At 39.5% G+C, this 142,316-nt stretch overlaps 14 protein-coding genes and 1 long non-coding RNA gene across 17 annotated transcripts in view; 6 read left to right on the top strand and 9 right to left on the bottom strand.

Annotated features, from left to right (window-relative positions):
* The window catches only part of LOC146713566 (uncharacterized), a 15,235-nt gene extending 10,101 nt beyond the window's left edge, over nt 1-5,134 (bottom strand). Inside the window, exons 1-6 of the mRNA XM_085438674.1 lie at nt 5,104-5,134; nt 4,097-4,360; nt 3,043-3,288; nt 2,580-2,690; nt 2,241-2,306; nt 761-840 (exon numbers count right to left, since the gene is read on the bottom strand). Of these exons, the coding sequence (XP_085294800.1) occupies nt 761-840; nt 2,241-2,306; nt 2,580-2,690; nt 3,043-3,288; nt 4,097-4,360; nt 5,104-5,134 (798 nt within the window). The remainder of the gene's footprint in view (nt 1-760; nt 841-2,240; nt 2,307-2,579; nt 2,691-3,042; nt 3,289-4,096; nt 4,361-5,103) is intronic.
* A 7,997-nt stretch (nt 5,135-13,131) lies between these two features.
* LOC146713565 (uncharacterized) lies at nt 13,132-14,696 on the top strand. Of its 2 annotated transcripts, XR_014919283.1 has the most exons (3): nt 13,132-13,976; nt 14,062-14,173; nt 14,254-14,696. It is a non-coding gene; the product is annotated as an uncharacterized LOC146713565 (long non-coding RNA). The 2 variants fall into 2 exon arrangements; XR_014919282.1 differs by having other exon boundaries at nt 13,132-14,173.
* Nucleotides 14,697-17,536: 2,840 nt separating this feature from the next.
* Nucleotides 17,537-18,464, top strand: LOC146713564 (histone H4-like). Its single transcript, XM_085438662.1, has 2 exons — nt 17,537-17,652; nt 18,076-18,464. Exons 1-2 carry the CDS (start codon nt 17,537-17,539, stop codon nt 18,395-18,397), a joined length of 438 nt encoding a protein of 145 aa, XP_085294788.1. The 3' UTR covers nt 18,398-18,464.
* Nucleotides 18,465-22,422: 3,958 nt separating this feature from the next.
* Nucleotides 22,423-22,991, bottom strand: LOC146713563 (histone H3). The gene has a single exon (XM_085452678.1). The coding sequence runs from the start codon at nt 22,974-22,976 to the stop codon at nt 22,566-22,568; it is 411 nt and encodes a 136-aa protein (XP_085308804.1). The 5' UTR covers nt 22,977-22,991; the 3' UTR covers nt 22,423-22,565.
* A 286-nt stretch (nt 22,992-23,277) lies between these two features.
* On the top strand, nt 23,278-23,889 carry LOC146713562 (histone H2A-like). The gene has a single exon (XM_085452677.1). The coding sequence runs from the start codon at nt 23,303-23,305 to the stop codon at nt 23,687-23,689; it is 387 nt and encodes a 128-aa protein (XP_085308803.1). The 5' UTR covers nt 23,278-23,302; the 3' UTR covers nt 23,690-23,889.
* Nucleotides 23,890-25,265: 1,376 nt separating this feature from the next.
* LOC146713561 (uncharacterized) lies at nt 25,266-26,271 on the bottom strand. The gene has a single exon (XM_085452676.1). The coding sequence runs from the start codon at nt 26,263-26,265 to the stop codon at nt 25,489-25,491; it is 777 nt and encodes a 258-aa protein (XP_085308802.1). The 5' UTR covers nt 26,266-26,271; the 3' UTR covers nt 25,266-25,488.
* A 4,083-nt stretch (nt 26,272-30,354) lies between these two features.
* LOC146713560 (histone H4) lies at nt 30,355-31,471 on the bottom strand. The gene has a single exon (XM_085448790.1). The coding sequence runs from the start codon at nt 30,908-30,910 to the stop codon at nt 30,599-30,601; it is 312 nt and encodes a 103-aa protein (XP_085304916.1). The 5' UTR covers nt 30,911-31,471; the 3' UTR covers nt 30,355-30,598.
* Nucleotides 31,472-31,720: 249 nt separating this feature from the next.
* Nucleotides 31,721-32,896, bottom strand: LOC146713559 (histone H2B 1/2). Its single transcript, XM_085448784.1, has one exon. It carries the CDS (start codon nt 32,877-32,879, stop codon nt 32,505-32,507), a length of 375 nt encoding a protein of 124 aa, XP_085304910.1. The 5' UTR covers nt 32,880-32,896; the 3' UTR covers nt 31,721-32,504.
* A 9,833-nt stretch (nt 32,897-42,729) lies between these two features.
* On the bottom strand, nt 42,730-51,095 carry LOC146713558 (uncharacterized). Of its 2 annotated transcripts, none has more exons than XM_085448778.1 (7): nt 50,594-51,095; nt 46,378-46,453; nt 45,860-45,975; nt 45,537-45,575; nt 45,093-45,197; nt 44,915-44,938; nt 42,730-44,614 (listed from the first exon to the last, which is right to left on the bottom strand). In XM_085448778.1, the coding sequence occupies exons 3-7, from the start codon at nt 45,933-45,935 to the stop codon at nt 44,589-44,591; spliced, it is 270 nt and encodes an 89-aa protein (XP_085304904.1). In that variant the 5' UTR covers nt 45,936-45,975; nt 46,378-46,453; nt 50,594-51,095; the 3' UTR covers nt 42,730-44,588. The 2 variants fall into 2 exon arrangements, with proteins under 2 accessions (XP_085304904.1, XP_085304898.1); XM_085448772.1 differs by having other exon boundaries at nt 42,730-44,755; nt 50,594-51,093.
* Nucleotides 51,096-71,773: 20,678 nt separating this feature from the next.
* On the top strand, nt 71,774-75,102 carry LOC146713557 (putative high affinity immunoglobulin gamma Fc receptor IB). The gene is made up of 5 exons (XM_085438650.1): nt 71,774-71,822; nt 72,989-73,048; nt 73,182-73,448; nt 73,799-74,065; nt 74,957-75,102. The coding sequence occupies exons 1-5, from the start codon at nt 71,792-71,794 to the stop codon at nt 75,100-75,102; spliced, it is 771 nt and encodes a 256-aa protein (XP_085294776.1). The 5' UTR covers nt 71,774-71,791.
* Nucleotides 75,103-85,506: 10,404 nt separating this feature from the next.
* On the bottom strand, nt 85,507-87,612 carry LOC146713556 (uncharacterized). The gene is made up of 2 exons (XM_085438637.1): nt 87,369-87,612; nt 85,507-86,842 (listed from the first exon to the last, which is right to left on the bottom strand). The coding sequence occupies exons 1-2, from the start codon at nt 87,610-87,612 to the stop codon at nt 85,800-85,802; spliced, it is 1,287 nt and encodes a 428-aa protein (XP_085294763.1). The 3' UTR covers nt 85,507-85,799.
* Nucleotides 87,613-91,792: 4,180 nt separating this feature from the next.
* Nucleotides 91,793-108,562, top strand: LOC146713555 (uncharacterized). Its single transcript, XM_085438624.1, has 14 exons — nt 91,793-91,869; nt 92,008-92,045; nt 92,925-93,029; nt 100,283-100,624; nt 100,860-101,153; nt 101,244-101,372; nt 101,502-101,587; nt 104,776-104,838; nt 105,007-105,102; nt 105,311-105,406; nt 106,046-106,120; nt 106,416-106,484; nt 107,832-107,897; nt 108,246-108,562. Exons 1-14 carry the CDS (start codon nt 91,793-91,795, stop codon nt 108,345-108,347), a joined length of 1,638 nt encoding a protein of 545 aa, XP_085294750.1. The 3' UTR covers nt 108,348-108,562.
* A 3,963-nt stretch (nt 108,563-112,525) lies between these two features.
* LOC146713554 (uncharacterized) lies at nt 112,526-115,841 on the bottom strand. The gene is made up of 7 exons (XM_085438611.1): nt 115,811-115,841; nt 115,115-115,369; nt 114,558-114,800; nt 114,116-114,262; nt 113,374-113,451; nt 113,100-113,177; nt 112,526-112,596 (listed from the first exon to the last, which is right to left on the bottom strand). Exons 1-7 carry the CDS (start codon nt 115,839-115,841, stop codon nt 112,526-112,528), a joined length of 903 nt encoding a protein of 300 aa, XP_085294737.1.
* Nucleotides 115,842-116,479: 638 nt separating this feature from the next.
* Nucleotides 116,480-117,685, bottom strand: LOC146713553 (high affinity immunoglobulin epsilon receptor subunit alpha-like). Its single transcript, XM_085438599.1, has 4 exons — nt 117,655-117,685; nt 117,411-117,476; nt 117,071-117,331; nt 116,480-116,754 (listed from the first exon to the last, which is right to left on the bottom strand). The coding sequence occupies exons 1-4, from the start codon at nt 117,683-117,685 to the stop codon at nt 116,480-116,482; spliced, it is 633 nt and encodes a 210-aa protein (XP_085294725.1).
* Nucleotides 117,686-139,266: 21,581 nt separating this feature from the next.
* On the top strand, nt 139,267-140,848 carry LOC146713552 (uncharacterized). The gene is made up of 3 exons (XM_085448768.1): nt 139,267-139,552; nt 139,697-139,979; nt 140,107-140,848. The coding sequence occupies exons 1-3, from the start codon at nt 139,461-139,463 to the stop codon at nt 140,776-140,778; spliced, it is 1,047 nt and encodes a 348-aa protein (XP_085304894.1). The 5' UTR covers nt 139,267-139,460; the 3' UTR covers nt 140,779-140,848.
* The last annotated feature ends 1,468 nt before the right edge of the window (nt 140,849-142,316 follow it).

Below are 142,316 nucleotides of genomic sequence, written 5' to 3'. Positions count from 1 at the left end.
GAAAGCTCCAGCTGATCCAGGAGAGAAGGACAACCGCTGCCCAAGCGAAAACCTGTAGTGATCCTGTATGATGCATTTTTTCAAAACACTGGGTCTCTGTGGCTTTTAAACCCCAAAACACGCTCCAACAAAAACTGGTCCACCCCAAGGATCGGGTCCCCCGACACAAACAGAGTAACATAGTGTATGCCTTGGCTATTCAACTACGAAGTTAGTTGAGCCAGATTTTCAAACCGAGGAATTTATCTGGGCCAGATATTTTTTTTGAAGCCAGTAAGCAGCAGATCATGATCAATTTCAAACCCACACAACTGTATTGAAAAACAAGTATTTTTTTTTATTCCTATTCCTATAAATCTGGTGACCTCTCACAAATGCACACCAAAAGGTCCATTTAAAAAAAAGGGAGCTATAACTAAACTATTTTTTTGCACATTTGAAATAATAACAATAACAATAACAATAATAATAATAATAACAAAAAACATTTTGATAATTCCATTTCAAATTAAAATAAATATTTCGCTGACCACTCACTTTTCCTGCCATGGATGGAGCCCCATCCGTAACAAGTATACAGACACACTTCATATCCAGACCATTTTCCTCAAAAAGAGCTGAAATCTTCTCAAACATTATTTCGCCAGCTGTGTGTCCCTCTAACGGTAGTAAGCCGAGCAATTTCCCATCCAAAAAACGGACATATACGCACAACTGTGCATTATCAGTTCTGTCTGTGACCTCCTGCTATAGACATTACATCAGTTTTCTTCAGGTCATCTAACAGCATTTCAAACTCGTCTGACGCCAGAACTTCAACTCTACGAATATTTGAACTGTCTGACAGGGGTACGTTTTTAATAGCAGATGTCACACTTACTTTAATTTTTTCATCACTTTTCACCGCATCCACCACGGCCAGCATGCAGTATTTCACTGTTTCAGAATCTGTGAAAGGCCTTTTCTTCTTTGCCAAGAAGCAAACACGAAGGGAAGCTGCTGCAGCTCTCTCTTGGGCTGTACAGGACCCTCACCATGGTAGTACAACTCCGGTTGTAAGATTATTAAACTCGGTAAAATGAATAAGTATTTGTCAGTCCAGGCAGGGTTAAACCGACAGTTTTCATTGTCAATTTTGCGCTTTTGGAGTGAGAAAGACATGCTGTTGTCGCATCATATATTACGATGATTGTTTAATATGTTTACATCACGGTGCATTGTGGGTTAAATATTGCTAGGCTACTAGGAGTGTTGCATTCACAGTCTACACAACGCTGTAGGAATTTTTAATTTTTTTTTAAATTAACAAATTTTTTGCGTTTTCTCTGTGTTTCTGCCAGGACCACAGGCAGGGCCACTCGCAGGTTGCTTCTGGGCCGCATTTGGCTCGCGGGCCGCCATTTGAATAGGCTTGGTGTATGCTGTTAAGTGCTAGGAGGATTGCCAGGATTTATACATCGGGGAAACCAAACAACCTCTGGCGAAGCTGATGGCACAACACAGAAGAGCTACCTCGTCAGGCCAGGACTCTGCAGTCTATTTACACCTACAGGCCAGTGGACACTCTTTATATTTATAAATGATGAAGATGTACACATCTTGGACAGGGAGGAACGCTGGTTTGAGCGCAGAGTCAAGGAGGCCATTTACGTGAAAAGGGAAAGACCATCTCTGAATCGAGGAGGGGGCCTAAGGGTACATCTGTCACCATCTTACAATGCTGTGATTGCAGCCGTTCCCCATTCTCTGTGAATGGTACTCATGGCCATTGATCAGTGGTCATGAGAATTTGCATAATCAAGATTAAGGAACTGACCTCCCAGCCCATTGTTCCTTCAGTGAGCTGGTTTCAGTCATTATGCAAATGTACTGTTTATAAGATTTGGGGACACCTGCAGTCAGCTGAGACCGAAGAAGTCACTTGGATGAGTGACGAAACGTTTCTCCCACAAAACGCTACGTCAAGATGAACAGAATTAACTTTTGGAGATTTAGTTACCTGGATGACTGAGTATGCACCAAGATGTTTCAAAATTGTACCACTCTCCATTTTATTTTTATTTATTTAATAATAAACGAAACACTAGAGTGTGCTGTTTTCTAATGAAATCATTATTTTGTGACACAAATTCCACAAAGTTTCTTTTGATTTACATTCAAAATGTGAGAAATTTTCAAAAATGAACCTACTGATTAATTGTTTCCATCATTAATACTGAGATGTGTGTCAGTGTGTTTACCTTTTCTGTTGTAGTTTAGTTTGGTGGCGACTTCAGTGTAGAGCACAACTGAAGGGTTGATCTTACCTGCAGCAAAAAAAAACAAATCAGAGAGCATTACAATCCTGAAATCCTGAGATTTTTTTAAGGTGGATATGATGAAGTAAACTGAAAGCACAGCTGTGTTTAAAGTTAATTGTGAACCTTTTGTATGATAAACATGGGCACTGAAACTGTGACAAACATTTGAAACATTACTAAAACATTATTTCATTAACTTCTTTAAAAGCTAAAAAAAAAAAAAAGAAAGTAAAATTGTTTCTTCATTTACAGGGCAGTTCTATTTTTCCATGTGCTGACCTTTGTTGGTTTTCCAGAGACTGAGCAGCATTACTGAAACCATTGAGAGGTAGATGCATACCACAGGAAGGAGAATGTGTGTCAGGCCAGAGTGAGCCAGCTCACGGGCCACTGCTTTAAAGCAAAAACAGGTTATCAGCAGTGGGGAAAAAACAAGGCTTACTTTACTCACTTTATATTCATGTGTCTCTCATTTACAGTAAATCATGCAATGAACAAAGTGGAGGATGCTTTTTTAATAGCCAAAAACTTTATTGGGAACACGAAACAAAAACAGCTCCCATGACTGCCTCACATATTTTATCCACATAAAATACAACTACACATAAATGGCATATTCCAGAGCAACCAGAGAGCATTGCTTTTGTCAGAGCTGTTCAGAGTAAAGTTGAAGTTACATAAAAAATAACGTCCCAATATAAGTAAAGAGGGAAAAAGAATTATGCCCCCTCACCCCCGAGACTGACAGTCAGCAGGCTGTCTGGTGATTGTCCAACTCCAGAGATGTTACACTTGTAGAGGCCTTCATCTGATTTGGAAACCCTTTGGATGGTCAGGTTTCCTGTAGAGCTGCTCCCAATGAGATCATCATATTTATAGAATGTAGCAGTGAAATTGGAGGAGGAGTCTGCATTGTGTTTACAGTGTAGGGTCACAGTGTCTCCCTCCACCACAGGATGGGCAGGACTTTCCAGGATCACAGAACCAGCTGAATGACACAGATGTCAGAGAACAAAATGAGTAAATCAGCATATTGGAGTCTACTCTATTAGTTCAATCAGTTTTGAAACAAAGAGCAAGGGTTCTCTAAATTCTCCCCAATTACACCAACAAGTGTTGCTCACAGTTTTGCTGCAGCATTAAAATTAGTACCAAATATCCTTGGAAAAGATAGTAACCCCAAGTTGGAATGTGATGAATTTCAGATAGAAACCATTTAAGGGTGAATGAGGCATGTTATATAAAGCCATTTGAGAGCTCCAGGAGAGGAGAAAGGTGCTATATAAAAATCAGTTTGTTTACCAGACCTTTTGAGGAGTTTATGATGAGAATAATTTTTGATAATGTGGGCAAAAACTTGTTAGGAGGCTAAAATCCAATGTGGATGTCTGTAGTATGCAAGCATTTATGTCCTTAGGATCGAAGAAGTCTTTAACTGTACTGGGCGTGTCGACACTGTTACCAAGAAAAAAAGGAGGCTTGAGATGAATTTCTTAGGAAGGACATTAACAAACTGCCAGATTGTTAATATTGTTAACAAAACCAGGCAGAGAAGGAGTACTTAGTAAATTTATGAAATTTGATTAGATTAATGTAAAAAGACAAAATAGCAAATTAAACTTTGTCTTCCCCAATGTTTCTGTGGTTGCTACTGAAAAAGGGGCAATTAAGATTTTTTAACAGATGTCTCACTAGTTGCATTACATTTTTTGTGTTTAGGGTTGAATGATGAGTAACTGTTGTGTATTGCATTAAAAAAAAGAAAGAAAATCTGAACCTTATTTGTTTAAACCCACCTGCCACAGTGATGTTGACAGCATCGAAGCACTCGCCTGCTGCAGACTCACACCAGTAAACTCCACTGTCTGTTGGATAAAGATCACTGATGTCGCAGTGAGATTCATCTATTCCATTTGAGGGTGAGGGACATGTGGTGTTTGTGTATAAGGACGTGCTCCTCTTAACTCTCCACTCAGAAGAGTTTTCCTGCCCCCCGCAGCTAATGGAGACAGACTCATACTGGAAGAACTGTAATATGTCGGGAACAATTCTCAGAGAAGCTGCACAAAAGAAAAAAAAAAGGTGGAAAGCTGAGATTTTTCTTTTGCCATCAACCAGCCATTTAGTCATAGGATGATTTCAGAAAACCAATCAAAGTAATTCAAGCTTCTGGCTGAAATATGTGTTTCATTACTGTTAGAAACAGTTCAGAGATATAAACATAGATTTGTTTTCCAGTAACACTGCAGCACCTGACTCCTGCAGCTCTAGTAAACAACATTATTCGATACCACAGCAGAAACTGTTGGTTTAGGACATGATAAACAACCTTATAAGAAACCACTTCCTCATTACAGGCTGAGCTAAAAACTGAAGTTACTGAATGGCCTGCATTTATATAGCGCTTTACTAGTCCCTAAGGACCCCAAAGCGCTTTACATATTCAGTCATCCACACATTCACTCACTGGTGATGGCAAGCTACATTGTAGCCACAGCCACCCTGGGGCGCACTGACAGAGGGGAGGCTGCCGGACACTGGCGCCACCGGGCCCTCTGACCACCACCAGTAGGCAATGGGTGAAGTGTCTTGCCCAAGGACACAACGACTGAGACTGTCCAAGCCGGGGCTCGAACCGACAACCTTCCGATTACAAGGCGAACTCCCAACTCTTGAGCCACGATCGCCCCAGTAAGTAAGAAGTTACTGGAATGTTATCGACAGCATGGAGCACAAATCAATCTCATTATTTAGTGACTGAAGTGGATTTCAGACAGTACACAGGTATAAATACAGCACTCACCAACAACAGCACAAAGTGCAGCAACTTCCATGATGCGTGGCTGCTGATGTACTGACTGGCTCAATGGCAGCTGAACAGTGTTAAGTCACATAAGATGTAAGTACAACTCCTCCGGTTTCATATGCAGTCAGAGGCCACAGCTTCCTGCTGGTGTGGAAACATAATGTGTCACAGCTCATCACCTCACTTCCTGGCTCCACTCTAATTAAAACCTTTTTTTTTTTTGTTTATTTGTATTTACCCACAATAAACTGCTAATAGCTTAAAATGTCTCAGTAACTCTAACTCCTTCTTTCACACTTGGAACAGGTAGCATTAGGTTGAATGTCTGTCACAAAATATTTTATCTCTACCATATCTTAGACTGATTTCTGTGGAAGTCTTTTATCATATTTTGAGAAAGGTTGACTCAAGACTTATAACAAATATAAAGACATATAAAGCGTTTCTCTGTGTTAGCCCTGCGACAGACCCGTCGAGGGTGCACCACACCTGACAGACTCCAGCCCCCCCTGACCCTGAATAATCAATGAACAAAGGGGATGGAGTTGATGAACCCCAAAGGCAACAGAAAATTCACACAATATTAATCATAAGTACTCGTATTAAAATGCACAAAAAAAAGCACATTTAAAATACACTTTTCAATGTGACACTAGTATCAACACTTTTATTATCAATGTGAAATTTCAAAGGTTTTGATTAGTGACCACAGATGTCGGGAGCCAGCCCTTACGGAGGGGGGGGGGGGGGGGGGGGGGTACTGTCACTGTCAGCCAGCTTTCTGTTTTTCATGCTTTGGTGTTTTTTTTCTAGATTATGATTTATTGATGATACTGTTTTGATTATGATTATTATTTAGTAGGCTTTGGTCAGTGTCAAGTCTGTCTCTCCCTGTCTAGTCCGTGTCTTAGTAAAGTGTGTTTTGTGAACAATTAGATTCAAGATTTTTTTTCTTTTTTGTCACATGCATAGTTATACAAATATGTATCAAATGTATCAAAGAAGTGGACGAGAGCACGAGCGCTTTAGGTGAGTAAAAAATATATTCCACAGTACCCGTGTGTTAATGTGCAGGTACACATGCTTCAAATATCAATAATGCGCATTAATTCTGTCACTACCCTGCTTTTGCGCACCACTTTGTTATATGCGTTTTTCTTCTTAACACACAGAGTACACACTGCTGTGTACCCACACGCAAAGTCAGCTGATCTCATGTGATGCTCCTTGATCAAGTGACATTTGTCCGGATTTTTGCCATGAGTGGCGATCAGCACCGCAGCTGGATGGCCTGATTTACAAACCCAGCGCAGGTGATACTCACCAGAATAATTTACTAAAATTGTGCCCTCCTGTTATTAAGTCCAGTTCAATCTGTTAATGTTGATAATCATTTCAAACGAACGTTAATAGGTTATTATAATAATAATAATAATAATAATAATAATAATAATAATAATAATAATAATAATAATAATACAATGTAATGATGTCATCAGTGAGCGCAAGTTGGAACATGAGTGAGTGAGGGCTAACATAAACAACGTGGGAAGAGAGAGCATGGCTTAGCAATGGCAAGCTTCATGTAAACAGCAAAACTGGAAAATAAAGTTTGCAAAAAGAGAATTGAGTGATATGATATGTATATATGTCACAGGTCTTACAGCATGTTGTCATGTCACAAAATGAGATGTTGTTAGGAAACTGGAAGAACTGAAGAGATTTATGATGGAACATACAGACAGAAGTATGTCTGAACAACTACAAGACAGAATCTTTGTATGTATGTTTGTTATTAATAATATGAGATTATTATCTAATAATCTCATATTATTAGATTCCCCCCACAGCCATTCATGTTATACCAAAGTAGTAAGTAACAGATAAACAATTAAATGACAGTAAATTTCCTGTTTACACTTTCTAGTACAGAAATTTCTTCTAAAGTAAAAGAAAATTTCATCAACGAACAAAAACTTTATTCTTTTAAATACAGGACACTGGGAACAGACAGACCCGTTTTTTCTGTAATTTTGCATCTTTATCATGTAGAAAAACTGAGATGTGCTGTTGAAGTTGCATTTATTTATCTTATATTAAAATTTATCAGGGATTAAATGTGTAGTTAAACATCTTTACAGTGACAGAAAGTGCAGTTTCATTCATTCATTCAGCCCACTTGAGATCAAAGTGGGCTGTATGTAGGCCTTGATGTAATATGAGTGTGACCACCAACACATCCCTGCTTCAAATGCCAGTGAACAAAATTCATTGCTGTGTGCAAAAAATGTATTTCACTGTTTGCTATTATCCATATACACACACAATAGCAGCCCCTCTCACTCAGTTTTTGCATTTGCTCTTGCTCAGATCTCTGCAGATCTGCTTGCAGTGTGTTGTTCGCACTCTCAATATCTCTGCTCCTGCACGTTCAACTCTTTCTGTACAGGGTTATATTTGTGCCACAAAACCAACCAATCACAGACTTGGATGCAAAAATTCTGAGTGGCTGTTTTGGTCTCCAATCAGCTTTCTAGCTACTGTAGCCAAACCCAGGCAAATATCCCAGATACTAGTATCCTAGTATCCTAGCTCAATTCTCTTCCTCCAGAGTACTGTCATTTCTTCGAAGCACTAACCTAGCTAGAAGAAATCCTTCTAGCACTAGCTTATTCAGTGACAGAGCAAAACAGCTGAAAACAGTAAGATGTAAATGTACAGCACGGGAAGTATAATGAATGTTGAACAGTGAGTAGCTGAGGAAGTTCCGCTTCGAAGCACAAACACATCAGGATAGCATCAATGCAAATAAAAATAGTCTTTGTCTAGATGGCACAGTTTAATTTATCATTCTCTCACTTAAAATAAATTATAGTCCAATGCAGTGAGGTCATCAGTGAGCCAGGTGGGAACGCGAGTGAGTGGAGACTGGCATAAACAGTGTGAGAAGAGAGAGCATAGGTTAGCAATGGCATGCTTCATTTAAACTGCAAAACTGGACTGCAGGAAATAAAGCTGACTTACATATACAAAGACATGAGTAAGAGATAGACAATGTATCAGCAGTGAATCTCAAACTACTACAGAATGGACAGTGGGTGGTTTGGTTTAAGGTTCGCAGTGAAATGGAAGTTACAGAAAATCCTCAGTGGGGGTTTGCATTCAATAAAGTGGTGACTTTGTGAGGACATTTCAATCAATGCTCATAAGTGTTAGAAAGGTGCTAACAATGACACCAGTTAAGTGAAACAATTCCCTCAGATTCTGCAGGCGTAACATAAGAAGAGAAGCCTTAAGGTCTTTATTTAACAGTTCACAATTAACCATATGGATCATACATATAACAACGTGGAGCTATATGAACCATGTTGAGGTTTCTTATAATAGAAAAAAGAAAAAAAAAGTGAAAATAACCATTACTGAGCACTAGAGATGGACCGATCCGATATTACGTATCGGTATCGGTCCGATACTGACCTAAATTACTGGATCGGATATCGGAGAAAAATAAAAAATGTAATCCGATCCATTAAATATCACGAAAGCACCTGGCAAAACTTGCAACACGCCGTAACTCACCTCAGAAGTTAGCAGTCGGAGCAGTATGCATCACGTGATAGAGCAGCTGTGGCATGCCGGACCTGTCGGTGGTCTGGATAGCATGTGGAGCTTCGCTAGCAACCTGGCATTTCATCTCCGACAAAGTTATCCCCGAGAGAAGTAAAGCAAGTGTGTAAGTCCATCTCTGAATGTTTGTAAAGCATTCCCACGTTAAGCTTAACAAGCGACTGCCTCTCGCTCTCCGGCTGCTACTTCAATCGTGAAACTGCTTAAATGATCAGCTGATCGGCTTTTCTGTCGCGAGTCCGTGTCTCTTGTTTGTTTTTGGCCCACTTTGCACCAGAAAGAGGAAACCAGCGGCTGAACAACAGCAGAACGTTTAAGCTTGATCAGCTATTGTTAGAATGTATTTAATATTACTTTCTACTCGAGGATCTTTTTCTACGTAGCTGACGCTGGTAACTGTGCAGGGGCGGATCTAGCAAAGTTTAGCCAGGGGGGCCGATAGGGCATGAACAGGGAAAAGGGGGCACAAAGACATACTTTTCTTTCTTATTCTCATTTAAAATGTCGAGCTTTTAATAAATAATTATCTGACACCCAAAGTTTTAATTTGATGTAAAATGAATAGAAGACAATTACTGTATATAGTGACTATTAAGTCTAATATATATACCCTAGTAAGCTATAGTACTTTTTACTTTGGGAAGGTACCATCTGTGCAGTCTGCAATTTTGTTGAAGAAAGATGTTGAATCTATTTAATATTTCTTGAAAAATAATTGATTTCTGTGCATTTTTTTTCACACTGCATCAAATTAAGGTTGATTACGTCGATTAAGCATCATGAGGTGGAGTGTGAGGGGTGGTTCCCTATTTTTTATTTATTTCTTTTTGTTGTTGCTGGGAGTTGGAACCCTATTAGTTAGGTTGCTTAATATTTACGCTAAGTACTCTTTAAAATACCAGAATAGGGAGGATGGTGTAGGTCTAAGTTTATTAGATTGATCAGTATTGCTGAACTATGAAATATTTTTTTTGTATACAGGTATAACAGAATAGCTTTAGTGTAGTTGTTGTTTTAAACTTGAGTATGAACTTGCAGACTTGCAAAATGCAGCAAGATATTTTAAAAAACAGTTTTGTTGATTAAAAAACACTATATCGGATTCATATCGGTATCGGCAGATATCCAAATTTATGATATCGGTATCGGTATCGGACATAAAAAAGTGGTATCGTGCCATCTCTACTGAGCACTATACATGCTAACTAACAACACAATAGTCAACAACAAGTTGAATAAAAATGAGTATAGAGAGGAGCACATAGAAGCTGGTGACAGTAGACCTAATCCACAGTATCCAGAGGAGCAGTCAAAAAGCTGTTGTTACTGGATATTTTAATGCAAGCAATCAGTCCAACACAATATTTGGGAAACTAAATGAAGGATTTCACAATAAAAGCCACAATCATTACAAAAGTCGATAACTGTAGTGCAAAAAATTCCAAAAGTTGTTCAAACAATCGCAACATCTTGTTAAGCTTGCGTCACGACTTGTAGTGATAGCTGTGTACACAAAAACACACAAGAAAATGTCAGTATCATCCAAAATAACATGCATTTTAGTTACTTATTTATCATTCACGATAATAAATGATATTATCATTATCATGAGGATAACAAATTGTAAATTTGGGTTTGAGAAAATCTTCACGTTTACCTGGCCGCTGCTGGTTAGTTGTTCCTTTCAAAGCAAAGACAAAAAACTGCTGCCGTTACCAGATATTCTCATTTAAACAACCAAGACATGCATTCAAATGCCCACAGCAAGTTTGCAAGTTTTAGTTATTCATAAAAACCTCCACAATATTCACAAAAGTCAGTAAAAACTGGTTTGAAACATATGCAAACGCTGTTCAAACACTTGTAACATCTTGTTAAGCCTGTTTCCTGAAGTGCTGTGATAGCTTTGCATACAAACACAAACAAGTACACAGACTTGTGAAAGTGTTTTAATTATTTATCATTCAGGATTATCATTCATATTTTTTTAAATAGTTTCTAATATTATTGATAATAGTAAATGTGAAGTGTTATCCTTGAGTATTAGAGTTTCAAATGTAAATTTAGTTTTGAGAAAATGTTCACATTTACCCGTCTGCTGCTCAGCCATTCCTATCAAGGCAAAGACAATCACAGCCACAATGACAACAGCAGTGATGATGCCAATGTCAAGGTAAATGTCTGCCTGCAGTGCTGAAAGAATAAGAAAACTGGCAGTTGGAACAAAAAGTCCACAAATAATTATATAAATAATGATAATTATATGCATTCAAAGTTCAAAACGATACAAAAAGGAAAGAAATATATCAAAGTTTAAAATTAATGTTATTGAAGGAAATATTTTCATAAATAAATTAGATTTTTCTAAGTGGTTGAAGATAAACCTGTTATAATCCTGTCACTCATTTGTGCTTAATGAACGTGTACTTAAAGTACAGTCTTAAAGAAATATCAGCAAATGTTATTTTATCATTTTTGTTTCACCAAAATGATTTATCATATTGAAAAACACATGGAAAACAATAATAATAATAATACATATATAGAGCAGTTAATTTAAATAAAAATATAATAATAAGATTTTTAGGTTGTTTCTTACGTGAATCCTCTGTCAGTGTTGAACCACTCTCTGTTGGAGCTGTTGGGCAAAATGATTGCGATAAATGTAAGAACACTCAATCAGTCCTATTTTGATTAATTATTCTTATTTTGCAGTACTTTATCTGTTTTACATACCAGACAATTACTTGGTTGTTCAAACTGGAATAAACTTTGTTGGTATTATTCAGCTAGTGCCATATCTGTTGTACTATATAGTAAGAATATGTAACATATCTGTTGAGGCTGCATATGTAAGAAACAAAATGATGAATCCCACTGATGACTTCATTGTGCTCAGTGAAATCAGTGAGCTGACAAATGACAAAGACTAGAATTACTGTACTACTGTTTTAGAAACACTGGTGCCAATTTATAGTCTGTCTGTGGAAAGGAACCGGTTTGACCAGGTAAGCTACAACAGGAAGTCCACTTTGGAAAAATTAGTTCCTCCCTTAAAAGTGGCTCAACATTTGTTTGGTGCAAAAGTTAAATTCAATTAAATTAAATTAACTGTGCAGTAAATACAGCCAATGTGAGCAGGCCTAACTTTAGTCTAGGTTTATACCCACACCCTTTTTCTGTGAAAGGATGAAAGCAGATTGTTAGGGATTTTTAAAAATGAAATATATACCTGTATACACTGCACATATACATATATACTATATATGCATGTAATTCTTGTATTTTTGCCAATCATATTATGGAGTCATGTGACCACCAGGGAGCCTCAAGAGGGATTTGTGTGGATGTTCGTGTGAAACAATTTCACATCAGCATCTGATTCATCAATGGAAACATTTATTGTGCAAACTGGAACAACACTGAAAACTTCACCAATAAAGATAAACACAACAGAACATTTAAATATAAAAACATTTCAAGCCGAAATATCCTGGCTTCAAATATGTGATGTGTGTGTGTGTTTGAGAGAAACACATAATTAGATTGAGAGAGGATATGGCTTTTAGTTCATTTCTAGCAGCAGGAGAGCAGGTCCTGCAGCATGTGACCAGGTGCTCTCTACAAATGCAGCTGCTACACTTGATGCAGGTGGAAGAAGAGCTCGTTTCAGACCTGTGCAACACAAAGGTGTTGAAAGGGTGCAAAATTTAGGGAGGGCACAAGGGTTCGTTTTGTTTTTAAATACTGATCAACAGTTTAACTGCTTTTTTTTTTTTTGATACTGCATGAAAAGAACTTTGTCACAGACCTGGTTCCAGGGACTCGGGGTCTGTGAGCAGTGTGGACTACTATTGCTGTTGTTATTTTCATTATTATTATTATTATTACTATGGTCGTGTCTTCTGCACTGCTGCTGTCCTGTGTTCCATGTTTGTGTACTGTCGGGTGTTTATGGGTGTGTACGTGTGTGAGGGTGCGGTCGTGGAGGGCACTTTCAGGCCTGGTGGGTGTGGCCCTACCAGCTGACCATCACACCCAGGAATCTCCACACGCACCTGGCGCCGATCAAGCCTCATCAGAGGAGCTTCAAAACAGTGTGGCTGAGAGCTCCTCGACGCTGGATCGTTGAGTGACTTCCCGTCAGTCTCAGTTTAATGTGCAAGGTTAGTGCAAGTCTGCCGTTAGGTTTTGTACTCACGACTGCCTTTTGTATGCGTGTTTCCACAGGAGGAATTGTGGTGTCCAGGAGGCAGCACACGGATAGTACACAGGGAATGGAGACAGAGCACGGGATAAGTGAGAAGACACGGAACGGGAGTCGGGATTGCACTGGGGATTTATTATTGTTTGGATTTACACCACTGTAAATAAACGCATTGCCTTCATCATCAGGGCCCTGTTTCAGGAAGCCGGTTTAGTGCAAACTCTGAGTAAGTATACCCTGAGTTAACGAAAACTCTGGGTTTTCGGTTTCACAAAGCGAGTTCAGCTGCAGCCTGAGTGAGTCACTATGACGACACACTCCGTGAAGCTAACCTGCCCCCTAGCAGGTTTACTACAACTAACCCTGACTGTCTCCGCCCCTTTGTCGGAAACCTGACAGTAGGAAGTGTCGGACATGGCGTGCCACTTCCTTGAAGAGCCAGTAGATCGTGAAGCCCAAATTCTCCGCAGAGCTCTCCGCCGGGAGAGAGTGATCAGAGCGCGTTTGGACATTTTATCATTTCCTGATGATTTTCTGTGCGAACGTTACCGTGTCTCAGCACAATCTATAATTTATTTGGATAACATCCTCAGGCCATATATTACGCATGTGACACATCGCGGACATTCTCTCAGTTCTGTACATATTATTTGTATTGCACTTCGGTTTCTTGCAAACGGGAGCTTTCTGTATAATATTGGTGACGCTGAGCACGTTTCCAAGGCTACAGTCTGTCGGGCAGTCAGGAATGTTACAGTTGCACTGAAACGTCTCCTGTACTCGTTTGTGGTGTTCCCCGGTCATAGACCCACAAGATTTATCAAAGAGGGATGCCACAAAATTGCAGGTATCAGGATGACCAAAACTTAATGTATGATGTGGTGATACTTGGACTACTACTTAAATTGCACATTTATTTTCAGGGTTCCCAGGCGTGATTGGCTGTACAGATGGCACTCACATTCCAGTCATTGCTCCTTTAGTAAATGAAGGAGACTATGTGAACAGGAAGTCTTTCCACAGCATTAATGTACAGGTACATAGTTCCCTGTAGCATGTCAAACTAACAAATTATTTCATTATAGTAATGGATGCTAATTTGTGTTCTCTGCACTGTGAAGATCATATGTGATGCTGCCAACATTATCACAAATGTGGAAGCCAAGTGGCCAGGCTCTGTCCATGACTCACAAATATTCCGTGAATGTACACTGAGCACAAAATTTGGACATGGTGAGTTGAGAATACTTTAAAATATATAAAGACCAATTGCTTCAGGGACATTTGAACTGAAGTGTACCCTTCTGTCTTAGGAGAGTTCACTGGCTACTTGCTTGGTGATAGGGGGTATCCATGTTTACCCTATTTGCTTACCCCTTACCCTTACCCTGACCCTGAACCGGGCCCACAGCAGCGATATAATCTGGCTAATTGCAGGACAAGAGCCAGAATTGAAATGACTATCGGAATGCTTAAGGCCCGGTTCCAGTGCCTGCAAAGACTCAGGGTCACCCCAGAAAGGGCATGTGACATTATTGTGGCATGTGTGATTCTTCACAACATTGCCACAATTAGAGGAGAACACTGTCCTTCTGAACCAAACATCAGCAGTGATCCAAACCATGAACATCCTGACCCTCCCACGGACATACAAGATGGAAGCGCAGTCAGAGACACCATATGTCACAATCATTTCTTTTGACCCATCACCTCAACATGTTGAAAGAAGAATAAACAGATTTTTTGTTCAACTGGCTTTATTGGTCGCCTGTGTTTCCTGTACACAAAGTATTAAAAGATGTAAACCTCATAAAGTGTCTCTGTTGCTTCCTCCTCTGTAACAGCTGTCAATGTTTCTTCATTATTTTCCTGTAGTAAAGAAATAGACAACATTGCTGTTCTACTGTAAACTCATATAATCTGTGGAGTATTACTCACAACTGCATGTTGGTCTGGCTCAACAGGAGGCTGCACCAGATGCAGTACACCATCACCATCAACTGATAGAATATGAGGTTTATACAGGTCACTTATAACTTACAAGGGACCAAATGGCAATTAACAAACATACCAATCACCTTACACTTCATTGTCATTATGCTCTCAAAGACAACCAAGGCTGAGGGAAGGCAAAATCAGTCGGAAAATTACTTCACTACAAAATAATTCATTATGGTAAAGAGTTTATCAAATGAATGAGTAGCACTGCAAAGGTGACTGTGAAGAAAGGATGTATGCACATCATGTATTATTTTGAATTTACCCCTTATGTAGGCACTTGTGTCTTGCGGGGTTATTGCCTCAGAGGATGTCCCCCGCAGAGATGCCTTCAGCCACAGGGCACCCACTGTTTTGGCTGAGGGCCAACTGCTCAGCCTCTGTGAGTGGTGGAGGACCCCCACCTGTTTTTCGGGCCTCCGCTTTTTTTCTGTTGGCTATAACGGGCCACATTTGAGCATACAGAGTAAGCAAATATGTACTTGTAATGTGCTCAGATAATTTCAATAAGTGCTTACAGAAAGAAAATTAATGTAGCCTCTAACTGCAATTGATTTACATGGGACAAACAGACCAAGCACCATGGCTCATAATACAATTACACCTTACCTGTTTGGACTATATTTTTATATTTCATTTTTACTTGCTGCCAGGCACGTTTGGGGCCTGTTGGGTTGCACCTGCGTTCACATCACATCACAAAATAAAATGTATAAAATAACAAATAAAATAAAATAACGTGTTAAATGGGTGGAAATCCCTCGATCAATGTTTAAATTAACACTCACGCATTGACTCTGTCGGCTATGTTTTGCCATGCATGCTTTTGCAGCTGTGGCTGTGTTACTTTTTTCCGCGGAATTTGCATGTTATCGGCATATGCTGCCATCAGAATTTCGGCCTCAAGCGCTGTGAAATACATTGACCGCGCCTTCTTTCCCTCCGTCTCCATGGTGACTCGCTTAATCTGTGCTCCGCTTATCAGGGCTTTATGTATCCTCGTCCGCGCGCTTCACTTGGGGTTAAAGCAACTCCGCGTTGATTGAACTAATTGTTATCAGCCTTTCTGAAACGGAATATTCCGAGTTGGACAGTTCGGGGTTACTCAACCGTGAGTGTCGTTTTTCACTCTGAGTTTTCCAAACCGGCTTCCTGAAACAGGGCCCAGGTCCTGCATTTTGGGTCCTCATTCCTCACATCCCTACGGTCTGCCATGCAGCCCATGACAAACTTTCCTGATTAAGTATTTTCCTGTTTCATATTGTGGCGGGTCAGAACAAGTACCAATACATAGTACAAATACTCCAAGTTGCTCTCTGATGCATCCATTGGAGTATAAATGTGTGAATTATAATCGGATGAGTTTTTGGCCGTGGAATCCCTAAAGGGGTAAACAAGGGGGTGAGAGGACTTGTATGACAGCAGGTCATCAAGAGGCACAAGCTATCTTGTAGTACACTCGCCAAAGTCACCACAAATGAATCACCATATCTGACTGGAAAAAAAGTCGGGTTGCTCAAAAGAATCCAGCGCAGGGTAAGAGAGTACAACCCTGAGCAGGTCGTAATGTGTTTACACTGCATAATCCACCAGGAAGCACTGTGCAAATCTGTATTGCAGCTTGATCATGTAGTGAAGCCAGTTGTAAAATGCATTAACTTTATTAAAGCGAGGGGACTCCAGCATCATCAGTTTATTAAGTTTTGTAGAATATTTAGCTGATGTAGAGTTTAGAAATGTGTTATCATAGAATGTAGAATTATTGCAGAGACACTGTCTGTAGCAGTCATTAGATTAATAAAATGCTTTGGCACAAAACTAGAATCAACATTCATGTTGCAGCTTTTCATTGCATGGTCGTGTCTGTATAGTTTTGGTCGTCTGTATTCGTCTTGTTGCAGTTTTCGGTTTCTGCTGTGAGGTCCCACCTCCATGCACTTATACAATTAATCGCTAGACGGGTTTTTTTTTTATAAATATTATATTAGGGAAATTTCCCTATACATATCTTTGACCTGGGGGCAGAATTGATCGTGAAATGGACAGAAAAAATGCGTATGAACTTACAAATTTACAGCATGATGCATTTAAGGTAATCCCTTTTCCATTTTTATTTAAGAGGATTTGTTCCACTATGCGAAGAGTGCAGAAAAACTGGTAGAGATGCAGTTACAGTGTACCTGGGCCCCACCAACTATCAGCTAAAGAGAAGAAATAAATTCAATTGCTGCACATTTTCTAGACCCGTCTGTGGTCCTGTCTGTTATATGCAGCACCATGCTCTTGCTTCACTGTCAAAAGTTAGCAACTACATTTTAAAATATTCTATTAAACAACACATAATACATTTATAGATGCATATTATTATTAAAATATATAATATTGTTTTATTTTTATTTTTTTTAAAGCCTACACTGGCTGTTGTAGTGGAAGTAAACTCTACTTTACAACCTTACCTGACTAAATCTAGGCCAGTGGAATTGACATTCAGTAATTTCAAGGACACATTTTATTCCAAGCTGAGCCCGTACTGCTATTTATTTTTTACCATGTATTTATTTCATTACTCGTTTCATAACCATTTTGATTCATGTTCATATGGAGTTCTGTAGTGTTAAGGCCCTCCCAGCTGGAGGAGAAGAGTCAGTGGCTGCCCTGTGTCCCCCTCCTCAGTACTTTTCCACTAAAGCTGAGGTTGAAAGTTGCGATTTGGTGTGAGCCTCCCTTCGGTTAGACATAATTTGTCAGTAACAAAAGACAACATTTCCACATTTAGAGAATAGAAGAGTGGGCGGGGCCACTGAGCTTCGAGCGGTCCAGCGATCAGTCTGTTTTCTTTTACGTCCGCCGAGCACAGATAATAACACGGCTCCGTGGGGTTGAGATTCATTCGACTTTGTTCGTTCAGAGAAGAAACAATAACCATGAGTGGACGAGGCAAGGGCGGCAACTTTTGTATTAATGTATCTATTGTAAATTATTAAGAGATAGCAAGGGTGGTTAGGAAAAGACCTGCCGTGGGAGCTTTTATTATTGTAATATGTAAAATAAGATGTGAATAATTTGTGCATGGTGCTTGTATTATGTGTATTTGTAATTGTGAATTTTGATATTTAAATAAAGTGATTTTTAATTAGAAAAAAAAAAAAAAAAAAAAAAAGCAAGGGCGGCAAAGGACTCGGAAAAGGAGGCGCCAAGCGTCACCGTAAAGTTCTCCGTGATAACATCCAGGGCATCACCAAACCGGCCATCCGCCGTCTGGCTCGCCGCGGCGGAGTGAAGCGTATCTCCGGTCTGATCTACGAGGAGACCCGCGGTGTGCTCAAGGTGTTTCTGGAGAACGTCATCCGCGACGCCGTCACCTACACTGAGCACGCTAAGAGGAAGACTGTGACCACCATGGATGTGGTGTACGCTCTGAAGAGGCAGGGCCGCACTCTGTACGGCTTCGGCGGGTAAACTCATTCTCTCCAATCCATCAAACGGCTCTTTTAAGAGCCACCCACTTTCACTTTCAGAGCTTTGTTCTGCCATCTTGTTGGTTTTTGTCATGTAGAGGGAAGTCATGAAAAAGTAGACCAATCTGCCAGTATCCCCAGCAACTTCTGAAGTACTACGTTATAACTTAACAATTACCAACTGAGATTCCAAACATTAACTTTTCGCTTTTCTTGAGTCTGGAATATTAACCCGTTTGTCATGTGTGCTTTCCTTTCTCCTTAACTGACAGAGCCACAAACTGAACTTAAAGTTACAGACCTATTCAATACCACTATTTCATTAAACTTCCCTATAGCAGGAGTGTAGCCCAAAAGAAAACTGAAAGATTTCACTGATTAATCAGTTTATTTGTAAATGCCTTTCTGCCACAAATCCGCTTAAAGCAGAAGTACTTATTAGTGATGGGATTTCTGGCTCTGCTAACTAAAAAGAGCCAGCTCTTCAGGTTGTTTTGTTGCTTTAATTTATGAACAATAAAAGAAAATTATTCACAAAAGGAAATACCAATGCAAAATAAAGTGTTTTTATTTATACATGTTTATATATAAATGTATGCGGTGGCCCCTGGAGACAAAGCATGTACAAATTCCAAAGCATATTTCTAGCGTTAACTGAACTTCCAAAACAGAGCTACCTAGATCACTTAATTACAGAAATGAAAGCATATGTGTATTGTTTGTGTATTTATACACAAGCACTCATATATATTCAAATAATTTTTAAAAAAATGTTCATTTACCTGCTACTACCACACACCAAATCTGGTCGTTAGTACTTCCTGGCTTGTGTAGCCACTAGGTAACAAAAGCTCAACACTGCACCGAGCATCCTGGAGCACTTCTGTTGTGTTTTGGAGTTCGTATGTGCTTTGTCTCTAGGGTCCACCGTAAATATACTTTTATTTATTCACTCCACATAAAATGAAATAAATCATATATTACAAAAATCAACTATTCACAGTTCAGCTTTTAACTATTTACATTTTCAGCTTTTTCCTTTTAAACAAATTTAAAGTGAAACACAAAACACTGCAAACCACAACACAATTAAATATAAATTAAAATATGAAAACAAAAAGAAGCTGCATATTCTCTGTCATGTGGGCCTGCATGAATAAACTTTCTGAATCATTATCATCTGCAACTGAAAATAGTTGTGGATGATTACTACACCTTTCTAATGTGACGTTGTTGTCCCTGGCTCTCTTTCCCTCTCTCTTCCTCCTGCTCTGTTCCTGTGAGTGTACTGAGAGTGTAACTACCCCCCCCCCTTCCCAGCGCAAAGCACAACCCACAATCATAAGAAAAGAGAGAGAAAGAGAGAGAGAGAGAGAGAGAGAAAAAACAACCCACGGCTTGCAAAAAGGAGCCGGCTCGCATCGTTCACGTCAAAGATCCGGCTCTAAGAGCCATTTCGTTCGCGACTGACACATCACTAGTGCTTATGTAGTAGGTCTTTTTTTTTTAAGATAACCAACCCACCTTTGATCTAGTACAGCAGGGGTCCCCAATCCCAGTCCACGAGGGCCGGTCCACGAGCCGGTGTCCCTGCAGGTTTTAGATCTCACCCTGGATCAACACACCTGAATCACATGATTAGTTCATTACCAGGCGTCTGGAGAACTTCAAGACATGTTGAGAAGGTAATTTATCCATTTAAATCAGCTGTGATGGCCGGCCCACGTCAACTGGGATTGGGGACCGCTGTAGTAGAGGGTGGACATGAGTGGATGAAGCCCTATGAAGCTTTCGAAGCCTCTTCCTGATGTGTGCCTGAAATTTTATTTTCACCAACATGCAACATGTCTGTTTAAACTGCAAACAAAGTATCAAAGGCAACTGTTAATGCTCTGTGATGAAACGACCCACATCACAAACAAGAAGTTTTGCCAGATTGTCTACGTTGATGTGCTTCCAGGTAAAAAATAAATAAATAAATAAAGCTCCTTTGAGGGAGCAGATCAGAATTACAGAAAATACACCACACACAAAGTGTGTTTGCATGTAGCTCACAGCTGTGGTTCGCTGTTGGTCTAAATGAATCTTAGACCTAAATGAGAGTTTGTAGTGATTTAAAATTATAAATCTGAACCTCTTTAATCTACTCAGCTGTCTTTTTTTTTTAGTTTTAGTTTACTACACAGATTTGTTTTTACAGGAAATTTATGAAAAGAAAAGTCTGGGTAATAACTTTACAATTTTACTGCATGCAGTAAAACAATTAAATGTGTTGCACATACTGATAGACTAACAGGCCCACTTCAGTTCTAGTGTGAACATGAGTTTGACACCTATGGATTAAATATTTAGTTTCATTACTTTAATCAAGTGTACTCTCAGAGGTTGTGAGTGGCTCTTACAAGAGCCGTTAGTCGGTTGAGGAAAGTTGCTGGATTTTATTTAGCTTTCTCAGTCTTCTTGGCCTGGATGTTGGGCAGCACACCACCCTGAGCGATCGTCACTCAGCCCAGCAGCTTGTTCAGCTCTTCGTCGTTGTGGACGGCCAGCTGCAGGTGGTGGGGGATGATCCTGACAAGGGCGTAGATTTGTTTTTGGCATTGGTGGGGACGGACGATTCAACCACCGAACCCTGCCCTGCTTTTTGTCTTTGTTTCTTGATAAAAAAAATAAATAAAAAAGGAGAAATATACTTTCCTACATTTGCTATTCTACATGCTTTTAAACAATTTAAAAAGTACAATTCATAGTTTGTGAATTACTTAATGTTAAATTACTATTGAACAAATGACAGACTAAGAATTTTAGACTTTAGTTTACTTCAGTCATATTCCATATAAATCAGGTATCATACAAAAAAAAAAGCTTGAAATACAGTCATGACAATAAAAGAATATGACTTTAAGGACTTAACAACATTACTTCAGTTATAGGACACTGTGTTGGTTCTTCTGTCACCTGACAATTGGACATAGATGACAACAAGAATACAATGGGTAGCTGCTTCAGTGTTTCTGCCGATCTTGATATTTGTCTCAAAAATGAACCCTATGAATATGTGAGTACCATTAGGATGAAATTGTGTCACCAACATGTTAACGTTAGATAACATTTTAACAGCCTCTGCAAACTAATATTAACATGTTTGCCTTACTGTCATGTCTATAGTATTCTATATGTCTGTGAAGGTTCTCAGTCATCCAGTATAATACTATAGTATTCTATAGCACATTTCAACTATCCGGTTGTTCAGTGATGACGCGACGAATCCTACTTCCGGGTCTAAAGTAGTCTGCGTCTAATATGGCTTTTGTGTTGTTAACATGTTTAATGTTTTGTATTTTCTTCTATTTGATCTCAAATGTTGACCTCCCTCGGCTTTTATTACCACTAATCATTTATTTAAGCTCAGTTTTTAAAACCTTAGGATGTAACTGCAGCCCAGCCCATGCAGCAGTATATGAATGACTAACCTTGTATTGTGGATGGATTATCTCAGTTGTTCTCCTGGCTGAAGTTTGGTCCTTTTACAGCATCCTGCCATGCGATTACATTTGTTCCTGACCACCGAGAACAATCACGTTAACTTTTATCGAGTGGAAAAAAAGTTAGCTTGTTTATATTATGCTAACATAGCTGTGTCGCTAGCGGTCACGTAGCACATCATCATACCAGCTAGCCCAACTTCAGTAACCCTACAAACGTTACTGCTGTTTAGTTTTGTCTTCATTTATGCTGGAAGTGATAACAGAGCTGTACGTTTTAATTTGTTTCCAAAACCCCGCAGTCAGGACATGCTATATTGTATTTAGATAGAAGCTAGCGAGCTAACTCCCTGCTAACTTCTAACTATCGAATAGGAGTCTGCTTTGTACTTCAGAGCACTTGGCCTATCATATTGTCTAGTACAAAGCACTGAAATGTGATGAGCTTTGGAAAATAATACGTGAACAATTAAAGGAGAGAGCCATTACAACAGCATACAACAATTAATGCTTAAAAAAAAAAGTTTTGTAATGGAAGTTAGTGAATTGCCAACTGTAGTTTCTAGAATAGAAAGAGCATGAAGATATAAGTGCGAGTATGAGCTGCTACTACTACTGGACCGAGCTCTTGGTGTGAGTGAGGTGGCTCTGAAAAGAGCCGTTGTTGGTAGGAGAGCGTGCAGCTTAAGCTCTCTCTCCGCGGATGCGGCGAGCCAGCTGGATGTCTTTAGGCATGATGGTGACCCTTTTGGCGTGGATGGCGCACAGGTTGGTGTCCTCGAAGAGTCCGACCAGGTAAGCCTCGCTTGCCTCCTGCAGAGCCATGACAGCAGAGCTCTGGAAGCGCAGGTCAGTCTTGAAGTCCTGAGCGATCTCACGGACCAGACGCTGGAAGGGCAGCTTGCGGATCAGCAGCTCGGTGGATTTCTGATAACGGCGGATCTCGCGGAGAGCCACGGTACCGGGCCTATAACGGTGGGGCTTCTTGACGCCTCCGGTGGCCGGGGCGCTCTTACGAGCAGCCTTGGTGGCTAGCTGCTTCCTGGGGGCTTTGCCGCCAGTAGACTTGCGAGCAGTCTGCTTTGTTCTTGCCATTCTTCCTTACTTTTTTTTTCCCTGTGATAAGAGCAGAAAATGTAGCGAACAGAGGAGACTCGCTGCTCTTATACTGTGTGACTGGCTGTGACGCGGTGCCGCTCCGGCTCGTGATTGGTGACGGGCTCCACGTGGAGCATCGCCCCGCCTCGGTGTGTGCTGCTCATTGGAGAAAAGTGCATTGATGTTGCGCGCTGCCGCAAGTCTCTCTGCGATTGGTGCGTGACGAAGCTGCGCGCGCTCTGCGGAAATATAAGCGAGGCTTTGAGCTGATCGGATCATATTTTCTCTCAGTCTCGATACTGCGAAGAAAAGAACCTGTCAAAATGAGTGGGCGCGGAAAGACCGGAGGCAAAGCCAGAGCTAAGGCCAAGACCCGCTCCTCCCGTGCCGGGCTTCAGTTCCCCGTGGGTCGTGTCCACAGGCTGCTGCGCAAAGGCAACTATGCCGAGCGTGTGGGAGCCGGCGCCCCCGTTTACCTGGCGGCTGTGCTCGAGTACCTGACCGCTGAGATCCTGGAGCTGGCTGGCAACGCAGCCCGCGACAACAAGAAGACTCGCATTATCCCACGTCACCTGCAGCTGGCTGTGCGCAACGACGAGGAGCTCAACAAGCTCCTGGGGGGAGTTACCATCGCTCAGGGTGGTGTGCTGCCCAACATCCAGGCTGTGCTGCTGCCCAAGAAGACCGAGAAGCCCGCCAAGGCCAAGTAAACGCAAAGCGCTCGGCTTCACCAACAACAAAGGCTCTTTTAAGAGCCACACACTTCTCTCTGAGCAAACATCCTTCTTGCTGTTATGGTGTTTGTAACGTTTTTGTGTATTGGGAAATGTAGATTATGCATCTTGATTTATTTTATAATTTATATTTATTCATGTCATCAGACAGAATCAGGGACTGAAATCCACCTTCAAATAAGAACTACTTTCATTAACTCCAAAGCTCTGAGTTTCATTCACAAAAGAATAGACTAAACAAACTTTAGGTCTTGATATAAAACTACAGCAAAAAGCTCTGTCTCCTGCGTTGTGGTGTGGGGTCGTGTTCAACCTCATTGCTCATCTTACTGATTAAGAATACATTGGATGTCACTAATTATTAGCTTAACTGACTGGACACTCATCATGGTTCACACTCTTTATAATTAAAACAGTTTCTAAGCTCATGGAAACAGACAACACGCAGTTCAAACCTTGTTAAACACAATGGGGAAATATAACAACGTGAGGTGGAGAGGGACAGGTGGACTTCTTTGCTACAGAGGGAGGAAAATGTGGAGCTGTTTGCGACGTGTTCAGCACTGCTGCTGAATTTGGGACATTTTGCAAAGTCACATCTACGCTTAGGGTTTTGTGTCTATTGTGAGTAGAATAAAACAATTCGAAGAATAGAATGTGTTTAGGTTTACTTAGATAATAGGGGGCAGCTGGTGATCAGAAGAACAGGAAATGATTCCTAAGTGTGGCTTTTGTTAGAATGACTTTGTCAACCTGTTTTAAGGACAATAGTGGATTTTTTTTCTCAAAGCATTTCATGCAACCTTAAAGCTCTCAAGAATGACACTAAGTTGCTGAACCCTGACCTCTGACGTGCCAAATCAGCTTTTTTCAGCGATAAACTTTGGTGTGTAACTGTATAGTATGCAAAAGTGACAGTGGGGGTCTGCCTGTTATAAAGTGAGTGAAAGCTGCCTCAGCCAAGAACAAGAAGCCACAGTTACTAGTCTGGTTAGAGGACAGCCCCCCCAGACTGAACAATAGAATTAGTGGAAAACTACTGTGGAGGGGGACACAGGGCAGCCCCGGACTCTTTTTCAGCTCCAAAGAATCGGTGAGGTCAAGAAGTAAACCTCAAGACTATATTTTGAAATAATTTAATTCCCCTCATCCTTCACGCTACAGAGCTCCATGGTAAAATAAATAGCAGTACGGGCTCAGCTTGGAGTAAAATGTGTCCTTGAAATCACACAATATCCACTCAACTGGACTAGATTTAGTCAGGTGAGGTTGTAGATTAGAGCATTTCAAGTGGATTATATTAGCCAGGTATCATTAAAATATACAGTGTACTTCCAGTACAACAGCCAGTGTAGGCTTTTAAAAAACTCAATATTTCATACGTGAATAATAACATGCATCTATGAATGTATTATGTGTTGTTTAATAGAATATTTTAAAATGTAGTTGCTAACCTTTAACAGTTTATTTCTTGTATGATGTTTCACAGTAAAAGAAGCGGTGTGATGGCTTGTATTACGACGGTGTGATTGTAAATATTGAGTTGTTAATATTTGTATTCTTATAGTTGTAGACTTGCTTAGACAGCACTAATGTGCACCATGATAGTAATCCAAGTTGTAATTGTAATGAGGACAATGGAGGAAAAAAAGCGCTTTAATAATAGGACATTATTGTGAATGACAGAGTGGTGAGTGAGTGAGAGGAAGGAGCTCTTGTGTGTTGCTGTGGTGGCTCTGAGAAGAGCCGTTGTTGAGTGTGAGAGCGGTGTCAGCTCACTTCTTCTTGGCTGCTGTGGCCGCCTTCTTGACTTTGGGCTTGGCGGCCTTCTTGGCAGGGGATTTCTTTGGTGCGGGAGCCTTCTTGAGCACCTTCTTGGGGCTCTTTGCTGCTTTCTTGGGGCTTTTGGGCGCTTTCTTGGCCGCCGCTGCGGGCTTCTTGGCCTTCTTTGGCGACTTCTTAGCGGCTGCGGGCTTCTTAGCTGCTGCCTTCTTGGGCGACTTCTTAGCAGCTGCTGCCGGTTTCTTGGCTTTGGCCGCGGCGGGCTTCTTGGCTTTAGGAGCGGCTTTCTTCGCGGGCTTCTTGGCTTTGCTCTCAGTAACCTTCTTGTTCATCTTGAAGGATCCGGAGGCCCCGGTGCCCTTGGTCTGCACCAGAGTGCCCTTCGCCACCAGGCTCTTGATGGCAGTCTTGACGCGGGCCTTGTTCTTGTCCACATCGTAGCCTCCGGCAGCCAGAGCCTTCTTGAGCGCGGCTGCGGACACGCCGCTGCGCTCCTTGGAAGCGGCCACGGTTTTCACAATCAGCTCGCCCACGCTGGGGCCGACCTTCTTGGGCTTGGAAGCCGTCGTCTTCTTCTTCTTGGCCGCCTTGGCCGGGACGGCAGCAGGTGCGGGAGCTTCCTCGGACATTTTCCTCTTTCGCGTCTGATCGAGATTCACGGTACAGTGATGGCAAGTCGGAAGCGCCACGCTGCACTTAAACGCATCATGAGAACCGTTGAGAGTGAAGGCAGCGCGCGCAGCTCTTGCGCGTGCCTCGCAATGCTTCATTTTGTGTTTCGTGTCTCGGGATCAAAGAGCTCAAAGTGAGTGTGTGAGCAGCACTGCAGGTCGACAGTGGAGCCGTCCACAGCGGGCTTGTGTCTCGTCGTGCAGGCCTCGTGTCGGGCTCTCGTGCTCTCTGCTCTCGGTTCGTGGAGCTCCCAAAGCTCGGCGACTCGGTGCGGAGCTCAGCGCTGCTCGGCGGCTTCTTGGACTCTTTTCTCTGCTGAAACCGGTGGAGCCGCAGCAGAGCTCCGTAAAAAGCCTTTTCCAGCTGATACACATGTTTGTTCACGCACTCCGAGTTAAAAGCAGCATCTGGTGAGCGCAGCTGTGGGACAAAGTGACGCTGCGAGCTCCCAGCAAACACACCGATGCTGCTGCAGGCCCACGGAGCAGCGAGACCTGTGTGACAGCTGCTCGCTTCTAACCAAAGCACAGTTTCACTCACATTGTTGTACAGAAGCTTCATTAGTGACCTTACAGCAGCTCGCTTCCACACTTTGGCTTTGATCTTAGTCTGCATCCACAAACTGATCACTGAGTATCTCAATGTGTAATACTCAATACCTGCTAAAAACACACAGCCATCTCACTGTTAATCACTCTCTTTCGCTATTAGTCAAAAATTATTTTATCCTTGTATCTATTCTATTTATTATTATCGTAATAAGGTTGTTGTTATTATTTGTTATTTATTTTATCCTGCTCTGCCCATGTGGGTGCATTTCCCAGCTCTGGCACTAATAAAGCTCATGCCCAGTATATCTCTGCTCCTCTTTCTGGAGGATTCTGTTATTATCCCACCTACTGAAAAATATGTGACCACAATTTTTTTTTGTGCATAAGTCAAATCCTGAACAATACCCCTGACCCACACCATCATGTGCTGACCAGTCACTGGAGTGTGTTTAGTGAGAGTCTGAGATGACCAAAAATCCCCTCTGAACACCACAGGAAATCATTCCTACCTCCTGTACAACTCCTCCATCTTATGCACAGCACTTACTACAATAGTTGCATTATATAAAAGGTGGCTATGGAGCCATCAAATTAGGAGTTAGATTGAAGAAAGCTTTGATGGAAATTCCTCTGGGAATTGCAGAAAGCTGGATGTGAAGGACACAGCAGGGCCTGCCTGTGGCATAGGCAGTATAGGCAAATGCTAACAGTGTCATCCATCCAGGGGCACCACAAGTGAGGAAAAAATACAAAAAAAATGATGATACCAATTCATATCTTTCTTAGTATACACTTTGACATCTAATTAGCCATTTTTTGCCCTCTAATAGTCCAACAAACTAGCCCTTTGTATCCTGGTTAGTCTAGTTGTGTGTTAAAGTGCACATCAAGTTAGGTGGGTTTGTCATTTCAACCATGTGCAGTGCAGTACACAGTGAAGTAGTGATGGCTCGCTTGAAGCATGTGTCAAAAAAATCAACACACTGCTTCAGAAGCACTGTGTCGAAGCTTGATTCGTTTGACCAGAATCACGTGATCAGTGACGTCCGAAGCTTCATTTAGAGTCTAACGGCTTCGGTGTCTGATTCAATGGTTTATAAGCAGGTGACTCATTCATTTGTGGAGTTTTTTGAGGAGGAGGAGAGGAGGTTCTGTTGTGTGGCAGTATTTTCTAGTGATGGGCAGATGAAGCTTCATGAAGCACTGAAGCTTTTCATCCAATTGGTTCACCCCAACGCGAAGCTTCATGAAGCTTCATTTGCTCTAGTAGGACACCTACTGGACGTAAAAATAATAGCTGGCATGAATTTGAAGAGTGTGGCCTTTTGCACACAGCCTGTAAATGTCAACAACAAAAGGAGTGTGTAATACATGTATATTGTAGTGATGGCAGTATACTTTGTATATTTATACTGGCAGTATGGAAAATGATCATTTGGAAATGCTTAAAATGGAAATGATCATTTACTGTGAGGTGAGGTGTGGTTGGGGTGTGGACGGTAGTTGTGCTTTTGTAACGTTGAGGTATGGACAGCTACACACTGAGCCTCAGTCCTGCCCATATTTTATTGTGTAAAAACTAAATTTCACTGCTTTTATGACCTTTAGTGGGGAGAACATAGCTAGGATTTAATGATTTAACAAATCTTTTGAATCCTTTGTCCTCCACAATGCTAAATGGCTGGAAGTCCTCAATCACCATGCTAACCAGGTCTTCATCTATTTGAGATTGTCTTTCCTCAGGAGAACAAAGCACAAATATAAATATCACACACGTAACTTATAACAGTTGAATAATATTGTTATATCATTTAGTAACATTACTGCATCCTATATTATCATTGCATTTGATGGCTCACCTGGTCTTGCTCCACAATCGGTGTTCCCCTTATTCTCATGCAAAGCTCTGTAGTGCCTAAGCATGGATGAGGTGTTGTTGTTATATCCCAGCTCCCTGGCACAGAGCAAACACTTCACCTTGTACAAAAGTAAAGCCGCTTAACATAAATTGTATTGCACCATCAGTATTATGAAAATACATCTTCTGTAGAAATTTACATACCTTGTTGGGAGGAATAAGATCAAAATGTTCCCACACAGGGGAGGACATCCTCCTCTTCTTAGCTGGCTCCATTCTCTCCTGACTTTCTCCCCTCACTCTCATAAACCTCCAAACTGTCTCCAAACTCTCACTAACCGCAACTCTCCATCAAACACCCACATTTTTGAATGAAGTCTGAGGGGTTTATATCGCTGTCATATCTCGCGGCAAAGTTCGAACCACTTCATGAACCAGTCACGTGGTACAGCCGGGCAGCGAGGCTTCGGACGTCATCATTTTCAGCTCCTCCCATAAATGAAGCAAGCCTCGATACGCGCATCGCGGAAACGCCCCCTCCATTACTCGACACACGCTTCGAAGCCTCGATACAGAACGTCACATCACTAGTATTTTGAGTTGATTTTGGTCGATCGGGTGGGTTTTCTATGGAGCGCCTGCAGGGGACATGGGAGAAAGAAAAATTTAAGACGGATTAAGATTAATTTAAGCTAACGGGAGGTCGAGAGCTACTGTTATATTCTGGTCTCATTCACGACAGACTCCAGAATATCTATTTCCTACCCAACGGGGTAGTAAGTTTTATTAACAAGTCATGCGACTCAGATTGGTCCTCTGCCATGTACAATAGCAACATACAGCCTAACCATCCTTACTTGTGTGACACTCTAAAACGTCCGTGCAGCAACACAATCTATTGTGGAACAAAACATCTTGCAAACAATAATTCACATTATTACAGCTACTACAGCCGGGAAGAACACCGCTTTCCCGGCACATCGTGCCTCGACCTCCCGGTCGGCTTCGAGCCGGCGTTCGAAGAATGCGGCTAAAAGTTTTGCGAGATCTCGCAAAAGTCAGTCTTAATTTTTTTTTTCTCCCATGCCCCCTGCGGGGCTCCGTAGTTTTCCAGCTTTGTGTTCTGGCTGTTTGCTTGTGTTTTGTGTGTGTTTATTTTAACTGGAAACGGGAAAAACTTAAAATGTCAAAAATCTGCTTTTCATAATATAAATATCATTAAACTTTAGAAAGACTTCCATTTGATTCGCAACATTTAATGTTACAAAAAGATATTTTATTTTTGAAATAATCTCAAAATTTTAGTCTAGAAAATGTGCAGCAATTGAATTTATTTCTTCTCTTTAGCTGATAGTTGGTGGGGCCCAGGTACACTGTAACTGCATCTCTACCAGTTTTTCTGCACTCTTCACATAGTGGAACAAATCCTCTTAAATAAAAATGGAAAAGGGTTACCTTAAATGCATCATGTTGTAAATTTGTAAGTTCATACGCATTTTTTCTTTCCATTTCACGATCAATTCTGCCCCCAGGTCAAAGATATGTATAGGGAAATGTCCCTAATATAATATTTATTTAAAAAAAAAAAAAAAAAAAAAAAACGTCTAGCGATTAATTGTATAAGTGCATGGAGGATAACCTCACAGCAGAAGCCGAAAACTGCAACAAGACGAATACAGACGACCAAAACTATACAGACACGACCATGCAATGAAAAGCTGCAACATGAATGTTGATTCTAGTTTTGTGCCAAAGCATTTTAATCTTATGATTAGCGCAACTTTGCATATAAGAAGAAAAAAAAAAAAGTATACTTTGAACTAAAACCAGGAGATAACTAAAAAGTCGCATTAATTCTGTTTGTAGTAAATATGTCTTTTGACAAAGTAAAAAGCAGGAACAGATTTCTGTTGACTAGGGTTCAATACAGCGGATTAATATCACAAGATGGCAGAACAAAGCTCTGAAAGTGAAAGTGTGTGGCTCTTAAAAGAGCCGTTTGATGGATTGGAGAGAATGAGTTTACCCGCCGAAGCCGTACAGAGTGCGGCCCTGCCTCTTCAGAGCGTACACCACATCCATGGCGGTCACAGTCTTCCTCTTAGCGTGCTCAGTGTAGGTGACGGCGTCGCGGATGACGTTCTCCAGGAACACCTTGAGCACACCGCGGGTCTCCTCGTAGATCAGACCGGAGATACGCTTCACTCCGCCGCGGCGAGCCAGACGGCGGATGGCCGGTTTGGTGATGCCCTGGATGTTATCACGGAGAACTTTACGGTGACGCTTGGCGCCTCCTTTTCCGAGTCCTTTGCCGCCCTTGCCTCGTCCACTCATGGTTATTGTTTCTTCTCTGAACGAACAAAGTCGAATGAATCTCAACCCCACGGAGCCGTGTTATTATCTGTGCTCGGCGGACGTAAAAGAAAACAGACTGATCGCTGGACCGCTCGAAGCTCAGTGGCCCCGCCCACTCTTCTATTCTCTAAATGTGGAAATGTTGTCTTTTGTTACTGACAAATTATGTCTAACCGAAGGGAGGCTCACACCAAATCGCAACTTTCATCCTCAGCTTTAGTGGAAAACTACTGAGGGGGGGACACAGGGCAGCCACTGACTCTTCTCCTCCAGCTGGGAGGGCCTTAACACTACAGAACTCCATATGTTCAAATGTACATGAATCAAAATGGTTATGAAACGAGTAATGAAATAAATACATGGTAAAAAAAATAAATAGCAGTACGCGCTCAGCTTGGAATAAAATGTGTCCTTGAAATTACTGAATGTCAATTCCACTGGCCTAGATTTAGTCAGGTAAGGTTGTAAAGTAGAGTTTACTTCCACTACAACAGCCAGTGTAGGCTTTAAAAAAAATAGAAATAGAACAATATTTCATACATTAATAATAATATGCATCTATAAATGTATTATGTGTTGTTTAATAGAATATTTTAAAATGTAGTTGCTAACTTTTAACAGTGAAACAAGAGCATGGTGCTGCATATAACAGACAGGACCACAGACGGGTCTAGAAAATGTGCAGCAATTGAATTTATTTCTTCTCTTTAGCTGATAGTTGGTGGGGCCCAGGTAGACTGTAACTGCATCTCTACCAGTTTTTCTGCACTCTTTGCATAGTGGAACAAATCCTAAGTAAAAGTAACATTTATTTATATAGCACATTTCACAGATAAAAATCACAAAGTGCTTTACAATAAGATCAGACATACAAGTTAAAATTAATTAAAAGCCCGTTTGTATAAAATGTCTTCAGCTGCTTTTTAAAGGAGTCAGTAGAGTCTAGACAGCGTAAAGACAACGGCAGAGAGTTCCACAGCCTACGTGCCAGTGCCTGAAAAGCCCGATCCCCACGTGTTTTAAATCTAGTACGTGGGACCACCAGTAGCCTCTGACTTGAAGACTTAAGTGCTCGGGATGAAGCATGAGGTTTCAGCACGTCAGCGATGTACTGGGGAGCTTCACCGTGCAGAGCTCTAAAAGTTAACTAAAATTTTAAAATGAACCCTAAAATTTACAGGCAACCAATGAAGAGAAGCCAAAACTGGAGTAATGTGTGACCTCTTGTTTGTACCAGTTAAAAGTCTTGCCGCTGCATTCTGTACACACTGCAGAAGGAAAAAAAAAATGTATTCTTTGAACCAATACCAAGTGTTTAATTAAAAAAAAAAAATCTCATTAGCTGTGTCTGTAGAAAGACAAAGTCACTACAAAGTAAAAACCGGAACACATTTCTGTAGACTAGGGTCAGTAAAGCGGATTGATAGCACCCAGTGACACAAAAGTGGACGTACGCGATTATAGTAGTTGTAACATAGTGAGCTGCATGTTTAACGGCAGGAATTCTGCTCGTCAGTATGACGTGTGTGGCTCTGAAAAGAGCCGTTGTGTTGACGTCTGAGTTGCAGTCAGCTTACTTTGAGCTCGTGTACTTGGTGACGGCCTTTGTGCCCTCAGACACTGCGTGCTTGGCCAGCTCACCGGGGAGAAGGAGTCGCACTGCGGTCTGGATCTCCCTGGAAGTGATAGTGGAGCGTTTGTTGTAGTGAGCCAGGCGAGATGCCTCGGCAGCGATGCGCTCGAAGATGTCGTTGACAAACGAGTTCATGATGCTCATGGCCTTGGACGAGATCCCGGTGTCAGGGTGGACCTGCTTCAGCACTTTGTACACGTAGATGGCGTAGCTCTCCTTCCTGGTCTTTCTCTTCTTCTTGCCGCCCTTGCCGGCGGTCTTGGTCACGGCTTTCTTGGAGCCCTTCTTGGGCGCTGACTTGGCAGGTTCAGGCATTTTCTCTCCTCGATACTCTGCAGTAACGAATGAGCTCCGTGACCGAGAGCGGCGCTTTTTATACAGGCTGTATGCTAATACCACTGCGCGGGCCCTCGGATCTCATTGGTGGAGCCGCACAGTGGGCCGGACGTTGTGTTGGAGGGAGTTTGTGAACTTTGCTGAAACAGGCGCGCATCTAACAAAGACAGTGGGCTGTGTGATTGTGTCCTCGTTTGCTGACAGTCATTTGTTCTAAATGAGCAGTACATGTGGAGCTCTGTGTGGCAGATATGGATGTGTTAGTAGCAGTATTGTCTTCAGACAACAATGAAACAATTCTGCCTGGTTTCGTGTCTCTGTGTTCCATGTCTCTGTGTTACATCCATATCCAAAAATTGTACTCAAATAAGAGTAGCATTACTTTAAAATATTATTACTCAAGTAAAAGTGAAAAGTAGATGTCAAAAAAGTTATTCAAGTAAGAGTAAAAAAGTACTTGGCGAAAAGACTACTCAAGTAGTGAGTAACTGTTTGAAATATCCGATTTATTTTTTAAATAAATTTTATCAGACAAACAAAAATTAATAAATATACAAATTTTACCATTTTCAAAAGGAATATATGTAAAAACATCAACAAAATAAGGCACAACAATTCTAATTTCCAGATTTCAGTTTTTCACAACATAAAGCTTTTTTCACCAATACCTACAGTAAATAATATAAATATATAAACATTGCAAACAATTACCAGTGACAAGATATGCTGTAAACCTTATATTCACTGAAGGCTCTCCCTCCCATTCTACTTTTAAATACTTTAGGAACAACAAGTAGGCCTGCAGAGCGAGAGCGAAGTGCTCTAATAGGGTGATATGGTACTACAAGGTCATTAAGATAAGATGGGGCCTGATTATTTAAGACCTTGTATGTGAGGAGCAGGATTTTGAATTCAATTCTGGATTTAACAGGAAGCCAAAACAGGAGAAATATGCTCTCTCTTCCTAGTCCCTGTCAGGACTCTTGCTGCAGCATTTTGGATTAGCTGAAGGCTTTTCAGTGAGTTTTTTGGACATCCTGATAATGGTAAAAATGGTAAATGGCCTGTATTTATATAGCGCTTTACTAGTCCCTAAGGACCCCAAAGCGCTTTACATATCCAGTCATCCACCCATTCACACACACATTCACACACTGTAATGATGACTTACAGTAGTCCAGCCTGGAAGTAATAAATGCATGAACTGGTTTTTCAGCGTCACTCTGAGACAGGATATTTCTAACTTTAGAGATGTTGCGCAAATGGAAGACAGCAGTCTTACATATTTGTTTAATATGTGCGTTGAAGGACATGTCCTGGTCAAAAATGACTCCAAGGTTCCCACAGCGTTACTGGAGGTAGCATAAAGGTAATGTAAAGGATCTCTTGTATACAATTGAAAATGAACTGGAAATTTTGAAGATGTGGTTTGATATCAATAAATTGTCCCTTAATTTCAAGGAGACTGAATTCATGCTTTTTGTGAGTAGAAAAGAATATGAATGAATATTTCTACATAATTTACTTCAACTTCTGCTAGCAACACTACTGAGGTGACTATAGGTCAGGAGGTGGAGCAGGTCATCTACTCCATCTTAGCCTTCAGCTCCTGTCAAGTTAAACCGATTTTAAAACAAATGAAAATAGCCACCGGTGTATAAGGACCTCGGCCCAATAGCCAGAAATCCACCCAGGCAAAGCAGCAGTTCGGCAATCTCTAAATTAAAGCAGGACATCACTTACACTGAACAGCTGACCTCAGCAGGAATATCCCTCCCACCCTGCTTCATATCTAGGGTTAGGGTCACACCCTAATAAGTAACGGCAAGTGGTGGCTGGAGTCTACTACAAGCTTCTCCGCAGGAATAATGTACAGGACTCCAGCAAAATCAAGGCGATGGTATTTTCCGCTGTTTGGCATCTCAAATGCCTGGCTTGTTCACAAGAGGGACTGTGCCCTACTGAATGTGAAACCGCTCCCTGTCAAAAGGTTTTGTCTAGCAGTTTCCATCAAAGGTTGGTCGACCATCATCTTCTTCTCCACCTCAAATGTTGCCTCAGCAGAAACATTTCACCCCAAGACCTTCACATCCACAACAAGATGTGCGTTATGACAACTTGGGACACCTGCCACTTCACTCTGACAACCGAGGCCGGTGTAACCTCTGTCCAAAGGGAGTGTCAAGGTGAAATTGTCAGAAGTGCAAAGTGTTTCTGTGAAGAATGCCCACCAGCAGTGCTTTGTTGCATATCACCGGAAATCTAACGCCTCTAAATCTCAGTGGCAGTGGGTTCTGTAGCACTACAAATCTCTTTTATCTGTTCAGTGTACTCTGCTGCGAAGTTGCAGAAGTTTATAAGTTTTATTAAACTTAAAAAAATTTTTTTTGTGTATTCTGAGTTTTGCCATGAATGAAAATCTCTACTGTTTGGTAGAGGACTATGTTTAAAAAACTATAGAGTTGGTTAAAAAAATATCTAAACTTTGTTGCTGTTGTTCTAAAGGAATAAACAATGCAAAGAATTATTTCTTAAATTGCAGTTTTCTTGGTGTGAACCTCAAAGGCTTAATGCTTGAAGTGGTTACTCTCTAAGGATGTAAGCTGTACGGAGTACTGCACATGTAGCTTTGAATGATTCTTGATGAGGTATTGCTCATAGACTGTTTGTTTTTTTTACCTTAGTATTTAATAAAAACTCAGTAAAATAAATAAATAAATAAACAAACACACACAGAGTCAGTTGTCAGTTCTAAAATTATTGATCAGTGAAAACATTAAACATAACTTTGAACTTAAGCTGCCAAATGGCTGTAATCGGTTTCAGCATGTAAATACAGTTGTGGCAAGAGACAGAAAACACGCTGCTGTTTGCACATATTCAGTCCAGTTTATTGAAGAACACCTCAGGCTGTCAGGTTGAAACAGTCGGTCGTGGTTTTGTAACATAAACACTGGACCTCCTCTCAGCGTCCCCGCTCTATCTGCTATTCCCAAACAGAAAGGCTCAAGTTTCTCTGTGACTGCAGCTGCCAGTTAAAGCTGACGTCACAGCCCAATTTAACAGCATTATGCTAGTAATTAGAATCAAACATGTGATAAAGGAGAGCCCTTGAGGACAAATATGCATCATGGGAACTGCTGATAATGAATGAAAAAATCTTTAGGAAAATTTATCTGAGGAGAATTTTTTTATTTTAGTCTGGCTCCAGTCCCATCTGCTATCATGAAGAAGGCGGGTGTTTAACCTATGCTGCAGCGAGACACCGGGTGGCGATATAGACTGGCTTCATTCTTTGGGAGCTATTAGGTCATCTACGTTTTTTTACAGTCACTGGTGCAAATGAAGAGAATTTCATCTGAGTCGGTTGTAGGGGAAAGCCAGACTGTAGCCGCCCTACAAAAAGAGCAAACCCTCACAAAAACATGATGACACTACACAACAAAGCAATAATAAAAAACAAAAAAAAAAATGTATGACAGGTGAAAAGCTAATAAAGTACTTCATTATAACAGTGACATGAAAAAAATGGCACAGAATACAAATTATGTGAATGACCATTTATGTTACAGTTTTTTCTGATTGCTTAAGCACATTTTTTGTAACTATTGGCTAATTTTGCAAAACTCTACACACAAATAAGAAAACCTGTCACCCAATAATCAAAACATTGTAGTTCTCTTGCAAAAGCAAACACAGCTAGATTAACTCTTCACACCTTCATAAAAATGGTGTTTCCGTATCGAACAGTACACACAAGCCATCATCTACTAAGCACACAATGCGCCAACTGCACACTGATGGTATGAATACAAAACACATCTGGCTTTTGCTTTCTCTGTGCACAAGGTAGGCTATGTCAGTTTGAGCTCATACTTCTGTCATAGATCCATAAGCATAAAGGGATCCAAACTTCAAGTACTGGTGTTTATTCAAACACATCAAAACAAACACAAGTGTTTATTTCCAAGTATAGGATTATTTGCAATCGCCATAATGACTATATGGGTTACTTGGTCTGCAGTGAACATGCTTCCTCTGCCCCCAGCATCTGGTCATCTAGCAATTCTGTAAAGTAACAATTTCAGTATTTTTACATCAATGGTATTGGTGTGTTTCTCATTGGCATATGGCAGTGCTACAAATCTTTGTGCGAAGTGACTGTACTAACCGATTCTCATTTCAAGATGTCCTTATGGTACTTGCTACAGTGTAGCGGCTCGAGTTAGGCTGGACCCGTTGGCCAGCTACCCTCAGGGTCATTCCACGGTTGATTACATGGTCCACTATTGTAGCTCAGATGTCATCAGCAATTCTATTTCTTACTCTTCCTACCCTTCCTCTCCCCCCCTCCTCATCTTCCTCTCCCCCCTCCTCATCTTCCTCTTGCTCCTCCTTGTCCTTGTCGTCCTCTTCATCCTACTTCTTCACCTCCACGTCCTCTTCCTCGGCCTCCTCTACTTCTCACTCTTTCTGCTCCCTCCATTGTACTCCGCACACACAGCTTACCTGTATTATAGCGCTTAGGCTGATTGCAAAGTGAACTAATTATCTAAAAAAGTTTTCACATGTGAAAGTGTGCCAGACAGTTGGCAAATTAGTGTTAATGATAGCCATACATGTGTATACTTTTGCTAGGAGTGTGTTGGAAATTTGGTAATTGAGTGTTGTGCAGTGAATTGTGCCTACAGTTTTGCAAAGTGTGTGTTACAAAATTGCAAACTGAGTGCAAAGCAGTTTTTGTGCTTTTAGTTTTGCAAACTCAGTGAGTGGTTTTGCTATATGTCTGAATAGTTTTAGGAATTGTGCTACAGGAATCACAGTTAGGGTTTAAGCATTCAGAAAAAACTGTAAAAATGAGTGCTACACATTCCACTTGGCCAATCAGTGCCCTCTGGCTGCCTCCGAGGTCCCACAGGCTACCCCAACCCAATAGGAATTCTTCTACAGCCTGGTGGCTCCCTTCACCTCCGGTGTCCATGTGGTTCAGCAGTTACCACCACAAAAGGGCACCAACCATCTTACAGCCACAGCTCAATGCAGCTTCAGTGATGAAGGTGCTGAACATGGTCCAGTCAGTTTCAATGTCCTCAGTGTCGTACAGACTCCTGGCAAAGCTCTGCCGTAGGTGAGAGTGGAAGATGCCTCTACTAAGTATCCCCAACACACCATCATTAAACATTTAGGTCTGTCCAGTGTCCTCCCACGCTGCCTGATTTATCTCACCCCAGGTGGGGATCTTTTGACAGCTTAGCACCTCTCATCACTCGAGTGTCCAGAACATACGGCCGGATATCTGATGATGTTTACAAAACCGATCAGCATGTGACCTAGGGTGTCCTGGTGCCACATGCACTTATGGTGACTCTTGTGTTTAAATATGTTCTTGTACCTTATCGTACCATAAGTAGTGCAGAGACAACCCCCCGACCCGCCCAGTTCCTTAGAGAAGGGGGGGGCTTTCGGTCACGTCGGAAAGCTGAATCAGACAAACGGACTCAAATGCAGATCACACACGGAGGCACTGGTGAATGGGATTTACAAGTCTTTATTTACAAAAGAGTGTAATAGCGATGGCTTGACTGTCAACTGTGAATCATGGTGTGACGTGACCTGTGAGAGATGTGTGATTTACTTGAAAGCAAGTAGAAAACATGAACTGTAAAAAATAACATAAGGCACTCGAATAACTATGGACACAGGGATTCTGTGAGGTGAGGGAAAAGGGAGTTTTCAGGCCAGGGAACGAAACCAGAAGTTTCTGAATGCCTGCAATGAGAGGAGACAAAGTTCATAAGGTGTTTCTGTGAAGAACGGTTGTGAATGAATCATTGGCACAGGAGGGGTTAGTGGCCCGGGTGAGAGGATGAGGGTTCCAGCTAGTGATCATCTACAGGTTGCAGTGTTGCCAACTCCTCAGTAAGGAAAATCGCTATTGGCTGTCCGAAAAGTCGCTAAAAAAACCATCATGGCCTAACAGGAACACAGTGGAAAGAAACTGTAGCATTCGGATTGTCTACATTCAAAGGAACTACTTCCTATCATAGTTATGTGCGAAATGCGGCTGTATAAATGTCTTGCAGCCGCTGGCGTGCGCACTCACAACAATGGCTGAGCGTAGTTGGAGTCATGTGCGGATGTATTTTACCTCCACAAACAGCAGACGTTCGCTGCTCGTGTTAAACGTTATATATAAGTCACTTAGACAACCTAAAAATGTTATTGTTGGGCTTTTTTCAGTGTTTTGTTTGTTCGTGAGTAAATCGGTTTGGCTGAGATTAAAGTTATTAGATTAGATTAGATTAGATAAGATAAAATAAAACGTTATTAATCCCCCGAGTGGGTTCCTCCTTGGTTTTCACACAGCTGACTAAACGTCAAACAGAAAACTGATTAAACACAAGTGTGAGACAGTCGAGAATTTACGCCAGTGTCCTGTTATATTTTAGATAGCAAGGAGCAGACGGCTGAGTTTATTAAACTCCACCGAGACAGCGGTGACGCTAATCAGAAGGCTACACCGTCCAATTTCACGGCCGTTTACTTCCGGCCTACCCGACCTTCTGAGGACCCGGCCCACGTAGACCGCGAAGGCCGGGTCCCCATGAATTTGAACACGACCGTGGTTTGCAATACATGTGGCAAAAAAGTGAGGTGTTGTGGCCATACTTGCCAACCTTGAGACCTCAGAATTAGGGAGACATTCAAAAGGACTGTTGGGGGTGATAAATACACCCTTCTGAATGACATCCACCAAGTTTGAAGCAGAAACATTGTTTCAGTGACAAGATATAGGCCACAATCACTTTTTGGCAGGCTGAAAATGGCATATTATCAATGTTAATGTTTCTTTACAGGTTATCCAGCAGTTCTAAGGGACTGTTTGAGATGTAATATTTGACATATGACCCTTCTAGATGACATCCGCCAAGTTTGAAGCAGAATTATTGTTTCAGTGACAAGTTATAGTCCACAATCACAAGCACGCTAACGTCACATAAATGTGTTTGGGTTTTTCCCCTCCACGTTATATCAGTTGCACAGAAGTAGCTGGCAACGCAAGTAATCCGGGCGCTGCAGCTTTAAGCAGCTGCGCGCGCTCCCGCGGACGGCAATCAGTTTCTGGCAGACAATGACTTTTTGGCACAACACCGGCCTCGTCTTCCCTTCGAGAAGTGCATGCTTAAATGAAGAAGAGTAAAGATGAATGAAGATGAATAAAGATGAATAAAGATTTTGTGAAAATGACTACTGAGTCCGGTGCCATCTCTGGATGCTCGAGGAATAAAAAGAACCGGGGTAAAACTGATTTCCCAACAGTTTTGGTGCCGAAACCCTTGGGAATTCGCTCGAGGCCCAGAGATGAATTGGCAGAGCTGAGATCGTGAAACGAGGCGAACAGAGAGCTAGCTCACATGATTAACCCTTTAGAACTGGTAGGAGCGGACACGCTCCATTTTGCGTAACTATTTTTAAATCCCGGTAGCTCTGCAACCACGTGAGCTAGCGCAATAATTTTTTTTCATATGTAACCGGAGGAATTGTACTTACATCTTATGCCATCAGCTTGTCCTAGGTCACAGTTTCCTTCCACATAAAGCTTTGCAAAAACTGCATAAAAAGCGCTTGTAGCAACAAAAACATAATATTCCAGAAACACGCTTTGCCGATCCGATCAGCTGTTTGTAACACTTCCTATGTCCATCAGCGCGAACTATCACATGACCGCATGACCTGCGCGTGTCACGGGTTTGGTTACCCCACCTAGTCTCGGACGCAGGGCTAGGACTTGAAGGCAGGAGATCCAGGGTGGTGACCTGGGGATTCGTGGCTCCTTAAATAACTAAGTCGGGGAGAGGTCCCTGTCACAGTCTGAAGTATGCATAAAAGCAGGATCGGTTGCTTTCGCCGGTTAGATTCCGAGCTGAGTTGAACCCAGTGCCTGATGCAGAAGGAGGACGGTGTAGTGTGTGTGAAAGCGCCGTTAGAGTCGGCGTCTCGTCTGAAGACGGAAGTCAATTAAAGTAACAAAAAGGATTCGTGTCTAAAAGTGTGTGTTTGTGGTGTGCAGAAATCGCATCAGGCGGCCGTGTCGCGAATTGTTGCAAGCTGTGAAGTCAATTGGGGGGTTTAATTTGGTTTTATATTTTTTGGGGAAAAGTAGCCGCGGTATCGAGTCCGTGGCGCAGTTTGAATGATTTGTGAAGTGTACGAGAGCGGACGGGCACCCTCTCTGTGTGCTGATTAGGGCGTTGTCCTGAATTAGCAGAAGTGTCTCGCAGAAAGTTTGAATGGGACTGCGAGAAGCATGAGGTGTGTGTGAACGAACGAAGAGTAAAATGTGCGTGTGTGTGTGAGAGAGAAAGAAAAGGTGGGGGCTAGTGACCAGCCTGTGAGTGTGTGAGAATTCCTTGATGACAAAGAGGGAGACAAAGTAGATTAGTTGATTTTCTGTGACATAATAAGAGTTAAGAAATCGTAGTGATCAAATAGGAGAAAATGAACTAAAGTAAATAAAGCAAATTAAAGAGTGGATTAGTGTTAAACTAATGATAAATAAGTTGATAAAATTAATAGTGACATTTAAAGGTGACCAAGTACTCAAGGATGAATGGAGAATTTGATTGCTGACTGTATGAGAGCTGTTGGACTGAAAGGAAAATGAGGTTGGAGGAGTGAGTTAACAGGTTAAGTTATGCAGTCTTGTTTGCACAACAAGGCTAAATAATTATATAAACTTTTCTCAATCTAAATAGTGGACTTTGGTAGAATTAAAAAAATAAGTGTAGTGCAGGTCTATGATGATTTTTAGTGCTACTATCATCTAGTTCTGATTCTGGTTCTGTCTTGGTTAAGTCCTCAGTAGTCCTGATTTTGAACTCGTGTAGTCCTGTTTTAATTCTGGATCAGTTCTGGGTCTGGTTGAATTGGGGTTTAGTCCCTGTGTCTTGATACAGCCCCGATTTTGTTCTGCCTTGCTGCTTAATTAAAAAACTAGTTTAAGGTGTCCTGCACATGTGATATATATTTTTCCCTATATGAAGTCATTCTTTTTTGAACAAAAGTCAAAACAGAGCCTATTAATCTTTCAGTCATTTCTACACCCCCCCCCCCCCCCCCCAAAAAAAAAATGCCCGGTATGCCCGATGGCCAGTCCAGCTATGGTAGACAGGCAAGTAGGTTTTCAGTGCATTGTCAGACGGCCTACAGTAGAGTGACAGATAATACCAACATTTAGGTCACTGTGTCAGTGTGTGTGTCTGGATAGCGAAAGTAACACTGCTCTGTGTTGTCATTTTGAAGAGCTTTGTAAGTCTGTAGATGATGTTGCTGCAAGGGAGGCAATTTGAATGCAAATGAGAAGTTTATGTAGTTATTAAAACACACACACACACAAAACAAAAACAGCAATTTGAGGGACAAGTTTGTCGGAATAAATAGTTGACCCACGAGCAGAACTGACGCATACAACATGTTTTCACAAAGGAGAAACAACATGAAACCCTGATGACAACTGCAGGTTTAAAGTTACCTGGCACACCCACACTCTTAGTATTTTAGCATATTTAATCAGTTAAAATTCAAAGTCCTGTTCAAATAAATTTCAGTTCATTTTTTTCACCAGGACTTAAAACTATTTTATTTTATTTTATTTAGGTTAACATTATTTCAGATGAAGTAAACTCAAGTTCTGTTGTAAATGTTCATTTTAAATTTTTGGTTTACCTCAGTACTTGTTTTGAGTGTGTCATCGCTACCTTCAGAGTTTCAGCCTTGTAGAAAATCAAGAATGATTCAGGGCAAGTGTCAGAATAAAAATTAGCAAATATGAACAACAGTCAAAAACTGGAGCTTTTATTCTTGCAAAGGAGCAAAAGCATCAAATACAAGGTTTCATGCAAGTGGTCAAAAGTGGAAATCCCCAGTGAGCTTTATTACTTTTTATCAGTCCCAACCTCCTTTGTCGTAAAACTGTCACACAACAACACTTTTCCTTTTACAGGCTTCTCACAAGAACAGTTATAAGCGTGTGTCGTTTAATAAGCAGATACTGTAATACTTTTTTTGGTAACCAGGCATGCTTGCATTAAGTGTACTGAGTGTGCCCTTGACTATCATACAACTCACACTAATTAGTACATTGCGTAACATATTTTTTCCATCATTTCCCTCCTGTTTATCCAGTTATGCCCCAAATTATAACATGACACAACACACAAAACAATTTAAAGAATATACACATATATATACACATAATTAAGGCTGTGTTTATCAACAAAAACATTCAGTAACACATCTCTTCTGGTTAGGATTTTCGATATGCTCATCCTAAATGCTTTTCACTTCAGCTACTGCTGTTACATCATACTCTTTGTTCTCCAGCTCATGATTATTTGGTTCCATGTGTGGAATTTAGATACATCTCGGCTCACCCTTTCTTTTCTTTTCTTTTTTTTTAGTGGGTGCTGTCTTCGGTGAGGGCTTTAAAATGTTTAGGGGATTATTTTTACTGGTTCTATTCCTAGTTTAGTCATTAAATTTCTCCCCTGCAAATTTACAGGGCCTAAGGATGAGCAACAGACTCCAGCACTCACAGTTTGTTTCTCCAGACTCCCTATTTTCCATTTTCACAGTTTTTTTTACCCATTTCTTTAGACAACATTAGATAGCATTTAGATTACTGCCCGTGTGAGTCCACAATCACAGAATAATATTATGTCTTTTCCCCAATTTTTAGGGTCACATGTGGTATATTATCCTCCATGTGTAAAATGTCTTTCAAATTGGCTCAGCAGATCATCTTTTTTCTCCCCTCCTGCATCCGCTAACAGTCCCTGGTCATATAAGAAAGTCTTCCTCCCTTCTTTTCCAGCTTTACTTCCCCCTCTTTTGTTCTTTCCTAAGGAAGCTCGTGCCCAATGTGCGTGACAACTGCAGGTAAAGTAGTCTTCACTGTCCCTTTCTCTACCATGAATTCCTTTTGTCTTTTGATTTGCATAATTCCTTAGTTCGTATTTGGTTTACTAGGTTTTTGCATTTCCTTGCATCTAGCTTCTGTTGGAAAACCTATTTGCCCAACAACAACAATTTATTATTATTACTTTTGCTTTTGACGTGTACACGCTGCCCTCTAGTCCCGGACTAGAAAAGTCGGAGTCCCGGACTCCCACAATTCGCTCCTCTAGTTTATGGAGCTCATCACTCTCCCAGTCGCCTCTACATCCTCAAACTGCTTTTTTGGAGAACGTCTTTCTTTTTAAGGAGTCCCAGACTCTAGTACGTCAAATGCAAGTGCTCAAAAGGGGAAGTTCCCAATGAGCTTTTTATTACATTGTATCATTCTCACCCTCCTTTGCTGTAAAACTGTCACACAATAACACTTTTCTTTCTACAGGCTTCTCACAAGAACAGTTATAAGTGTGCTCTTGACTGTCACACTGCTCACACTAATTAGTACATTGCATAACATATTTTTCCATCGGTAACTATGCTCCAAAGGCTTGCAGAGTGTAAACAATAGCACGTAATTTCTGAGTCCATGTGGATGAAGGGAAGCAGCTTGCACTGTAAAGCAATGCTGTCTGTTTACTGAGTAGAAAGGTTATATCAAAACATATTCAGATACTTTCATGAGCATGGATAGCTGTATAACAGTAAAAATGATGTATAGAACATTCAAAGGATACTTTATAAAGGTACCATACATCCATAACCTAGAGACATGCAGCATATGTCACAAGCTTTGGTAAGTGATTCAGCACAACCTGAACAACAACAGGATAAAAGACTGCAACAATATTCAGAATATTTGGTGCAACATTTTGTACAGCGTGTTTCCTGGCTTGAAGTCGTACCTGCACACACACACAAACACACATATCAGTGCCCCCCAAAACAATAAACAGTTTTAATAATTTAATCATTCTGGTCAATGCATGAATTTTTGTAACATTACCCACTTTAAACTAGTTTGCACACTAGTTTATATCAACAGCAAAGTCAAGAATACTCACCTTTATTTAACTTGACACGTTCGTCTAAAAAGAGTAAATGAAGTCAAAGTTAGTCAAAGAGGGAATAATGTTTTTTATAAGATTGAACTCTAGCATTAAAATCTCACATACAGTGAATATGAAAGATGATGTTGTCAACTCTCAAATGTGTGTTTGGGTTTTTTTTACATACACTTACCATCCTTTTCATGGTCAGACATTCCTATCAAGGCAAAGACAATCACAGTGACCATGACAATGCCAGCTATGATGCCAATGTCAAGGTAAATGCCTGTTTGAGGAGCTGGAAGAATAAATGAAAGCATTGGCTGTAAAAACACGTTTTACTTGACTAAAAGTTTACATCTATCTATCTATCTATCTATCTATCTATCTATCTATCTATCTATCTATCTATCTATCTATCTATCTATCTATCTATCTATCTATCTACAGTATATATATAAATAAAATGAAAGTACTTACTGTTGTAAATCACATTTTCTGATGTAACACTATGCTTGAAATATTTTATGTTCTAAGTGCTAAAATTAAGCCTGTTTTGCTCATTTGTGCCAAGTTCCTTTCTTATCATCTGGTATCATCCTTGGAATATAACCAGATAAGTGAAGTATTCTCTTACTTGCATTCTCTGTCGACGCTGAAGCAATGTTTATTGGAGCTGGTGGAACATTGAGAAAAATGAAATATGAATTAATTTTTTGTCAAATATCACTTGATCTCACCAAATGACATCCGGTGTAACATTCACTTTAGATACGATACTTCTATACACTGTACTATGAATTTATATATGACCATTTTAAATAAAACAGAAAAAAATGACTTACTGAGAACAGAGGAAATAAGTAAATTCGACCAGTTACATGCTTTGAAATGTAATACGTGGAATGGTTAACCTCAGATCAAGTTTGTGTTATTATATGAGAAAGACATATAACGTACCCGTTGAGGCATCATGACTGAGAAGGAAAATTAGTAATCCTACTGCTGACTTCATGGTGCTCAGTAAATTCCTCATGCTAGCAGGGCCGTTTAAAAGTCTTTCCTCTTCAAAGGAACTGCAGTCAAAAACAGGAAATGCCAAATATGGTCACTTAAAATATAATCAGACTGGTTGAGCCTGATCAGCACATTAGAAGTCAATGTTTGCATGTTTGGATTTGACATGCAATAATATTCTGTCATCACTAGAGTGTCTGACAAATGTAAGTAATGTAATTATTGTAAATGCATATATATAATAATGCATGATAATGCATCATATTACATTCGATTACTTTTCATACAAGTAGTTTACACAGACCAATAATTTTAGTTTAAAATTCAAACCACACAATTGAAACCTGAAAGCAGCATTCAGCACTGATCACTGTCAAAATCTGTATATCTGCAAAGCACACAAACAACATGGAGAAGCATTAAGGCATTTATTTTCATGTGACTGATTGTAGTTAGCTTACCTGTAGATGAAGGGCAAAAATCAACACAACTCGGCTTCCTTCCTTGGTCGTGTCAACTTTTCAGCTGAACTGTTCTCTGTTCAGAAAAGAAGCAGTGCAAATTCAAATAAGAGAAAAACACAATTACAGATTTGTATAACACAGTCAGCCCACATATCTATGGCTACGTTCACACTGCAGGTCTTAATGCTCAATTAAGATTTTTTGATCAAATCCAATTTTTTTGTCTGCTTGTTCACACTACAAATAAAATGCGACAGCAAACGCGCTCTAGTGTGAACCCTCAAAGCGGCCCGCATGCGCAAAAGAAGACGTCACACACAACGCGCTCTGTTCAGACCCAGAGCAAACAGTATTTTTGACTGATGGCCCTTAATATAAAGACTTCGGACTTTACGTTTCCCAATTTTTGCTTTAAGTTATTTTGTTATTTACATAATAATGTAGATAACCTAATAATTATCCTTATTGCTGTTTTAGAGAGGAGCGGTGCTTCAAAAGATAGTTGTAGATTTCTATCAGAATCTGCAGATTATACAGGACAAATAAAATGTTCACGTTGCCTTCCCAACAGTTTCACTAACATCTACACGGGATGGCCAGGAAGCGTTCGCGATGTCTTCTCCGGTGCTGATAATTGGCGTCTGTCTTGTGTCAGTGACGTAAAAGACGGATTTAATGCGACCTGACCGTTCAAACAACAGTCGCTTTCTAAAACATCGGATATGTATCGGATTCAGTACCACATACGAAAGTGACCCAGGATTTGAAATTATCGGATTTGTGCCGTTCACACTGTCATACCATGATCAGATATGGGTCGCATAGGGTCAAAAAAATTGGATTTGATGCACTTTCGCCTGCAGTGTGAATGTAGCCTATGTCTACCCCATGTTCTTGGTGCAGGGCTCATTGATTGTATGAAGTCAGACCAGTCTAGTCAACCTTTCACACCTAAGAATATCTGGAAAAACATTATAAAAACAAATCCAAACTCAGAGTGTTTTAACTTGTTTCACCTCTGAGGGTTTGTAGAAAAGGACTTACTGTATAGCATGCTATATGTACACCATATAGCTTGTCCTGTAACTAGGCAATGACCCACCATTGCGGTGAAAACACTAAGCAACTTTGTGACTACAACACATTTTTATTAATATTTTTAATCCCCCCGATAGAAGTTTAGAGTTTACCATGTCACACACTATCAAAGCCTTTTAATTTACATGTTGAAATGAGATATGCATTGTGGGCATATAAAAATAACAGTTATCTAAGCAGCTGCAAAATATGTTTCTGTCTAAATGTTTCTCTGATGAGATAAAAAACAAATACTAAATTATTACTAGCAGAAGTTAACAGACACTTCTGATTCTGCAGAATGAAGACTCATTTTCACTTTCTGATTCCTGGTGAGTCAAACAACAACAAAGAAATCTAATTTATATATTTGTGGTTCATCTTCAGTTCTCCCATTTCTAGAAGCATTGCACTAGTTTTTTGGAAATGGAAGATCTTTGATCATTGAAGTAGTCTGACCTGCTGGAGTTTAAGGTGTAAATAAGCTGTTGCTTTGTGAGTTGCATTTGAGTTCTTTTTCCCAGTTATAAAACACAATGAACAATTAGTCATAGTTCACTTTAGGTGGAGGAAATGCTTCGATTACATGTTATAAACTGTTTTAGTGAATCTAAGGGAACATAATCATCCAGTTATTTTTCCAAGTGTGGGTGTCATCTGTGTGACTATGATAAGCAATCTTGAGCTCTACATGTCTAAACTAAAAGAAGAATGAGTGATGCATGTTTCATCTCGTCCAGTATTTCAGAATGCCAGCATGGCAGGGAATACGACAGGCTGTTGTTTCCAATATCTTGCCAGATGGTCCACAACAGAATAACAGCACAGAGCATCAGTGTGGTTATTGTGTGTTTACACAATTACCAGCTCCAACCTCACATACATCTCTGCCAATGTTGATTTCCTGTAGTAACACTTTCTAGGCACGTTATCATATTCTTTCTCCAGATCCAGAAACACAGTGCAACTCCTTTTGGCCATTTCTATACTTCTTCATGAACACTCTCAAACATCACGTGTTTAGTGTTCTTTGTGGAAATGAGAAAGAGAATTACAGATGTCACTCAGTCCAGACTTTGCATGTTTGTTCTACTATTGCTCTTGATATGCTTGAAGTCACGGTGCAAGTTCGGCGTTCAGTTACTGAACAGATGGCGGGTGGTTCGATCCTTGGATACAAACCCTAAGTTGTTCTCCAATGTGTCCATCGGAGTGTGAATGTTGGTTAGATTGCACTTGAGTACAGAAGGAAGTGCTCGTATGAGTGAGTGAATGGGGCATGTTGTATGCAGCGCTTTGAGTACTCCAGGAGAGTAGAAAAGTGCTATATAAGTAATGTAATGTAAAATATAGTAGTAATCTGGTAGTTCATAGAGTTTTTGGCTTATTTAATGAATAAGTCATATAATGTCAAACATTTTTATCCATGCTTTTTTTTAACTGCACTCATTGAACACCTAGATTGCTCACTTGTTCTTGGGGTTGACCTAAACTCGGGACTAAAGGAAGAAATGGACTGCCTCAAACAGCAGGAACTCAGCGCAACTGGCAATCCACAAATTTAGTTAAGCAGTACATGAGCTCTCTCCCTCTCTTTCATTCTTTCCCCCTGTCCTATCCCACAGTCATGTCTGTCTCGTTTGTAACAACTGAAAATAAAATAAACTCATAATTATAATAAAGGTCAATCAAATGGACCAATATGGCAAGGCCACGATGATCCACTTGATAAAATAAATCCGCTTGGCATCTTTCTTGGCCTTAAGACAACAATTCTGATGGCTATAGATCCAAACGGGACAAAAAAAAAAAAAAAAAAAAAAAAAAAAAAAAAAAAAAGCAGTACATGAGCTATTTCCGACTTTGCGGAGCACAGTGTTCTGCTGTACTAGCTGACGTACCCGAGCACTGACTGTAGTTGGTCGACTGATGCCTCTAAACACATCATGTATTATTGATACCTTGTGCTGCGCAGTGACATTTAATATTCTTATTTAGTGTTACCTATGCATATGTTTGCAAAAATAACACTGAATACTTATGCAACCAAAAACAACAGCAGCTTCCCTGCACAGAATTTCAGTGTTTTCTCTGTCTCTTCCTCTCCCTCTGTTAACTTTCTCCTCAACTTTTATTTCTTTCTTCTTTTTCTTTTCTGTCCACCGGTCTTGTCTGTTCCGATTATAATAACTCAAAATAAAATAAAGATCTAATGTGACTATCAAATGGACCAGTATAGCAAAATGCATAATGATCCACTTGGAAAAGTAATTCTGTTGGCCATTTTGTTTTGGCTTCAGATAACAATTCTTCTATATATTTAAAAAAAATCATGAGAAACATTTTGACTACATTTTGTTACTTTACACAAGAAGATGCCATTAACTAAATGGGATGCAGGGTTGAAGATACCTTGTATAAAAAATGATGTCTGTACACTGACATTGTTTAATTTTCCTAGGGTAAGCTGGAGTGTTTGATATGATATGAATATTACATTAAAACATGGAAGCAAAGAACATTCTGCTCTGTTTACTTGCACGACCAAAGAAATTTAAATGTATTTCTTTGGTCATTTTCACATCAGAGAGAGAGGGATAAAAGCTGAATAAAATAAGATGAAATAGAATAGCTATTCAAAAGCAGTAATGTGTTTCAGTTGCAAATGTAAGTCATCATAATAATTCAAGAGCCAGTGATGTGTTCAGTTCACTCTCCTTTTTTTTGCAATAGCTTCTAAAAGCCTGTGAGTCAATTGGTTATGCTGGACTCACCAGATGTTATCTGTATAATTACAATAAGTAATCTTGGGCTGTACAGGTCTGAACTGTAAGCACATAAAATATGTCATTGTTTATGTGGCTATGACACATTATACTGTGACACAGCATAGTAAATACTATGTAAATACAGTAAATACTACCATTCAGATTGTGTCAGTGAGAGACACAGTGATCTGAGTGAACCTGATTATGGCAAATGAGACAATTCTATGTCTATTTAATTCTCTATTACATTGAGACTGTCTCTAGACTCCATTACATATTCCACATATACAGGAATGACCCGTATCCCGTTACACTATAAGCTAAAGAGATTAGCCGTGTATTGATGGCAGAGGAATATAGTCGCTTACCTTCAGGAAACAGAGGAAAATGTGGGCGCTGTCCTGCTGCGCCTCCACTCGGAGCGAGTATGGCAAGCAGAGAGGGCCACACTTCTATGGGAGGCGGCACATCTTCGCCTGGGAGGATCGGCATTACGCAGCTGACAGTATACCTTCTGCAATAGTCCCTTCGTTTAACATCATCACACAGATACAGTCATATTTACTCATACCCGCCGTTCAGGCTGAAGAAGGCGCTGCGGTATTCTCGATAGGTGTCGCCACTTAAACAATATCGCACCAAACGCGCTGATGAGGAGAAGTCAAAACCGAAAGCGAAAATGTTAGTTTGTGGAAAGAAAAGAGAGAAAAAAAACCTCGACAAACTGTTGTGTGTCAGTATGTTCTGCGCTGGAATATCAGTAAAATAGTGGTAAAACCAACACGATCGTACACGCCAGCTGTAGAATTTACAAAAATCAAGGAGTGCACGACCCCACGACGTGCCACAGACACTGCACCGCTGAGTGTGATGTTAAACTTGTCACGGGACGCACGGCACACCGAGTATAAAAACCTAAGTGGGGTTGCCTGTGCATAAAGCCCTGTGTGTTGCGCTCAGAGGTTTTCACGCTCGTGTCTCCCCGGTGTGCGTTAGCAGATTTATTATGAAATCTGTGGGTTTTTGACCGTTCTCCAGAATATTGAAAAGTGTAATAGATCATCTTGGACTGTAGGAAACTGTAACAGAAATTGTAATAGACATTTTTAAATATTTTGGAAAATCACATATTCAAATAAAGGAAATGATTTGTAGGATTAATATGCTTAAAACAATCGTCAGTTTCAGCTAAAAATGAACTAATTAACTGTATGAATGTTTGTGTTCAAAATACAAATTATTTTTCGTTACTAATATAATTTTCTAAGCACAGCGAACAATTGCAAATAATGCAGAGTTATTATAGTTCGGGAAATAGAATCATTTTAATTTTTTTTTTACTTATTTTATGTCAGAAGAGCATAAAATTGTTGTTAATAAGAATGTGAACACACATAGTGGCTGTGGTATTCATATGATTACATAACAGCTGAAGAAGAGGTTTCAGCATAAATTAAGCACTAATAAATTCATCATAAATAAGCAATAATTGTGTAGTCCATCTGCACGTCCTTCATCTATAACAGGCAGCTGCACAAAGCACTTTCGTAACTCTCCAATATGTCTGAAACACCTGCTTACAGCCCCATTGTTCCCTCATCCCTCTGAACACACTCCCACCATCCTGTGATAGCTCATTCTTGTGAACCTAGCAGAATAGCCCCGATCCTATAGTAATGTTGTTACACTAGACAAAAAAAAAACAGCTGACCCTACTGTTATCTGATACACATACAGTATGTATTCGCTCTCTTACACATATAATTCATCAGCCTTTCAGGGCCTGGTGGGTCCCTGCTGCATGCAGCCATAAGGAGGGCTGGGGGTGAGATTCCCCAGCTTAAACCAACATCTCTGCTGCCAGCATAGCAAGAGCCACTAGTGCGTTCTTCTCTGGCCACAGCAGGCACCTGGTTGGCTTCTCAAGATCATAAGTCACATGTTTAGCGCTCACCCAGAGTCACTGCATCCAGCTGTGGTACCTCTGGTGTTTTGTCTGCGGGTCGCGGGTTTACATCCTAAGTTGAACCTCACTGTGGTCTGACGCTGTCAGACCAGTGAGAGATTCTCCTGGTATTTGAAATGTGCCGCCTCCCACAGAAATGTGTCACACCTTCCTCTTCACCCACCACACCACAGATTTCAACCACTGCACAGAGACCTGCCATCTTCAGAGGTTTTCTGATGACACTGCAGTGGTTGGATGCATCGGTGTGGGTGATGAGACTGGGCTATGGTGGACTCGTGTTTCATGTGGAGCAGCAGAATAATCTGCACCTCAGTGTGACAAAGACAGAAGAATTGACTGCTACCAGGAAAGCTGTGACCCCTGTTTAAATCCAGGGGGTTGACGTGGATGTAGTGGAGGACTGAACCTTGGAGTACACGAGTATTTTAAATTCAGGGAATTTAAAATAGAAAGTAGCTCGTCCACAGAAGGACTGGTAGCTCCCCTTACGATAAGGGTTCAGATCGCGCAAAAAGGTGTGAATGTGAATGTGTGTGTTTAGTTAGTTTGTTTGTTTGCTTGTTTTAATCAATTTTAAATCATGCTTTTTATCTGTTTTTGTTTCTAATGTCTCTGTAAAGCACTTTGAATCACCTTGTTGTTGAATTGTGCTATACAAATAAATTTGCCTTGCCTTGCCTTACACTCAGAGAATAAACTGGACTGGGTTAAAACCCCACTCTAGAGTAGTGTTTAACTGAAACAATCTTGGGTGGAGGAGTAAACATGATCATGTAAACAATGCTGATAGGGTTAGGGCAAACAATGTAAAAATACTGGTCACAAGTGGACACCAGTCATTTCTTAATATTTTCATAACACAAATAATGGTATAGTAATAATAAATAGTTTGAATCCCACTTTAATTACTTTACAAAACAAACATTGATTTCCTGTAATTTAGAGGATTTGGAAAATTGGAAAACCTGTAAATGTATTTAGACTATTTATACTTTTATAAAGTTAAATTTGTCACACAAAAACCACACAACCTTTAGCCTATTTCTGTAAAATATGTGGATTACTGTATTTACATGTGTTTTCCCTTATTCACAGCTTCTTCTGTGACTACCAACTCCTGGCCTCTTATTCCTGCTTTCTTTCTGGTCAGACTCTAATGCCATCTAGCGGTCATATCTGCATACTGCATTGCCACTGATCTTGTGGTTTCCATTTACTGCTGCAGGAAGATAGATTTGTAATTCTTGTTTTAAGCATAACTATAAATACATAAATTCCCTGCTGCCCCCTTTTCCTTATATATACTAGTTTTGATAATTAATGAGTTACCCGTCGTTGTTTGCAGCCAAGTCATTTGTGGAAAATGTGCACAAATTTACACAATAACACAATTATTTTAACAGCAATTCACTGGTCTGATAACTTTCAGAGCTGGGAACCATCAAAAAATTGTATGTACCATATATGTTTGAAATCAATGTATATAAACTAATATAAACTACTATTAAGATGAATGAAGGTGAATTATACAATATGTGTTATATGCAGGGCAACTGACTACTCAAATCCAGTAAAAAACAATACACCATTCCTTTTTAAGTTACAAACTATGTTACAGTTTCCTAATTCCACTGCAGTAAGACCACCAGCTGTCACCATGGAGATGGTGCAACACGCTGAAGATGAGTGTGCTTCAAATGACGTTGAATTTTTGTAAAAAGTTAATTGTATGTATTTTTTTTATCAGTTTTAACCAATAGCAGATGTTATACTTTTTAATCACATTGCGGTATGTGTAATAGACTGGACTGGAGAGATTTGTATAAAGCACAGACATGACAGAACCAAATTGTTAAGATATTTTGTCACTGTCTGTTGTATCACATCGGCAGTGTTTTATAACCCTGGTTTCAGTTCTTGTTTGTTGGTGCTTGAGTGTGTTATCATTGTGTCACCATCATTGACTCTGTACTTCTGCTTGTGCTCAAGTTCTCTCTCCAGGTGACTTGAGTGAACTTGTTAAATGCAGGTATCTCAAAATATCTGCATATTGTAAATGTATCAACAATGTATGAGTATTTTCAAAGGAAAACAAGGGAAAGAACAAACATACATCAGATACAGTGCTGTGAAAAAGGATTATCCCCTTCCTGATTTATTAGGTTTTGCACATTTTACACACTTAAATGTCAGATTATCAATAAAATTGTAATTATAGACAAAGACAACCTGAGTATGTAGAATATAGTTTTCTTAAGTTCTAATTTAATTCATTAATTAAAAAAAAAAAACAACTAAAAAAACTAACCAAACCTTCCTGTGTAACAAATTAAATCAATGGGCTTTGCCCCCTTTGTTCTCTCTTTTTTGCTGAATTATTTGAATGTAGCCACAATGGAAGGTTTCTGAGCATGGACAGAAATACAATGAACCAAAAATACAGTAGAAAAAGAGAGACGGGGCAGGGTTAAAGAAAGATAAAATGGGACAAGATATCATTAGTGGAAAAAAAACCCCCACTAAAGGTTAATGTTCATTCCAGACTTTGCAACAGCTGTTTTTCCCAAATAGTCCACAACCCTTCTCTTTGAAGCCAAAGTTCAAATAATATTCTTTTTTATGTTTGAAATTCGGTTACTTTCTGTTAATTTCCGGATTTAATCTATAGGAAAGACACCAGCTGTAACCATGGAGATGGCACAACATGTTGAAAGTTTTGAGAGTGCTGGTGTCGTCACAGTGCATAACTTCTAACAGCAAAGTTGCACAGAAAGGTACAACACATCGCATTATTTACAATATACTATCTGTAATGGCATATAATGGATTAAAAATGTTGCAAAATAAATGCATGACTGGATCGCATCTTCACACAACACCAGTTCTGTTGTGTCCTGAGTCACTTCACAGCGCTGTTTTCTAGAAATCACAAAATACAATGTAATGCACAGAGGATAAAAAGAGAGAAAGACTAATTTACTTTTACAGAAGAACAATACCATTGGTATAACAATGTATACTTTATTGAGCCCCATGGGGAATTTCCTTCTCTGCATTTGTGGGCAGCCACCAATCTAGCACCCGGGAGAAAGCGTGTAGGCTAGCTGTTCAGGGCATTGAACCCCTGACCTTCTGAACATGAGAACACCAACCTAACTATTGAACTATCCCTTCACTGTAAACTGCAAGACAGTATTGTGCAGTGGTTAATACTTGCCTCACAGCAAGAAAGTTTTGAGTTAAACTAGAGCATCTGGCTGTGACCTTTCTGCTTGTTGTTCCCATGTTCGCGTGGGTTCTCTCTGGGTACGCTGACCTAAAGAGGTTGGTTAATTGGTTGTTGCCTATGCACAATGTAGACAAAAAATGCACATAGGTTTAAATGATTGTTTGTCTCTTTGTTAGCTCTGTGACAGACTAGTGATCTGTCCATGGTGTACTCTGCCCACTGCCCTATTGTACTGTAACTGGGGTAGGCTCTGCCCCCCAGAAACCCTGATAAGCATAAATAGAAGAGAATGGATTGATTGGAGTGACAACTCAGCCTCCATCTCCACTGTTTAAGTGGGCATCTGGGATGTCTTCTTGATCAGTCTGTTCTGTTTCTTTTGTCCCAGAGATACTGATGCCCCAGCACACCACAGCAGATTCATAGAAGGGCTTCAAAAGATCCTCATGCACTCCAAAATTTGCAAGTGTCCATTGCAGATGCAGCCTGCCCAGTCCTTTCCTGTAGATGGTATTTTTGTTGTTAATCCAGTCCAGTTAATTGGTCAAGTGAACAACCAGGTCCTTTTGTTGTATGAGTCTGCTGTCCTTTTTCACATTTCTTCATCTCAGCTCATAGAGTTTATGTGAATTGCGAAAAACTCCCCAATAACTGATGTTAAAAACATCTACGCAAATTTTTGGCTTTGGCTAAATGTTTAAATCATCATCATCCTCATCATAGTTTATTTATATAGCACTTTAAAAACACACAAGGCTGACCAAAGTGCTGAACAATAAAATATACTGTAATAGCTACCGTAAGAATAATAAATATGATAAAATAATAAACATAGTAAAAACAATAAAATATAGGTAAATACAAGTCAGGTAACCACTGAGTCAAAAGCCAGCGAATGAAAATGTGTTTTCAATCTGGATTTAAAAACCAGCACTGATGTCGATTGCCTAATGTGAAGAGGAAGATTATTCCAAAGCTGAGGAGCCACGATAGAGAACGCTCGGTCTCCTCTCAGTTTCTTTCTTTCTTTTTTTTTTTTTTTGCCTGTCCCATTTCCTTCTTTAGCCGTCAGAATTGTTGTCTGAAGACCAACAAGGAGACCCAATGAATTTACTTTACCAAGTGGACCATCACGGCCTTGCCATATTGGTCCATTTGATCGACCTTTATTGTTATTATTTATTTTATTTTATTTTATTTTATTTTCAGTTGTTGCAGACAGGACAGACATGACTGGGAGATAGGAAAGGGAGAAAGAAAGATGAAGGAAAAGAAAAACAGAAGAGAAGAGGTACAGTGAGAAAGGGCACTTAAAAAGAGAAAGAAGAAAAAAAGATTCTCCTGGATCACCTGTTGAGAGAAAAAGAATAGAAAGCAAGCAAAAAAACAGAGCAACATACCAAACACAACACCATCGCATTAATCTAGCTAAGTGTAAACAGCAGTAAATACTAAATATTGAATGTTTTTGTGCAGCACGCTGGACCGACAGCGCACAATGTGCTTGGAAGTAGCAGCCAAGAAAGGTGTAGTTTATGTCTATGAACAGTGAACACCCGTGTGCACACCTGTGTGGATCAGCACTTGTATTCAAAAGGTTTCCCCATGTAATGGTCTGCTAGAGGGTGTAGGGAGCCATAGCCCCGTCCCCCGGGGCATGAAGCAGGCATGGATAGCCCAATGAAGACCACCGGAGGGGCATCCGTGCCACCCCCCTGGGAAGAGCTGAGAAGAGCCCCAGATGAGGGGTCACCCAGCAGCCACGGAGCATAAGCCAGACGGGGCTGCACTGGTGTGCCAGAGTGAACCGAGCCGCAGGCCCAGAGGCCGGAGGCCCAAGGCCCCCCCCACACCCTGGAAGAAGCCTGACAGGTACATACCTGAGCGCCCAGCCCCGGAAACCAAGAACCACCAACGCACCGACCCCAGAGGGCATCAGCCACCGGCAGGGAGTGTGGTGAGGGGAGATACGTCTCCATACTTTGGAGGGCCTGAGATGTTCCCAGAGAGGTGGAGTCTAAGACCCGACCTGACATATAGACACAGACAAACAGGCACACACTAACACGAACATGCATTCCCACCCTCATGCACACATATACAAATACTCAGCACTCACCCAAAGTAAGGATAGACACAAATGGACATGTACACACAATCACACTCTCCAAACATACTCTATACCCCAGTTCCAGTTACCCTCGCCCCAAAGGGGGAAGCAGCACCTAGACCCAGGAAATGTTACCCTTTCCCCCGGGGTGGAGGCAAGCACACCACCCTGCAGCAGTAGGGAGGCCCCGCATCCCAGATCCCGATCGGACGGCCAACACCTCCTCCCAGCCCCCCCACCCCACCCCAATGGCCAGCAGAGAACGGTCTCCTCTCAGTTTCAGCCATGATTTGGGGACTGAGAGCAACAGCTGACCGGAGCGAACGAGTGAGGACATAGGGCTTCAGCAAATCAGACAAATATGCAGTTGCCAGACCATTTAAGGATTTAAAAACCAATAAAAGAATTTTAAAATGAATCTTAAATACAATTGGAAGCCAGTGCAGGGAGGCCAGAACCGGAGTAATGTGCTCAAATTTCCTTCTACCAGATAAAAACCGTGCTAAAGTGCAGACTAACAATAGAAAGACAATGTATCAATGTCAGCCCATTCGATAACTTTCTTAACTTAACTTAAGCATATATAGGACATTCTTGCAACATGACAACAAGAAAAGGGAAGGATTTATCCTTTAAAGATTTTTTTTGAACAGAAATTGTATGGAATTAGTCGCATATATGTAGCTAAAGAAACTGCTGGCAAAAAAATAACCTACAGCTGTATATATCACCTTATGCTCTAAATTAAAAACTGCTCACCATCTGGTGATGTGCGTCAGTCAAAGCACACCAGAGTCAGAGTCCTCTATGCTTCCTTGGCTCTAACCACAGGTCCAAATGCAAAACCTTTGAAACTTGGGTCAAGCAGTGTGCCCAAGTCAAACACCCAAACACATCATATGTCGCACATCTGATGTGCAGGAAATCCTTCAAGTGTGACCCTAATGTACAAAACAAGAACAAACAGTAAAATATTAATAAAATTAACAGACGCAGTCTGATTTTTATGGCCAATTATGCAGTAACTACACATAGTTATACTCTCACAGCAACTTATGTAACTGTATAGTGGGCTCTAGTCCTACAGGTTTCATTTTTGGAGACAGTTTGTATTACAGTGGTATCAGGTTGAATGCCGATATTCTCTCCTCCTCTGACAGCTCTGTTGTTGCAAGCTCAAATGATTGAAGGAGTGTCATACATTCATGAATAACGACATAAAGCTTGTCAGTGGAATGATCACACAAGTTGGGACGTGCAGCTCCCACTGGCTCACATTGCAACATGTCAAATGTGCTCTTCCATCTTGTCTTCATTTCTTGAATCAGTTTCAGTGGCGGTCTGCCCATTAAGCCCTGTATCTCCACTAGCTAACCCTTTTCTTTATTTTTATTACTTTCTACATTGTAGATACATATTGAAGAGATCAAATATATGGAATTAAGTTGAAGGCACACTGAACCAGCATAGCTACTACAGCACCCTGCAGGAACATGCCGTCCCATCGGTTTGCGTTTAGTTAGATGTTCATTTATTTTTCAACAGGAAATTGACCCCAAACACCTCCAGGCTGTGTAAGGGCTATTTGACCAAAAAGACAGTGATGGCGGTTGTGCCAGATGACCTGGCCTCCAAAGCCACCTGACCTAGACTCAATAGAAGTGGTTTGCAGACGGAACGCAGAGAAGGCAAAAGAGTCAGCAGTGCTCAGCATCTCTGGGAACTCCTTCAAAACCATTTCAGATGACTACATCATTGAGAGGATGCCAAGAGTATGCAAAGCACTAATCAAAGCAGAAAGTGGCTCTTATGAAGAATCTAAAATATAAAACAAGATTTGAGTTATTTTACAGTTTTTCATTTACTATATGATTCCGTATATGTTCAATTCATAGCTTTGATACCTTGAGTGAAAATCTACAATGTAAAAATTCATGAAAACAAACACAAACCAATGAATGAGAAAGTGTGTCAATTTTTTTACTGGTAGTGTATATGCCACTAACTTAACTAGTCTATCACTCCAAAAATTACACTGTGATTCGTTTTATATTGCACTGTCGACATCCACATTAAAAACTAATACGCAGTCACACTAAACACACTTTTCTGCTGTCTTTTTTGTCAGCAGTATTTATAAATGTTTCTCTAAAGTCTGCTCAACACCAGAAGTGACCCTGCACAGGAAGCAGAAAACCTCAGCTGCATAGTTGCTTCAGTGACACAGTGAGCAAGACAGCATGGAGGTCATAGTTTTCTACAGTAAACTCTGTGAGTACAGTATGTCTCTTGTCTCATGTACTTTACTTAAATATGCAATTGTTTTGGTTTTCTTTATTGTGTAGCAAGAGCTTACTTCTTATTCTACCGATACGGGCGGTAGGCGATACGGTCTCTCAATCACACCACCACACAGTACTGACCCACACATATAGTTCTTACACACACACTGGACATTCTGGACATTGTTTTCACTTCATCACTTAAATCACTTTAAGCATATTTGCACTGCACAAGACATAATGTGGATTGCACAACACTGGTCACTATATTCTTCATTTCCAGTTAATACTTGTACAGCTGCTGTTATTGTGTATATATATATTTATTTATATTTCTTCATACATTCTTATATAGTTCTATACTGTGTATTGTGTATTTTGTTGTACAGTTATTTTATTTTCAACTTTAATTTATATATTTTATCTTATTCTCCCAGTTAAATTTACCCTTCATTCTAATTTGTGTTGTACAGTTATTTCATTTTTAACCTTAATTTATATTTTATTCCTTCCTAGTTAAATTTACCCTTTTTAATTTTTCATATTTATTTCCTATCTTATTCATAGCCTTTCCTTTTTTTTCTTTAGGTCACGAGCAGTTGTCTAAGCATTTCACTGCATATCATACTGTGTATGACTGTGTACATGACAAATAAAATTTGAATTTGAATTTGAAAATATTATTATATTGTGTCTATAATACATATTAGTATGGAAATCATCTTTATAAAGAAAAATCTGTTTATTTCTACAGGGTTGATGGTGATGACGGAACATGTGCATACAAGTTATTCTACGATGTCTTGTAAGTAGCATGAATTGAAGTCGAGTTTTCAGCCCTTCTGCCTAAATCCTTACTTTGTACTAAACTTGGATTTGTGTTGGGATTGGTAAACCTCAATTTTTGGATCTCTGGGAACTCAGCAGATTACTGCATTTTCCTTCTTTCTCAGATTCGCCTTTTCATATCACTTCATCCAGACTGCAGCTCTTTGAATATGAGTCAGTCTATTTTACCTGTGAAGGGGTTAATATTTCAGCCGAATTGAAAGTGAGGAACATTCGGCAAGTCCTTTCGAAATGTTCCAATAGCACTGTGATGAAAAGGTGTGGGATCAAATATTCCCTTGCTTCAGATAGTGGAGAATACTGGTGTGAGAGTGGGGCAGAGAGAAGCAATGCTGTCAGTATAACTGTTTCAGGTATGTTATTATCAGAATTAAAATGTCAAATTGAAAGTTCTGTGATTAGCCATTGCAGATTTATGAATTTGTACATTTCTTCACATTTTCAGCTGGTGGTGTGGTACTGGAGAGTTTTGGTTTTTTTTTTGCTTTTTGTGGATTTCTCCACCTATTTGCACTTATTTTACCTGCTCCGGTTTGTTGTTTTTCTAACCACTCCTCATCAGGTGTTAATTTTACTTGTTTATTCCCCATTTTCAAAGATTTTGCTGGGCCGTCGCTGGCACGCTTGACTTCAGAGTGGTTTACTGATACGGCCTTCAAATTCAATCTGTCAATCCTTTCCGTGTCCGGGCCGGGTGAGGTTTCCCGTGTTGAGTCAAATTAAGCCGCAGGCTCCACTCCTGGTGGTGCCCTTCCGTCAATTCCTTTAAGTTTCAGCTTTGCAACCATACTCCCCCCGGAACGATCGTGGGCGATCGTGGCTCAAGAGTTGGGAGTTCGCCTTGTAATCGGAAGGTTGCCGGTTCGAGCCCCGGCTTGGACAGTCTCGGTCGTTGTGTCCTTGGGCAAGACACTTCACCCGTTGCCTACTGGTGGTGGTCAGAGGGCCCGGTGGCTGTGCTCAGCCTCACCTCTGTCAGTGCGCCCCAGGGTGGCTGTGGCTACAATGTAGCTTGCCATCACCAGTGTGTGAATGGGTGGATGACTGGATATGTAAAGCACTTTGGGGTCCTTAGGGACTAGTAAAGCGCTATATAAATACAGGCCATTTACCATTCAACTTCACCCTAATGGTGAAGCGGTATCAGTTTTATGAGTTGAAACTCAACCGTTCTCCTTTGTCACCAGCAGTGTTGGTCAAGTTACTTGAAAAAAGTAATCAGTAACTAATTACTGATTACTTCCCCCAAAAAGTAATCCTGTTACTTTACTGATTACTTATTTTCAAAAGTAATTAATTACTTAGTTACTTAGTTACTTTTTAAAAAAACGATTTACAACCTGAAGAGGTGATAAAGTGATAGAGCTTTCAGCCCAATTCTACTTTTTTTGCATAATCCATCATACAAAATGTAATCAAATGGAAAATTATCTTCTTTTTTTAACTTGTTTTATCAGTTTTAATCTTTTAACTTTATGCATCAAGCAACAATTTAATTATATGCAACATTCTCTGACTTGAATAAATTAGTTTAACATTTAAACCTATTTTCTGCACATTCCAGCACATAAAATAAAATATTTTTTGTGTTTACACTCAGTCTTCCAAATAGATGCAAGTAAAACACAGCAGAAAATAAATAAAGTCAAAGACTCAGCGGTCCTTTTGCTCTATTTTCACCTGTAAAGCAGGAGTAGAGTAGGCGGAGGTTTACCCTAGTGCAGGTGTGCTGCGGTCAGTTGAAGAATCCGCGAATCTCTGTGAATTTCCCATCACGTCGTTGCGCACTCGGTGCTTGTTTAGGGGTTTTTTCGCTGTAAAAAGAAGTTTTCTTCCCACGCACAACGGACACTAATGTTTTTGTCACTTTTTATGGAATCAAACTCAAAGTAAGGTCAGTACTTCCACGCTTTAAACGCTGCACGCTCATACTCTCTCCCACAATCGATATGTGATCCATTGTTGATCTGCACACAGCTGTTGTCACCAACGGCGCACTCGCTTACGTCACTGTCGTGAGACATTCTCGCAAAAAAATCACAGTTTTCGTAACGCAGTAACGCAGCGTTCCTACGGGAAAGTAACGGTAATCTAATTACCGTTTTTGCAATAGTAATCCCTTACTTTACTCGTTACTTGAAAAAAGTAATCAGATTACAGTAACGCGTTACAAGTAACGCAAAGAAAACAAAAATAGAAGTAGTTCAGCAGAGTATTGTGCTGTAAAATCAACTTACTTCCAGACACATACAGACACATAGACATTTGCGCGCTAATTTGTCACGAAGTAATTTCAGCTACCTCTAAAACTGGTCAAAACACAGTTCCTTTTGGCGAACTTAAACCTGTTTTATCACATTTCTTTAAACCTTTGCGGCCATTTTATATACCAAAATAGTGTTTCTCCCCCTCCGACTTCTCACTGGTGGTTCAGATCATCGGACTGAATCCCACCGCCGTGGACCAGATTAAAAACACCGGCCCAGACCCGAATGCACGTCCTGGGGCTCTCTCCTCGTCTAAGAGGGCTGTGCACAGGCTTCGGTGCTGGCTCCCCACGGCGTCAGGAATCAGTGCTGGATCTTGGAACAGAGTCACAGATAACATTTCAGATGTTTTCTGCTCCGGCTCGGAGGACCAAATAATGTCAAAAAAATATACCCTAAAACACTTCTTCAGCAAAGACTCAGAGAAGAGAAACACACAGAACTCTTTGCTAGCAAGGGCAGCCTCCAGAACTGAGGCTCGCACTGAGAAACTTCCCCGGTCTTTATTTATACTTCAGTGAGCATTTGTTCCTTACATTGGAATGTGGAGATGTACGTGTGTGTGTGTGTGTGTGGGGGGGGGGGGGGGGGGGGGGGGTCAGAGTGTGGCCCCATAAACGACTTCCCTTAACCTGCTGGTCTGGAAAATCCAACAGTTCATCTATATGTAAAGAAGGCACTTAAACTAAAACTGACATAGCTACGTTAATCCTACCGTAAAACAATAAGACAAGGTACGACCTCTCTCGTGTGGGGGTGAACACCCTGGAATGTTACAAACCTCCTAGGATGAGACATTCTTTCAATATGCCACCAACTATATACTTCTAAACACAAATGATTACATGCAGCATTCTACCATATGCAAACGTATATCATTAAAAGATTATACTGACTACTAAGTACAATTTTCCATTGACAATTAACCTTATGTTGACCTTGTGTTGAGCATCATAAACAACAATCAAAGACAACAGTGCTTAAACTGAAGGTCCTGACAGTCCTAAATATTCTGTTCGCTTTTCTTCTTCCTAATATGAGCCCCTCTTTTTAAATATAGCATAAAATAGTAACACAATGATTAAAAAGGCCACTGCCTCACCCAGTGACTGTCAGCAGATTTGGAGGATATCAGGGAGGAATAAAAAATGTAATCCAATCCTTTAAATATCACAAAAGCGCCTCGCAAAACTTGTGACATTGTATAACCGAGGTAGTGACCTCAGAACGTCGGAGCATCATTAGTCACATTATCATAGTCATTAAAAGATTATACTGACTACTAAGTACAATTTTCCTATTAACAATGTGTAAACCAAAGAGGAGCTGAAAATGATTTCTGCAGTTTCTTTCACCCACTTCCAATGATATCAGTCCATTCAATGGGCCATTAGGGGCCATCTCTACCTGCCGAAGCAGGTGATTATAAAATACTACAGCCATGCTCCCGTGAGGCAGTGATATGAGCTGCTTTATTGGACTCTGCCCTCATATAACTGAAAAACATGACAGTGTTTACTGGTCAGAAGGGGGCACTATGGCACCTGTTATTCATGCTCACACTATCATATAATACTTAATCTTATGTAAAGTTTCACTCCTAGCTCTTTTTCCCTTTTTGTCTCTGCTTTGTTGTCAATGATGGCCTCTGCTGCCTTTTTGCCCTCAGTCTAACATATCCACTGTTCTGTGTTTATTATTGTAACACACTTGCAGCAGTCTTCATAAAACTTACTCAATAAAGTCTGCTCAACACAAGAAGTAAAGTGACCTGCACAGGAAGAGGAAGACATGAGCTACATATGTAGATTTAATGTCGCTTGATACTCTCAGTGAGAAAGCCAGAATGGAAGTCATCGCACTCTGTAGTAAACTCTGTGAGTACAGCATTCGTCTCTTGCCTCGTGTAATTTTCTTGAATATAGAATCTTTTTTATATTTTTTGCAGTAGTCTGTTCCTGTTCTACCCCAACATGTTTCATTTTAAAGAAAATATTAGTTGTGCAAATAATGAAAATGTAACATTTACTAACACCTCATTTGCAAATTATGTGTTACTTTTTAGCACTTGTAATGTGAAATATATTTGTGCAAGTAATGAACTGTCATATGATGATATCAGTTAGATTATAATGGAGATGTAAATGTCGATCTCTTGCATATCCAATAAGTCACAAAAAGATGAGCAAACATACTTTCATGCTGACTGCAGATAAATTCAAATTTAAATTGTAAATGTTGGTGTGAAAACAAAACTGTCCGTTGGGACTGTTTCTGCAGGGTTGTTGCTGCTGATGGCACATGTGCAGAAAGGTTATTCTAAGATCTCTTGTAAGTAGTATTTGTCCTTTATATTCATATCATGTTTTCCAATCCTTCTGCCTAAATCCTTGTTTTCCACCACTCACACTGAATTAGCATGGGCCTTATTTCTTGAATCTCTGGGAACTCAGTCGTTGTTTTATTGCATCCTTCTTTCTCAGATTCATCTTTTTCTATCATTCCATCCAGACTGCAGCTCTTTGAATATGAGTCAGTCTCTTTTACCTGTGAAGGATTTAACATTTCAGCAGGATGGAAAGTGAGGAACACTCAGCAAATCCTTTCGAAATGTTCCAATAACACTGTGACGAGGACTTGTGGGATCAAATATGCTCTTGCTACAGATAGTGGAAAATACTGGTGTGAGAGTGGAGCAGAGAGAAGCAACACTGTCAGTATCACTGTTTCAGGTTTGTTATTATCAGAATTAAAATCTGAAATGTGAATGTTATAATGACTAAACCATTGCACATTTGTAACATTTATAAATTTCTTTGCATTTTCAGCTGGTGCTGTGATACTGGAGAGTCCTGTTTGTCCTGTGATGGAGGGAGATGCTGTTACTCTGCACTGTAGAAAGAAGATCACTTCCTCAAATTTCACAGCAGAATTCTATAAAGATAACTTCTTCATGGGCACCAGATATGAAGGAAAACTAGAAATCCAAAAGGTTTTAATGTCTCATGAAGGACTCTATAAATGCAAAATACATGGAGTTGGAGAATCACCAGAGAGCTGGGTGGCTATCAGAAGGAAGTCGAATGCAGGGGAAGGTATGGTTTTTCTGTTTATTTACTTATTTGATAGCATATGTAAATTTATAATCACAGAACATCCGTGCTTTCAGTAAGCAGTTATAAGTGTCCTGCAGTACTTCAGATATACTATTGAAATGTACTTAATCCCAGCAATCCTGGCTACCTGTCATGATTCAGCTGCGTAACAGAGGCAGGTTAAAACTCACAAACTCACAGAGACACGAGGAATAACGTCAAAAGCACTACTTTATTGTAGGAATAAACGGAAAACAGAACTAAACTAAACTGGGAAATGATTAACTGAAATGCGAGGAAACACAGGGAAACACAGCAATGAGCGAGATGGAATGGAGGGAGACGAGGACATAAATACACAGAAGGATAACGAGGGACATGGGAACACAGCTGACACAGATAATCATGTTTGCAGGAGCAAACATTACGCATACTGACGGGAGACTGTCAAAGTAAAACAGGAAGTACACGGAGGCGCAGAAAGGAGGGGAGGAGAGAACACGGGAGAGCACAGACATAACGGGCTGGGGAAAACATGGAAAAAAACACAAGGAGGAGAAACGAGGCAAGGGGACTCATAGATACTGACTAAATCCTTATTTCCTACCACCAACCCTGAATTAGTCTTGGTTTTCTGTTGGGAATGCTAAACCTTACTTTTTGGATCTCTGGCAATTCAGTTGATATTTCTTTACATTGTTCTTCTTTCTCAGATTCGTCTTTTCATATAACTGCATCCAGACTGCACCTTTTTGAAACTGAGTCAGTCTATTTTACCTGTAAAGGGTTTAATATTTCAACTGATTGGAAAGTGAGGAACGCCAGGGAAATCATTTCTCAATGTTCAAATGGCACTGCGACAAAGACCTGCAGGATTGATCATGCCTCTGCTTCAGATAGTGGAGAATACTGGTGTGAGAGTGGGGCAGAGAGGAGCAATGCTGTCAACATCACTGTCTCATGTATGTTATTATCAAAAATAAAATCTGAAATTTAAAAGTTGTAAGATTGAACACTGGCACATCGATGACATTTTAAAATTACTTCCCTTCAGCTGGTGGTGTGATATATACATTCAATGTATTTTTTTATTAGTAGCATGGATGAATTTGTAATCACAGAACATCCACGCTTTCAGTGAGCTTTGATCTGAGCCCTGTGGCGCTTCAAACATATAATTCACATTTACTGAATCCCAGCAATCCTGGCTACTATGATGGGTTTGCATTTAAAATAGTAAGTTGATCAAAATTTAAAATGAAGGAAGCAAAATGTACACTAAACATTCAAAGTTTAATGATATTGCTGTTCTGAAACAGAAGCTTTTACACTTACAGGATGACTTATCAACCCTAAAGGAGCTTTTTTTTTTCTTTTTGTGTTTTTATTCTTCCAGTATCTCATGAAGAAATTGCTTTTTCACACAATGTCTACATCTTCCGGTGCACAGCTGTGACGGTTGGGTTGGCTCTGCAGCTGCTGGTGTTGGGACTACTTCAGTGGAAGCAGCAACTCGGTATATAATGTTGTGCTTGACAGTAAACGTTACAGTCTGTAACATATTCCCTAATTGGTTTCTTTTACCCTCAAGTATTTTAATGACTAAAACTAATTTATTTATATATTTTTAATTGTAATTTATCCACTTTTGTTTATAATATTACACTGTTCTAAGCAATATATAGCCAACATTTCTCCAACCATCTACAGCATGTAAACATATAATGCCCACTTTCTTTCTTCCTCCAGTGCTCAGTGTGCTCTTGCTTCTGACCTCACATTTTCAGTGAAATTGTGCCTTGAGAAGTGGCAAGTACTCATTGCTGCACTTACAATATATATATATATATATATATATATATATATATATATATATATATATATATATAATATATAAATATATATATATATATATATATATATATATATATATATATATATATATATATATGCAGTTTACAAATTACATTGTTCTCGACTTGGTAAATGTTAAGAGGTAAATTAATTTTCATCAACATGTATTGATATTGGTGAATTTTATCTCTTTCAGTTGATGCTGTGATCCAAGAGTCCTGCTCATAATGTGATAGAGGAATAAGCTGCAATAATAACACATTGTCCACCAGCCTCCTGCCAGTGTTCCATAAGAAGTGGTATAATATTCACGTGACCCTACAAGTGCATATGATAATTGGGCCAGACAATTCAGAGAAAGCTGGCTATCAGAGTTGAGACATAGAATTGCTTCCTTATGATTTATACTTATACAGACACAGTTAAAAATAAGATATGGGTTTAACCCTGTTGAATTACTTGCTGCACTTCTATTTAACTTTAAAATAACTTTAAAATGCTGACTTAGAAGACTGGCTTTTTCCTCCAAAGGGAAATAAGTGCACTGTGGGAAATTCATGTTGTCAATACGTGGCTACATGTACTTTCTGGTGCCTTTGCTTCACAGAGAGGCTCGTCTCCTTTTAAAGGTTGTTCTAACTATTGTAATGATGGCTCTGCTCTTGCAGCTGCTGGTGAAGGATGCCTTTACTGTCAGCCAGCAAGACAAGGATTAAATGTGTCTTTAAACATAGGTGTACTGAAAACTTTCACAAACAAGTAACCTGTGAGGTATTTGTCATCTATCATTATATTATTAAATGTATATTTATCTTTTTGCAGTCAGGTGAAAGTAGAATCATTCTAACTGTCAAACATCTAAAATATATTTTTCAATATGCTTTTTTCTCTTTTTATTTGAAACATGTAGTTGAAGTTTGGGGCTGTGGTTGTAGTTTCTCATGATGTCTTGACCCTTGAGGTTAAAACAAAACATAGGTGTGATAATGTATCGACATGCTGTGTCTCCACATTTATTTTTGCAAAGGCTGTTGCCAAAAATTAAAAACCACCATTTCTAGACACATGTATATTTTTAAGGGCCTGGACGGGGTTTTGTCAGCAGTCTTTTTACAGGTTCTACTACATGCAGTTCAGTAAGGCCCAAGTATCTGAAAGAAGGACACAGTTTAAGTGAATAAGAACATGCTTTCACAAAAAAGCTTTTTAAAATGTTTTTCTTTCTTTTTTTTTTGCACAAAAAGCTGGATTTAAACCTAAAAAAATAATTTTATGACTATACTATACTCTCCACAAAGGGAATGATCAACAGTAGGTGAAACCAATGAGACTCAGACAAATGAATTTGTAAAATCAATAGCAAAATAATCTCCAAAAAGTTGATTCTGTTCATCTAGACGTAGTGTTTTGTGGGAGAAACATTTTGTCACTCATCCAAGTGACTTCTTCAGTCTCAGCTGACTGCAGGTTTCCCCAAATCTTATAAACAGTACATTTGCATAATGACTGAAACCAGCCCACTGAAGGAACAATGGGCTGGGAGGTCATGGTCATGAGAATTTGCATAATTAAGATTAAGGAACTGACCTCCCTTCAGTAAACGTAAACTCTCGACCGTCTCACACTTCTGTTTAATCAGTTTTCTGTTTGACGTTTATTCAGCTGTGTGAAAACCCCGGAGGAACCCACCCGAGGGATTAATAAAGTTAAATTTAATTTAATCTAATCTAATAACTTTAATCTCAGCCAAACCGATTTACTCACGAACAAACAAAACACTGAAAAAGCCAAACAATAACATTTTTAAGTTATCAAAGTGACTTGTACATCATGTTTAACCTGAGTGGTGAAAGACCGCGGGGGTTTGAAGACGATGTGTCGGTCGGCTCAGATATTTGAAGTTTACACAGCTATTCTCACCTGAAAATATGTTAAAAGTTTTTTTGCGACCCAGAAAGAGAAAAAAGAGTAATATTAAAACTAAGTCGCTGCCGCCATTGTTGGAGACTGGAATTGGCTGGGCTGCTCTATGAATTCTGTGATATGGTTTTTCAACTTTGTTGTCCGGGTGGAAAATCTGGAGTAAGGTGGGATTCTCCCGGAAAAATCGGGAGGGTTGGCATGTTTGGTTGTGGCAACATCACTAACCTCGTCAAACACCTCAGAGTAAATCATATCACAGAATATGAGCCGTATGTTGAGGCGAACTGAAGAGGAGGCGAGGGACAGGTGCAGCTAGGGCGAGACAGACGTCTCTCACAGTCCTTTAGTGCTGCAGGCAGGCAAGGTGTTCAAATAGCGCACAACTTTAGTTTTTTTATTTCTATATAATGAACCCTGCATTATTAAGTGATAAGAACAAGTAATCTGATGTCCTGTAATTATTATGACGCTATAATTTGAGATACATTAAATAAAATCCGTTTTTGTACAAAGTATCGGTATCGGATCAGTATCGTCGATACCACCCTGAATATTACTTGGTATCGGATCGGAAAGGAAATCAGTGGTATCGCACATCACTACTGTGAAACGCTTGAGCCGCTCTGCCCGCCACAGTTTCAAACTGGTCATGTGACTGCATGGCCACATCTGATTGGTAAAAAAGTTACCGGAAACTCCACTGGTGGCATGTTATCTAATGTGTTAAACTAATTATTTTTTTAAAAAGTAACGAGTCGAATTTTGCGAATGTAGCAGAGTAAAAGTACCGTTTCTTCTTCACAAATGTACTCAAGTAAAAGTAAAAAGTATCGTGCAAAAAAGATACTTTAAAAGTAATTTTTTTTCAAAAACTTACTCAAGTAAATGTAATGGAGTAAATGTAACTCCTTACTACCCACCTCTGAGTCTCTGTGCCCTTAGGAGGCTATTCACGCTGGCATGAGCTAATAACAGGACTCAGCCAAAGTCAGAGACAGCATCCACCTCAAAAATCAGTCTAGAGTGTGCAGATGAGTCTTGTGGCTCACACTGCAACACCAATCATCTATTCAAGTGACAGCAGACACACTTAGTAAAGGCAAAAGACAAACTGGTCTGAGACAAGCTGCATCCAGAAATAGACGTTCCCTCACCTGAATGCCTCACTTTTCCCAATGGACCCAAAGCATGAACCGGATATTCTAACTTGGACCAACCCACTAAAAAACGACAAAACGGCCAGGGGGGTACAAACCACACCTGCTCAAGGAGGGACCTAACCAGAAACCAGCTAACCCCAGCCACCAAGGTCCCACATCTTAACCTGCCCAGAAGAGGCCATCCAGCCCACCAGGGAAAAGCATCTCATCCAAAAGATATGGATTTTCACTAAATTCATATGTTAGACAATTTAAAAGAATAGCAATGAAGTTATGCATTGTGTTTAGCAACTAATTTGTCATTTGCCATTTTAGTAGGAGCCCTGTACACAAATGAATCTAGTATGATTGTGTGTGCCGAACATGCCCTGTAGAGGTCACTGGCTCACTTTGTATATCTAAATATTTGTAACAGTGGCGGTCATTAGACTGCTTTGTTCTCATTGCTCCCCGTGTGTGTTGTTATTAAAATAAAATTCCTGATTTAACCTTTTTTTTTTCTTAGATTAAATGTTAGTCATTGTTCCTGACCAACAACCAAGTGACATGAGATAATATGCAACAACAGGTTTAATTTTGCACTGGGGAGCTCCAGAATCATCATGCTTTAGTTGGTTTTTAGTACTTAATCTAGGAGGTTCCCATGAGGTATCTTGTAAAGGTATTTTTTGGGCAGATCAGTTGCCTGTATGGGGTCATAATACCAGACAAGACCTCATGCTACAGTAGAAAGTTGACACCTCTATACTTCAGCAGTGAGCCAAACAGGAAGAGGTTGTTAGTTATATTAAACTGCATATCGGTTTGGTGATCTGTCAGCAAGACAACATGGAGGTTACATGTTTCTGCATTAGACTGTGTGAGTACTGAGTTTGTTACACATCTGAGGTGTTGCTGCTGCTTTTTATCTAGCAGTTGTAATAATTTGTAGCTCAATGCATTAGTATTAAACTTTCGCCAGAAGAGTATCAGCACTATTGATTCTACAAATATCAGAATCTCCAACTGTGAGCGTAACTTCCATTTTTCTTTAAAACATATTCAGTATTTTGATGATTTTGGTGATGAGCCTTGTGCAATGCTGTTTTCTGGCCAAACACAAAGCATAGCAGGATTACATGCAAAGTCTAATAAGAAGAAATACAAATTCATTCAATGACCACATTAGGCTGTGAAGTTTTACAGACATGAATGCTGCTCAAACCCTTTGCAGAGTTTCCAAACCACACAGCGTCTCTATATTCATATTTATGTAACTCGCTTATTCTTTTTTAAATCTTAGTGTTTCAGCCTGACAAACTATCTGCAGTACAACCACAACACTTCTCGAACTGTGTGAAAAGAGGCTGTGAATTTGTTTTTGTGAGGTTTATTTAATGACTACTAAGGTCATGATTTTTTTTATCCAAGGGAGCATTGAACATATACTAATTTACATGAAAGAACAGGATTAAAAAAAGATTCAGTACAGGTTAGCAATCTAAGCAGAGATGACTACACCACTTTCTCTTCGACCATCTCCAGTTTCTAAGCCAGCTGAGAAACATGATCTCGCCGGCAAATTCTGGGTCTGCTTCTGTCTTCAGGACATGCCTGAAACACTTAATTTAGGAGGTTCCCATGAGGTGTCCTTTCAGATGTCCTGATATGTTCAGCTTAATATATATTGTTCTCTCTTAAATACCGTATACTTAAAGCAGAAATATATTTATTAAGTTGGAAGCTGATGGACAAGTCACAGTGATCCAGTCAAATCTGATATATTATTATAATATTATTTATTTTTTGGACATTTTGGGAAGGGTAGGTTTATAAACAAGTTCACTGACAACATATTACCATCAAGACTATGGTATATAATTCACATTATTTTGTCATAGCCTTTAATTTTGCATTCAGCAACATTCCCTCCAAAGTCTAACAAAGCCATAAGATCACCTGTGGGTCAAGTTGAGTTATATTTTATTTAAATGTGTCTTTTATTCACTTATCTTTTAAATTTTCACATGTTATTTGTTTCTTCAGTGATAAATACCTGGCTGCTGCTGGTGATACAAATTTGGGATAGTTGTGATGCTCAAACAAGTACGTGAAAGTTAATTTGATTCCTTTGCACAATTTAGTAACTTTCTGATTAATGTCAGTCAGGGTTCTATGTTTGATTTGTTAATTGTCACTTGACATATTTTAATGGTCCTGTCTTTCTCTTTGTCAATAGATTCAGCTTTTCCTCATGTTGTTCCAAACACTTCTCAGCACTATGAATACAGCACAGTGTCTTTTGACTGTAAGGAGTTTGATGTGTCTCTTGGATGGAAACTAATGAGGAAAGCAACAGATGTTGATACAGCGTGTGGGACTAGCTGGGGAGTTTTCAGTGGGTCCATTTGCATCTTCAGAAATGTTTATATCGAAGACAGCGGACAGTACTGGTGTGAGAGCGGAGATGGAAAGAAAAGCAACCCTGTAAACATCACCATTTCACGTAAGTTTATTGTATCTGTGTTCACTGACATTTATGTTTATGTTGGTAAAGAAATCTGTGGTGAATTGCATATTAAAATGTGTTTTATGAGCTAAAGTACACCACCATACTGAGGGCTTGTTGAGAAATCAGCTAAATATTCTGATAATTATATATCTGCTAAGTGTTGGCCTGTGCAAGTGAAAAAAAGAAAGAAAATTAGAGTTCAACAGGAGTGTCACAGAAAAAAAATGATAACATACTGGACATCAAAGTGCTCAAATCCTATGAGAAACAGGTTTCAAACACATGATTTTCATTTGTGCTGAGCTATAAACGTCTAATTATACCATATATTATAATTATAACAGCTGGTCCTGTGATCCTGGAAAGCCCTTTAATTCCTGCGGTGGAGGGAAACACTGTGAGTCTGCGCTGTAAAAACAGCACAGATTTCACCAAAACCTCCACTTCCATATCCTTCTATAAAAATGGTATCTTCATCAAGAGCATCTCCACCAGCACTTTGATCATCCGCAATATCAACAAGTCTCATGAAGGACTCTACAAGTGCAGCATCTCAGGAGCTGGAGAATCACCTGAGAGCTGGCTGGCTGTCAGAAGCAGAGACAGCACAGGTGAGAGCCCACATTACTGGTATACATAAGTGTGTGTGTGTGTGTGTGTGTGGTGGTGGTGTAATGTATTTTGAGATGTGTTTCAGGTCACATACTTTTCAGGCTGTCAGAGGCCTACACTTCATATAAAATATGGACATATATTAATCCCCCACTAAACGTTGGAACTCAGTTTGGTAGACAAAGAGACAAATAATTACTTCTTCAAAATGAGAGACAAAAGCTTCCAACCAACATTGGAGGGTTTGTTTCTGTAAAGACACTGCAAAACTGCAAAAAACCAAGAACAGGCATTTTGGGAAAAAAATCTTAGTGCCTTATATTACATGACATACTCTAATGCTTTAGTAAATCAAACTGTACCTAATATATCCACTAGAAAAGACTAGACAATAGCTAGCATTTATTCAGAATAAATGCATTAATAATAAATATTATTAGAAATTCACTAAGAACTCATTGCATGTGCTAATGTAATTAGAATTGGCAGTGTGATCATATGATAGCATCGTATCATACCCAGTATAAACTGAAATGTTTTCACTCGCCTGGAATATTTGACCCTTTTATTGCTTTAACCCCTGGAGGGTCTTAGAAAAATGCATACACCATCGGTCTTAGAGCCACAAATCGACCCAAGACTCTCCAGGGGTTAATAAAGAAACTCATTGTCAGTATAACTGGGCTTGTATCACCTGCCTGTACAGTGGATGCATGTATTTGAAAGTATGACAGAGCATCATTTGTCCTCTGGACAGAGAGTTTTATATTGTCAAATCAAATCAAATCTTTTTGACAAGAACAAATAATAATTGGTTATTTAAACCCAAATTTTACTTTTTGTATATATTAAGTAAGGATGTTTTTTGTTGTGTTTTGTTTTTTTTACAGACAATGAGATGGTGACTCTCCTTTGTTATGATCAACTTCCTGTTTTTCTCTACTTCCTGCTAAGAACTGTTGGCACCATTTTATGGGTCACTCTGCTGCTGGTGGTGTTAAGAAAACGTCAGCCTTGGAATGACCATGCTATATAGAAAATGTGCACAATTGTAAGCAACAAAATTGTAAAAATGAATATATATATATATATGAATATATATGAATACATATATATTATAATATATATGTATTCATATATATTATAATATATATGTATTCATATATATTATAATATATATGAATACATATATATTATAATATATATATATATATATATTATCTCATTCACTGCCAGCCATTTTCAAATCAGGTAACTCCCCACTGCCAGGGTTTTTGAGCATTTTTACTCATTTTTGAAGAGCCACAGAAAACTGTGTGTTATGATCATATAAACGCTGAACCTACCAAAATGAAGAACAGACTCTCTTCTTTCATCCAAAAAAAAAGCTTGTTTCTACCATTTTCCATTCTTTAGTAATCAGCTGTAGAAGAGAGGTGGGTTCCACCAAAAATGCCTGTTTTGACCAAAAAAAGGGAGAAAACGAGCTTTTTGTGAAAAATACATTTCAAGCAGAAAAGTGCCTTTGACACTAATATTTCTTGCTTTGTGACACCTCTAACATATAAAATAGTTTTTCACTTCTATAAAACAGAAATAACACTGAGAAAGGTTATGTTTTATCAAAACAATTTATTTACAAATATATGAAAAAATAAAATGTACATAGTGAAACATTTATTCACAATGAATAATTCACTTTTGTGTGGTAATCATTATAACACTTTCCGGGATGCAAGGGCACACAACAAGACTTGCACCACATTTTTGTCTCACTGCGCAATCCCTTACGTGCGCAAACCCTGCACCTCCTTGCAGGTCTACTTTTACTGCTGGTGGGCTTCAGTTTTTCAAGTTGGTGCCTGCCTAGGTCACCGTCTAGCCTGCTATCAGGGTCGGTGTTGTAAGGTGCCCTTGGGGTTTTTCTGCCTTTCCAGTCACCTTCCCCTTCAAATCCCACACCTGCCCCCTCCCTCTCCTCCTCCTCAGCCGTAATTGACGTCTATAGACGTCAATGGCAGTGAATGAGTTTTAATAGAAGCCTTTGAAAATTATATCTATGGATAAGTGACAAATAAAAGCCAATCTCTAGTTTTGCAACAGAGACATGAGGCATTGTTATTACTACATGTTACTTTAATTCAAATTCAAATGCAATTTAGACAGACTGCTCTGTTTACCACAGAGCAGTCACCCGAGACTGCAAGACCATACTGACCAGCCTGTGCACCGCCTGGATTGACTGCAAGAAAGCCTATGACTCGATGCCCCACACTTGGATCCTAGATCAACAGGACTAAGAGCCATCAGGAACTCTGTGGGGATGTGGGGAACAACACTAGAGGCCATCTTCAAGCGAATAGCATGTTGCCATCAAGTGCAGGATCTACCAAGGAGATGCTCTGTCCTCACGCAAGGAGCAAGAGGAGGAGCATTCATGGAAGGGTAAAGACCGTCTGCAGGGGCGAGAGGGGCGAGAGGATAATTTTTTGAATAGATATGTAGATATAGACAGATATTTTTTTATCACCAGCTAACCTGTTTAGATATTTTGATATTTTGTCATGGACCTGTTTGAAACAAAACAAAACAAAGAAAACAAAAAACACACATTATCTGTCTAGTATAACTATGTATTTTGGGCATAGAAGTAGATCAGTCATGTATATTAATTATTTTACGTGGCACAATCTCATGAGTTTAAATGTCTTTTAATCTTCTCAGTGTTTAAGTCTGTGATACAACCACAGTGTCTCCAAAGTTCTGCAAAGAGCTCAGTGTACCGGTACACTGAGCTCTTTGCAAGTTTGCAGAGAGCTCAGTGAAAGACTACTGTGGTCATGAAAGGAAGAACAAATAAATTATTCAGTTACTTCTTTCTGACTTTTTTATTAAAAATTTTTTATCATGTATATTAAAGGCCATGTGTGATGTCATTTGGACTAGAAGCGGATGTAAGATGGACTCTGCTAAATCTATGTTTCTTAATTGTATTATTATATATTATATTATTAAAAACCCCATAAAAATTCTAGATCCAGTTTATGCGTCATATACCTTGAGCTGAATTTAATTTGAATGTCGTGTGTAGGTTTCAGAAATGCCCAATGGTTGATGGAATGTGTTAATGGGATTGCAGTGTATAAAAACAGTGTGTTATCATTTTGATAGTGACAGTAACACACATTATGAATCTGCACAGAAACAATATCCCCTGATTTATTGACTGATCTTTTTTTTAGATAGCTCTAAAAATGTAATTTACATTTTTTGAATGTAGTGTATTTTGTTAGATTATTGGTGTTTATCGTTGGTATTTAACTAACGTTCCTCTCTAACACTGAAATTCTATTTAAGACTTCTTTAGACACAATATATTATTGTTTGAGCATGAGGAACTGAAAGTAAAGATTTGTAGGGTTTTTTTGTTTGTTTTTGTTTGATCCTGTTTGGTTTTAAGAACTGAAATTTCTTTGGCTCTCTAAGTGGTTTCTGTATTTAACGTACTTCCTGAAATCCTGGTTTTTGAGGCTTCATGTGCTGTGATACTCATCACTAAACAATAGCGGACATAAAGCCAGTATATATTTATTTTTATTGTTAATGAATCATTTTAATTTTATACCACTAACAAGAATTGCCAAATAAACAAATATTACAACTTGTATCTGGTGGGTCTTAGACATCTGGCACAAGACTCTTCTCGGCTCTTGTTAGCTAGCCTCTAGCAGGATTGGCTGTCCATTTCCTCTAGTTCTTTGGGGCTCTTGTCCATTGGCTTTGAGAGCTCTGTCTTCCTCCTTCCTCTTAGGTGGACACAGGTTTGTCATTGAGATGTGTGGCCTTGTGTCCTGGAGAGCAATGGAAGATCCTGGGTCTTCATCATTGCTGCATCTTCTTACCCTCAAATGTGTTTCGTGGAAAAGACATTTGTAACTTTATTCTACAGTGTATCTCTCTGTGTCTTTTTTTCTCTTTTCTCTCCCTTCAGGCCCCACTCAGTCACAGCAGATGTTTTTTCCTCCCTATTGCTGCCAAGTTCTTGAACATAATGAGTTTTCTGATTGTTGGGGTTTTCTGTGTATTAAAATACAGTCTTTTGCTTAAAATATAAAGCACCTCGAGGGGGCTATATATTTTCAAATTGACCTCACGTATGGCTGCAACAAAACAAGAAACACATATTAGTAAGTTGATTAAAAGAATAAAAGCAAATGCTTATTATCTGCAAATGCTCACTGGAGCAGATATTTTTGGTGGTTTAGTATACAAGTATGTGTTTTTTATTTTCATTTCACACACCTCAGAGGAGATGAGAGATGAGATAGTGTGGTTTCAAATGAACTTTAATTACCGGTACTTTAAACATGCAATTGAGTTAAAAATGACCCAGTTTCTGTTTCTAGTAATGAAATGTGCCCCTTCTAAACATAGTGTCCTGCATAGACACACCAAAGATGATAGGCAGAGGTTTCACTGTTAGACTTAAATAAACTGCTTACTCTTAAATCAACAGTCATTACGTGACGTACCAGACAGACCACATCTGCTTTTATTAAGCTACACACACCTCTTGTACTTTTGTTTTGTTCCACTCAGCTGTTTTTTTAAGGTGTCATGATGACTTCTCACTAATAAGGTCCATAATCAGAACTTTAGAGATGCCAGTGGGTGACTGAAGATATCCAGTTACAAGGATATCATTTTTACAAAGTATGACTTTGTAAAAACAAAAACCAAAACAAAAAAACTGTTTATCTTCCCTACCAATAGTAAGGACAACATTCTACAATATTCAATCAGACATCTACTGGATTGGAAGGAAGATTCCTTTTCACATTTTTTGTACTAAAACATTGAGTCATCTTTTCTTCAGTAATCTATAGAACACACAGGAAATAAACCTTCTTCACAGGGAGCAGGAAGTGAAATATAACAAGCACCTGAAAAAAGATCACACCGACCACTGCAGGGTTTGAATTAAATCATGCAATTCACTGCAGCTTTTCTTTGAGTGTTGTTTTCACAAACCATATATGTTTTCAATTTGTACTGGGAGGCCGAGCCTTCAGCTTTCAGGTCCCTCTTATAGGGAACCAGCTCCTAGTTTGGATTTGGGTGACTCTCTACATTTAAGATTAGGCTAAAACCTTTTTATAAAGCTTACAGTTATGTCTGGATCACATGACCCTGGATTTTCTCTTAGTTATCCTGCCATGGTGCATCATGGGAAGCCCCCAGCACCCTAGAAATAGGAGTATTTCTACACGCTGCTCTTTTCATTGTTTATACACAATTCTGCATTTGTAGCAAGACTTCACACCTTTAAATGGTCATTTGAGATATGACCTATTGCAAGTTCCTGTTTTTATAAGTTTAGCAGGACTGCTACTTCTGCTTTTGTACGTCTTCGTTTGTTAACCACCTTGAAGCCACTTTAGTTGTGATTTGGTGCTATATACATAAAATTGAAATGAATCTTCCACTGTGATCTAACAACTATAGTAGGAGGTGATGCTATATTGGGCTGCATATATATTTGCACACTAACTTACATGCTTGTAGGTTTGATGTCTTGTGTCTTCAGAGCCGCTGTTTTGCATACTTTTGTTGCAACAAGTTGTTGACTTACTTTTGAGTTCCTATTATTTTGAAGCAATCTGGCTTCTCTCTTCTAACCTCTGACATAAACAAGGCATTCTCACCCACAGAACTGCCTCTTACTGGAATTTCCTCTTTTGGAATATTCTCTGTAATCTATATAGATGATTGTGTGGTAAAATCCCAGTAGATTTCAGTTTTTGATTGAGAAACATAATTATATTATTCGCAAGAACTTGTATGGATAAAGTCATTAATTTGACCACAAGACGGATTTGGACAAGTACATACAGGCATCCACATATGTTGCATGAGCAAACTTTACTTATGTAATGTATGTGATGCACTATTGACAAGCTGCCACTAATAGTCTGTATTTGTGTACTAGTCAGATGATACCTATCAACCCATTGACAAGACATGCAGCATGTGAGGAATTTATATTGGTTTGTTGAAATGTGAAAGTGCAGATAATCTGGTCTTAACCAACATTAAATGTGGAGACTTTGTTTCTAAGAAAATTATCAGCCAGCTTCCCTTATGAACATAAGACACACAATAAGTCCCTGTAGTGGCTGTAGGACTTATGACAAGTTTTTCCAGAACAATGGAAAAAGTCAGCTGATAGTATACTTGTGTGTGCGTGTGTAGAATAAAATGATAGTTTGCAGAAAGAGGAGAGTGGGTTGAATGGATTTATAAATTAAGTGTAATCAATGAAAAGTCACAGCATAACTTATATTCTTGGCACATGTTGGCAGGGACTTAATTTAATGCTATATCTTGTGATACTGATTTATGTGAAACCCCTCTTTTATATTCTGGGGTACCCCTGTGACATGATATTATCAAATGTACTCCTATTCTGCCCTTTGTTTTCATAAGTTACACACTGTCATCTGCACGTTAGGAGAGAAGGAAATCTACTGATGCCACTGAGAAGATGTTTGATATTTTTCCATATAGCAGAGTTAACTGTTTATCTGTTTTTAACTGTTTACAACAGAGTTATTAACTGATTTCATGACAAGCCATTAGATGCCATTAATGCTATTACAAATCTACAGAGTACCTTTTGAAAGAAACAGTGAATGTGTAAAACAGCTGCGACATGACTGTTCTGTTATCACTAAAAGTTGTAAAATGTTGTATCACTAAAATATCATTCTCAGTCAGTTGTTATTTATTATGTGTTTACAGCGCCCTCTGTGGTTGCTCCAAGTAATGTACTTTAGAAACGGCTTTATTTTTGAAAAAACTTTATTGAACAGGAAGTCCGCTCAGTCAAGCAAAGCAAGTGAGCAAGAAGAAGGGAAACATATCGGCACACAGTTTATGGTGTCCTGATGGAAAAAATACTGTCCACATCTTCTGTTTATGGTTGTATCGCCGGTATGTACTTAAAGTATAAGTTGCAACTTTGTTTTTTGTGCAATATGTTGCCCGCTAATGTAGTATTTGGCTGTAAAGCTAGTCCTTTTGTTAAGCTAGTTACCCGCGATTTTGGAGGTCGTCTGGGATAGCATCAGTAGTAGTTTAAAAAGTTTACATAATTAGACATATGCTATGTAGTAGCATTGTGGCATGTAAATGCATATTATGCTGCACATATGTATGTTACATGACTGTATTTTTAGTCTTGTTTTTAGTCTTACCCTTTTGAATGTCAGTAAACCTGTTGACAACACTCATCTGTCTTCAGAGTGGTGATATAAGAAAGGTATTAAAGCCCCTGCATCAGACATGCACCCATAATGGCACAATGACTATGTGCAGGTAAGCTATCCACAGTATTTCTGATTTCGCGCCATTACCCCGATTCATAGCGGAAGCCGGTTTTTTACTTCCGCTTGCGCTGTTGTTGACAGTTGCGGGGTTACACCTTCACTGTTGATAAAGATTTCTCTCACTGCAGTTTGTTTTACCTGGAGTAAATGGCAACACATCGAAGGTGGATACACAGTAGAGATGTTTTAAAAAGCAGCGAGGACAGTTCAGTAACAGTGCCTCACCCGTCACTTCTCACGGAGTGGGTAGATGACATGAAACTATGGCCCGATGTTAGCTACATCGACATTATTAATTACCTTGTATTTTCCGAAGGCGTTGATGGCGAGGAATTACGTAATTACAAGAGCACCGAGGCGTATAATTACCTGCACAGCAACAAAATTGATAAAGTACTGCTCAACAAACAAGGCGACTTTATTTTTCTTAAAGCAGCTGTAGAGCCGAGCCAGAGTATTAATCAAGCGAAACACTTAGCATGGGCAATGCTAAGAGAAAGTGGAGTAGTGGAGACAGTCGGCTGTTCCTGTATCGCCGGATTAGGGAGATCATGTAGCCATGCGGCTGCTATTCTGTGGAAGGTATATCACTTATCTGGATATCACAATGTTTAAATCACTGAAACAGAAACACTGGACTGGTCAAAGGCTGTGATTAAGGAGTCACGCTACTGCCATCTAGCCAAGTATTACGTGGAGCACTGTTTACATGTGAAAGCCACTCGTTAACTTTGTGTGGGCTGTATGCTGTACAATCACATGAAGATAAAATATAAAAAAAATAAAAGACTGCACATTAAGGTCAAATTTACAAGACAAGAACAACTATAGTTATAAGAAGTGACAAAGAGTAGTATAATACATGTTTGTTTATATATATGTATATTTGTACACACACACTACTTTGAAAAAAATTTGACTGTGGATGTATATTCCTGCATCAAAAAGTAACTGACTATTAATATGAAATGGATAATATGGGTGACTTTGCCAGTGTTTATATCTGTTTTGGATATGATTCAGGTGTATTGACCCAGGGTCATATCTATAACATGCAGGACACCAACCGTGTACTGCTTTTGTTAGTGTAAACTTCCTCATTATGTTAAATCTTGAGTATTGACAGTGAGAAAAAACTATTAATGTTTGTTACAGGTGCAGAATGCTGCGATCAGTGGAAAGACAGGGCTTGCGTGTACAGACGAGCAGCGCAGGTGGAATGCAGGGACAGCAAAGAACCTTGAACCTAAACGTCTAAGCCAGATAAACTTCAGACATCACAGGGCAGAGCAGCAGTACGATGTGAACTCCCGGACTGCAGTGACACAATCTCTCCCTAACACACCATATCACCTTACACATCAAGACTTTATTGACAGTGTTAGCAAAGCACCAGCGAAGCCACTTTTCCTCCTCAAGAACACATTAATTGGAAAGTGTTACAATGCCTCGCCATCTGCAGGTCCTCACCGCAACAGTAAAGTTGATGAGCAATTTTTTCAGCCACACCAAGCACACAGTTACAAACTAAGCTGTAATCCATGCAGGGCATTCTACCAGGCATACATTCAAGTTTCTGAAGAGCAAGCAGAACAATTACAAGAAGAAACAAAAGAGCAAAGTGCATCTGATTTGTGGCACAACTGCAGGAAAATCAGACTTACAGCAAGCTCTGCTAAAAAAGTTCCAGTACGTGCCACCACAAAAAATGACAAATTTTTATCTGAGCACATGTACCCTTCCTTTCGTGGGAATTATGAAACAAACTATGGTAAAGAAAATGAAGTTAAAGCTTGTCATCAGCTGAAAGAACAGGGTATGAACATCCTTCACATGGGTAGTGTTATTACCATCCAGGAGCCATGGCTCTCTGCGAGTCCTGACGGGGTCATTGACTCAGATGTGCTTCTAGAAATAAAATGTCCTGTGCAGACTTATCCTTCACTCACGGAGCAGCTTACCCAGAAATGCAGCGATATCAAACTGGTAGATGGAGAACTGCAGCTGCAGAAAACTGGCAGCAGAGGCTATTACATGCAAGTGCAACTTACAATGTTTTGCACAGGGCTCAAGACTGCCACACTTGTGATCTGGACACCTACTGAGCATGTTTCATTTACAGTGCAATATGATGAAGCATTTGTAAAGGAACAAGTAAAACGCTTGAGAGGGTTTTACTTCTCATATTTCTTACCTCGACTTGTAGAGGAGTATGCAGCAGGACGGTTTCAGTTAAATGAGAGCTACTTGAAGATAATGGGCAAGGTTTAATGCATGTTACAACTATAAATGGGACAGTCAGACACCAACATGTCTGCAGAGTTTGGTCTCTGTCTTGTGAATGAAAGGAGACATTCAATATGAAATCTGTTAAATATTTCAATACAACTAAAATGTACGTAGTTGTAGGGCTGCTCGATTATGGCAAAAATGATAATCACGATTATTTTCACTGAAATTGAGATCACGATTATTTGACGATATTTATTTAACCCTTTAAGACCTACCATAGAACCAAGTCGGCCAGAGCTTATATTATTTTTACATGTTGTAGTGCCATTTGTGGGAGCATTTCAAGTTGTTATACATCAATACAACTGTTATAGCCCATATTTTAATAATATGTATGTATTAAGTCCATAGTAACTACATTAATTGCAAAAAAGTGCAATAAACTAGAAAAAAACTGAAAATCGTTTTTGTTTTTTTACATATATTTCTACTTGGAGAAATTTAAGAGGCTTATCCCTCAAAACTTTAAATACAAAAAAGTTGCAAAAAATAGTTTACAACAACAGGAAATTTATTTTGAGTATCTTCCATAGTTTTATTTTGGAGATACAGCAATTTTTATATACTGCAGGAAAAACAAAAAAAAAAACAATCCTATGATGCAAATTTGCAAAGAAAACAGCAGGTGCATCAAAATAAACTATTTCCAGCAGTGCAATTCGAGTTCTAAGCATCCCAGCAACTATTCAGAAAAGTCAAACATGACTTATAAAAACACCAGTATAGGCTTTTAAGGCCTACAAGTAAAAAACTACATTTTCTGCGAAAATGACGTCACTTCCGGTTTCGGGCAGGAAATGACGTACATGTGATGGTTCGCGTTGACGTCTTTTTCAATGTGGGAAGTGTTACGAACAGCTGATCGGATCGGCAAAGCGCGTTTCTGGAATATTATGTTTTTGTTCCTGCAAGCGCTTTTTATGCAATTTTTGCAAAGCTATATGTGGAAGGAAACCATGACCGAGGACAAGCTGATGGCATAAGATGTAAGTACAACTCCTCCGGTTTCATATGGAAAAAATTTATTGCGCTAGCTTAGCAGGATTTAAAAATAGTTACACAAAACGGAGCTTGCTGCTCTGACCGGCTTTAAAGGGTTAACAATAACAATGTATTGAATATTGACTTTAAAAAATAATATAAAATAGTGTGCAAATACTGATAACAGTGCAAATGTTTGCAATATAAGAAATAAATGAAAAATGTGAACATCTATGTTTAGTGAACTTTGCAGTGTTGCTCTGTGGTGCAGCTACTACACCATAGCAAAGTTTACACACTGTGTCTACTTGATCCACCTCTGACTCCGCGAACCTATAATGTTTCCACACCACTTAAGTTTTTTTTTTTTTTTTTACCTCTTTTCAACCAACAGCAGTCACTCTTCTCTCCAAATAACTTCTGCTTAGCTTTCCAAGCTTCCCTCGGGTCCTCTAAATTGTCGTGACGGTGTTCGAAATGCAGAGCGGCGCGCTCGATTTGCCACACGGAGCAGCGCGAGAGTAAAGCATGAGGGAGGGGCTAATAATCGGCTCAGTCATTTTTAATGATCGTTGAAAACCCAGATCGTAATCGTGATTAAAATTCGATTAATTGAGCAGCCCTACATAGTTGTAACATATGGTGGGAAATGAATGACAAACTGACAACATTAAATGTTGTGAATAGTTCTGTATTTCTGTAATCTTCCAACACAAAAAAATGTCAAGAATGCACAACTAATTATTGCAGATTTGAGAAAAACATTTTTTTTTTTTTCATTTAAGAAATTTATCACATTGTGGTTGAATAAAAAAGTAATAATTGTTCAATTGATTGATTGCAATTGTTTTATATATACACATACATACATACATACATACATACGCACACACACACTGTATCACATAACCTTTCATCTAGAACACAAGATAAAAAAGTGAGACCTGGAATTATTTACTCTCTACATATATGTACATCAAATTTTAAAATAATTACATTACACTACACAACTTTATGTCCTGAGTAACCATCTTAATATCCCCGAGTCCACAATTGTTCATAACATACACAATTATTGTGTATCACGAATGAGATCCTCTCTTAAGTTCACTAGAGCAGCACATATTCTCAGTATCTTGTCTACTTTAGGAGCCATGCTTATAGGAACAATTTGTGAAAGTATTTTGTAGACTTTCAAGCGTCTGATTGCTCTTTCAACATGGATTCTTACATTTGCAATCCGACGTGTGTATGTTACCTGTTCCTCAGTTAGCGGTCTACGTTTTTTTGTGAAAGCGGGTATTACTAATCTAACTTTTCTCTCAAAGAGTAAGTCTTTAATTGTAAAACCTCTATCTGCCATGACTTCATCACCAGGTTTTAGGTATGTTAATATTCCAGAGTCCATTGTGATAAATTTGTCACTACATCGGCCGCCATATGCCGCAGACACAAACATGATTAGTCCACATGGTGCAACAGCAACCAAATATTTGACTGTGTTGTGTGAATAATAATGGCTGTATGATTCCCCTCTTGAGCCCAGATTTCTGGGTTTCTGTAAAAGGGTCTCACTGCAGTCTATAATGCATGTACTATTTGGAAAGTTCTTCTTGAAGGCTTCAGGCATAGTTGCTTGAATAGTTTCTTTTGGCAGCCATGGAATTAATGGTCGGAGAACTTCCTCCAGCTTGTCTAACCAGTGTGAGATGATCTTGCTGGCCATGCTTTGTGATATATGAAACTGGCGGCTTAGGTCACCTATTACACGGTTACTCTTTAATTTCATAAGTGTCATGAGGACTTGATCTCGGACAGGCATGGTAAATTCATTGTTGTCATATCCTTCCAGTGTCGACACAAGTGTGTTAAATGTTTCTAAGGCTATCCCAGTGTACAGCAAAGCGTCTGCATCATTTTGAAGAATGAAATATGCAACTTCATCACACTGAGTCATCTTATCCTGCACATCTTTTCTGCGAGACCTGTTGCAGTATTGATGGTCTTGTTGCGAAGGATCCTCCCACTGTGTGTGGACTGAGTGCAAATGTGGCTCAGGGGGTTGTGTGGAGATGCTGGCCTGGTCTAATTCCACTGAACGTAACACTGTGGAGTCTGAATAAGACAAAAATATGATCAGATGTACAGTCAAACTGTTAGCATAAGAGAAACTGTAAAGTGTCACTTAGCTTATTATATTTTTGAGTGAAATTTCTCATTCTACATTTTTTCACACAAATGCAAAATCATAAATGTCAACATAAAATGTTCCTAAGTCCCCTAAAAATTTGTCACAATTTTATTCAATTAATGTGATTAGATTTTATTTTGCATTCTAAAAAAAAGTCACAACTGTTGGTATTTTTGCAAAGGTTGCCTTTAACGTTTTTACTTGAGTTTTTTCGACTTGAAAAAACATGTTCTTTATAAACACAAACCTAAGACTTTTACAGCCCTTGGAGCTAATCTTTTGGCATTATTATTATTATTATAAACTTTCGTTAAAATTTAGACTTTGCTGCTAATAACCAGCTAGTGCTGATACTAACGCCATTCACCATAGGCTATTATTTAGTAAAAGTAAAGAATTGCGTGTTTAAAATGCGAAACGGTGGCAAACCACATTTACACTTTCACTTACCGGGTGCAGATTCTGTGTTTTTGTTCGTATTACTGGAAGCTGTCACACTCAAAGTGGTCCGAGTGAGCCTTCTTCTTTTCTTCGGTGGGGGTCGGTCATAGCCCAGATAAAGCTCCGGGTCGGGATGTAGCTCTGTGGGCTTTTTATCGATAAAATGAAAGGAGCAAACATAAACTCTCTTTGGAGGGTGTTTGAGTCTTAAAGCTGCCAGCCACGCCAGTTTCCGATCCTCCTTCCGCGGCATAGAGTGCAGTGCGTAGGGCAGTGGGCACGGACAGGCCTTTCTAAGTTGTTGATGCTCAAGGCAAAATGTTTCTAATGCATTTTTCAGTTTTCTTGAATTATTGTGGCAGCCGACGACAGCACACGTTGAACCCGAGCTCATCTTCGAACAGGTAAAGCCACTTATTACCGCACAAAGTAACTGATTTTGTTGTTAGCAACGACTGAACGCGGGGTCTCGCTTTGAGTAACCGGAAGTATAAAACCGGACAACGGAAGTAGTGGTCTGTCATGGCAGCCTACGTACGCTCTTACAGAAACCTGTGGATAGTATCATTGGTACTGAATCTGGCAGTGCATACTGTAGTGCTGTGCATGTGTCTGCTGTGCTGAATTTATTTTGTCTTGTCTAGAAAGTGATGGAGATAGAGGCAGATGCCATGGGTCACGAGCAGTTTTTTGTGGATGAGGCTGGTTTTCACCTCACTAAGACAAGGAGACGCGGCAGGAACATTATTGGACACCGTGCCATAATCAATCAGTGTGCAGCTATAAGTCAAAATAGTGTTGTTCCCCATCATGCAACCCCGGGCCCATATAACACTGCACATATTGTTACATTCTTGGACACCTTACATGACATGCTCACTAATGTTCAGAGACCAGAGCAGACCAGATACGTCATCTGGTCTGCTATTGAGGCGACGTTTGCCTTGAGGCGACTTTTGTTGTGATTCGGCGCTATATAAATAAAATTGAATTGAATTGAATCATTTGGGACAATGTTAGTTTCCATACGGCTGCTTTGGTCCGCAACTGGTTTAAAGATCACCCACTCTTCACTGTACTCAGCCTCCCCCCATGCTCACCATTTTTGAATCCAACTGAAGAGTTCTTCTCTGCCTGGCGCTGGAAGGTCTATGACCATCATCCCCATCAACGTATAGCCCTTTTAAGGGGCAATGGAGGAGGCATGTGGGGATATTGACCAGGCATCATGTCAGGCCTGGATACGCCATTCCAGAAGATATTTTCTCCGGTGCCTTGGACTAGGGGACATTGCATGTGATGTAGACGAAATTTTTTGGCCAGAGAGACGACACAATGTAGACTGATTTCTTTTTTTTCCCTCAGTGAAATTACTATTTTGTTTTGACTTGGAAATAAGTACTTGTGTTTGTTTTGATGTGTGTGAATAAACACCAGGGGCCCGTTCTTCGTACCTCGATAAGTAGGTTAGCTGGATTTGATTGTTGACAATTTCGCCTGATCTTGGATCGTTCGGTTCCCCGAAGCTCATCCGGGACTTGCTGTCATAGCAACAGAGCCGTAAGCGTAAACCTGCTCGGGAGCAGGTTTACTTTATGTAAAAAGGATTAGATCGCGGCCACGCAGGTATGTCCGCTTCATTTATACGAAAGCAACAGCGATATTCCACCACTGTTTCACCATAAATAAATAACATCAATGTAACTAAAGACAATGCAGCACCTGATCCATTTATTGATTTCATACAGATACATACAGGACATTTCCTAAAAAAGGGAAATGTACTATTAACATTCTATCACATGTATGTGATTATTACAGATGTAATTCATATCTCAGAGTAGTAATTGCAAATTACTTTGTGTAATCAAGATGAGAGACCACGGCTATAAAAGCGAAGGTGGATTTGGGAAGCCTGTCGCAGCCATGTCCTGTCCGTATACGCGAGCAGCCCATTGCGGAAGGTGCAAGATTGATAAGGAGAGTTCTCAGAATTCAGCGTATATTGCGGGACAGACAGGATCCTACCTGTTTTTTTTTTTTTTGCTCTGCCCTTTTCTTGGTTGCTGTTATAAACAAACAGATTATTCCAGGGTCTCTTTCCAAGAGACGAAAAGCAATATAAGTGATAAATATTACCATTCTGTAGAATATTCTTATATTTCACTTTTACCTGTTCCCATGTTCTAGTGGGTCCTGTTGTGGCTCTAATGTGAAAGGGGATATAATATAACATATTATAATATAATATAATGTACTATAATATTGGATAATATAGTGTGATATGATAAATCTACCCTACCGCCTACTGGTGTTGGCCAGAGGGGCCGATGGCGCAATATGGCAGCCTGGCTTCTGTCAGTCTGCCCCAGGGCAGCTGTGGCTACAACTGTAGCTGCCTCCACCAGTGTGTGAATGTGAGAGTGACTGAATAGTGGCATTGTAAAGCGCTTTGGGTACCTTGAAAAGCGCTATATAAATCCAATCCATTATATTTGTTATTATTAAATTACTTACGAGTTTAATTTGTCAGCAACTTTCTGCCAGCCCTCTCTCCTTGCTTTTGCAGCCTTTGCAGTGTTCCCTTGCGTTCTGATTAAACTCTGAAACTCCTGAAATCCCTCACACAAGAGTTCTTGCACTGCTGCCGAAAAATACCGAGCCGAGCGCGCTCCGTCGACATTTTCGCCGACCAATCAGAGGGTTGCCGATCAATGTTTCCACTATTGATGCGTAGCCCCTTTTACGACACCCAGTGATGTCACATGACTGCGTCCAGCTGTACTAATCGTCAACAGCAGGTGTGTTCGGGGAACCGGATTAGCGAGCTCACGGTTAGCGCGATGGTTTGGTCTTGGATGTGTCATTTGATCTTGGATGTAGTGAGCGACGTACGAAGAACGGGCCCAAGGGCCCTATTTCAGGAAGCCGGTTTAGTGCAAACTCTGAGTAAGTATACCCTGAGTTAACGAAAACTCTGGGTTTTCGGTTTCACAAAGCGAGTTTAGATTAATTCTGAGTGAGTTACTATGACGACACACTCCGTGAAGCTAACCTGCCCCCTAGCAGGTTTACTTCAACTAACCCTGACTTTCTCCGCCTCTTTGTCAGAAACCTGACTGTAGGAAGTGTCAGACATGGCGTGTTCCTTCCTTGAAGAGCCAGTAGATGTTGAAGCCCAAATTCTCCGCAGAGCTCTCCGCCGGGAGAGAGTGATTAGAGCGCGTTTGGACATTTTATCATTTCCTGATGATTTCCTGTGTGAACGTTACCATTTTTCAGCACAATCTATAATTTATTTGAATAACATCCTCAGGCCTAATATTGCTCATGTGACACATTGCGGACATCCTCTCAGTTCTGTACATATTATTTGTATTGCACTTCGGTTTTTTGCAAACGGGAGCTTTCTGTATAATATTGGTGACGCTGAGCACGTTTCCAAGGCTACCGTCTGTCGGGCAGTCAGGAATGTTACAGTTGCACTGAAACGTCTCCTGTACTCGTTTGTGGTGTTCCCCGGTCATAGACCCACAAGATTTATCAAAGAGGGATTCCACATAATTGCAGGGATCAGGATGAACGAAACTTAATTCATGATGTGGTGATACTTGAACTACTACTTAAATTTTACATTTATTCTCACGGTTCCCAGGCGTGATTGGCTGTATAGATGGCACTCACATTCCAATCATTGCTCCTTCAGTAAATGAAGGAGACTATGTGAACAGGAAGTCTTTCCACAGCATTAATGTACAGGTACATAGTTCCCTGTAGCATTTCAAACTAACAAATTATTTCATTATTGTAATGGATGCTAATTTGTGTTCTCTGCACTGTGAAGATCATATGTGATGCTGCCAACATTATCACAAATATGGAAGCCAACTGCTCAGCCTCTGTGAGTGGTGGTGGTGGAGGACCCCCACCTGTTTTTCGGGCCTCCGCTTTTTTTCTGTTGGCTATAATGGGTCACATTTGAGCATACAGAGTAAGCAAATATCCAATCCAATCCAACTTTATTTATATAGCACTTTTAAAAACAACAAAGTTGACCAAAGTGCTTTCCAATAATAAAACAGAGATAGCAGTTAAAACCATACTTTAAGCATACAATGAAATCAATAAACAAAACAAATATATAATTGAAAAAGAAGATAAAAATAAATCAACATGAGTAGAATAAACAATAAGATATACAATGAATAAGATTAACAAAGTAAAAAGATTAAGAATGACCAACAGCTGACTAAAAACTGACTACAAACTGGCTCTGATAACACTCCTAGAAGGCCTTTGAAAAAAAGTGTGTTTTTAAAAGTGATTTAAACATTTCAAGTGTTGGGGCCTGCCTAATATGGAGGGGCAGTTTGTTCCATAGTTTGGGGGCCACAACAGCGAAAGCTCGGTCTCCTCAGTGTTTCAGTCTCGACATGGGGACAGCAAGGAGTGGCTGGTCAGATGATCTGAGAGACCTTTGTGGAGTGTATTGGTGTAAAAGGTCTGACAGGTAAGACGGAGCCAGGCCATTTAAAACTTTAAAAGCAAGCAATAAAATTTTAAAATGAATTCTAAAATGGACAGGCAACCAGTGTAAGGAGGCAAGAACAGGGGTAATGTGCTCACGTTTGCGTGTCCCTGTCAACAGGCGAGCAGCAGCATTCTGGACCATTTGCAAGCGTGATAGTGAAGCCTGATCAATGCCAATATAAAGTCCATTACAATAATCAAGGCGAGTGGTCACAAATGCGTGCAAAACTCTCTCCAAGTCACAAAAAGAAATAAAAGGTTTTACTTTAGAGAGCTGCCTCAACTGAAAAAAGCTTTTTCTCACCACTGTATTTACTTGTTTGTCCATTTTAAGAGCTGTGTCAAATTTTACTCCAAGGTTGGTGACAATTGATTTGACACACGATGTAAGAGGACCCAAGTCAGATGGAGGGACACCAGGTCCATTCGGCCCAAATATAATGACTTCAGTCTTCTTTTCGTTAAAGTTTAAAAAATTCAGAGCCAACCATGCTCTGATATCCTTAAGACATTCTAAAATAGGCCTGAGGGGGTTAAGGTCATTGTGTTTCATCGGTAGATAAATTTGACAATCATCTGCATAAAAATGAAATGAGACTTTATGTTTTCTAATAATATGGCCAAGGGGAAGTAAATAAATACTAAAAAGAAGGGGCCCAAGGATGGATCCTTGAGGTACACCACATGGGAGGGGGGTGGAAGATGAATGAAATTTACCAAGTGAGACTGAAAAACTTCTATCAGAGAGGTATGACTTAAACCACTCCAAGGCAGTGCCTCTAATTCCAACATGATGTTCTAGACGATAAATCAAAATATTGTGATCTACTGTATCAAAAGCTGCTGTGAGATCCAAAAGCACAAGTAAGACAGACTTCCCAGAGTCAGCAGTTAATAAGATATCATTAAAAACTCTCAAAAGTGCAGTCTCTGTGCTGTGAAGTGCTTTAAAACCAGATTGAAATACCTCAAAAATGTTTTGACTCTCTAAAAAAGCCTGCAGCTGTGAGCACACTTCTTTTTCTAAAATTTTAGAAACAAAAGGAAGCTTTGAAATAGGTCTGAAATTACTCAACAAGGAGGCATCCAAGCCAGGGCGTTTCAGCAGAGGCTGGACCACTGCCTGTTTAAAAATTGCAGGTACATGGCCTAAAGTCAGGCTGCTGTTTATAAGCCTTTGAATATAAGGTCCAATAGTGCCCCAAACTTCTTTAAAAAAGCGAGGGGGAAGAACATCACTGGGAGAGCCAGACTTGATTTGGGTGACAATTTTACCCAGTTTAAATAGAGACACAGGTTCAAAATGGCTAAAAATTGCTAAAGGCGTAAAAATAACAGAAGGGTCATAAGAAGGGGGTAAAATATGTGCTCTAATAGACATTACACATTACAAATATGTACTTGTAATGTGCTCAGATCATTTCAATAAGTGCTTACAGAAAGAAAATTAATGTAGCCTCTAACTGCAATTGATTTACATCGGACAAACAGACCAAGCACTATGGCTCATAATACAATTACACTTTACCTGTTTGGACTATATTTTTATATTTCATTTTTACTTGCTGCCAGGAACGTTTGGGGCCTGTTGGGTTGCACCTGCGCTCACATCACATCACAAAATAAAATGTATAAAATACAAAATAAAATAAAATATAATGAAATAACGTGTTAAATGGGTGGAAATCCCTAGATCAATGTTTAAATTAACACTCACGCATTGACTCTGTCGGCTATGTTTTGCCATGCATGCTCTCTTTCTTTTGCAGCTGAGGCTGTGTTACTTTTTTTCCGCGGAATTTGCATGTTATCAGCATATGCTGCCATCAGAATTTCGGCCTCAAGCGCTGTAAAATACATTGACCGCGCCTTCTTTCCCTCCGTCTCCATGGTGACTCGCTTAATCTGTGCTCCACTAATCAGGGCTTTATGTATCCCCGTGCGCGCGTTTAACTTGGGGTTAAAGCAACTCCGCGTTGATTGAACTAATTGTTATCAGCCTTTCTGAATCCGAATATTCCGAGTTGGACAGTTCGGGGTTACTCAACCCTGAGTATCATTTTTCACTCTGAGTTTTCTAAACCGGCTTCCTGAAATAGGGCCCAGTACTTGAAGTTTGGATCCTTCTATGTTTACATCACATGCAGTGTCCTCTAGTCCAAGGCACCGGCGAAAATATCTTCTGGAATGGCTTTTTTTAAAACATTTTTACATTTTGCTTTTATGTTTTTTATGCTTCGAAGGACATTCAGGAAGATAATAACACAGAGATGAAGTCCCTGACTTTTGGACTTTTGGGGTTTCTCCAACAGCAAGTGAAAGGACACATAACTGGCGACACGCTCTTTTACAAAAGATGATATAACAATGCAATCACAGCAAGGGGGCCCAGGCTTGGCGGACCTGGGCCCCCTTGCCTTGGTGGATTCCAGAGGACACAAGTGCCTACTGGGGTCAGTGGGGGGGAGCTGGACCCAGGGAGGGGCTACTTGCCCTTCTCTTCCTTTCCTCCCCATCACCGACTGCCTTCTTTTTCCCGCTCCACCACAGTCACCCACATATGCAGAGCCCTGGGGTGCAGGTGTGTCACCAGGGTGCAGGCAATGTCCATTTGTGTCTGTCTTTACGTTGGGTGAATATTTGTATATGTGTGCATGAGGGTGGGAATGCACGCACACCGCAGACCACGGCCTATCTATGTGAGGATCTAAACGCATTCTACGCTAGATTCGACACAGCGAACACCACGAGACCGGACAGTGTGCGCACCGCGGATGACGTCAGTTTGCACACTGTGTCTGAGGAAGTGTGCGGAAGTGCTTCAGGAAGGTGAATGCACGCAAAGCTACTGGTCCGCATCCTCAAGTCATGCTCAGCTGGCTGGAGTGTTTACACACATCTTCAACTTTTCCCTTTCTCTGTCTGCAGTCCCAGCCTGCTTCAAAATGGCCACTGTCGTCCCTGTACCCAAATCCTCCACCATCTCAACATTGAACGACTGGCGACCGGTAGCCCTGACCCCCATCGTTAGCAAATGCTTCGAGAGGCTGGTCAGGGACTTCATCTGCTCTATGCTACCCGACTCATTGGAGCCTCTACAATTCGCATACCGCCACAACAGGTCCACTGATGATGCCATAGTCCTGACACTACATACTGCCCTCTCACAGCAGGAAAAGAGAGACACGTATGTGAGAATGCTGTTTGTAGACTACCGCTCAGCATTCAATACCATCGGGTTACAGGGAGGAGGTCAGCACCCTGACACACTGGTGCCGAGACAACCATCTCACCCTCAACGTCGCAAAGACAAAGGAGTTGATAGTGGATTTCTGGAGGTGCAGAGAAGTACACACCCCTATCACCATCAACGGCGCTGCTGTGGAGAGAGTGAGCAGCTTCCGGTTCCTTGCTGTACATCTGGCGGAGGATCTTGCGTGGTCAGTACACATAAACAAAACAGTGAAGAAGGCGCAACAGCGCCTCTTCTTTCTCAGGAGACTGAAAAGATTTGGCATGAGCCCCCGCATCCTCAGGACCTACCGCTGCGCCATTGAGAGCATCCTTACTGGATGCATCACCACCTGGTATGGCAACAGCACCACCTACAACCACAAAGCTCTCCAGAGAGTGGTGCAGTGTGCGGAAAGGATAATTGGAGGTGAGCTTCCCTCCCTCCAGGACATCTACAGGAAACGGTACCTGAGGAAAGCGGGGAGGATCATCAAGGACTCCAGTCACCCCAGCCATAAACTGTTCAGACTACTTCCATCAGGAAGGAGGTTCTGCAGCATCCAGTCCCGTACCAGCAGACGGAGAGACAGCTTTTTCCATCAGGCCATTAGACTGCTGAACACTTCATAGACACCTCACCTTCACTTAACGGAACTTCAACATTATACACTCCATACTGTACATTAATGCCACTTGTTTTGCACATTTCCGGCTGCCGACCTCTGTATATTTTATTTTATTTTATTTTACTTTATTTTATGTATACACACACAAACACATACACACACACACACGTTGATATAAATATTTAGTATACAGGGTGGGCCATTTATATGGATACACTGTAATAACATGGGAATGGTTGGTGAACATCCCTTCAGCAGATATTAGCTACTTACCCTTACAAACTCCAGCTACTGCAGCATCTCAACAAGGATGACCCAGATCTGTGCACAGAATTTGCAGAATGGGCAAAACAAAAATTGGAACAGGACCCTCAGTTGACGCAGAAGATTTTGTTCAGTGATGAGGCAAACTTTTATGTGAAGTTAACTAACACAACCACCGCTATTGGTCTGACACTAACCTACATTGGATGGATCCCTCCAAGACTGTTGGAACAACAAAAGTGATGGTTTGGTGTGGTATATGGGGTACAACAATAGTGGGTCCATTCTTCATCAATGGAAACCTCAAGGCCACTGGATATTTGAAATTGCTACATGATGATGTGTTTCCCTCTTTATGCACTGAAGCTGGCACGTTCCCTGAGTTTTTCTAGGAAGAGGGTGCACCACCACATTATGGGTACCAGGTCTGAGCATTCCTAGATGAACAGTTTCCTGGAAAGTTGGTTGGTCATTGTGGGCCAGTTGAATGGCCCCCAAGGTCTCCCGATCTGACCCCCTTAGACTTTTATCTTTGGGGTCATCTGAAGGCAATTGTCTATGGTGTGAAGATACGAGATGTGCAGCACCTGAAACTACGGATACTGGATGCCTGTGCTGGCATTTCTCCTGTGGTGTTGCTATCAGTGTGTGAAGAGTGGGAGAAGAGGGTTGCATTGACAATCCAACACAATGGGCAGCACACTGAACACATTTTATAAGTGGTCAGAAACTTGTAAATAACTCATGAAAGAATAAAGTTACGTTGAAACCAAGCTCACCATTGTTTTTCTTGTGACATTACCAATAAGTTTGATGTGTCACATGACCCTCTTTCTATTGAAAAAACAAAAGTTGTATCCAAGATGGCCGACTTCTAAATGGCCACCATGGTCACCACCCATCTTGAGTTTGCCCCCTCACATATACTAATGTGCCACAAACAGGACTTTAATGTCACCAACCATTCCCATGTTATTACGGTGTATCCATATAAATGGCCCACCCTGTACATATTCAGTAATGCGCATACACTCTTATATTTGTACATATATTTGTTGTTATAATCCTCAGTGTTAAGTCTAATTGTTGAATGTTGCCATTGTGTTTCTTAAATTTGTATAGTCTTAGTTTAAGCAGTAGGATCAAAGCAATTCCTTTGATCCTGAACACCTCTCCAACCACTCTGTGCTGGGGGAGGTTTTATTGTAGATACATCCTATCTGAAAGATCTGTTTCTTTTGATGTAAGCTTCCTGCGTTTACGACCCTTTGGTCAGCAGGAGGCCACACACACACACACACACACACACACACACACACACACACACACACACACACACACACACACATTCTCACATAACACACACACACACACATTCTCACACACACACACACACACACACACACACACACACACACACACACACACACACACACACACACTTACATACAGTGCCTTGTCTACGTAACCAAAGGGGGGTTGCAAGGGGAGGTGTTTTGTAAGCTATTGTTTGAAGTTTGTCAATAAAAGGCAGCGAGAGGAGGCCACCATTGGGGTCATTGTCATGCTGGACACAGATGAGAGGCCTCCCTTGCGCAAGTAATGGATCGATCGACTGTCTTGTTTTCTTCATGATGAATAAGTCTCTAGAATTAGCGGGGTTTGTGGAAACACAGACCCAACACTCAGATTACCCATTCTTATATTTTGCTTGTTCTCATGTTATTGTATTGTATTTTGCACACCTCTTTTGCTTGTGAAGCTTGCACATAAGAATTTCACTCGCATGTTCTGTACCAGCGTACCTGCACGTGTGATGTGACAATAAAAGTGATTTGATTTGTTTGTGTCTGTGTGTGCCTGTTTGTCTGTGTCTATATCTCAGGTCCGGTCTTACACTCCACCTCTCTGGGAACATCTCAGGCCCTCCAAAGTATGGAGGCCTATCTCCCCCCAGCACGCTCCCTGCTGGTAGCTGATGCCCTCAGGTGTCGGTGCGTTGGTGGCTCTTGGTGTCCGGGGCTGGGCGCTCAGGTATGCACCTGCTCACTCCTGGTGTCTACTTGGTGGGGCCAGGCGCCCGAGGTCCGGTTGGGCCTCTTCCGGGGTGTGGGGGGCCCTCAGACCTCCAGCCTCTGGACCTACGGCTCGGTTCACTCTGGTGGCCCAGCCAGGTGGCTGCCGGCAGAGCCCGCGGGCACGTCACTGCAGCCCCCTCTGGCTTCTGCTCTGTGGCTGCTGGGTAACCCCTCAACTGGGGCTCTCCTCAGCTCTTCCCAGGAGGGTGGCACAGATGCCCCTCTGGCGTGCTCATCCACACAGGTGTGCACATGGATGTTCACTGTTCATAGACACAAACTATACCTTTCTTGGCTGCTACCTCAAAGCACATTGTGCGCTGTCGGTCCTGCGTGCTGCACAAACACATTCAATATTTACTATTTACTGTTATTTACACTTAGCAAGATTAATGCAATGGTGTCATGTTTATTATGTTGCTCTCTTTTTTGCTTGTTTTCTCTTTTTTTCTCTCTCAACAGGTGATCTGGGAGAATTTTTTTTTCTTCTTAGGTGCCCTTTCTCACTGTCCATCTTCCCCTCTGTTTTTCTCTTCCTTCATCTTGCTTTCTTCCTTTCCTATCCCCCAGCAATGTCTGTCCCGTGTGTAAGAACTGAAAATAAAATAAATAATAACAACAAAGGTTGATCAAATGGACCAATACGGCAAGGCTGTGATGATCACAGGAACCCAGATCCCTGCTGGCACCACTGCTCACACTGTAACAGCTGGGAAAGGCTCCGGCACCCCTGTGACACTAAAATGGATCATTTAAAACACCCCTGAGTAGCTTATCAGTGTGTGTTCAAATATCAGTCCTGTACTGCCACCTTCAGTATGATAGTTGAGATAACACATAACATGTGAACGCTTCCCCCCTTTTTGAACACCATAAAGACAGATATGGTTTCAGCTCGATTATTTTATAACAGGCTCAAAGTTCAGCATTTGACACACTGTATACCTGATCGAACCAGATTCAACAATGAGTGTTAACCTGATAAATTAATATTTTTCCAGCATTATACTTTGATTAAGAAGAACTTGAGCCTATTTTTTCCATAACTCTGAGCATATATGAGGGATCTGCAGTTGATAAGCCAAAGTAAGTTCAGGCCGCAGATTAATGATTTTCAGACTTCACCTTGTAGTCTCACACAACTTTCCACAGGTAAGTCTCTTTCAAATTGTGTATTTAGTGTGTTCAAGTTCTACATGCTTTTCTGATGTCTAGTTATAAAGTCTAATTATAGTATAATTTATTTCACTGTCATGAATAGATCTTTGTAAATGTTATCAAATGTTTTAGAAATGAATCACCGAGATTTTAAATATTTGACTGGAGAGCAGAAAATAAAGTTTTTATAGTTAAAGTATACTGTAGAGGTCTGAGCAGAGATATTCTATTGAATAACTCAGTACAGTATCTATGAAAAGTCATACAGAGAACAGAGATAGCACTGATCAAAGGTTATTCTCTAATGTGCAATTTGGCACTAATGCAAAATAATGGGTTTGCTTTAACCAACAACTTTATGTCTGTTGCTTTAACTCTGGAGTTACTGGAGAGCAATAACATGTTAAGTGAAAGTCATGTTGATGACCTCATGAAGGTAGTTAATATACTGAAATAACATCTAAAATGTGTTTTTAGTCTTGAATAAGTTGATTTTAGATATGAAATGAACAAATTATTATTATATTAATGAACTTTTGTGGCCACACTTGATGTATTTTCAGAGGAGGATGCTTCCACAGATAGATGCCCTCTCCCTTTCTCCAGTCAAAGTCTTCAGTATTTTCATTTTCCATCTTCTAATATACCTAAATAAAGGTAAATTTGATGTTACATGCATTATATCTTTTATTATCATTGGTGCTAATGTACTCACTTTTTGTGCAGCAAGACTGTATAAAAACCATACAGTTATTACAAAATGGTGCAAATTTGTTACATTTGGTTGAATTGTAATTTGTACTTTCATGCTTTTTTTTTGTTTCCTGCCTGCCATGCTGAGTATCATCTTTAAGTTTGATATATGCATTCACTCCTGCTGCAGAAATTAATAAACACTTCTTTCTTTCTTTCTTTCTTTCTTTCTTTCTTTCTTTCTTTCTTTCTTTCTTTCTGTCTGTCTGTCTGTCTGTCTGTCTGTCTGTCTGTCTGTCTGTCTGTCTGTCTGTCTGTCTGCCTGCCTACCTACCTACAGCGGAGTCTCAGGTGGTTGGTCCACATCAGCCAGTAATTGCATTAGTTGATGATGATGTTATTTTACCATGTCACGTGGAGCCTGCAGAGGATGTGACAGCTCAGATATTGGAGTGGACACGATCTGACTTGAACCCAAGATTTGTCCATGTGTGGCGATCCGGTCAGGATCTGGTGAATACAAGAAATCCTTCATACAGGGGAAGAGCATCACTGTTCATCAATGAACTGAAGCGTGGAAACATTTCACTGAAACTCTCCAGAGTAAAACTCTCTGATGAAGGAACCTATGAATGCAGCATTCCTTTAATGGGGAAAAAATATTTTGTTAATCTTGTGGTTGGTAAGTAGATACACGTCACATGTTCATGGTGTAGTGGATTTAGTTACAGTGAAAATTAATATTTGTGCAGGATGAGGAAAGATTTTATCCCAGAAATGTTTATTTATTACCTTTACAAAGAGAAAAAAACCAAACAAATCAGAATTTTGCAATAATAATAATTTCATAATTGTGAATTACTGTACAAAATGTTTTTTTCAACTATTAATATCTTTCTTTTACTCTTTTTGCTCAGCATCTGATGCTGCCACCTCACCTGTCATCAGTTTATCAGGGATTGACAAAAACAGAGGAGGAGTGGTGTTACAGTGTGAGTCTGCAGGATGGTATCCAGAGCCTGAGCTGCTGTGGTTGGACGGTGAGGGAAACCTCCTCTCTACTGGACCTACAGAGACCCTCAGAGGTCCTGATGACCTCTATACTGTCAGCAGCAGAGTGACTGTGGAGAAGAGACACAGCAACAAGATCACCTGCAGAGTCCAACAGAGGAACACCAACCAGAGCAGAGAGACACACATACATGTTCCAGGTTCAAATTATATTATTACATTTATGATAGAAACACTTTGAATATCTGAAGTCCAGTTTTATTGAAATGTTGTGTTTTTTATGATTTCAGAGGATTTCTTTAACATCCTGTCCAGTTCTCCCTCAGTCACGGACACGTCGCCTGTTAGTTTGGCTCTTTGCATCATCTTGTTAATTTTATCAGTTGTTGTTCTTGTACGTAGAAAGAGGAAACACATCAGTAAGTCACTGGTTAATTATTCTTTACCGCTACTATGAATCAATGTTTTCATTGAGACTCTGATGAGAGTTTTAATATTATAATCCAAGTTTTGGCATTTCCTTCTTATTTAATTTTAATTTCAAAAAGAGACCAACAGAAGGCCAAAGGATCACATTGGAGATTTTCAAGTTTCCACGGACGAAGACAGAGAGAAAGAGCAACTCAATACGAAGGTAAGAGGAAAAACTGAGAAGCAGAATTAACTTGTGAGTAGATAAACACACAATATCAAGATGTTCATTGGTTTTCAGGAAATTGAATACTAATCAAACAAAATGTTACCATCGATTTCTCACTTAGATAGGCAATATTTATGCTCAGTATATCTTATTCAACACAATTTTATAATGAAACATAAAAATAAGAATATCAGGTTTTAAAACAGAACCCTAATATGAAAAACAGGGCTAAGTGTAAACGTTTTGACCTTGTCATTGTGTTTTATATCATTTGAGCAGATCTACTGATGTGGTTGTAAGTAGTGTTGGGCTCATACTGTAACTCACATTACACTTTAAAGTAATGAGTTAAATTACTTATCACTTTGAGTGAGTAATCTGTTACACCATGTGTTATATTACTTTTGTGCTGTCCATAACAAGGCCTGAAACGCACTTTGATATAATTACCGTTTAACAACATGAACCTCGACAGCAGTCGCACAGAGTGACATAAACCTTCATCTTAACAACATCAGAAGTACAGACAATCTGTATTAGATGTACAGATTCTAGGGTTAAAAAATACTGTTATGTGATTACTGGAAAGGTAATTAGAAAAGTAATGTTTGACATTACTGTGCTACAGCAAAATGTAATGTGATTACACTAATATTTTACAAAGTCATGTGTTAGACCAAACCCTGATTATAACTCTGGTAATTAAATGGTGTTTATTATTCACTTTATTCTCTCTTTCTCTCCTTCCATTTATTATTTTTTATTATCGAATTATCACCCCTGTTTAGCTGTAATGTAAAGTACTAATGTCATGTTGTCCACATTACAGTTTTTCTCGATTGGTTTGGCTCATTTCTTGAAACCGAGATGACAATCTCAAAACCATAAGGTCATTTGGCCAAACAGTCTTACAGTTCTGCCCAACATTATAGCTCACTAGCAAAATCAAATATCCTTCCCCAAACTCTTCGTCCATGCTTCAAAAGCAGATTCCTTTCCCATATAAAAGGTCAGTACAGTCAAAATAGCACAGATCCTTCTCAATTGCCTTGGCATATGTGCATTCATTTAGTGCTTTTGTCAAAATAACCTGGATGGTTTAGCACAACACCATGAATCCCCTGCAAAAGCTCATATCTCTCCCAAAAGAGTTTATCCATGTGTCAAAACTAATTATCCTTCTCATATAAATAGTCAATGCCCCCAAAATGCATTATACCTTTGGCATTGTTTAAGCACTGCAAGTCAAAATGCTTAGACGTTTTGTCACTGAGGCACAGGTCTAGCAACAGAATACCACTATGAATAAAACTAAAAGATTTTACAGTAAAATCAGCCTCCAATAAACCACTCATACTCAAGGAAACTGTAAACATTTTTATTCGTACAAAGAAATGTTAACATTAGAGAACATACTGTGAAAAGAAAACATATACAGGATTCTGTAAATGTGAACAGTCATAAACACAAACAAAAAACAAAAAAAACAAAAAAAACTAGCCTACCATACTGTAAATAAAGTTTCAGAACTATAGTACAGTAATATTTTCAGTGGTCGCCATTGTCACCCTCTCTTTCCTGGCCACCATCCTCATCCCCCTGGCCATCGACGCGCTGCTCTCTGTCAGAGTTTCTCTCAAATGGTACCCTGTAAATCTGTTTCATGGTCATCTGATGTTTCTTCAATACCCGGTCTATTGTGGAGATGCTGATAGAGTTTATATTTTGGAACATTACATTGTCTAGCAGGATTGCATTACGAATCTGTCTCAGTGTGATGGCATTATTTGCAATGACCATGTTGCATATTTCTCGTTCTTGTTGTTCATTTTGAAGTTTTCTTCTGCCACCCACTTGAGGCTGTCGTCCAATCCTAGACATACAAGTCAAAGGTCAACACTGTAAATTTGTTACAAAATGAGTTACCAATGTAATTGTACTGCTGTTTTATGGTACTAAAAGTGTGATGCACTGCACATACTATTCACAGTATTTTCTCCATTTTTTTTTTGTCATTTTTATAGTATCATATGACATCACATGAAGATATTACAGTACTCTAGGCCTACACACACACCAACACTGAATAGTTCAATAACATAGTTCTGTACCTGTTTTCCCTGCGAAAGGTTTGGATGATGGGGGAGACTGTGGACCGAGGCACATTAGGCTGCACTCGGCGACCTGCCTCTGCCATTGTGAGGCGATGGTTTATAACGTGGTCAATAAGGGACATCATGGTGCCTCCGTGCTCCTCGGCCTCTTCCCCCTATTCCTCCACGCATTCGCACTCCTCCTCTTCCTCTTCTTCTTCCTCCTCTTCCTCGAGCAGGAAGTTGCTGTTGTACTTGGTGAGGTGCTTCCATGTTCACACTGCAAATGAAACTGGCCCCGGGCAGCAGTCATAATCATAGACAACACCTGTCAGGTATCTAAACAACCTGTTTGATTGGTCATCTGAGATGTGGGAAACTGCTCCTTCGTTAGTTCTAATTTCACCTGATTGATTGTCAAGTACTGTCATAACTTTATCAAATGTTCCAAGATATTCTTTCATGGTATTATATCTTTGACTAATTTTGACAGTTGAACAGACAATTGTGCATATGATGACTTACACAATGAAACCATTCTGATATGTTTTGGAGTGAGTAACCATTTCACTGAAAAATCAACTAATCAGTTTAGATCGCCAAGATCTATTTATTTGGAAAATGTGCTAAATGTGGGCTCATTGTGCTAACTGTAGCTACTTGTACATAATCATTTGAAAAGAAGCACAGAGTCACTTGAGACATGTACTAAAGCATTTGCAATTTGATAAAACCAATGGAAAATGACATTCTGTTGTGAACAATTGCAAGGTGGTTTGGAGATTTGTCCATGTTATTTTGAGAATGTCATCTCGGTTTCAAGAAGTGAGCCAAACCAATCGAGAAAAACTGTAACTTAATATGAATTTGAAAAACTGTATTATCTTGTAATCTCTGCCATCTCTCAATGGAAGTTGCCAATAACTTCAAGGCAGCAGCTCCAGGAGGAACAACAGAGGAGGGAGGATGCTGAAAATAAACATGGCAACCTGCAGAATGATAAAAAAAAGGTTGATATTTGTCATTTGTTATATGTTTTGTGTGTCTTTGTCTATTAAAAGCTGTGATGTCTCTCCCTCTTGTCTGCAGCTGGAAAATGAGCTCCAGGATGAGAAGAAGAGGAATGTGGAACAAGAAGCAAAACTCAACGAGGTACATTTTTCAAATATTTTTTTTCATCTTTATTTGATCTTTTTACATTTAATACTAAAACTGTTACTAAAACATATTTACAACTTAAATAAAATGTTATTATTTTTGTGTCTTAAACATGAACATTTCTTCCTTCTGGTCTTTCTTCATGTAACATTTCACCTGCAGTTGGAGAAGAAGAATACTGAAATCCTCAATCAGCTCCAGCAGGAGAAAGAAACATTAGAGGAGCTGAAGAAGCAGCTGGAGTCCAAACATCAGGAGGTTTGTGTTTCAGTTACAAATATCCTGAATTTACTGACTCCAAACTCTTTATCTCTGTATTGTAAAGAGTTATGGAGGAAACTTTATAAATTAGAATAAAATGATCAGGCTCTTAATTCTATATAGTACAATCATTCAATTAATCACTCACATATAAAAAAATATGTTTTTTCATCTCATCTCTCTAATTTTATCTTCTCAATTGCAGCTTTCTGACAGCATCAGTGAGCTTAACAGTGAGAAAAGTATGAGGGAGAGTGAAATAAACACCATCAGGGATCAGCTTGAGTCCAACAAACAGGAGGTTCATTTCATCATTTGATACTCAGCTGTCTGTCACTGTCATATGAAACATATTTAAACATGTCCAGCATGTTCTTCATCTGCTAAATAATTTTTCATCACTGGTGGAGAACCTTATTGTCTCCAGGATCTAAAGGATCAATTCTGCTCCAGCTTTTTATTGAGCCAAAAAGCTGCTGTTTCAAACAGAGGTTATGTTAACCAGTTATAGAAAGGACCAGGGGAGCACAGAAAATTCATAGAAATATCACCACTTGCCTCAACATTGACATAATTTAGAGCAAACATGAATTATGCAGCTTGCTGTTGTTCATTTTGTTGAATTACAGCTGTGCGTCAGGCTGCTGTGTGACACATCCTGCAGACATTATGTGCATGTTTTGCTGTCTTTGAAGGTGCAGCTGATGGAGAGGAGCAGAGACACTCGTGTGAAAAAGATTGACCCTAATCTGAGCGTCATTTATTGCATCAACTCACAGTTCATTATGCTGTAGAACACGTTACATGTATTTCAATATTAACTCTGAGGCACTGTGGTTGGAAACATGTTGTTCACAGTGTGAAGCTTCAATAATTTTGTCACTTTTATCAACAAAGCGCTGCAGAAACATCAACATCTGTCTGACTTTATTTCTGACAGATGATCAAATCTGAAATGGAGAAGGATGAAATCATTACGAAGCTGAGGCAGACGATCCTTACACTGGAATCAAAGGTCAGTGGAAGTATCTGAGTATACAAAGATCATCATGGACATATGTGATGGCTGTCATACTCAGACCGGCACACTCTGTGTGTACCTCTCTGTGACTTTCTGTAAAGTGGTTGGTAGCACAGCAGCTGAAGTGACGTGTTTAATGTGATCAACCTGCTACTTTCTGACTTTCTGTTGAGAAACAAGAACAAGAAACAAAACGTGTTAATTTAAAAGAGGATTTCATTGTATTATGATCTTTTAAAAGAACATGTGTGTAGTCTGTTCTTATGAGTCTTTTTCCCTTTTTCTTCAGCTCCAGGAGGAGAAAGAGAGAAGGGAGAAACCTGAGAAACAAGTTCAGATGTTGCCAACTGAAACAGAGGTTTGTGTTTTTAATTTGGTCATGAGCCACTTACCTGTTGTCAGCTTTGATCTCTATCTTTATGACACTAACCAAGAAAAATTAAACCATCAATGACAACAAACGTGAAACAATAATGGAATCAGATTACTAGTGACAATGAAATCCAGTGTAATTAAGCAATATATAAATCAAGATTAGTTTAATGTATTTGTTGTCCTTTTAATCCAGTTTGATAAAGGTTTGATTTTTTGAATTTATGTTTGAATTCTTTCCCCCAAAAAGATGACAGCCTCCCTTAATTACAGGTTTACTGACTAATGTCTGATCAAATCTTTTATTTTATAGGCAGAACTTAAATATGATTTAAAGGGTATTTCCTTATAGGTTTTGAAGAGGTAAAGAGTAAAGAAAAGGATGCTTTTAATTTCAACAGGCAAATTTAGTTATTTGTTTTACTTTATTTACATTCGTTCTTTCATGTCTCCCATTTTCACTTTTTTCATGTCTTTTAATGTGCAGTTAAAGGAAAAACATTCTGAAATGAAAAATCAGCTCCATCAGGAGAGAGAGAAAAGGCAGCACATTGAGAGGAAAATGGAGAAACTAAAGGAAGTTCAAAACGCAGGAGTTTCATCTTATCATTATCAGTTTCTGAAATATGAAGTGCTAGGAAGGAAACTTTAGTAATGTAATCTTTATTTTATAAAACTGTTTTGTTAATGTGCAATTTCTACACACTGAAGTTGATAAAGAAATCAATGATTTCAATAAATGTATGACATAAAAATGTTTCCATAGTAGATAAGCCTGAAATATTGAAAAAGGGGATAAAAGAAGAAAGAAAAACAAAAGTCACACATCTTAAGAAAGTCTCTTTCTCAGTTTAATGTAAAGTGCTGGAAGAGAAACTTTGGTAACAAATGTCTGCACATCTGACTGTTTCTGTACACTGAAACAGATGAAAAGTACAAATTTTACTTTTCAATTAATAAAAATATTTTTATTGTAGATACCAAACCCATAATTAATATGTACCAATTCTTCAGCTGAGTGATGCAGTTGTAAACCAATGTTGGTATAAAGGAGTATTATTATTAATATTTTGATATAATGAAAATAATTTAGACTGTGTCATGTATCTAAGCAGTGTCTGTAAAGCATTTATTTAAATGCACAATGATATGCTCAAAGCGAAATAATCAGAAACTTAAAAGCACAAGAAAACTAAACTAGGAAACATAGCACACTATTCAAGATCAAAGCAATAATACATAAAAGAAAAAGTCTAGAAGACTAAACACTGGGTCAAAGACCATGACAGCAAGTGTATAATCTGGTCTCATGAGTCTTTTTATTCAACTCCAGGAGGAGAAACAGAAAAAAGAAGAAACTGAGAAAAAAGTTCAGACCTTGCCGATCAAAGCAGAGAAGGTTTGTGTTTTTAATTTGTTCACCAGTGAGGAGCGCACACGTATTATTTATTTAGGTTTGAGAAAAAGAACTGTAATTACATGGTCAGGAAATCCAACGCCAACAAAGAAAACAACCATTTATTATTAATTAATGATCTGATTAAATGTCAAATAATATTAAAGAAATGTCTGTCTACTTTAAGGAAGAAACAAATCTAAAAAAAATTCAAATTCAAATTCATTGTTAATTAATATATTTCACCAATTTTTAAAATTTAAACTATTGGCATCTGTGACTGTGTTGTGTAATTACTCGTGTGCCTTAAAAACAGCATGTCTCACATTCCTTAATGCTTCTGACTTGCAGATTTCTCACATCAAGAGTCCGTCCAAGCAGAAGAAAAAGAGACTGAAGGAGCCTCAGAAAGAAGTCAAGGCACAGCCCAAAGATCAGTGCTGTGCTTTCTGATTTGATTTTTATTTTTAAAGAATTAGTTTAAATTTATGTTTACATCAACAGCTGGTGAGACAAAGCAAATTGCAAGGCACCCATATGTGTGCGTGTTTGTACGACAGAGAGCAATTTTAAAATGTGTAACTTTAATGCTGTTATATGCACCAACTGGTCGCAGCAGATGGCCACCCCACCCTGAGCCTGATTCTGCTCTGATTCAGGTTTCTTCCTGTTAAATGGGAGTTTTTCCTCCCCACTGTAACCAAGCAACTGGACTCACATGGGTTTTTTTTTTATTGTTGGGGTTTTCTTTGTATTATTGTACGATCTTTACTTGACAACAATGTTCCCTCTAATTTTTCACGTGTCTGAGCGAACACACAAACTCCCTGAGCGATCCCTTGGACCACTGTGAGCGACATCAGACGTGTGCACTGTGGTCACGCCGGCATCTAATCCATCCAAGTTACATGGTTTATTAAAATAATCAAATTACAGCATTTACGTTTATGTTAGACTACTTTTAATTAACTGCTTTAGCCCACTTACAATGAAAATTTAAAAAAAAAAATCTAGTCATTGTAGTATGTTAACACTATTATATAACATTATATTAACACATTAATTATAATATAATATAATTATAATAACACTAGTATAGTATTATGGAAATAAAAATAACTTGAACTCCAATTTCGAAAACACAACTTAATTTTTTTTTTTTTTTTTTTTTTTTTTATAAAGCTCTGACTTGTATTATGAGTCTGTGGTTTGGGAGAGAGTCCTGTCTGCAAAATACAGTATATAATGACCAATGTTGGGCAATTAATTATATAGTTACTTCTTCAAAAAAGTTACTCAGTTTGGCAAACAAAGTTTTTTGCAGCTATTTTTTTTTAAATGCAGCCAAGGCGTTTTTAAATAAACATTTCAAACTATTTACAGAACAACCAGCTGTTGTGCATCAAATCTAACGCCACACAAATTATTTGTGCCACTCCAAAAGTAATTTCTGTCCACTATGAGATAAAGGAGAACAACAGCCTGGTACCTGCAGGCCTGACAACAGCAGATGTATCACTCCTGTAACACCTGTAACATTCAGCAGTCGCCTCATTGTTCTGACACACACAACAAAACTACACTACACACTAACTACACAAGATTTGCGCTAAACGTCTCAAATCTCTCACATCTCAAAGCACCGCCGTCACTCCTAAAACTTCCCCCCGTTTCTTAACAACTAGATGCCACGTTGCCATATCATTTTTTGATTGGTCGAATGGTACTTTTTTTGGACGAATAGGAAAGGGAGAGGAGGGTGGAGTTTGTTTTTGCTCACAGGCTCAGAGTGCTTTCAAGCCTTTTTTCTTATAAAACGCAGTTTTTACCGTTTCTTCCCGCAGTAAATATGAACAACGATAGTATTCAGCAAGGAAACCAAACATTGCAGATATTTTTATCATACCTCTGGTTTTACGTGGCCCATCAACATGATTTAAAAACTGGTATAAAGTTCACACTTTTTCCATCAATTGTTCCGTCTGTCCTGCTCACATCTCCAATGGTTTACATGTTGTCATTAACGTGGCTTCACTTCACATCAGCCGCTTTGCTAGCTAAAAGACCGATGTCAGCACATAAGGACGCTGTCATAGCCTGTCAACAACGTTGATTAGCTGCGTATATACGAATGTAAATCGCATCATTGGCTGGACTATGGGATAAGGTGGCATCGTTCTAACCCCATACAGGAGCAGCCAGTCACTCACTGACTAACACTGCAAAACAGAATTGTTAAAGTATTAATTTTAATTTCAATTCAGGTTGGATTTTTTTTTGTGCGCAACGCAGATTTTCTGTGCGCAGAGACCGTGCCAACAGTGCGCAATTGCGCACGTGCGCAGCTTAGAGGGAACATTTCTTGACAACATAATGAACTTTGACTTTGCTATATAAATAAAATTTAACTGAAATGAATATATCTAAATGTTGTCATTGTGATTGAAATTTATTTTATCTGTTGATCACGTTTTAGTTTTATCACTTATGTGTCACTTTATTCTATACATGTGAGATAGCATTCAGTTTCAGCTTTATAGCACACCCTGTTAATCATCATGAGAAAGTTGGAGACACTCAAGCGCCGACCATATAGAACAACAAGTAGAACAATCAAACTTTCCTCTCGTCCACATCAGGGGAAGGCTGCAGGTCCCATAAAGGTAAACAAAAAAATATACTCTCAAAATTACAGTTACAATTTTATATACAAACATTTTTCTTGTTCTTTTTCAGATTTTCAGCACAGCTTTAAATTGAGAACTCCTCCACTTTTGGAGTCAGGTGTCACTGCTCTCTGTGGCCTGTAAGACAGAATAAAATATCATGAAATAAAGATGTACGTATCCCTTACTATCCCTTACATATAGCTTAAAGCCCAGGCTTTAGTAAGCAAAATTTACTCTAGAGGTAACAAGACAAGTACATAACTTCACTCACACCCTTACACCAGCACTAGTCTGATCCACTACAGACTAATAAGACATCTGTTTTAGGCCTAGCACAATTACATGGCCGCTTCACTGAATGTATGCATGACAGCCACTGCAAATTGAATGCATTTCTCAGAATGGAAGAGGCTAACTTTCAAAATAAAGAATATACATTAATGTTCAGGTCTTAAGCCACCACTCATTCCTTTATATTTTACTAGGAAATTGAAACTGGAAATAAGTGCAGCAATTTATTGAAATATGCAGTGTAGAACCCCCAGAACACCAAACCTCTGAAAACCACCAGGGGGAGCCCTTTTGATCCCACCCTGCAACATCAGCAGTATTTACAAGGTCCTTTCTTGAAGGAGAAGTTAATTTTCACCATACTTCTTAGCAGCCACTTTATTGATATCCAAACATGATTTATCATCTTTGTGATTTTGTGGCGTTAAACATGTTCCAGTACTTCCAAGGGTTAAAAACCAGGACTTACTATTGCAAAGAAGTGAGGCGTTCTGGATATTCCTGGATGATGACTTGTACTCAGTGTTATGTTGTAGCTTTTTCATGACCAGATTTTTTGGGGTGTATTTGGTTTGACGTTTCATTTGTATAAATTGTGATGTTTGCATTTTTCGAAAACATTGCACGTCACTGACTAAAGAATTTATAGAGCATTTTTGTAAACTAATGTTATACTTTTTATTCATGGATTCAAGTGAGAGTAGAGTTTTTAACAGTTTTGGATGAGAGGATGTTGTAAAATTATGCCTTGCATCTGTCTAATAGCTAGGAATCCCTGAGTGCATGAATCTTACTGAATGTATGTGCAAATGTTTGCATGCCCATCAGAGGGAGTTGTTCACTCTGTCTGCTCTTTTTAGTACTAATTTACATTTCTTTTAGCAACAACTCCAAACTTGGCTCAATTCTAACTTGTCAGCTTTGGTGATTTGGTCTTCTGTCATTTAACTTGTGACAGTAATTTTGACTGCTCAAATAAATAAATAAATAATTTTGGAAAGAAAAAAAAGAAATCGTATCATATTCCTTTAACTCAAGAATATAAATGACAAATTCAATTATTTTTAAATGAACCCTCAGGTACAGAACCTTAATGCTGTCTTTAAAAAATGTTCACATTGATCCACATGATAGATTTAAAAGGAATGACAGCGCACTTCCCTGCATTAATGTGTTACACTGTGTGATGACAGCTAACCTCTGACATTGATATACAGAGACATTATACTATAACAATTGTTTACAGTAAGTAGGAATGGCTTCTGAAGGCCAAAGACCAGTAGTCTTACAATCCGGATAGAGGAATAAATATCTTCCTTCACTGGGAGCCCTGGGCCTTCACCTCCTCTGGAATTCACTGTGGAGCTCAACAAGTCTGATTCTTCTAAAAACAAGAAGATCACTTGTTTTACTTTAATGGAAAAATGATACAATAATCTGAGAAGATTTTTAAAAAAAAATTGAGCGAAATTTTTTTTGAAAATATTTCAGAAAAATTAAAAAAAACTAAGAATAGATGAACAATTTCGGTTTTGACTGGCATTTCAGTTTAACATCTTGAGTAAGAGGATGAAGTTAAAGTTACTGTCTTACAGTGGCTTTAAAGAGTAAAGAGATTTAAATGTAATGGCATCATTTTGAAAAGATCTAAAATGTAATAAAATCAAGATACTAACCTGGCTGGCAATTTTGTTGGGCCCCACGAATGCTTAAAGTGGAGTACACAAGTTCATCCGAATCATCTGAAGAAAAAAAAAAAACTCAATATAACATAACCAATTATAAATACATATATTACATACTGAACTTTTATGCATTTTCTGTCTGTGGATTTATGCTGTGGTTTGACCCAAGGCAGGTTCACATTAGCACAAACACCAGATGGATGGAAAACAAAACCCTGCATATAACACATAGAGGGAAGGTAAAAATATCCCGCATGTATGCAGCATATCTCAAACGTCACATGATGACGCTACTGCTGCCAAATTTGACTCTCGTAATTCTCGGAGGTCAACCTGTTATAAATAATAAAAGTATTTCAGTATCTCAAAAGAAGCAGTGCATGTTTTAAAAAAGTGTTATTAATTTAGACATACACATTTTGTGTTTGTCACACTGAGATAAAAAAAAATACAACAATACAACAGCATATACAACAAAATACAAAGAACCGCATCTTTCTAGCAATTTAAAAACAAAAATAAGTTGACGCAATGACACTATTTTGCTCTAAACTACTGACCTGCTGTGTTGGCTTCAGCAGAGTGTGATGTGCTTGTTAGTATCCTTTGTAAAAGCGATGAACAGAAAACAAGAAATCCTGACATGAACAGAGACACAGAGAAAGAAGATGGATTAAAGCTTATCATTCCAACATGACTATGTATATATGCAAAACAGGTGATTTCAAAAGTTAGAGTTCTAGCAGTAAATATCAGATTATCAAAAAAAAACCCTCTATTTTGCTTTGAAATTAAAGAAAATAAAGAAAAAACAGTAACAAACTTAATATTTACCTGATGGATTGGCTTCCATTGAGATGGACGCTGCTGTTGTTCTCCTTTGTAAAGGTGATGAACAGAAAAGCAGAAATCCTGAAATGAACAAAGATACAAGAAAAAATATGAATTAAAGTTTAGCTTTTTATCATGACAAAAAGTCAGAAAAAAAAGAAGACTAACAGTCATTCATACAACCATTTTCTGTTTAGTGGTTGGTCACTCATTCCTCATCAATATTGTAGTATATAATTTCCTCAACCTCCTATGTGGACATCACATTTTGGGTTGTCTAGACCACAATACTAAATTTTGCTCTACAAGGGCCTGATATCCACTTACGAGGATATTATACTGCCACTGTTCTATAGAAATTTAAAACAAATGTACTAACATGTGGATTTCATTTTTCTCAGAAACAAATATCAGGTAATTATTTGTTTTTACATTCATTAGGTCCCAATCAGCCCAAATAGCAAAGAGAAATTGAAAATGCATGCCATGAAAGAGTTCAGGTTTTAGGAGGTTAAACATGTGGGCATGTAAGATTTTATTAAAAAGTAAAAACTAAAAAACACTAATTTACAGAAAAAATGAGTTACAACACCCTTTGATTAAAGTTGTAAGCCAATATAGCAGTGAATTAAAAATAAGTAATCTATTGCAGTAATCTAGATACTAGATTACTACGTGTTTCATACTTTGTGTTTATTTGAGAGTCTTTTGCCTACAGTTTATTAGAGGTAACAGTCATTTTTACCTCTGCCTTTCCCCGTATGAAGAAATCGAACCAGCAGAGTCACCAGTATCATGATCAAAATGATGATGGCAGTCCAAAGCAGGGCGATGACATATTTGTAGTCAGAACCATGAGGGCGAGTGTCTTCATGAGGCGATGCAGATAACGCTAGACACAGAATGTTTTTGTATTTATAAATTATACATATTGTAATAAATTAACAGAAAGAAACAAGCATTTTTAGAGAACATTTGTTCCAATGAATATAAAGCATTCGCTCAATCTTCTTATAATTCCTTATTTATTTATTTTTTGTAGTGAAAAAACAAACAAACTGAACTTTTCTTCCAAGTGTCAAATTACTAGATCTGATTATGTGTCTATACATTTACATTATTTTTCTTAAAGCCTAATAACGAGGTGTATCTGTTCTAATTGAAACTGATATGTTATTATGACTCACCTTTCATAGACAGCCAGCTTTCCGGTGACTCTCCAACATCAGGGATGCTGCACTTGTAGAGACCTTCATTCAGCTTGGAAAAATTGTCAATATTTATCCTTTGTACAGCTCTTTTTTCCAAGATGACATCATCTTTGTAGAAAAATGCAAAGTTGATAGAAGTCGTCTTAGTTCTGCAGAGTAGAGTGACACTGCTGCCTTCAAGCACAGCAAGAGCCGGACTGTCCAGGATCACTGAACCACCTAAATATTTATAAAACATGATAATTTTTTTTTTCTTATGTGCACTCCTTGTGATAATCTGAAAAGATTATTGAAAATTTAAGTGCGATAAAGAGATACAATAAACTACTACTACTATACACAACATTACAAGGTACAAGAACATACAGATAATCGTATTAAAACCCTTAAGAAGGTATTCGTAACTACCAATGGGATGAAAGCGATTGCAAATCTATATTTTTTTCACAAATAAATAAGTTATAAATATACAAATGAATGAATGAATGAAAAACAAATTGATTTGCAGTATAAACAAGCTGTGATACGCATACCTGTGACTGTGATGTTGATAGTATCACTTCGCTCTCCTCCTTTAGCCTCACACCAGTACTCTCCACTGTCTCCTTGATAGACTTTATCAAACACACAGGAGGAACCTGATGATGTCTTCTTTGTTACACATGCTGGACTAAACGCTTCATTATTCCTAAACCCTCTCAGCTGAGTGGAGCCATCACAATGCAAAGACACAGATTCATATTCAAAGTGCTGCAGTCTGTTTGGAGTAACACGAGGGACAGTGACATCTGAAATTAAGAATATATTAGTTACACAGCCGACTGTTAAAACTGAAACTGTGTAAATGCTTCCTTCAAACTAAAATGCCTTCTGGTATTATTTAGTAAACCAAAATTAACAAATCACTTTACCTAAAAATAATAATGAGATGTTTTAATGAAAAAGTAAAAATGGAGGATCCTAAATGATATTGTAAGCACATACAGAACATGTTTTGGCTTTTAACATTGTTTATACAAAAAGAATGAATGAGTTCTAAATAAATTAATAAATTTAAAAAAATAAACAAACTCACCCTGATCCCACGTACAGCTTTTCTGAACTTGTGTTCCCAGCAGAATAAATTCAACCATCACTAGATAAACAAAAAAAAAACTCTTGATGTTTTTCCTCAAAAATTATCTACTGGTCATATAAACTCATACAGAAACCTGAGACTAGACACTTACTCATCCTGAAGCACAGAGTTGTAACTGCCATGTTGTCCAGTTGACTGAGCATCAGGCTGAAATACAGCTGAAGTATTTGAGAGTTTCCTCTTCCTGTGCAGAGTTAGAGTCACGCTCACTGTAACCTCAGTCTATAAACAACCACAGCTGGAGTTTATATCGTCCTTTACATGTCATCACTTACTGTATTTACTCATCTCAAGAACAAGCTTTAAGTGAAGGTCATATTTTCTAAGATGATGAACTTACAGTTTCACTCCAAAGAATAAATGGCATGGAAAACTGATTTAGGCCACTATGATAATTAGTTCTTTAATTTTGAGAGCCCATTTTTAGCTTTTGAGCCATGGACATGTAGCATAAATGGAGAGTTCAAAATGATGACGTCTCTGACTTTCTAATGCCATGAATTTAAGCTAATACTAACAAGCTTGCTTAGAAAGTGTATCTGTGAATTTAATCATAGTAGGGCCATAAAACATACTAACACTGAGCTATAAAACCAGTGCAGAGACTTTGTGATTGGCCTGATATAATTAAGTATGCTGCATTTTTAACCATATATTATTATTGCAGATAATTAAATGAAAATTCCATATAAGTTAACCAAGATCAGAAACACTGCAGATCTTAATAAGATTCTGAGCAGTATAGTATAATGTTGCATTATTATGAGTTTATACCTCCAAACACATGTTTTTGGATAGCCAGCCAGCTCTGTGGTGATTCTCCCAATCCAGAGAGAGTACACCTGTAAAGTCCTTCATCAGATTTTGAAACATTGCGGATGGTAATGTATCCTTTATAGCCGGTTTTGAATAAAAGTCCACACTTATAAAATTCAGCCACAAGTTCAGCCGAGCTTTTCTTCTTTATACAGCGCAGAGTCACACTGTCTCCCTCCATCACAGGCAGAACAGGACTCTCTAAGATCACAGAACCAGCTGAAGAAATTGCATCAAATGTGAAATTGAATCAAAAAACACCACAAACAAAACAACCAGTTACTGATATTAATAGAGAATCATTAATGACATTAGTTATCAGCAGTATTTCATCTATGAGTTGCTAATGCTCTATAGCGGCCAGCTTGAAAATGTTTTTGTAAATAAATTTTCTCTTCCTCTTTGAATGTGACTGAATATTCTAAGGCACTTGCAGACTTTATGAATTACCATTTAAAGTAAATATCATTTCAAATGACTAGAACACTTGTTTATTTTTCAGTGTATAATGGGATTGCACATTTTTTCTCCGTACCGGTCACATTAATGTTGATAATGCTGCTTTTTAGTCCTCCTTCATTTTCACACCAGTATCTCCCGCTGTCTGATGAAAGTGCAGGGTTAATGGTGCTTGACCCAGCTGATGTTACCCAGTTGGAAATGTTTGTTGGAACTGCTTCTTGGACGTCCCTCATCACTTTCCACACAGATGAGCCATCAAACTCACAGTTTAAAGTGATGGATTCATATTCAAAAAACTGCAGTCTGTTTGGAGAAATACCAGGAAAAGCTACACCTGAGGGATATGGAGGAGGAAACACATTAGCCTTTTGTCATGATTTCCTGTTTTAAAATTTTTCTCCCTTGCATCTTACCATACTTCAAATGACCAAATGAACTCTCCCGAGTGTGTGCAACCAGCAGAACCAACACATTCATCACTGGTGAGATAACACAAGCCAACAGATAAACCATTAAGACTTATTTTATACAGCACATAACCCACTTATTGATAAAGTGTGATCTGTTAAATGCAACATATTCTTTGCAGTTAGGAATGATGGGTGGTTAGACAGCACCGACTTTGTTTTGTAAATATAATTATGGCAAAGTACTCACCCAGTCTAATGCAGATGCCTGTAAGTTCCATGTTGTCTTGCTGGTGACTCTGAAGATCCGAATCATAAACGTAACACTGTTGCTGAGAAGTTTTCTACGTGCTCCTCTTATTTCTGGGTTTGAAACATTAGCATGCATGAAGCTGTTCTAGAAATATCCCTCAATGTTGAGCTGCTCTGAAGCTAGAAATAAACTGAAGATGTGCAACCGCAGAGTTTCGAAACACAATAAAAAGGTTGAGTAAGGTTAAGTATATGTTTAATGATCAAGATTACTTTTAAACTACTCACTGAGAATACTTTACATTGTGTGGAACAACATATGTGATGACCTTCAGTAAATTCAGACTGCTATTTTTTTTATACTAATAGGGATCAAGGTATTTTCAATAGGGAGCTACAATGGTCTGCCATACTAAAATAATACGGACATAATTACATTTTTGGTCTCTGGATGTCTTTTCCATAATACAGCTAATACAGTGGTGTGAAAAAGTGTTTGCCCTCTTCCTGATTTCCTAGTGTTTTGCATATTTGTCAGACTAACATTTTTCAGATCATCAAACACATTTTTTTATCAGACAAAGATAACCCGAGTAAATACAAAAGGCAGTTTTTAAATAACGATTTCACTGATTAAAGGAGAAAAATTATATATATATAAACCTACCTGGTCCCATGTGAAAAAGCCATTGCCTCTCTTGTGAAATCATGAATAAACTGTGATTAACCACATTGTTTGGAAAGCTCAGTTTAGAGTTCAGTTTCACTAAACACACTGATTACTGGCTGCCCTGTTGAATCTAGAAATCGCTTAAATACAACCTGTCTGACAAAATGAAGCTAGATCACAGGCAAGATCTCAAAAAGCAACACATCATGCCAGGACCTAAAGAAACACCTGAGAAACAAAGTCACTGATATCTATCAGCATGAAAAGGGTTACAAAGACATTTCTAAGGCTCGAGTGAACCACAGTAATTTTGGTGGAGCTTCCCAGGAGCTCCACCAAAATTACCCCAACCTTAACAAGACAACATTAAAGAAGCCTTACATGTCTCAGTTACAGTCAGTGTTCATGATTCAACAGTAAGAAAGAAACCAGGCAAAAATGGCATCCGAGGGAGAGTTCAAGGTGAAAACCACTGCTGACCAAAAATAACACGAAGGCTCGTCTTATATTTGCCAGAAAACATGTTGATGACCCACAAGACTTTTGTGAAAATCCTCTGTTGGTTGACAAGACAAAAGCTTTGAGTCTCATTACATCTGGCATAGAACTAACAGCATTTCAGAAAATGAACATCATACCAGCAGTAAAACATGGTGGTAGTGTGATGGTATGGCGCTGTTTTGCTGCCTCAGGACCTGGAAGACTTGCTGTGGTAAATGGAGCCATGAATTCTGCTGTCTACCAAAACATCCTAAAGGAAAATGTCGGGCCATCTGTTCGTGACCTTCAGGCTGAAGCACACTTGGGTTCAGCGACAGGACAATGATCCAAAACACCTCTTACTAGGACACTTCAAAGTCTTCAGTTTGTTTTTCTTAGGCCATTCAAAGCCATTATATATTTTTATTTGCATCTTTTTATCTTTAAGTTGTTTAGTGTACACTGAGGGCCAGTGGAGTATTTTAATTTTAGTTGAATTTTAAATTCCTGTGTCTGAGCTATACATATGGTTTTTGACAATAAAGACTTTGACTTTGAATTTTGACTTTGAAATTCCTGACTTGAATGCAATGGCATGGATGAAAAAAGCCAGTTCATGCTCAAAAACCCTCCAGTGTGGCTGATTTAAATATGGTAAATTAAGAGCTGCACTGCTCTCTACTGTAAGTCAGCTATATTCTCAGTCTATCACCATATTTTTTTTATTTTTTTTTTATTTAGAATTTAATAAGAAATGTGGATCACAGGGCCAGCCTCCTGTACCCCTTCCATACTTCTTTCTGACTCGATTGAAGAAACAGCCTTCTGTGTCACATATTTAAGAGCTGGGTTGTAATTAAACACAAATCTTATTTACTTGGTCAATTTAAAAAGGCATAGTTTAGAAAACACACACAGAAAAACAATCGCTCATGCAATCAAAGTCCAATCAAGTTTTTTGTCTTTCTTTGTTTGGATGTCATTTGTGTACTTGATGAGGGACTAAGCCACCATTTTCTCAAGTCTTGACATATCTATTGGTGGGGCTATGTGTAAGGTTTATAATATACATTTGTCATCAAGATGTGGTGGTCTATTGAACACTATATATTAAAGTTAACTGCATGTGGGTGTTATGGAAGTGGCTAGATATGGACCCATAAAGTGGACACACTTTATCTCACTACAGCTGGGCAGAGTTCAAGTATTTTATTCGAGTACTTTACCCATTCGGTTTACTTACGTTACAGTAAGCAGTAGCGGTTTTTGATATGGGTGACGAGGATACTCTGTCTGGCTGGAGTGGCATCTAATAATCAGCTCAAACCAACAAACTAGGCGCTGTCATCATGATTAACGCAATTAAAAACTTTAATGCAATTAATCATTTTAGAGCGAATGACTCAAAATCCCTAAAATGTCTCTGTCAACGCATTTCAGGCAGAAAAGTTTGTCCATTCTGCGCTCCAGATGGGTTGATTGCGTTAAAAATTTTAATGGCGTTAATCATGATGACGGCATTAATGCGTTAACGTTGACAGCCCTACAACAAACACAAAAACTGAAGACATGATATAGACTTATAATTTGCCCCGATGTGTTTTCTAAATTCTATCACACACATATACATGAAAAAGTGAGCTCGAGGGCCCTCGGTGCGTCTGCTTGCTGCTGCTGCTCACACACAGCCTGTTGAAAGGGGAGGGGGCGGGCTGCTTCCAAATAGAGCACATTTAATTCACAATGTTGTCAATTCAAGCCCATTATATATTAATTATGTTAACTGGGTTGTTTGAAAACCCAGAAAAAAAACTCTATACAAGGTGTAGGTCAATTAGTCTAATAGTCTATGTTGTGTGGTTGTGTGTTGACACTGAAGTGCAAAATTACTGATGGAAGGTGGACAAGAAAAGGTCAAAGGTCACCAGGTCCCTCAGTTTAGAAAAAACAGAGAAAAGAGGAGGAGAAACAAGCAAAACATACGGGTAAGCAGATGTGTCTGTTGATAATGGGAGGTATTATGGATCCTGAAACAAGATAAAATTCATTAGTAGGGATTGGGAAAACTTCTGTTTACCTTTGTTAGCCACTTGGCTATGATAGTAAACAGTAGACAGACAGTAGACACTGATGTGGGTTACTGAATCTTTTGGACTGTGTTCAGCATGATATTAATTAGCCATTAATTGGCTAATTAATTTGATTTGTCTGCTATTCTCAATGTATGATGAATTATAATGGCTGTTTGTTTTTGCGTACTCTCTCTCTCAGTATATAAAATATTTATCTGGTTAATTTCAGTATGGTTCCGGCAGCAGTTTTCATAATAATATATGTTACTGTACTATCCTTAATATGTTTTATGTGTGTGTGTGTTGGGGTGTGTCAGGGTGTGTTAGGGGCGGCAGAGGGAGGTTTACCTAGGGCACCAGACAGGCCAGGACCGCCCCTGACAGTAAGATGACTGTTGTGGCATACAACAGGTAAGAAAATTAGTAAGTCAATTTATGTAGTTCATTTCGTAACATTACTGATCCTTTTGCAAGACATTCATTCATTCTGAAACTGTCTACTTGTGTGTTTCATCGGAGCAGTGGCCGTTTTTGATATGGGCGACATGGGTCTTTGCCCAGGGCGGCATCACAGGCATCGACAAAAAAAAGTTGCTTGTACTCATGCTGCCCCGACATCATGCCAGCATATTTTGGGGATGGCCAATCATTTCAAACAATCACCAATCATTTTTTTCTATTGCCCATTTGCGAGAAGTAAAGGTGCCCTCCACTTGTGAGGTGCACCTGCTGCTTGCTGCACAGGGAGAACCTGCTTGCAAAATAAAAATATAAAAACAAACCGACAAACACAAAAACACAAATAAACAGCCATTATGACATAGACTTATAATTTCCAACAATGTGTTTTCTAAATTCTGCCACACACGTGCGGAAAGTGAGCGTGAGGGCCCTCGGTGAGCCTGCTTGCTGCTGCTGCTGCTGCTGCTGCTGTGCTGAAGTCTCACATACAACTCGGTCTTGTATCACAGTTGTCAAAGAAAATCAACCAATCTAAAATTTCTGGAGTGACATGATGGCCCAAAAAATTGTCTGACCAGACTCTGCATCCCATAAACTGCATCTAAATTTGTTTCTGTATCTGTACACACCACTCAAAATCATGCATGCTTTTATGTCTTTCTTATATATGTATGCAAAACTTCCCACAGTGGCTCATTAGGGAGAAGCACAGAGCCATCGTTAACCCTTAAATTTCAATAAATTAAGTCGTTCATGTGTCAGTTGGGTTGAACTTAATTTGAGTGTGTGGGTTTCAGAAATACACTGCTGCATTTAGCAGAGTGTGTTATAAAAGATGTCAGTGGTTGAATATGTTAAACAGGAACACAAAAAACAGTGCACTGTTATGTTAGTAGCTAACCACAATGAATTTATATAAAAAGATGTAGCAACTGTGGTCATATGCACAGCATCTTCAGATGTGCTGACAAATCGAGCAGGAAAGAGCAGTTTAACTGACACTAATGTGACTGAGAAAGAGACTAATATAGTGACATCATGTATGTGAGGGGGGGTCTTCAGTTTAGTTCAACTCTCCCACTAACTCACATACTTTGAAACTGTGTTGGGAAAAAGCATAACCACCATTACTGTAAGTAGTAAGTTTGCATTTGTATGATGTGTAACAAAAGGCGGAGGTTACTCTTTACCACTGCAAACTTACTTTGAATATGATTTTTTTTTTTCGAAAGAAGACATAATTGTTTGAAATTGAGGAAATGATAGTAGAACTTGATTGATGCTTTTTTGGTACCGAAATATCTTTGGCTTTGCAAGTGGTTTCTGTACTTTTTGTGCTTCCTGAAATCCTGATCTTTGAGGAATGAATATGAATAGGCTAGAAATGAAATGTCAGTAAAGTTCATTTCAGTCCATTCCAAACACTGTCCTGTGGCACCAGTGTTCAATAAAACCTTGCACTATAATGACTGCTAACAAAAAAAACCCCAAAAAGCAAAAGAAACAATACCTCAGTATTTGATTTTTTTTTCCTTTATTGATGCTTCATTGTTGCAAATTACAATGACTGGAGAAAGAGATCCTTTCTCAGATGAAATCAATTTCTAACACACTTTAAAGAACTTTAATGTGCCATTTGGAGGGCTTTATGGGATAATACTTTCAATAACAGGTAAGGCTGATTTTTCATTTTTTAAGCTAAGAATAACAACAGTAATGATCATCGTTTTGTTTTTTGTTTATCTGTTTTTCTTATTTCACATCTAACCTTAGATAACAATTTACTATAGGTCCAGCAAATGATCTATGTATGACGCTGAACATCCTTGACGGAAGAATAGATGACAGTCTTTTCTCGACAGCATGGAGTCATGTTTGCTCTGGACAGTTTTGGTTCTGTGTTGGAAACAAAGGTATCTGTTGAATTATCAAGAAACTACTTTTTTTCTTGATGCATGTTCAATTGTCCAGGTAAAGAAATATCAGAAACTTTATTTGATCGTGTACATTTTTTCATGTTCAGTGTTTTTACTGAAAATGCTACATCAGGATGACCAGAACAGATTGGAAATTCTTTTTCTTCTTTCCATTGGTAAAACATGTATATTAGATTATTTTTTTTGTACAAAACATAATTCATACTGATCACTATATATATATGTATTTGTGTGTGTGTGTACCTTTTTTCTTCCAGTGGCTTTTAACAGTGGCATACAGGACATCATCTGGATCATCTTCATCTATCAACAAATATAAGTCAAAACCTGAGCACTAAGACACTTTGTCACATGCTGTTGTTTTTGTATGTATTTAATTCTTTAAAACAAAGTATAAAGGACAAATAAAAACTTTACCTTTCTTTTTCCTTTGTTTTCTGACCACACTATATGTCACTTGATGTGGGTCAATGATGTTGTTGTCTTGCAGGACTGAAAGGTAAAAAAAAAAAAAAGGGGGGGGGGGGGGGGTCGGGAGTCAGAAGGCATGTCTGAAGTTTGGGTTATAGTGTTACATACCAGCACTGGAAAGTTAGGTAGACAATAAACTGCCTGGATGTCCATAAAGTCATTAAACCTTTTAATACAAATATGGCATTTTGATTACCCTAACTATTGCCAGCTGACTAATCTGTGATGCTTCCAGTCATACTACTCAAACATGTTTGTTGTTATTAAATTACCAAATGATTTTGATATAGAAATAGTTTAAAACCTTCTGTTCACAATCTCAGTATTTGTTAACTGCATATATTTTTGTTATTGTTTTTTCCATGTATTCCCTGACTGAGGAAAGCTTGACAAATAAGTGTAAGGACTTTAGGGTCAAACAATAAAAATGCCACCAAAAGAATATAAGCTTCCACACTTAATAAATTATGAGGATTTAAAAATGCTAAAAATATATTAATGAAAAGTGCCAAATTCTGACCCATAACATTGTACATGTGCATAGCATGAGGATCAGTTTTGTATGGCAGATTGAATGTCATGAATTCATTTATTTATTTGAATTTTCCTCTTGTGATGAGACTATCTTAAATGCACCTCTCATTTACACTTCTGTCTTTTTCTACAGGTTTGAATATGCAAGAGTTCCCTTCTTAGGGTACTATGTAATTGTAGGCATTCAAAGCTGTCAAAATAAGAGAAAATGCAGCTTAAGCTTAACAAGATGATTATTATTGATAATAAAATAACATTAAACTCAAATCAAGTTATATATGAATCTAATTTTGTCACATGTTCAAATTGCATTATATTGTATTATTGTATAATTTTATTATACACATTCCACTGAACAAGGATGCAGTTTCTCACCGTTACTGTCTTCTCGTGAGTGTGAACGTCGTACTGATGAAAAACAAGCTGATACTGAGAGAAAGAGCAGTCATAGGATAGAGGATAAGTGAAAGTTAATGTAATGATATATAATAATCAAAGTTAGCAGCTGATACATGAGAAGAAATTCCTGCTAATGTTGTGTTGATCTATTAAAATTAGGAGAAAAATTAGCTTATCATTAAAATAATATGCTAATTATGACAACTTTACTGGAAAAATTAAGTGAATTTACAATGTATTTCTATACCTGTGTGCCTCTTATGAAGAAGTAGGCCCACCACCAGCAACAACAGAGCTACTGATAAAGCACAGATAACAGTCCACAGCAGAATGTCTTTTTTATGGAATTGACTTTGTGAAAGATCAGTTTCTTTGTGAGGCGTTGGAAAGGTGCTGGCTGCATTAGACATGAAGTAATTTAAGAAAGAGAGAAAGACAAATGAAAACAAAGAAAATAGGTATACACACACACTCATATATATATCCTGTTATATATATATATATAATCTAAATCACCTTTGCTTTGTTTTATAACAGCTAGCCAGCTCTCAGGTGATTCTCCAGCTCCATCAATGCTGCACTTGTAGAGTCCTTCATCAGACTTGGAGACATTTTTGATGGTCATGCTGCTTTGATACCGGGTCGCAAGAGATAAACCATCTTTGTAGAAGTCAGTGATGTGTTCTGACTGAGTTTTCTTGTTTTTACAGTTAAGGGTCACCTCATTTCCCTCCTTCACAGGGATGGTTGGACTTTCCAAGATTACAAAACCAGCTGAGAAATGATCCAATACATTTTATTATTTTTTACATGTTTTTGTAAACATCTGACTATGGAAAATTACATTATTATGAAAAGTGCTAAAACAACTAAGGCAGGTCCAGCCATGTATTGTAGACTCTGCTGGTTAATGCGTTTTACTCTGTACCCTTCACCTAATTTTGTTTCTCTTGTTAACAGATCACATTGAATATTAGTGTATTGTTGAGTATAAATAATGTGCTTCATATTCATCCTGATTGTCCTATTATGAGGAGATATTTTAAAGAAAGGTTGCCATATATTGTCAGTGAACACCAGTAAAGCTGAATTAACACACACACACACACACACACATGTATATCTATCAATAACAATCACTCAACATACCAGTGACAGAAATGTTCACAATCTCACTTCGTTTTCCATCTTCATTTTCACACCAGTATTCTCCACTGTGTCTTTCATAGATGGGATAAATTGTACAGGGTGATGTTGATGTGTGGGAAGTGTTCCTTATTTTATGGGATTTCCACTTCACTCTCCATTCAGTGGTGTTGTTATCTTTCTCACAATGTACAGAGACAGACTCGTATTCAAAGAACTGAAGCCTGTCTGGAACAAAGCGAGCGACAACTGCACCTGAGAGAGAGATATGAAGAAGGAAAGCAATCAAATCAATTTTCTTTTCTCAAAACAAACAACATAATATGTTGGCATTGCAAACAAAAAATAAAAGTGCAAATTTTGTTAGACAGTGAGCAGTGACATTACTTTCTAGGCAGGATCTGCTAATGTTAAAAATGCAGACCATTAAAGACTACAGTTTCAGAGCTTCAAACACTTTTAACAGTAGTTGGCATTAAAACTTTAAGTTTATATCAGGAATAAACTGTTTCTTACTCACCAGCAAGGTTACTGTGGCCAGTTTGTATGGCCATCATCACTAAAACATCAGTGACTGAAGAGACAAATGGAATTTTGTGCATCAGACATATGTGATTGCTAATCAATGACTGACTGGTTGAATCGGTACTTACAAAGTTGGATGCTGAAAGCTGCAAACGCCATAATGTCTTGCTGTTGACTGTGGGAGCATCAGACTGAAATACAACAAAGACAGAATCTAGGTTGGGACTTCCTCTTCCTGTTTAATTTATTTCTGATGTTTATGGTGTAACTTGTTAGATGGAATATATATTAGTGATATGATGCTAATGATGTCACATATATGATCCATTTTCTAGCTATTTTTTGTGAAAAAAAATTATTTAATTAATTAAATAATTAATTACTGTAATTTTTCTTTGTTTATTTTTAGAGTTCCAACTCAAGGATTTTGAAACAAAGATACTTGGACTAATGGTGGCAACAGATTATTTAGAGGATTAAATCCAAGATAAAAACTTTCCAGAACTAATCTTCATACATTCAGTAACACAGGAAGTCAAAGCTGTCCTCAATATGAAGAAGAAGGCTGCATCGTCCCGGTCCCCAAAAGGACCTGGCCCAATGAGCTGAATGACTTCCGAGGCACTGACGTCATATCTTATGAAGACTCTAGAGCGTCTCTTCCTCAACCTCCTCCGACCACAGGTACAACGTGCCCAGGTCCCACTACAGTTCGCATACAAGGCAGATGTCGGAGTGCAGGATGCCATCCTGTACCTCCTACATAGAGCCCACTCACACCTGGACAAGGGAAAAGACACGGTCAGGATCCTGTTTCTTGCCTTTAATACCATCCGGCCCTGTACGCTCCAGGAAAATCTGAACAGGATGCAGGTGGACCCCTGCCTAGTCGCTTGGATCTCCGACTACCTCACTGACAGCGGTCAGCAGCACATGAGCACCACAGGGAACTGTGCTGTCCCCTCTTCTCTTCACCCTGTACACCTCTGACTTCTGCTACAACTCTGAATTATGCCATATTCAGAAGTTTGCAGACGACATCATGGGGTGTATCTGGGATAATCAGGAAGAGGAGTACAGAAGTCTGGTGAGGAACTTCGTCACATGGAGTCACACAAACCACCTGCAACTCAACACCTCAAAGACCAAGGAACTGGTTGTGGACTTCGGGAGGTCCAGAGTAGGTCCACTGCCAGTTCAGATAGAGGGGGAGGAGGTGGAGGTGGTCAACAAGTACAAGTACCTCGGGCTGTGGGTGGACAACAAACTGGACTTGTCATGTAACATAGAGCACCTGTATAAAAAAGCCCAAAGCCGACTGTACTTCCTCAGGAGGCTGAGGTCTTTTAACATCTGCAGGAAGCTCCTGAGGATGTTTTACCAGTCAGTTGTTGCTGGAGTACTTTTCTATGCTGTGGTGTGCTGGGGGAGCAGCACAGCAAAGAAGGACTCATCCAGGCTGGAGAAACTGATCAGGAGGGCTAGCTCTGTGGTCGGCATGAAGCTGGACACTCTGGTGACAGTGGCAGAGAAAAGGACATTAAAGAAACTGATGGACATTATGGACAATGCCAGGCATCCTCTGCACACTGTTGTAAACAACCAGAAGAGTCTGTTCAGTGACAGGTTGCTTCTCCCAAAGACAAGAACCAACAGGCTTAAAAACTCCTTTGTCCCACACGCCATCAGACTGTTTAACTCCTCTCTGGAGGGGAGAGGGAGGGGAAACAGGAGGACAAAGGAGGGGGGAACAACTAAGCTGTAGTGCCTCTTCACCTCACTGTACAATACCTTTTGTTAATAGTCAATGGTGCAATAGACTTCAATACTTGAAATGTGCAATTCACTTGTATTTTTATTTTTATTCCTATTTATTCTATTTATCCCCTTTGTATATTTTATTTATATATGTCTCTGTATTTATATATGTGTATATATATAATATTCTGCTCACATTCTGTAACTTCTGTCGGTGCTGTGCTATTGGAAACCGAATTTCCCAGAGGAACCCACCCGAGGGATTAATAAAGTTTTATCTTATCTTATCTTAATGGCTGTTTTCCTCTCCCTTCACTTTTTGTTAGTTCCTCTGCCCTCTGCTGTTAGTCAGCCATTTTACACTCTTCAGTACATATATTATTGCTCGTTTTTACTGATCAATTGAACACTGAACCTTATAAAATTCAAGGGGCTTAATGATAGTCTGATAAGGTGGAATTTATTTTCTACTATCATGTTATAGAGTTTGTGATAATCAGTGTTGGTCAAGTTAGTTTAAAAAAGTAATTAGTAACTAATTACTGATTACTTCCTCCAAAATGTAATCCTGTTACTTTGCTGGTTACAAATTTTAAAAAGTAAATAATTACTTAGTTAATTTTAAAAACATGATACACAACCTGAATACGTAATAAAGCAATAGACCTTTCAGCCCAATTCTATTTTTTCTGCATAATCCATCATATAAAATTGAATCAAATGGAAAGCCTCTTTTTAAAACTTGTTTTATTATGTTTAATCTTTTAATTATATGGACATTGCATTCATCAAACATTAAATCATATGCAACTGTCCTTGACTTGAAGAAATTTGTTTAACATTTAAACCTATTTTCTGCATATTCCAATATTTTTGTGTTTACACTCACTCTTTCAAATAAATGCAAGTAAAACACAGCAAAAAATACATAAAATCAAAGATTCAGCAGCACTAAGTCCTGTCGCTCTTAAATCTATTTTCACCGGTTTAGCAGGAGTGGGGCCGGTGGAGGTTTTCCTGGTGCTCAGCGGATGTGTCAGCGAGGGGATCTGGGGGTTTCTCTGTGAATTTCACATTCCCCCGGTGGCTTGATAGGTGCTTGCTCAGATTTCAAATTAAATTTTTCACTGTAGAAAGAAGTTTTCTTCTCACACAGAGTGTACAGCAGACACTAATGTTTTTGTCACTTTTTACGGACTAAAAATGAAAGTAATGTAATTACGTCCACTCTTTAATCGCTGCATGGTCATATTCTCTCCCGCACTCCATATTATCGATTGTTGATCTACACACGGCTGTTGCTGCCACGGGTGTCGCACGTGCTTATGTCATTGTCATGAGACACTCACAAACAAAATCAAGATGGTTTAGTAATGCAGTAATGTAGCGTGCTTACGGGAAAGTAATAGTAATCTAATTACTTCTTTTGCAACCGTAATCCCTTACATTAGTTGTTACTTGAAAAAAGTAATCGGATTAAGGTAACGTGTTACTTGTAACGTTACTGTCCATCTCTGTCAGCCTGCCAGACTTGTGGTGACAAAGACCATAATGGAAGCCCTTTGTCATCACTCAGGACAGAAATGTGGCCTTGTCCTGTGAGCCACCATAAGACCCCCCCCAGCCAGGGGCCCGACCAAGCCACAGGCACCTGGGAATGAGCCACCAACACACCGACGTCTGAGGGCATCAGCACTGGCAGAGAGTGTGATGAGGGGAGATAGGCCCCCATACCTGGGAGGGTCTGAGGTGTTCTCAGAGAGTTGGAGTCTAAGACCCGACCTGACATATAGACACAGACAAACAGGCACACACAGACACAAACATGCATTCCCACCCTCATGCACACATATACAAATACTCAGCACATGTTTGGGGAGTGTGAGTGTGTGTACAGTGTCCAGTGCACCAGAGGCCCACTGGGCCAGGGCTGACCCTAGGCCTAGGGCATAGGTGTCAAACTCTGGCCCGCGGGCCAAATTTGGCCCGCAGCCTAATTACATTTGGCCCGCGAAGCCATACCAAATTACTATTAGAGCTGGCCTACTGGTATTATACAGCTAATATATATATTGTTTAGTATTAAGCTTTGCTTGTTCCATATTCAGTTTTTCAGCTAAACTTGTTTGAGTCCATAAGAAAAGATTCATTCTTATATCTGGAGGAAGATTTTTTTTTTCAATAAATATTAATGTTAGCCCGCGACTTTGTTCCATTTTGAATTTTGGCCCACTGTGTATTTGAGTTTGACACCCCTGGCCTAGGGGATGTTACCCTTTCCCTGGGGTGGAGACAGGCAGGCTGTCCCAGGTCCCGTAGCAGCATGGAGGCCCCCCGCTGACCCTAGTAGGCACCCACGCTCTCACCACCAAGCCCCACAGAACTCGTGGCACCCCATCCGACCCCACGACAGAGGAAACTGTACCCACCCCATCACCCAATCATCTCCCAGACTACACAAGACAATAGACACCCAGGTTAACTTCATTCTCCACCTCTCCTATATCTCTCCCCCACCTGCAGAGTGAAGGAAGGCCAAGGAACGTAAACTCTGATGAGATCAAAGCCACTTGACCATGTGGTCAACACTGTTGCCAAAGGGGGTCAAAATGGTGATAGTAATGTATGTATGTATTATTGTAGGGCCTACCTTACAATATAAAGCGTCTTGAGGCAACTGTTTTTGTGATTTGGAGCTATATAAATAAAACTGAATTGAATTAAACCTAGAATTTCCCCTGGTTAAACTTATAGTTGATTATATTCTGATTAGTATTAACCCTTTAAAGCCGGTCGTAGCGGGCACGCTCTGTTTTGCGTAGCTATTTTTAAATCCCGGTAGCACTGCAACCACGTGAGCTAGCGCAATAATTTTTTTTGCATATGAAATCGGAGGAGTTGTACTTACATCTTATGCCATCAGCTTGTCCTCGGTCACAGTTTCCTTCCACATAAAGCTTTGCAAAAACTGCATAAAAAGCACTTGCAGCAACAAAAACATAATATTCCAGAAACACGCTTTGCCGATCCGATCAGCTGTTCATAACACTTCCTACGTTGGAATAGACGTCAGCGCGAACTTTTGCATGTCCGCCATTACCTGCCCGAAACCGGAAGTGACGTCATTTTCGCGGATTTGTAGTTTTTTTTACCATCAGGGCCACAGGGCCTATACTGGTGTTTTTAAAAGTTATCTTTGACTTTATGACTTTCTGTGTCATTTCTGGGATGCTTAGGACTCATATTGCACTGCTGGAAATAGTTTATTTTGATGCATATGCTGCTTTTTTGCAAGTTTGCAGTATAATATTTATTTTCGTTTTTCCTGCAGTGTATAAAAATTGGTGTATTTCAAAAATAAAACTATGAAGACACTCAAAATAAATTTCCTTGGTAGGAAACTATTTTGTGCAACTTTTTTGTATTTACAGTTTTGAGGGATAAGCCTCTTAAATTTCTCTAACTAGAAATATATGTTAAAAAAGCAAAAACGATTTTCAATTTTTTTGTAGTTTATTGCACTTTTTTGCAATTTATGTAATTACTATGCACTTAATGAATACATATTATTAAAATCTGGGCTATAATGGTTGTATTGATGTATAGCAACTTGAAATGCTCCCAAAAATGGCTCCACAGCATGTAAAAATATAATATAAGCTCTGGCGGACTTGGTTTGGTAGTCTTAAAGGGTTAAGCAAGATTAACTACCAGCAAAATCACATAAATTATGACTCTGGGTTTATCAATCACAACATAATTAATATCATTTTCATATTTAAAATCATGCATAGTGATGGGCCTGAAACTTCCACAGTCTTATCTTCCACATCCAATAAAATCATAGAGCAAATAGAAAAGCATGATGCATGACCAACTGCTGCATCTGTAAGGAAAAAAATAACATACAACACCTGGAACACAAAGATATGAAAATGGACAGATAAATCAACATTCTTCTCTCTAACCCCACCCTCCATGACCATGTCGGATAGGGGCCGAAGCCCCCTGACCCAGGCCCAGTCATGCATCACCCCCACATGGGAGCGATGTGTTGTATGAAGGAGTGGGGGCTGGGGAGGGCTGGGATATATAGGTAGAGGAATACCGCCGGAAGGAGAAAGGCAGATAACAACTGGCTCAGTAGGCATCCCCATTTCCCACACCCCGCCACAGGGAAGAAAAAAGTGGCTCCAGGGCACCACCAAGCCAGAGGCAGCACCCACTGCCCCCACCACAAAGAGCAGTCTGGAGTGTGCAGATAAGTCCGAAGTCTTGTGGCTCATCTGCACACTGCAACACCTGCCATTCACTCAACTGACAGCAGAAACACTCAGTAAAGGGACTGAGTCTGAGACAAGCAATGGGTGCTCCCTCACCTGAATGCCTCACCCTACAGAAAGAACCTGCCAGCAAACAACAGCCCCCAAGGCATAGATGGGACATCTCAATTTGAGCCAACCTACAGCACTACACACAACGAAGCAGCCAAGGGGTACAGACCACCCCCGGGCAAGAAGGGACACCAGATCCCGATGCCCTGGATCCAATCCTGCCCAGAAAAGGCCAGCCACCCAGCTGGGGACCAGCACCTGTCACCAAAAGATATGGATTTCTGCTAAATTTATTCTTTAGACCTACAGACAGTGTCAGTGCGCCTCTGTCAGTGCGCCCCAGGGTGGCTGTGGCTACAATGTAGCTTGCCATCACCAGTGAGTGAATGTGTGTGTGAATGGGTGGATGACAGGTTGTGTAAAGCGCTTTGGGGTCCTTAGGGACTAGAAAAGCGCTATACAAATACAGGCCATTTACCATTTACAGACAGTTTTAAAAGAACAGCAATGAAGTTGTGCATCATCTTGTTTAGCAACCAATTTTTTAACTGCCATTTTCGCTGGAGCCCCTTGCACCTATGCCTTGCATATGACTATGTGTGCACATCATGTCCTATAGAGGTCACTGGATCATTTTGTATATTTTTATAGCAATATGTACAACACTATCAGACTGCTTTGTTCTTATTGTTCGCCATGTGTTATGAAAATAATACACCTGACATAAACTGACTTTAAAAAATAATATAATGCAGTTATTGTTCCTGACCAACAATAAACATGAAATAATATGGAACAAAAGGTTTAATTTTGCACTGGGGAGTTCCAGAGTTATCATGCTTTAGTCAGTTTGTAGTATTTGCCTTTATTAAAGGCCCCTAAATGTATTTTTTGTCTGTATGGGGTCATAATACCAGACAAGACCTCATGCTAGAGTAGAAAGTTGACACCTCTATACTTCAGCAGTAAGCCAAACAGGAAGAGGTTGTTAGTTATATTAAACTGCATATCGGTTTGGTGATCTGTCAGCAAGACAACATGGAGGTTATATTTTTCTACATTAGACTGTGTGAGTACTGAGATTGTTACACATCTGAGATGTTGCTGCTGTTTTTTATCTAGCAGTTGTAATAATTTGTAGCTCAATCGTTAGTATCAAACTAATTTTCACTAGAAGAGTATCAGTGCTATTGATTCTACAAATATCAGAATCCAAACTGTGAGCATAACTCTCATTTTTCTAAAAAAAAAAAAAAAAATTGGTATTTTAATGATTTCGGTGATGATTCTTGTGTAATTCTGTGTTCTGACCAAACACAATGCATAGAAGGATTTCATGCAAATTCTGATATGAAGAGATACAAATTTACACAGTGACCACACGAGGAGGGGAAGTTTTGCAGACACTAATGCTGCTTAAGCCCTTTGCAGAGTTTCCAAACCACACAGCGTCTCTATATTCGTATTTTTGTAACTCGTTTATTCTTTTTTTAATCTTAGTGTTTCGGCCTGACAAACTATCTGTAGTACAACCACAACGCTTCTTCAACTGTGTGAAAAGAGGCTGTGAATTTGTTTTGTGTGGGTCATTTAATGACTACTAAGTTCATGACCTTTTTATCCAGGGGAGATGAAAATTTGAACATATACTAATTTACATTAAAGAACAGGAGGGAAAAAAAGATTCAGTACAAGCAGGAGGAAAAAGGTTAGCAATCTAAGCAGAGATGACTACACCTCCTTCTCTTCCACCATCTCCAGTTTTCATTGTAATGTAATTAGCATCGACAGTGTTTTCATGTGATAGCATCATTACTTATTCGGCATAAACTGAAATGTATTCACCCGCCTGCAATATTTGAACCTTTTATTGCTTTATTAAAAGAAGTCATGATCAATATAATTGAGATTTTTTTTTACAAGCATTTGTTTTACTCTCTCTCTGTTGCTGGGGGCGGAACTCATTGTGGGTTCACGCCCTCGGCCCACGCCTCCCTGAATTGGAGACACCTGGACCTCATTAGGTTCAGCCAGCATGTAGGCCAGGAGAGGTCTGCTGTTCAGCGCTGGATTGTTGTGTCAGTGAAAACAAGTTCTAAGCCAAGTTTACTTGTGTTCTAGTGTTTTGTATTAACTTGCGCTTTTCCTGTATATAGATTTCCTGGACCCATTCCTGAGTGGTGAGTGTGGAGGGAGAGAATGGTCACAAGTGGAGAGAGAAAGAAGAGGAACGAGTGTGTTTCCCTTTTCCCGGATTCCTGGAGCGCCCGTCCCCGTACACCTGGTGAAAGACTTTGAATAAATTCTGTTGTGTGATTTCAAGCTTTGTAGTCCTGCGTGTTGGTCCTCAGGAGCAAAACCGTAACAACAACACTCCAAGCTACGAGAGACAAAAGGGAATTGAAAGGTATAAGTCAGGAGATGGCTACACAAGATTTCCAACACAGAAACAAAGCAAAGAAAAAGAAAGCACAGAGTTAAGTTAAATCTATTATTAAGAAATGGCAAGAAGAAAACTTGTGAGAGAGGCTACCTAGACACCTGTGACCAGTCTAAATGAGTTACAACCTTCAGTGACTCAGATGGGACAAATCACCACAAACACACAGTATCTACTGTGAAGCATGGTGGCAGCAGTATCATGCTCTGGTGATGCTTCTTAATAGCCAGCTCTTAAAAGCTTGCAAAGGGTAGAGGGTAACGGGAATGCAGATAACATCGCTAAATACTGGAGGATAATCTGCAGCCACAAGGATGGTTGAACAGATGCAAAAGACTGTCTACCATGCATATAGTTTTTAATGTTGCCTGTGCAGTGGTTGCATGTGTTTTCAGATATGAGGCCTATTTGGAGCCTCATTTGTACTCTATAGTGATAGTTTTGTATTATCTAAGTTGCCCCTTTCTAATGTCATGATGGAAAATTTAGTAATTTCTTTTTGACAAGAACAAATAATTTATTGTTTAAGCATGGAATCTGGGCTTTTGTATCTATAAGTAAGGGTGTTGTAGGGTTTTTTTGTTGTTTTTTTTACAGACAATCACATGGTGACTCTCCTTTGTTATGATCAACTTCCTGTTCTTCTCTACATCCTGATAAACTGTTGACACAGTTTTAAGGGTCACTCTGCTGCTGTTCATGTTAAGAAAACGTCAGTCTTGGAATGACCGTGATATGTAGAAAATGTCCATAACTGTTATAAATGCAATAACAACTCTTGCATCAATGTACAATGTTTCCAAAAAGATTTGTAAAAATACATTTGCTTCCCATTGTGTCTGCATAAGCAGATATTTTGCTTAATGAGAATACATTTAGTCAGAAAATTGTTTTTGTCCATAGATACTTGGTGACAACAGCTTGAAATGAGTAACATGATATAATTAATACGTTTTTAATAAATTTTCTTGTCTATTTTTTGTTTGTTTGTTTTTTTGTCCAAGCATCTGAACTATTAAACATATTAAATATGGTGTATGTTGTATGTGCCATAAAAATATATCAGGTAGCAGGAATAAAAATTTTTTAACTTAATAATACTACTGGTAGCATGAGGCGACACTTGGACCGTGATAGGCATTTACTCTAGGAGAGCTGGACAGGGCCGTAGAAGGTCCTTACCCAATCAGAAGGGCCAGTATCAGCTCCTTTGTGCAAGACTATAAGTAGATCATTGTAAACAACCACTCCCATATTATTCGCTCAAGAAACACAACATGTTAAGTGCTTCAACGAACTGTCACAATAGACATTCTAGTGTCAGTTTATGTGTCATTAACCTTGAGCTGAATTTAATTTGAATGTTGTGTTTAGGTTTCAGAAAGGCCCAAGGCTGCATTAACATTAGTGTATTTTCGATGTTTGTCAGTGGTTTAATGTGCTAATGGAAGTGCAGTGTGTAAAAGCAGAGTGTTATCATTTTGGCAGCTAGCAACACTAAATTGATTTAAGAAGCGGACCCAGCTGTTTTCTGTCTTCTGATGTGCAGTGGTTGTGGTTGACCTACATTTATTTTCCATAAATGTACTTCAGCTGCCAGTAACTCCCACTTTGAATCTGCACAGAAACAATACCCAACCCTCCAAGTTTACAGATACAGTGGGGCAAAAAAGTATTTAGTCAACCACCGATTGTGCAAGTTCTCACACTTAAAATGATGACAGAGGTCAGTAATTTGCACCAGAGGTACACTTCAACTGTGAGAGACAGAATGTGAAAAAAAAATCCATGAATTCACATGGTAGGATTTGTAAAGAATTTATTCATAAATTAGGGTGGAAAATAAGTATTTGGTCACCTCAAACAAGGAAAATCTCTGGCTCTCACAGACCTGTAACGTCTTCTGTAAGAAGCTTTTCTGTCCCCCACTCGTTACCTGTATGAATGGCACCTGTTTGAACTCATCATCTGTATAAAAGACACCTGTCCACAGCCTCAAACAGTCAGACTCCAAACTCCGCCATGGCCAAGACCAAAGAGCTTTCGAAGGACACCAGGAAAAGTATTGTAGACCTGCAGCAGACTGGGAAGAGTGAATCTACAATAGGCAAGCAGCTTGGTGTGAAAAAATCAACTGTGGGAGCAATCATCAGAAAATGGAAGACATACAAGACCACTGATAATCTCCCTCGATCTGGGGCTCCACGCAAGATCTCATCCCGTGGGGTCAAAATGATCATGAGAACGGTGAGCAAAGATCCCAGAACCACACGGGGGGACCTGGTGAATGACCTGCAGAGAGCTGGGACCAAAGTAACAAAGGTCACCATCAGTAACACACTACAACGGCAGGGAATCAAATCCCGCAGTGCCAGACGTGTTCCGCTGCTGAAGCCAGTGCATGTCCAGGCCCGTCTGAAGTTTGCCAGAGAGCACATGGATGATACAGCAGAGGATTGGGAGAATGTCATGTGGTCAGATAAACCAAAGTAGAACTTTTTGGTATAAACTCAACTCGTCGTGTTTGGAGGAAGAAGAATACTGAGTTGCATCCCAAGAACACCATACCTACTGTGAAGCATGGGGGTGGAAACATCATGCTATGGGGCTGTTTTTCTGCCAAGGGGACAGGACGACTGATCCGTGTTAAGGACAGAATGAATGGGGCCATGTATCGTGAGATTTTGAGCCAAAACCTCCTTCCATCAGTGAGAACTTTGAAGATGAAACGAGGCTGGGTCTTCCAACATGACAATGATCCAAAACACACCGCCCGGGCAACAAAGGAGTGGCTCCGTAAGAAGCATTTGAAAGTCCTGGAGTGGCCTAGCCAGTCTCCAGACCTCAACCCCATAGAAAATCTGTGGCGGGAGTTGAAAGTCCGTGTTGCTCGGCGACAGCCCCAAAACATCACTGCTCTCGAGAAGATCTGCATGGAGGAATGGGCCAAAATACCAGCTACTGTGTGTGCAAACCTGGTAAAGACCTATAGTAAACGTTTGACCTCTGTTATTGCCAATAAAGGTTATGTTACAAAGTATTGAGTTGTATTTTTGTTATTGACCAAATACTTATTTTCCACCCTGATTTATGAATAAATTCTTTACAAATCCTACCATGTGGATTCATGGATTTTTTTTTTTTTTTTTTTCACATTCTTTCTCTGAGTGTTGAAGTGTACCTCTGGTGCAAATTACTGACCTCCGTCATCATTTTAGGTGGGGGAACTTGCACAACCGGTGGCTGACTAAATACTTTTTTGCCCCACTGTATCTGTAAATTGAATGTGAACTTTTTTAGTGTATAGTGATAGTGTAAAGTTGAATTATTGGTTTAAGAATAGTTCCTCTCTGACACTGAAGTTCTTGTCATTTCTCCTTTAGATACAAATTGTGATTTGGGCATGAGGAACCAAAACTAAAACTTGGGTCTTTTTTGTTTGTGTTTAAAAAACGGAAATTTCTTTGGCTCTCTAAGTGGTTTCTGTATTGTATGCACTTCCTGAAAACCTGGTTTTCTGTGAATAGTTCTTATATAGCACTTCTAATCCTCCGGAGAACTCAAAGCTCTCTATACAACATACCACATTCACCCATTCACAGAAGCACTGCCTTCAATGCTTTGAAGTGCTTTCTAACTATACATTCACACACATTCATACTCCGATGGATGCATTGGAGTACACAAACCTCCGAGATGACCCGCTCTACCTCCTGAGCTACAGCCACCCCAACGTGCTGTCATTGTCCTCACAAAACAATACTGGACATATGCCTTTTGACCTGACGTTGTGACACTTTAATGTGATCCTTTAAACATGAATGTAATGTGCATCATGATTACAATAAAATGGTTGCATTTAGAGATGTTATTACAGTTTTTCTTGATTGCCTAAACACTATAACCAGGCCTCTAAACTAAAATTTCAAAACCGTAACGCTATTGTTCAAAAAGCTCACCCATTTCCCTGAACTATGAACACTATTCCCTGCTTTGACACATGACTCAAATTTGGTGAACTGTTACTGCAAAACTCTACACACAAATCCCTACATTTTACAGTGCTTACACCATGTAGTCATTTAGAAAGCACTAGCATGCAATAATGTTAACTTAAGTCAGCATAGCTTGAGCTCAATTAGCACACAATTAACCAGGTGGAAACACTAGGAGTCAAAATTTAGCACACACCAATCAGAACCTGCGATGGATAGATAAAAGGGCCAAAGTCAGCTCATTCAGGTTTGAAACAATGGATCCAAAGAGATGCAAAGGAAGAGGACGTGGTGGAGAAAGAGGACATGGTGAAAGAGGAGGACGTGGTGAAGGAGGAGGACATGGTGGAGGAAGAGGACATGGTGAAAGAGGAGGACGTGGTGGAAGAGGAGGAGGAGGTGGTCTAGGACAACAGGAAGGTGGTGGAGGAGGAGGGAGAGGTGGAGGAGGAGGAGGACGTGGTGAAGGAGGTGGAGGTGGAGAACGACGGCGACAAGGAAGGGGAAGAGCAAGGGCACGAAGACAGTCAGTCTCGGATGAAATTCGAGCCACTTTAGTTGACCATGTCCTTGTCCATGGGATGACTATGAGGGAGGCTGGGCAACGAGTACAACCAAATTTGAGTCGCTTCACTGTTGCCTCCATCATCAGAACCTTCAGGGAGGAAAACAGGTAGGTGTACTTGCAGTAAGACTGCTTTGTACAGTAACTTGTAAGTTACTGAACTTATGTGTCTTGAGTTTCAGTATGTTTCCATTATTTTCCTGTAAAATGAATGTGTGACAGTTACAGTAATGAGTGCTTCTATTTTTGTAGGACACAGAGACGACCACCTGGTGGAGGCAGGTTAAGGCTTTTGTCGGAGGAGCAAGAGAGGGAACTTGTAAACATGGTAATTGCAAATAATGTAATCCGCCTGCGAGAGATTCAAAGGAGAGTGATTGAGGATGATCATCTTTTTCGAGGCATAAATGCCATCAGCCTCTCCACAATTGACCGCATCCTCCGAAAGAATCAATTCCGGATGAAACAGGCATACCGAGTCCCTTTCGAACGAAACTCTGACAGAGTGAAGAACCAACGTGTGGAATATGTTCAGGTATGAGTTTTGATACTGTATAAAGTATTGTGTACCATCACAGCATGGCAGTTTATGCTGCCATTTCAGCACTCTTGAACTGTGGTTCAGGGTACCGATTGACTCTACTGTGTTATGTGTTTTGCAGAGAATCTTTGAGATTGAAGGACGGCCTGTTCCCCATGAAATAATCTTTGTGGATGAGGCAGGTTTTAACCTGACCAAAAGAAGGAAAAGGGGGAGGAACATAATTGGCCATCGGGCTATTGTAAATGTCCCTGGTCAGCGTGGGGGGAATGTCACTATGTGCGCAGCCATCAGCCAACGAGGGGTACTCCACCACCATGCCGTACTAGGACCCTATAACACTATGCTTCTCCTTGCTTTTCTTGATGGTTTAAGACAACATATGTTCCAGCTGGACTACAGGGAACCAGCACAGCCAGAGCAGCCTCACTACGTTGTTGTGTGGGATAACGTCAGCTTCCATCGCGCTGCTCTGGTTCGTGACTGGTTTACCAATAACCCAAGGTTTTCTAATATCTTTCTGCCTGCATACTCTCCCTTTCTAAACCCGATAGAGGAGTTATTTTCGGCATGGCGGTGGAAAGTGTATGACCGAGAACCTTATGTCCGTGTTCACCTCCTTCAGGCCATGGAAGAGGCCTGCCTAGACATATCAGTAGATGCATGCCAGGGGTGGATCAGGCATGCAAGAGGATTTTACCCCCGCTGCCTGGCTGGGGCCAATATAGCCTGTGATGTGGATGAGATTCTCTGGCCTGACCCAGACCAAAGACAAGATGCTGAGGTGGGATAATGTTTCTGGTGTGTGTTGTACTGTATAGTACATGAATGACAATGTGCCACTGTACATACATTGGTTGCGTCTTTTGTATTTATCATGTGACAAGGGTTTTGAAGGGGAGAACCATAAGCAACCTAATTGTTTTGGAACTATTGTTTTGAATTAATTGTACCAGTGTGCAAAACTCTGTTGTAGTGTGTGTGTTTTTGAGGGCTTGTGTTTGATGTCTGAGGGCAAAGTTTGGTTTTTCAGCAGGAGTGAATAGTTTTGGGTGTAGAGCTTCATTTTGACCTGGAAATAGGATGTTTGGGAAATTGAGTGAGATGTTATGGATTTGTGTTTACTGTTGTGAGGATATGAGGCGTAGTTTCAAGAAATGTGTTTTAGCAATCGAGAAAAACTGTAACTCTATTATCAATATCACCTTATCGATTCTCTTATTCTCCATGGGTTCACATCGGCTCCGTTTTGTGTCACCACCATCTCTAAGCAGCATATCAAGACATTGTATTCATGCAAATTAATGGAATGCTGCATGGTCAACTGTTCGTGCATATTGGAGGCATTTCCCCAAAAACCACAATAACAACACTGGTCCGGCCGGGTTGAGTCAAACGATGATTTTAATGATCACACGCGTGGGAGATGGACACCGTACGCAGACAGCATCAGATCTCAAAATGGTGGAGCATTGATCAAACTCTTATAGCCTCTGGTGCCTCCACCTTATCATAAAAGCCTAAACATTCACATTCTTTCTCTCACACAGCGCCTAAGCTACGACCTTGGCTCCCTGTTTATCTGCTCCTGCTGAGATGGGGCAGAAAACTCCAGTATGTTCTGTTCTCTTCTAATCAGACAAATGAGGCGATGACTTTCTGCGAACAGTATTTCTTATAACTCAGCAGTATAATGCATCATAAAACAACATCATTCATTCACAATAAATCAGCAGTCTAATGTAACGCAAATCAGTTTAACAAACGCAATAGTTATCAGCTGCTTCTAATTCAGGAGAATAATGCAAACTAAAACTACATAATAATTCACAATCTTTAATTAGGGGTCTAACATGGCATAAAATAATATTATAATCCCACAGGAGCAAAACAATCGCATGAGTGCTTCTGTTTGACTGAGGAAGAATAAAGTAGTCGTGGTAAGCCAGTCACATGACCACTTCGATGACAAAGCAACAAGGTAATATATACCAGTTTATAAATTGTGTTGATAGGCCACGTAAAACCAGAGTCATGATAAACAATATATTTTTCTGAATAGTTTTGTCACGTTTACTGTCTAATGACAGCGCAGCGAGCATTCTCTGCTTATGAGCAGAAAAACAAAACAAACAAACAAAAAAAAACATAAATCACACCTTTCGTGTTGGTGGAAAAATGCACCATGTCCACCAATCAAAAATGATAGGGTAACATGACATTTGGTTGTTTAGGAAGAGGGGAAGTTTTAGGAGTGACGGCGAGAGAGAGAGAGAGAGAGAGAGAGAGAGAGAGAGAGAGTGCAGAAAAAGAGAGAGAGCGAGTTTTGAG

Source organism: Copadichromis virginalis, linkage group LG3, assembly GCF_057382275.1.
Source record: "Copadichromis virginalis isolate Kocher_CV1m ecotype Utaka linkage group LG3, C_Virginalis_male_GT1.1, whole genome shotgun sequence".
NCBI classification, from domain to species: domain Eukaryota; kingdom Metazoa; phylum Chordata; class Actinopteri; order Cichliformes; family Cichlidae; genus Copadichromis; species Copadichromis virginalis.
Note: the sequence above shows the minus strand (reverse complement) of the source record. Positions and strands in the feature narration are given on the sequence as shown.

What these genes read in the sequence shown, in the direction of transcription:
- LOC146713552 (XM_085448768.1), top strand. Translation starts at nt 139,461, where the DNA reads ATGACTATGAGGGAGGCTGGGCAACGAGTACAACCAAATTTGAGTCGC. An exon ending in ACCTTCAGGGAGGAAAACAG is followed by an intron (nt 139,553 to 139,696) that starts GTAGGTGTACTT and finishes CTATTTTTGTAG; the next exon opens with GACACAGAGACGACCACCTG. An exon ending in AACGTGTGGAATATGTTCAG is followed by an intron (nt 139,980 to 140,106) that starts GTATGAGTTTTG and finishes TGTGTTTTGCAG; the next exon opens with AGAATCTTTGAGATTGAAGG.
- LOC146713556 (XM_085438637.1), bottom strand. Translation starts at nt 87,612, where the DNA reads ATGCCGCGGAAGGAGGATCGGAAACTGGCGTGGCTGGCAGCTTTAAGA. An exon ending in AAACACAGAATCTGCACCCG is followed by an intron (nt 86,843 to 87,368) that starts GTAAGTGAAAGT and finishes TGTCTTATTCAG; the next exon opens with ACTCCACAGTGTTACGTTCA.
- LOC146713554 (XM_085438611.1), bottom strand. Translation starts at nt 115,841, where the DNA reads ATGGCAGTTACAACTCTGTGCTTCAGGATGA. An exon ending in TATCAACATCACAGTCACAG is followed by an intron (nt 114,801 to 115,114) that starts GTATGCGTATCA and finishes ATAAATATTTAG; the next exon opens with GTGGTTCAGTGATCCTGGAC. An exon ending in AAGCTGGCTGTCTATGAAAG is followed by an intron (nt 114,263 to 114,557) that starts GTGAGTCATAAT and finishes TTCTGTGTCTAG; the next exon opens with CGTTATCTGCATCGCCTCAT.
- LOC146713563 (XM_085452678.1), bottom strand. Translation starts at nt 22,976, where the DNA reads ATGGCAAGAACAAAGCAGACTGCTCGCAAGTCTACTGGCGGCAAAGCC.
- LOC146713558 (XM_085448772.1), bottom strand. Translation starts at nt 45,935, where the DNA reads ATGAGGAATTTACTGAGCACCATGAAGTCAGCAGTAGGATTACTAATT. An exon ending in CAGTCATGATGCCTCAACGG is followed by an intron (nt 45,576 to 45,859) that starts GTACGTTATATG and finishes ATGTTCCACCAG; the next exon opens with CTCCAATAAACATTGCTTCA. An exon ending in AGCGTCGACAGAGAATGCAA is followed by an intron (nt 45,198 to 45,536) that starts GTAAGAGAATAC and finishes TTATTCTTCCAG; the next exon opens with CTCCTCAAACAGGCATTTAC.
- LOC146713557 (XM_085438650.1), top strand. Translation starts at nt 71,792, where the DNA reads ATGGAGGTTACATGTTTCTGCATTAGACTGT. An exon ending in ATGTTTCTGCATTAGACTGT is followed by an intron (nt 71,823 to 72,988) that starts GTGAGTACTGAG and finishes TTGTTTCTTCAG; the next exon opens with TGATAAATACCTGGCTGCTG. An exon ending in TAGTTGTGATGCTCAAACAA is followed by an intron (nt 73,049 to 73,181) that starts GTACGTGAAAGT and finishes CTTTGTCAATAG; the next exon opens with ATTCAGCTTTTCCTCATGTT.
- LOC146713562 (XM_085452677.1), top strand. Translation starts at nt 23,303, where the DNA reads ATGAGTGGGCGCGGAAAGACCGGAGGCAAAGCCAGAGCTAAGGCCAAG.
- LOC146713564 (XM_085438662.1), top strand. Translation starts at nt 17,537, where the DNA reads ATGGAGTTCTGTAGTGTTAAGGCCCTCCCAGCTGGAGGAGAAGAGTCA. An exon ending in GTTGAAAGTTGCGATTTGGT is followed by an intron (nt 17,653 to 18,075) that starts GTGAGCCTCCCT and finishes ATTTTTAATTAG; the next exon opens with AAAAAAAAAAAAAAAAAAAA.
- LOC146713553 (XM_085438599.1), bottom strand. Translation starts at nt 117,685, where the DNA reads ATGGAACTTACAGGCATCTGCATTAGACTGG. An exon ending in AGGCATCTGCATTAGACTGG is followed by an intron (nt 117,477 to 117,654) that starts GTGAGTACTTTG and finishes TTATCTCACCAG; the next exon opens with TGATGAATGTGTTGGTTCTG. An exon ending in TATCAACATTAATGTGACCG is followed by an intron (nt 116,755 to 117,070) that starts GTACGGAGAAAA and finishes CAATTTCTTCAG; the next exon opens with CTGGTTCTGTGATCTTAGAG.
- LOC146713559 (XM_085448784.1), bottom strand. Translation starts at nt 32,879, where the DNA reads ATGCCTGAACCTGCCAAGTCAGCGCCCAAGAAGGGCTCCAAGAAAGCC.
- LOC146713561 (XM_085452676.1), bottom strand. Translation starts at nt 26,265, where the DNA reads ATGAAGCATTGCGAGGCACGCGCAAGAGCTGCGCGCGCTGCCTTCACT.
- LOC146713560 (XM_085448790.1), bottom strand. Translation starts at nt 30,910, where the DNA reads ATGAGTGGACGAGGCAAGGGCGGCAAAGGACTCGGAAAAGGAGGCGCC.
- LOC146713555 (XM_085438624.1), top strand. Translation starts at nt 91,793, where the DNA reads ATGGGGACAGCAAGGAGTGGCTGGTCAGATGATCTGAGAGACCTTTGT. An exon ending in TGCCTGTTTAAAAATTGCAG is followed by an intron (nt 93,030 to 100,282) that starts GTACATGGCCTA and finishes ACCTACCTACAG; the next exon opens with CGGAGTCTCAGGTGGTTGGT. An exon ending in AAGAGCAACTCAATACGAAG is followed by an intron (nt 101,588 to 104,775) that starts GTAAGAGGAAAA and finishes TCTTGTCTGCAG; the next exon opens with CTGGAAAATGAGCTCCAGGA.